General features: G+C 31.1%; 5 protein-coding genes and 1 long non-coding RNA gene across 6 annotated transcripts; 2 read left to right on the top strand and 4 right to left on the bottom strand.

Moving 5' to 3' along the window:
• The first annotated feature begins 26,617 nt into the window (after window positions 1-26,617).
• Window positions 26,618-45,244, top strand: LOC132742715 (receptor-type tyrosine-protein phosphatase kappa-like). The gene is made up of 22 exons (XM_060731181.1): window positions 26,618-26,747; window positions 30,402-30,629; window positions 32,749-32,994; window positions 33,807-34,796; window positions 35,123-35,252; window positions 35,675-35,814; window positions 37,185-37,405; window positions 37,860-37,947; window positions 38,148-38,221; window positions 38,573-38,609; window positions 38,745-38,842; window positions 39,128-39,250; window positions 39,360-39,517; window positions 39,703-39,838; window positions 39,965-40,114; window positions 40,372-40,471; window positions 41,352-41,428; window positions 42,154-42,285; window positions 43,177-43,305; window positions 43,728-43,873; window positions 44,416-44,551; window positions 44,971-45,244. The coding sequence occupies exons 1-22, from the start codon at window positions 26,660-26,662 to the stop codon at window positions 45,043-45,045; spliced, it is 3,702 nt and encodes a 1,233-aa protein (XP_060587164.1). The 5' UTR covers window positions 26,618-26,659; the 3' UTR covers window positions 45,046-45,244.
• Window positions 45,245-52,067: 6,823 nt separating this feature from the next.
• Window positions 52,068-74,464, bottom strand: LOC132742709 (receptor-type tyrosine-protein phosphatase T-like). Its single transcript, XM_060731175.1, has 23 exons — window positions 73,914-74,464; window positions 66,588-66,699; window positions 65,959-66,207; window positions 65,359-65,598; window positions 63,495-64,475; window positions 63,150-63,276; window positions 62,410-62,549; window positions 60,616-60,860; window positions 59,138-59,225; window positions 58,864-58,937; window positions 58,446-58,482; window positions 58,223-58,320; window positions 57,810-57,932; window positions 57,520-57,677; window positions 57,183-57,318; window positions 56,902-57,051; window positions 56,512-56,611; window positions 56,134-56,210; window positions 55,151-55,282; window positions 54,348-54,476; window positions 53,720-53,865; window positions 53,007-53,142; window positions 52,068-52,583 (listed from the first exon to the last, which is right to left on the bottom strand). Exons 1-23 carry the CDS (start codon window positions 73,926-73,928, stop codon window positions 52,506-52,508), a joined length of 3,771 nt encoding a protein of 1,256 aa, XP_060587158.1. The 5' UTR covers window positions 73,929-74,464; the 3' UTR covers window positions 52,068-52,505.
• A 734-nt stretch (window positions 74,465-75,198) lies between these two features.
• LOC132742710 (receptor-type tyrosine-protein phosphatase epsilon-like) lies at window positions 75,199-86,239 on the bottom strand. Its single transcript, XM_060731176.1, has 19 exons — window positions 85,275-86,239; window positions 84,869-84,998; window positions 84,321-84,457; window positions 83,690-83,931; window positions 83,157-83,244; window positions 82,878-82,951; window positions 82,436-82,472; window positions 82,217-82,314; window positions 81,789-81,911; window positions 81,509-81,666; window positions 81,153-81,288; window positions 80,868-81,017; window positions 80,458-80,557; window positions 80,110-80,186; window positions 79,110-79,241; window positions 78,375-78,503; window positions 77,747-77,892; window positions 77,195-77,330; window positions 75,199-76,572 (listed from the first exon to the last, which is right to left on the bottom strand). Exons 1-19 carry the CDS (start codon window positions 85,708-85,710, stop codon window positions 76,495-76,497), a joined length of 2,607 nt encoding a protein of 868 aa, XP_060587159.1. The 5' UTR covers window positions 85,711-86,239; the 3' UTR covers window positions 75,199-76,494.
• A 7,866-nt stretch (window positions 86,240-94,105) lies between these two features.
• LOC132742706 (uncharacterized) lies at window positions 94,106-99,520 on the bottom strand. Its single transcript, XR_009627460.1, has 3 exons — window positions 99,332-99,520; window positions 95,211-95,308; window positions 94,106-94,327 (listed from the first exon to the last, which is right to left on the bottom strand). It is a non-coding gene; the product is annotated as an uncharacterized LOC132742706 (long non-coding RNA).
• Window positions 99,521-101,672: 2,152 nt separating this feature from the next.
• Window positions 101,673-113,210, bottom strand: LOC132742714 (S-adenosyl-L-methionine-dependent tRNA 4-demethylwyosine synthase TYW1-like). Its single transcript, XM_060731179.1, has 14 exons — window positions 113,038-113,210; window positions 112,117-112,272; window positions 110,951-111,052; window positions 110,172-110,220; window positions 109,617-109,781; window positions 108,766-108,959; window positions 107,303-107,434; window positions 106,591-106,737; window positions 106,098-106,216; window positions 105,447-105,556; window positions 104,407-104,584; window positions 103,599-103,845; window positions 102,897-103,064; window positions 101,673-102,494 (listed from the first exon to the last, which is right to left on the bottom strand). The coding sequence occupies exons 1-14, from the start codon at window positions 113,188-113,190 to the stop codon at window positions 102,276-102,278; spliced, it is 2,139 nt and encodes a 712-aa protein (XP_060587162.1). The 5' UTR covers window positions 113,191-113,210; the 3' UTR covers window positions 101,673-102,275.
• A 6,334-nt stretch (window positions 113,211-119,544) lies between these two features.
• LOC132742713 (uncharacterized protein C1orf50 homolog) lies at window positions 119,545-125,448 on the top strand. The gene is made up of 5 exons (XM_060731178.1): window positions 119,545-119,667; window positions 120,359-120,474; window positions 122,962-123,047; window positions 123,846-123,885; window positions 124,243-125,448. The coding sequence occupies exons 1-5, from the start codon at window positions 119,634-119,636 to the stop codon at window positions 124,495-124,497; spliced, it is 531 nt and encodes a 176-aa protein (XP_060587161.1). The 5' UTR covers window positions 119,545-119,633; the 3' UTR covers window positions 124,498-125,448.
• Window positions 125,449-132,552: the final 7,104 nt, after the last annotated feature.

The following is a 132,552-nucleotide window of genomic DNA, read 5'->3' as shown; positions in this document are numbered from 1 at the left end:
AGATACTAGTCCTTATGGTTGACAATAAATTATAATTATTCTAATAATGAAAGCACTTAGCATATTTATCATAACTGCTATGGTAACTGCCTGATAACACTTGCCTGATAATTATTTTTGATATCAGGTCAGTAACCTGATATCAAAAATAAGCCCCGCGTATTTTAACGGACTTTTTTCAATTGCTTATATTCTCATGAATTCTACAATTTGATCTCATACCCTTACAAGACTTGAATCAAGATGCGATATTTATTTATTTATCATTTCTTATTTCGATTTCAATTACAAATAAATTAGATAGCAAATAGTTAAGCACCAAAAAAATGAAGTGACGTCATCTAATTATTTTTATTGCAAATGACATCCTCGATGTCCACGTCATATTATACATGTAAATATAACAAACAGTTTGAGACGTTGTAAATGTTTACTTTACTTCGCCAGATTATTATTTAATAAGTAAACAAATTGTTTCGTTCAAAAAATAAGACGCATGTTTGTGTAGCTTTTGTTTGATTGCCGATTTGACTTTTCTTTAATTGAAATTAAATTTGACAATTCAAGGAAAAAAGTACAGTAAAGTTTATGTGATTCTTAGGGATTTTTTGGATCTATGTTTAAAGGTAAGAATCTTATCGTGTTACATTCTGTTGCATCTATTATCACAGGACATAATCTCGAGTCGAAAGAAAAAATTGCCGCCATTTACAAATTCTAAGTTACCGGAATTTGTTTTCAAGAATTATTTCTTTTGAACAAAAAATGCCCATTTCTACGAAATTCGCTATTTAAAAGTAGATAATTTGTAATTTTAATAGTTTTTATGTGTTACATGATAAATAGAAAAACGTGCTACTTTCTTTTGATATCAATTTTATCAGGCTCGAAAGGGCTCGGCAAGCCACGCCCCTTTCTAGCCCTTATCAGCCTCGCCTGATAAAATTGATATCAAAAGACAGTAGCATGTTATTGTCTATATAATTGTTTATGTTACATAGAGAAACGAATTTGCAATAGAATCAAAATAAATATTCTATCCTGTTGATCACTCATTATTTGTTTATCTAACCTGCAGCCATTACATTTTTATGCACTGTTCAAATTCATAATAAATATTAAACTATCACATTTTTAAGAGAATATATTAAAACTCAAAGCACTTTGCTATTATGATAAAAGTCATCGTTTGTAAGTGTTGTTTGTAGATTTACTGAAAAATTGAAATTTGTCATCTTTATCCGAATTACCTATAGATAATGAATCAGTAGAATGTTAATATAGAACTTTCATGGTGTACTGGCCGCTCTCAAAGCTGTTCGGCATAAAATGGTATGTACAAAATTATTATCTTCACAAATATATTAATTTCAAGCTATCTTGATGTACACTGTATACATCTTTTCTTATGGAATACGATTTGATAAAAATAAATATGCATTTATCAATATGAAGTTTTTGAAACAGATGAGTGTTGAAATACTTGCACTACGTATATAGTAGTGTCCATCCTTACCGTTCTGTTGAAATCAGAAACGCCGACGGAAACGAAGTAACTAATCTAATATTGTCAACAATGATTTATCCATCTGAATACATACTGATACAGGACATGTGAATATATTGCTGGTAGAGTAATTTTAGAAGCAGTAAAAAATAACTCATTACAAATATAATTAGTTTCCGCGGTGTAGTTATTTTATTGTGTGTGTATTATCATAGTTCTGTCATTTGTAAAATTTCTCTATTCATAAATCCAACATATGTTCTTTAATTATAGTTAATGATCCGTAGTGTAGTACCTTAGAAATGCTTTTATTCTTATTCCTCACAAACTGTAATTTTTTGTGTTACAGTTTCCAAAACGTTTCTCATGTACAAATTACTACAGACAACTCTCGCTTCGAAATATTTTGGTAATCAGTAGTTAGAGTGATTGCATATTTTGTACGGAAGTAAAAAAAACTACTTTGTTTTAAATTTACTACTACTATGACACAGAATCACATTCATTACTGGCTGGTAAGCATCTGGCCTGCTATAAACTATTATATATAAAATGCTATTTACGTTTATATAAATGCCATAAAACTCAAGTTTGCCCTTTCTAATGAAAAAGAAAAAATCGTTTCTAAGTCATACTATGCCTTTAACTTACCATTAAAGTATGCTGTTTGACTCAATGAATTAACATTAAACAAATCTTTTTGATACTACTCAAATATCATGAAAAGTTTCCATTATGTTGAGTTCCGTCCATCATTTTCATTTACATTCTCTTTAATGGGGGGGGGGCATATTTTTTCCGTTTTTCGCGACATAGCACGATTTTAACACATACAAATTTCGGAGAATTCAAAAATGTACTCAATGTTTTTGGTGAATACTGGTTAAGCTCGGTTTATTAGCCTGACCGAAAGGTTGACTTTGTTACTGCCTTCTTTGTAAAAGCTAAGTCGATCCAAGTCTGCATTCATACTTTCATTGTTTGTGTGTTTAGTGACATTTAGAGATTGCATCATTTTACTAATATGTCAATGTTATGTTTTGAAAGTTATTTGTACACTGCTCTATAAAGGACATTCCTAGCAATTGTTAATTTTATCCTTTCAACTTTGTTCTGTTTCAAATGTCATTTCTATTATGTGCTGTTACGCCATTTATAAATCATGATAAAATAACATTTCCATATTTCTGTTTTCACAAATAAGCAATTAGTACAAGTAGCTAACGACCCTGACATGTATGAGAAATAAAACATTTACCACGCTCTTGGTTCGATTATTATTAGTATTATTATTTTTATTATTATTATTATTATTATTATTATTATTATTATTATTATTATTATTATTATTATTATTATTATTATTATTATTATTATTATTATTATAAGGATCAGATCGTGTTTGAGCGTGTGTTTTAATAAAACTTTTTCATAGTGTCAAAAAACAACAACAACAACAATGTTGTTAAAAAAATCTTTGTTATACTTTTTGCAATAATAAAAAAGTATTAGAATCCTCTATAAGAACAGTGTCAAATGTAATCAAGAATGAAAATAAATTTTAGAAGAAACTATCTAAATACTGAAGTCACAATCGTTTATAATTTCTTCGCAAAATGATAGGACATATGTGATGTTATACCTCGTTACACGACATTTCATTACAAAGACATAAATTGTTCATAAAAGTTAACAATTTGTTACGATGCTTACGTAATGCAAAACTTACTTAACAACCAGTAGATTACAAAGACAGATCACACAGCTTTTAATGGACTTTTTTTAATATTTGCAGTAAGTCTTGTAATTGTTTAAGGAAAAGTAAACGTTTAATTGCAATAAAAATGTTTACTTAAGAATCTATTAGTTGTGTCAGAAAACAAGTAAAATGCGTAATAACGACAACAAGAAACAATTATGAAATGGATTGTAAGTGCGTGACATTTATCACGATGAAATTCCCACATTTATCTGGCTGAAATAAACCAAAAGTAAATCAGTGCTTGGAGATATGTGAAACAAGAAGGATATAATGAATAAAGTATGTAATGAAAAAACAAGAAGGATATGATCAATAAAGTATCTTATGTTAAACAAGAAGGAAACGATGTAAAAGAAAACGGATACAATGAATAAAGTATTTTATGGGAAAAAAAAGACGAATAAAATGAATAAAGTATATTATAACTATATTAAAAATGATTTTTTATGTCAATTTAAATATCAAGGAATAAATGTTACTTGTATTGAATTTTGTTGAAATACATGTGTAGTGTGCCCAGTACGGTAGTTTATTCAACAAACAGAGAGTTTAACGAGAATAATTATGTTGAACGTGAAGAAAGATGAAGAGTATTTATTTATTATCAGCGTGTACAAGCTTGTGTAATTATAAGCATCAGATTTAAAACTTGATAGATAGATATAACAAAAGAAATTAAGAAAACATCTCAACGATTAATTGTCTGAGAATATTATTTTGGAGAACCATTCTAATTTTGATGGGGAAAATCTTGAAGGATGATATAGGACTAAAGGTAGAAGACATTAACAAACCTTTTGGGAGACAGACTCCAAAAAAAATAAAAACGTTGAGCAGATCTCTTATTTGAAGCAGTGAAAGTTAAAAACAGACATAGAATCAAAGTGGAAAAAGAGAAATCATTGATGAAATAAATCAAATGTAATTGATATGTTATTGAGTGTCTTTAATTTCTTCCAAGTAAGTACATAGTACACTTGTACAATTTAGTTTAAGCAAGATAGATTTACATTGCTTTCATATCAGTAACTGACAAAGCGAGGAACATAATGGATAAGAAAAACGGCAGTATTCCCACCAATGACACAACGGATTACTTTAATTGGAGCTTTAGAAATGGGGATAGCTATTACATAAACGCTATAGAACGTACGATATCAGTCTTTGGAATCTTGTTAAATTCCTCGACAATTATGATTCTTTTGTCATTAAATGGACGGTTAAAGACCCAGCTGAAACTTATTTTCAGTTTGGCATTATCAGATGGCTTAATAGCATGTTCCCATTTTATTTTGACAATTTATGTTTTCCCAAGCATATTGAAATCATACACGATGCATGATGGTCGTACTGCAATAGAAAAAGTCATTCTTGATACTTTGTTGGCATTTTTATATACGGCATCACAATTCGCTGGTTTGGGGACAATGTGCGCAATAACAGTTGATATTTTTATCAAAGTAAGGACACCTTTGCGGTACAGGACATTGATGTCTCAAAGACGCGGAAACATCATAACAATATGTACATGGCTTGTACCCAGCTCGCTATTATTGTCACTCTGTATTTTTTCTGTTTATCATAACAACATCGCACTCCTTACACAAATTTTTGTTTTAGGAAACGTACTTTACTGTGTGCTTTGTCTTTTGTTCTTTTTTATTTGTATGCCCATTTACATAAGCATATTTTGTTCCATCAAATCTTTCATGCATCGACAACCATCTTCTTATAGACACAAAACAACAAAAACGGCCGTTACATTTTTTCTGATAATGGCTACTTATTTCATTTGTATTATACCAGTTATTATTTTTGTTATAATTATTGCCACAAATTTGTCATACAGAGAAGATATTCTTGCCAGAGACGTTGCAAGTTGTTTATATATACTGAACACTGTTCTAGATCCAGTAATTTATGCAACTAGAATCCCAGAACTTAAAGCACGATATAAAAGGCTTTTTTGTCTGATACATTCATTTTTTCGTCGCGACTAATTTCTTTGTTTTAATTTTCTGTATTGCAATATCTGGGCGGATGTTCAGGTGACATTTGTTTACGTTAACATTAAGTCGTTGCTTAAGATACCCACAACTAGTTTGCTAATTTCTCGTTTTACCTTACAATATTTGAATAATAAACCAAATAATATAGAACGTGCTTTTTTACAATGCAACACTTAAAACTTTTCTCGTGATGCTTGTAGATATTTTTCTTTGCGTTAATATGTTTGTGAAAATATGCTGAAAATATTTTCATTTTAAGTTATTTAACTTTTCTGCAATCTATTCAAATTGATAATACATGTATTTCTTGGATCGATTTTGCTACATATGCAAAATCCGTTTCCTATAGGTACTTCTTTATGATGTTCTATGGAAAACATGAAATCACAAAATGTCAGTTTAGCATTTTGTCATATTTTAGAAAATGTCACATGTCACATTTGGAAAATATATATTGAGTTAATAATATTTGTACTCAGACACGTGGTCACCATTCCATAATATAAGGCTGGATATAAAAGTATGTACTTATCTATCTTAAGATGGTATGTTGCGGAATGCGAGAAAGCACCATTCGTGCTTTAGCTGATTATTTACCAGCATTGATATAAACTTTAAATATCAGGACACATTTAAGTATTTTAAAAAATATCCTTGAAATGTTGATAGCCCTACTAATATCTTTGTGCGCAATGGTTCTTTTAATATATAGAAATAATGTATACCGCCTTCATCCCATATGCATAAGTCTGTAAAATCGGTTTGCCTATTTTTGCGCACAAAACATTAAGCCAAGGACTTTTTTCTGAAATATGTTTACTGGTAAACAACTTACACAGAAAATTAACAACACTATGCAATAACTGACCTTTCTTCAGTCATTCTTAAAATAAAATCCTGAATATGCTTGTTTGCATGAAGAAATTGCGCATTATGTATGGTGCTCTAATCTTTTACCATAAATGAATCGACCTATCTAGTATGCGGAACATAATTCTCCATATGTGGAAACACATAATTCTCCATATGTGGAAACTGGCATATTGACCGCTTAATGGTTTCTCTTAATCACAGGCACGAGTATCGGACCTGGAAACTTGGGAAGAAAATATCACCACATTGAGCAAAAAACCTCTGTGTTCATCTTAAACGTGTCAAAATAAAAGAAAATGAAATATATGCCCCCTTAAAAATATACTATAAGTTAAAAGAAGGCCGGAAACTTCAAATTCGAGTCTACGAGAAAGGGGTTCATTTCCCGGGATGTTGTGAATACATTTTTCCAGATAATAAAAGAAACTTGTATCACTATTTCCCGTTTGTATTAGGCTTCCAAATGAGACCGACCTCAAGTCTCTAGCCCTTCCAGTTCTTGAAATATTTATATCAGAAAACGAGCGTATTCGTGCTAAAACTCCATTGTAGACAAAAACGGGGCACAATGATTCGGTACCCAAACATAGACTAATACATGTTTGTCAGCCGAGTACTGGTGAAAATCACTTGACTTTACTAAATAATATTACTACTTAATACATAAATTGGACCATTCGTTAGAAAGATAATCTAAAATCCTTCATGAACAGGATGAGGACCTGGACCTTGTGGGTACTGATTTGATTGTTGTGCTCTGCACATTATATCATAATTATGATCATTTCTGCCATGTTATCTGAAAAACATTGCAAAATTTTAATCTTTATGGAGCGGACACGAAATGTAGCCTTTTTAACACTTGACCTTTAAGTGTGACCTTGACTTTCGGGGTAGCATCCCAATTACTGCACTCTGCAAATTGTTTTATAATGGTGATCACTTGTTCCAAGTCATTTTTTAAAAAAGTGGTTAAAAGTTATGGAGCGGACATAAAATGTAGACTTCTTTATACCTGACATTTAAGTTTGACCTTACTAGGCGGAAGCAAACTAATTATTGCACTCTGCACATCGTCTCATAAGTATGATCACTTGTGCCAAGTTATTTCGAAAATGTTCAGCGGTTTTAAAGTTATGGAGCGGACACGAAATATAGACTTTATAACACCTGAACTTAAAGCGTGACCTTAATCTTGGGACAAGCAACCCAATAAGTACGCTCTGCACATTGTCTAATAATGGCGATCACTTGTATGTAGTTAATTTAAATGTTTTATATCATTTTCAATTATTGGTCAATCACCATAATAAATCCAATCTGTTGAAAGATATTAATTTACTAATTGAACTCAAATTGACAGTGAAAAAAAAAGAACATAATGTCACCTTATGAGCGACTGGCACAGGAACTAGTCCTTTGCCCAACGTTCAACTCCGTACTTTAAAAAGCAGCAATATATTTTCCTGACTTATTTTATTCGGAAATCGACCATAATGTTATTGAAACAACATGATCACACTGTTCTTAAATATTATAAGATTGTATCATAATATTGAGCTTAATTCCCTACAACTTAAAAGTTTAGAAAAACAAGATCATGCTCAGATATAAATGTTAATTCCTATTGTATTTGTTTTTAAAACATCCAAATGACAGACAATGTTGAAAAGAAAAAAATCCTTTTTGACTGAGTACTTAAGTTTCAAACATATTTCAATTCACTTTCCTTTTTTATTTGTTGTTGGACTTGTGATAAAAAAGAATAGTGCATATTTAATACTGTAACAATAAAACTATTTCTATATTATATGTGTATGTTAGACCACATAAAGATACATAATACCGATTACAAGAAGAAGAAGATGAACATTTTATTGACTTAAACTACATAGTCATAAACATATACACAAACATATTGTACATAAATTCATTTTGTAAATTATCAAGTTCATAACTACTAATTAATAATGAACAAGTCAAAATTTAACATTCGAGTAAGAGTCGTCTCTTAAACCCTTTACTTAGTAATTCAAAACTTCATCGACGTCATTGTTATTTATTAATGAAAAACAAAATTCTACAAAACAACAATTGGGGGGGTTTGAAGGGGGGTAGACCCGTCATCGCCAAGACAATTTTGGACTTGTGAGAGGCTAAAAATGACCCCAGGTCGATCATAAGGTAACGTGTAACCAACGCTGAAAAGCCTTTGACTCTAACTGAATCCATTGAGAAGTTGCAGCACTTTAAAATCAATTTCGATGGAAAAAATCAACGCAAAATAGTGATTTTTTGGCAATTTTTAGATGTTTCCTCATTGCCATGGTAAAAGAAAATTTAAGACTGAGCATGTTGTTACAAACACAATGGTCCAGTCCACATTTGTGTGTCAAGTATTGAAAACGTTTTTATAGTTTTGTTTTATAGCAATTTGGACTTGTAACAGGAGACTTTTCAATGAAAACAGCCATTTTTTACAAAATGCTCATGCAGTAATGGGTTAATATCAACCAAACATTACCATCCCCTTGCCAAATATGGAGACCGGAAATAATAATCCGCCACACCTTTTTGTGACTACGCTTGACGATTGGAAAGAGAAACAATTATGTAATTGATTGTAGCTGTAGCATTAATCACATAGATTTCCCACATTACTGTTGGCGTAAATAAACCTCAATTTGTTCATTGCCAGGGAACATGTTAAACAATAAGGATATAAACAACATAGTATTTTATAAATAAATTTTAAAAAAGGAGAATGATATAATTTCAACTTAAATGTGAAAAAAAAAATTAATTGTACTGAATTTTAATTTAATATGTGCGTAATGAGTTCAGTTTATAAACATAGAGTGTAACTCCTAAAGCAAATGTTGAATCTGAAGAAAGATGAAGAGCATCTTGGCAGTATATAATGTAAAAACTTGTGAAATGATAAGAATCAGATCGAAACACGTATCATGAAAGATATTTTAACTGAAATTAAGTAAACATCTCAAAGAATAATTGTCTAAGAATATTATTTTGGAGATATATGTTAATGTTGACAGAGGATATAGGACTAATGATTGGAGATATTTATAAAATTTCTAAGGAGATAGAATCTACAAAATGAATATGTTTAGAGACATTACTTAGTGAAGCAACATAAGTTTAAATCAGACAAGGGATCAAAATGGAAAAAGGACTCAATAAACCGTTGTTTAAATAAATCAAATTGGCCATTGGCTTTCCTTAATTTCTACCAAGTACCAAGTACAATTTGGTGTAAGCATGAGAGTTTTGATGATTATTCAAGGAATTATAAAGAGCATTGCGTTTATATCAGTAACTAACATAACGACGGTCATACAAGAAGTAGCATAACGACGGGCATAATTGATAAGACAAACAACAGCATTTCCACCAATGACACAATCAAAAGTTTATTCAACTAGGCTAACACAATGGATAACTTTGATTGGAGATATTATTTTACCTTGATACAATGTTTTATAGCATTATTTGGTATTTTTTTCAATGCCTTAACAATTATTCTTTTGCCATCAGAGGGACGATTGAAGACACAGATGAAACTCATTCTCAGTTTGGCATTATCAGACGGCTTGATAGCATGTTCCTATTTTTATGTGTCATTTTTCCTCAAGTTACTAGGGTTAGGGAATTTCATAGTTAGTATTTTATTTGCATTCATATGCATAGTATCACAATTTGCTAGTTTGGGGACAATGTGTGCAATAACAGTTGATATATTTATCAAAGTACGGAAACCTTTGCGGTATAAAACATTAATGTCAAAAAGACGCGGGAACATTATCATAACATGTTTATGGTGTATACCAATCTTGCTATTGTCGTCGCTCTTTGTTGTTTTTTATGTTTACCATATTAGCTTATTATTGCTGTCTGTGTTCGGAAGCTTATTGTACTTTGTTCTTGGTCTTTTCTACTTTTTTATTTCTATGCCAATTTATATCGTCATATTCTGTACCATAAGGTCTTTCATGCATCGGCAACCATCTTCATATAGACACAGTACAACAAAAACAGCCGTCACGTTTTTTCTAATAATGACTTCCTACTTCTTATGCATCTCGCCAATTAGTACAATTCTTGTAGATAGATTAGTTTTATCCGGAAAAAATGATTTAGCATGGGAAGTTTCACAATGTTTGTATTTACTGAACACAATTTTAGATCCAATGATTTACGCAACTAGAATCCCCGAAATTCGAACACAATATAAAAGACTTTGCAATACCATGAATTCCTGTTTTCGCCACGACTGAGTAGGTATCCTGCAGTGAAGTCCATATTTAGGAATGTGCTAACATACTCTTTGAGTGGTGTGAACTAAGAAACCTATGCACTTCTAAATATGACATGTGTGCACTGCCATCAAATTTAAACGATGTGAGAAGACATGGAATGATTGTTTACTATGTAATACTATGAACATTTTATCATTGTGCTCATTGTGAATATATTAAAATATGTTTGTATTGTGAAAATTTTACAGTGTGTTGATTATAAATTTATAAAACAATGTGAATACTGTAAAAAATTTACCGTTTGTTGATTGGCTGCGCTGGTGAGCGTCGTCGTCTCTTAAGGAATGCTTTTGTTTTGGCCCATGGTAGGAGCTGTTATTATTAGCAGTTTATGTAATGTTGTGTTAATTATTTTTATTTTTAAAATTCAAGTTAACAAATATGTTGTATATTTGTATTCAATAACTTAATTGAAAAGTATGTGTATTGTAATACTTATTTTCATGAATTGCAAGTCTTAGTTTAACAGCTTATCCCTATACTAAAAGCCGGATTCCGAAAATTTTGTTGTGGTCTACATTGATGTCAATTGTATTTTTTTTCATTTTTTGTTATTTATCTTATAGTTTTTTTTGATAGTTTTCACTGTATATTGATTTTTGTTAATTACGCATTGTTTATTGTTTCGTTATTTATACTGTTATGTCAAACCTTTTTCGTAAGCAGTTTAAGGTGGTCTTTGAGGTCCGAGAGAGGCTTTGTTTATATTTGAAAATAATATATATTCTTAAAATTTTAATACAAGAAAAACGTTCACGTAAATGAGTATTAGGATTGGTAATGGTACTGTTGCAAACGATAATCCTATTGATTTTATCCATATTACGTTTATCTATTGCATAGAATGATTGTTTTTGAACTGTAACAGTATCCGGATGTTGAAAGCTATCCAATTTTCAGCAATGTAACTATACTGCTATGTCACTTGGCCATCTGACTTTTTCTGAATACCATTTCTTTTCATGGTTAAATAAAACTGAGCTTGCAAAATTTTATAATTTTGCTGTTAAGGGTGTTTGTTTGGGCTTCAGGTTTTCTCTATTTTAAGGGGAAGTAATTCATGTTTATTAAATTGTTTATCTTAGGTATTATAAACTATTTTTGCTGTATATATTATTGGCAGTATGTTTTACTGACTATAAAATAACTTTCTAAATATATTTATGTTGATAAATAGAATAATGAGAAAATTAACCAGTTGTAAGTTCATCAAAAGCAGAGGGCCTGAGGAGTGAATCTTGATTATTTTGTTTATTATTTATTGAATTATTTTTTACTTGCTTTATTTTCCTTAGACTGGATTTTTCTAGTGTGTTCAGGATGACCATACCTACAGGTATTCTGCTCCCAGAATAATTTTATCACTACGTGAAACTAATAATCTTTTTTTTTTTTGTATTTAAATTGTTGACAATTATAAATATGCATATAGATGCTCATGTCCATGTATTGAAACAGAGAAAGGATGATATCCTGAAGTCATTAATTTTAAACACTTGATGTATATGTACGTAATTTGTATATAGTAAAGTGTAATGGAAGGTTGAAAGAGGGACATAATTTGTTACTGTAAGAGATAGACATTTAATGCGTAGACACAACTCAGTCTTTATTATATGATATATACAATTTGATTTTTTACAACATAGAACGTTATGAGAAAAATGAGTTTAATGTTATGTTTGAGGAAAATAAATTAACATTTTTTCATCTGATGAAAGAAATCATGGTATAAAACAATCAAAAATAAAACGTCTGGTGGTCTGGATAATTTGTTTAAGAAATGAAGAAATTGAATTTGTTTGTACCTTATTTATGTATCGTTTTTACAAGTGGTGCATCTTTAACTACACCACAAAGTACACTAGCTGGACAAGCTAAAAAATAAATAAACAAGCATTTGTATAAATACATATATATAACTCCTAAGAATATATTTGATCTTTTTGATAAATTAGTAGCTCCTATCTAAATTATGGAATTATAATTGGTGGTTTAGCTAAAGATTTGTGAAAACAGTAAGGTAACATTTACTGTTTTCCAACAAAAATTATGGAGTGAAAAAGACCACACAAAATGGTTTTCTTTACGGTGAATTATGCAGATTTAGTTTAAGTACTGTGCACTTTTATAATATCATGAAATACTGGAATAAAGTCGTACATACAAAAGAAAATATATACGTGTCTTTGTAATGATTATGATATGCTCAAAATTGATTTAGAAAATGCACCGAATAAAGTAAATTCGTGCTCTTTAGTAAAAACCTTACTCTGTACACTTGGTTTATATGATGTATGGCTGCAACGAAATATTGATAACAGTAATTCATTTTGTCTTTAGTTAAACAAAGGTTATCCGATCATTCCAACCAGAATTGGCATGATAGATTAGATAATTTTGGTAAAGCATTCTTTTTTCGACCTTTTTCGAATTTTAGGTTTTAACCCTACTTAAAACACTGTGTAAATAACAAATTTTGTCAATCTTTTGTCAGATTTAGAGTTTCTTCACATAGACTGCAAACAGAAGGAGGTCTTTGGTAAAGCCGGCGACTATACCAGTAAATAAATGAATGATTATGAAACTTTTGTAACGTGTTAGTCGTAGAGTATCATTCTATTACAGAATGCGAGTAATTCGATTAAATAATTTTAAACTAAATATTTTGGGGAAAGCCCAAACTTGTAAAAAATTTATAAAACCCCATCAATAAAAAAAAGCCCCGAAAGAAGAAGAAAAGCTTGGAATTTTTATACCAAATGTTTTAAAAAAAAGTAAGAAGTTTTATATTTATATTGTTTTAAAAAATCGTTTATTTTTACAAATATTTATCTAATTTGGTAAATCATGCATTGTCACTTTTTCGTGTTATACAGTTGTTGTATTTTTATAATGGATATTAATGTTGTATTGTGTTAAAGTGTCTGTCATACATTTATGTGGCATACTAGTCTAATCACAAAAGGAAATAACATAAAAGTCATGCAGATTATCTTAATTTTATGTTCTCTCCAGTCAGTCACCTTTATGTTTCGTTTCGTTGAAAGGTTGACTTTAAAACTGGAATGATATACATGTTGTAACCTGAAAATTAGTTCAAAATATGTCACTATTGGTAAGGATTAATAAGGTTGAAAAACTTTCTCCAAAGAAAATAATGTTTGTAACGTATATTGCTATAATGAAATTATTGTCAATTGTATAAACTGTTTGTCATAAAGTTTTGCATATGTATATCTTATGGGCTTTTAATCCTATAGGTTTTGAATGAAATAAAACTTTATTATTACTTACTACATGTATTTATTACATATTATCTATGACTTGTTACTGATAATTTATCATTTATGTCCCTGCACCCATGATGATGGATTTTCAAAAACAACGCAATAACAAGAAGTTATCATGTTTTTACATAATTTATTAGAAATTTAGGGCGATAAAACAATCGTTTAAAAACCGATTAATTGATTGACTATTTTCATCAGTTATCTGTCATGACGAACTGCTTTTCTTCAAATCAATTTTCGTAAGAACTTGTAACATGTTAAGAAAGTGATTATAATACACTTTCAGCCGTGTTTAAATTTCCTTTGTCCATGACTTACTTTAGGCTGCTATAGGCTGTATACATTTTAGAAAGACAGAGGATAATAAGTTTTATTACTTATCATATATGATTGTTATGTCAGAAGAAAGTAGTTACAATACATCCTAGATAGTTCTATATTTCCTATATCGGTCACTTATTTTAAAAATTTTCTACTAATAAACCCTATTTTAAAACATTTCTGCTACATTGCTTAAATTGAGGGCCGCCGTTATTTTTCTGTATTTTAAATAAAAAAATTTAAAATAAATTCCCCTTAGCCCGAAATTTTCCAAAAATCATAAAACCCTTATAAATTTTACTGCAAAATTTCGTCAAGTTTTTTTAAAAATTAAACAGGTGGGGTAACAAAACCTTGGATAACATCCTTTTCTATTTCCCACAACAATCCTTTAAAAAGAACGAATAAATTGGGGCAAATAGGGGTGTGGGGGAGTATTTATAAGGGGGGGAAAACACATTTAAAGTTCCCCAAAGCAAAAATTAAAAAAAAATGTAAACACATATATACAATTTAAAGAAATAATACCCTTGGGGTAATTCCCAAAAACAGAAGCATTTAGATAAAATGTATTTTGTTTCTTTGTTTATCTGTAAATTTGTACGCCGATTTAAATACACCTTTGTCATATCCAGTTGACCGACTGTCCTGGATAACTAAGCAGTAATTAGCAATTTCTCCGCAAATGATAGACTACTAATTTTACTTGATTCTTAATTCAAGACAATATACTATCATATACAACGTCCGAGGTCATTTATCACGTGCAAACCCCAGATCACAATGCCCTTTTAGACTGTTACTCTCTCTAGTTAGGCGGTTCAATATCGCAATATGTACACTTCAAATAAAAGAATTGCGATAAATTACATTCATACTAAAACGAGCAATAGCAATATAACGTTGATGCTAAATGTTCTGCAAAAAAATACGATCAACTAATTGAACAGCTTGATATTTGATAAGGCTACTGTAAGGCTTGTTTGAAATGTCAGAATGAATAGCTAACAAATAACTTATTTTCTTATACATAATTTATGTAAACCTGCATAAACGATTCGTGATCCGTATAATCTAAATATGGTATATTCATCAGATATAACAATCCCCCGATGTAGGATGATCAAAGTCTTGTGAAATTGCAAAAATAAATATAATAGAAAAAATAAAAATACAACCCATTTTAAACAGTTAATGAAAAAAAACTTATTTACAACACAGTCGACCTGTTATGAGTTTCCTTCACATTGTCAGTAAACGAGTAAACAATTATTTAGAGTTATGCCTTGAATAAAATTATATATCTACAGTCTTATAAATTACTTAATTAATTACTGATTTGATTGATTGACTGATTGATTGATTGTTGATTGATTTATGTATGGGTTTAAGATATATAGGCATGCAATGGTGCTTTAATATTTGGAATACATTATAGACATATTTATGAAATGATTACTAACTCATTTATACAGCAATGAAACGATATTTTGATGTTTATATTTATCTTATATATACTTGAATATATGTTGCAATATTGTAATTTTTAATCGAATCAAACTCTAAAGCATGTAAAGAATTAAATGATTTACAACTATAAGACTTCTTATTTTAAACTGCACAGATTAAAGGATTATGTACTATAAATCTACAAAGCCTGTACATTTAAAACACCCATGAATGATTTATTGCGTCAGTAAAGAAAGCTTACTTAATGGAATATATAGGGTAGTACAATACATGGATAAACAGTATCAAATAGGTATTTTTTTTTTTTTTTTTTGGCTGAATATTTGAAGTAAATAGGTCACATTTTCCATTAGTCTTCAAATATTGATGGAAACAACAGAAATGTATCATTTGGATATTCTTATAAAATGCTGCTTGAAAAGAAATGTTTGTTAAGTTCTAAGTTATATAGAATGACCGATTATGTGATGAATGATAATATTTTGTTCTGGAACACTTTACTTTCTATCTGCTATTTTGCTCTGAAAGACTTTATCATCCATAGCTGTATAAATATATATGTTATATCAGAACATGTATCTCGTACTTGCCAATAACTTACATGTATTATTCTTCTGTTGTTATGTCTAATAATAATTACTATAAAACGTAATTATACATTGCATTACAGGCCTTCCGTTATAGACCTATTCACTTAAACATTGCCCGGTAATGTACAGAAAAACAATAATTGTACAATATTATCACATTCCCTATAAACTTGACATTATGTTTCAGAGCTAAGGAGTAAGAGCAAACCCTCAATAAAATGACCCAGGGTGCAAATGGTAACCCAGATGGACTTATACCAAGTTTACCATGCTGTCGCAGTTTACATGATAACTTCCGTTTCAAACTTTTGATTTTCATGTCAATCATTTTTATTGATGTAGCAGATCTAATAAGTGACTGGCTGCTATTTAAGGATGTCGCTGTCGCAGAGAAAGGATTAGTTTACGGACCACCGGAGGATAACACACGTCTTGCTCTTTTGGCGTTTTGTATTATAGGTACTCAAAACCATTGCATTGGAATTAATAAATTTATGGCGGGATATTTTCAGAGGAAATTCGTGGTTGGATGTTGAATTACTGTCGGCAATAGCGGTATGGCTTGAGGATGTTCCACAGATTGTGATCAATGTCATCATAATAGGCTGTCGGGAAGAAGCCATAAGTTATTTTCAACTGATGAAAGCTTCTGTTGCGGTAGCTGGGGTAATTATTCGGATATTATTTTCCTTGGTCGTTTACTGCGGCAAAAGAGGCATGAACGATCTGAGAAGACTGAAAAAAAGACCACAGATCCAGAATTCGTTTCGTTTATAGAAATTCTGATGATGTCAGGACTGGTGATAACACTAGGGGGCGCTGCGGTAATTTTTCTTTTTCACTCAGTACGAGCGAAATCCGGATGGTAGTTTTAAATTTTTAAAGTGCCTCATAATTATATTAAAGGTAAGTACGATGATGCGAAATATTTCGAAAATGTCAGTGTTTATTTTAGTCATGAATTGTTTGATTTAGACTCATCTCTGGGCAGATCAACAACAAATAAAAATCTTCTTAGATTGTTTGACATTAACGATATCAGACACGGGCATGGAGTGGACAGACTAATCAAATTGGAATTTGATCAATCGGATATTCCAACGATACAAAAGTTTATCATATGGAGAATAACATTACTCAAGAACTGCGTGCAAAAAGAGTGCTTTTCTCTAGACAGAACTAGAAAAAACAAATCACTCTAGGATCAAATTGTACATCATATATTCCTACTAAAAGTAATCAAATTTTGTTCATATTTCGATTTATACAACCTAACGATCTCAAGCTTATATTTGGAGATATAACGTACAATATTAAATGTTAAAAATAATTCTAGTGAAACATGTAAAACCACCGGATTTTGAAATAAGAAAATGATATTATAGATTATTCTGAAGTTACATCAGCTGCTTTACATTATTATCGAACTTTAGACGTTTCTAAAAGGACATACAGCGTGATACACACGTCAGATAATAACAGTAAATTCTATAATTCTAAAGATTTACAAGACATAGAAGATGTTTGGAAAACTGGTTTTGTCTATTGTAAAAGTACAGGTCGTCTTGCACCGCATCGGGATAATTCTATCGTTGTACCATGCTTATAGCTAATACATGTATATTATATTTATTATCAAAATAGCGAAAAACGGAAATCAAAACGACACAAAATTGAAAATGTTGCAGATTCGGTTTTATTGAGCCTGTTTCAGGACGGTTACTGGGAAAATGCGAGTTTACCGTTCCACCACCCCATTAGCACCAGCTTTAAGCCCAGATTTCAACGTTTTAAACAAGGGAAAATGGGTACATCTCAAATTAGAAACAATCTATACAGCGGTCTTCAATGGCATCTTCAATGTGAAATGTTCGTTCCATTTTCCACGAAGAGCAGCCTTTATTGTTCCCATTGTGGGAAAGCGTTAGGTTTTCAAAACGGGGAAATTAAATGGTAGAAACTAAAAAAAAATAATAATTTTTGAAATTCGGATTCAGACGTTATTTGAGTCTCCATAACACAGATAAGTTTGTCAGAAAAACCAGTGATTAATAAACATGCATCTGTTTGATCGCATAATTTTGGACATTGGAACTATCAATTGGGAATAATTTTATTAAAAGATAATGGAAAAGCCCAATAGCCGCATAATAAACGTCAAAACAGAAAGTGTCGGTACGAGATCCGATGTTAAAATAAAACCATAAATTAGAATATACATGTACATTGTATTTTGAAAACTCAAACTATGCAATAACTGAACAGGAATTCAACGATTATATGAAAATAACAAAATGTACAGTAAGAATAAATACGCTAAGCTTGTTAATATGCAAAACATTAAAAAACTAAATTCATTTGGTAGTCAATTTTATCAAATAATGCAGAAATATTCCTATTGATTTTTATTTTTTCTTTAATAGGATTAAATAAAACATATCAAATACTCATGATGAGATGCTGATCTTAATTAGGAGACTGCTCATTTTCAACCTTTTCAATGCTTCATAATCAATGCTTCATAACTTTTGAAATGTTTTTCCATTTACTTTGTAATCGTCTTTTTTATAAAGTTCATATTCTTTTAGAATTTTGTAAAATCTTTTTTCAAGTTCAGTGAAAAACAACATCTAATTTATCTTGTTTACATATTTTGTTGATTTGTCGCAGAAATCCATTTTAGAAAGATATATATGCAAATTTACGACAGTCGTACATAATTACAGATATGAATTGACTATTTTTATAAATGTATTTTTGTAAAACCTTTTTTTCTAACCAGTGATTTCTAAAGATTTATTTCGTTCACTTTGAAAGAGTTTGAATATTTATAAAGTGGTGTATATACATTCAAGCACAGTATCGTGGGAACACTTAACTCCTCCTGCAATCATCAAGAGTGGTCAGAATCTTTATTTATTATTCACTTGTTTTATTGCCTATAGATGTAGCGTTAATATCGTCTATTTGGCCTATCTCTTGGAATGATTTGTTTTCTAAAAGTGTAAACAAAGTCGAACTAGTGTATAAATAAACCACTTTAATAAAACAATTAGTATGTACGTATTAGACCTAAAATTTTTTACATTAAAATAACCTCGTATTGTTATCTGTAAGATGAATTTCTTTTAAACAAAACTATAAAGCAATTTTTTTTTACTTTTTTACAATGCTTTTTATTTTCACCCCTAGCTTGATTAAACTATTTCTAAAATCAAAAAAATCAGCGCGTGCAATATGAGATAATAAGAATCTTACACAGGCTGTCGAACAGACCAGAAATATCTAGCTCGAGGGTACCTGTTTTATGGAGGTAACGAGGCTCTGTCGAGTTTCCACTGAACAGTTACCCAAGAGCTAGATATTCCCGTCTGTACCGACAGCTAATGATTGATCTTTTTCTCAATTATTTTCGGAGCAGAAATTACGAGATCTTATGTGTTAACTACGCATTTTTTTATAATAGCGTATGAACTTACAAACTTCATTCATAAGGGTAAAATGACGTGATCCTAAGGGAAGCAATTCAGTAAAAAAAAAAAAAGCGCGCGTCAATGACGTCATTTGAAGCACGCACTTTTTTTTCTTACAGGTGTTGTAAGACAGGTTTTTTTTTATCACCGGTGTAAACGGTAGATAATCCTGTCTGATATGCCAGGAAAGCACAGGAGCTGTTTACGATAACATTGCAACATGCTTAACTTACCATCAAGATTGTTTAGTGAGTAACTTCTTGTATGTCCGAATAAGTACCTTCATGTGAGCTGTTATTTCTCGTCTGTAAAGTTTCATAATGGTCGATACCCCCATTGTTATCGTTTACCAGTATCCGTATTAGTAGTATTTTTCGTATTTTTGCGTTTTGTCTGCAAAATACCAAACTTACTTTATCAATTTACATTAAATGATAATTTACACAATAGTTGTACATTAAAACTTTAATCAAAACAAGTATAAAGCAACGTTTTATTAGATATATACGGGGTCCTTTACAAAAGGAAGAAAGGTTGTATTTCTTTAAGACGTACTCGTAAAAAAGTAAATTAATTAAACCTTTAGATTATAATGCCTATTTCATGTTTAAATTAACAACTTTCTATGTCACTTTTCCAATTTGAAAATAAAAGCTGTCTTGGATATTTTTTCATAATTGTTACCTTGGCTTCCAACTATTTACAAATATAGAACACAAAAGCAAGACCATGATATCTAATGATCAGCAATTCATTGAAAAGGTTATTCATGGATAATATATAACTTTGATATTTACCTTCGATACAAAAAGAAAACGAACCAAACAACACAATAAAGGATGGTGACTACAACAACTGATTTGCTGACACACCTCCAATAAAAACCTACCATATATGCCCCTGGTGAGAGGATACTGCAAAAAAGATCAAAACGTATTCAATGTGGCCAACTGGGAAACACATGTGGCGGCGTGGGCCGAGTGGTTAACACGTCGGCACTAGTAATCTTAAGGATTGCTGCCGCGTTGGTTCAAACCCTTGTCAGGGGCAAGCCGTTGTTTCCTTGAGCCCAAGAAAGGCTTAGGTACTGGGGTTTTTTGGTTTCCAGGAACGGATTCGAGAGTGTTTCAATAAGCTTATAGCTTCCCAACACAATCGAACTAAAATAAATTTTTGTATAAACTAAAACCGGGTCCCGGAACATGCTTTTTTGCGCTCAGGTAAGTCTTTTTAAAATATCGTCTGTTGATACAATCTGATTTATGTGCGATAAAATACAGTTATCTCGTATTGACACAAGCTTCTCGCGCAGTAATAATAAGAAAAGAAAAACAACACCTTGATGGTTTGTAAGATCAGTCAAAAACTTTTTTTTCTTCAAAAAAATGGTAGTCTCTCAATAAGTAAGGAATATGAATTTCCTGCATACTTTCTTATCTAAAATTTGTTTTGTTTGTTTTTTCTTACTGGTTAATAGAAACATGTGAAAACATGCTACATTAACTGAACAAAACCGTAACTAGGTTGCAGCAAATGTGCGTGTTCCGTACCAGATAAATCATTCAGTATGTTCATATGCGTATTAATATAGATTGTACATGTATCTACAATATAATTTACACATTTGAATTTGACTGTTGATTATTTTCAAGCTACGATTAACATTCTGTAAAGAATATTTACAATGGACTTGACTGGATTAATAACGCACTCAGAAAATCATATTTAATATCAATACTTTTAAGTATTTTATGTATGTATAAAAGTGATATATAAATGGTAATTAAAAAAATTAAAAGCTAATTTGTTATATTTCGAATGTCAAAAACCAACCATATTTCAGCTTATCACGTGATTGTTCGACAAAAGATACGCAGTTAATAAATATTGTTTCGGAAATGCAATACTAGTGAACTTATTTATTATCTAGTACCAAATATTTAGAAAATGAATATGGCAGATTAATATATATCAAACTGTAAAGAGAAACACTTACTGCACAGAGCACTCACCATTAGCATTGCATTTCCGACTTTTGCTTCTTGGGTTCAGTAATTAAAATGAATCCTCACAAGTTGATGTAACAATTTGTGTTTTGTATGGATATCCATTAGGATTTTTTATCATTCTGAAATAGTTATAAAATCCATTTCACTAAGTCAGCAAGTTTCATTAACATGTTATAAACGATGCAGTTACCCCAAAGGTCTTTCCGCTTTCCATTTTTTTATTTTCTAAAACATTCTTTGACTTTTATGGGGTGCATTGCTTAATGTATTTCCGAGCCGACAAAACTCACTTGTACCTTAATCAAGGTAATTGAACTGTCCACTATTATATTGTAAAAATGAGTCATTGGCTTCTTTCTCTAAGTACAGGGTATTCTCGGGTACTGTTGGAGCCTTACAGGTATTTATTTTACAGCTAGAATTTCCCTCCCAAATTTTTATATAATTGCAAAAAAGTTCTCAATCACCATAGGGAGCATGTCCTTTTTTACATGTCACATTTATAGTTGTATTATAGTAAGAAGGTCCATTACCATACATACTCCCGTTTTCAAAACTTTATTCACCATTAAGAATATGTTCTGGATAAGGGCATTGCTTTTTCTTACATACTTGTTGGTGACCGCTCCACTGTTTGTTACTTTGATATAATCTAAGTCCCCCGTTTTTGTTCTGATAGTCTAGATAGCACATTCCTGTAATACTATTTCCAGACGACCATTGCAATGGCGTTTATCAAATAATATCCGTTTACAGGCTTTCCTGGATAAATGCAATTAACTTGGCTAAACCGAGGAGACCTATTCCATGCAAATGTATTTCGGTTTTGTACACAATAAACTATTGTACTGTTTGTTTGATAACCTTCTTCACATACAACAGTTGCATTTGAATTCATTTTGTAAAAAGTCTTCTTTGGATTCATTTCCCCATTTGAAAGTGGTATGTTTTCACAACCAGCTTGAAAAAAATGATAATGGTATCATTTTAAATGGTTGAAAATAAACATTTCATGTTCTATGTTACAGAACAAAATAGTATATATCTACCTTTAAAACAAGCTTTATTGTCCGTTATGAAAGTGGTTTCTACTTATCAAACCATATATTTCTATAATCGTGGTGGTAAACAACCTTGAATACCTCGTTCAAGATATTCAAGTAGATACCAGTCTTCGAATAAATTTTATAAATTAATGTGAGAATAAAATGTTTTTAAAAAATGTAAAGAAAAATAGATACAACCATTTAAAAACGTAAGGCGCTATTATAGCAGTCATTCTGCCAATAACTTAAACCAACTCAAATCAATGAATGACGAATTAAATGATTTTTCAATAATATGGAAGCTAATCATATCAATTTTTCCCAATTAATGAAACCAATTCGCATATAATTACATTTGTAGCTTGAACTTGTCCCATATTGTGTTCATCTGTACATCGATCGTAAAAAGTAAATATTTTATGTTATTTATGTATTTTTGTAATCATAAATTAAAACATAACACTATGCAAAATGTCCTACAAATACATGCGTAGACCTTCACACAGTGTCAGGTAGGTTTTCCCATTTGGAGGTTTATTGCTATTTTTGAAAACGGCCTAACTGGGTCTGCAATAATCTTATTCTTGCCCTGAATGTACGCTTCATTACTGCTGTCATTGTAAATCAAACACCAATAACCACCTTTTGCCGGACATAACTGTTTGTTATATCCAATTACAAAGAATCCCTTAAGCCGATCTCTTACCACTTAATTCAAGAACTTGTAATAAAGTAAAAATAAATGATAAAAAAATAAGCGAAGCATAATATGACACATATAATTAGTGATTGACGGTATAAAAATTATTTAGATAAATATTACTTATTATTATATTAGTGAAATGTTCGATAATGCTATTGCCAGTCAAAAGCAAGTGACAGTGACTTACACTGAAGGTAATAATTTTCTTAACAAACGACGTCTCTAAGCCTGCCATTAAATATAGTCGACTATATCATTGATTGCTTTAAGTGATATAGGGATATGTTATACCTATTATTCACGACCCGCATTTTCCCCATTGAACATAGAAGAACCGAAAATCTGTGTTATTATGCAATAAAATCACAGTTTGACGTTCTATATTTAGACATGTGACATAATCATTATACACGTGAAGTAACCCCTAAAAGTGCGACACGATGAAAATAAGTACGGAAACAAATCAGGCGCAATTTAGCTTATAATAAGGTACGGGAGCATTTATGTGTTGATGTTGTGTTAGAATCGAAATAATATATCCAAATCAGTGATTTTATCGCTTGATAAAATCACTGTTTGTCGTTCGGATGCGCATCATTATATCACTTGGGCTACGCCCTCGTGATATGATTCCTGGCATCACTTTAAATAGTGATTTCATTGCGCGATAAAATCACAGTTTGGGATATATTATTTCTTTAATATAGGCAACAACAAAACAGTATTTCATAAAAAATAGTGAAACAGTTTGATGGTTGATTTGAAGACATATTGTTGTTGATGATAATGAATGAAAGATTTACACAATTTTACTTTCTTGGTTTATTGTGTTTGAACTAAAAACTGCTTGGTCACATGTGATTTTTTAAATATACAATGTACATGTGTAACTGCAACCTAAGATCATTTGTAAATACGGTGTATGATATCAACGTTTATATAAATTGGCATTAACCAAAAAATTCAGAAGCGATTCATTTATTTTATTTACTACCTTCCTTAAATCATTTTGGTCTGGTTTTAAGACAAAACACGACAATTGCGAATTTACAGTCCGTGTGGTAGAATGAGATAAGTATAAGGACATTTCAGACGCTCCTCATATGACATTATGACATCATATTACACCAATCGATGTATTAAACTTAGCTGATATCGGTATTTCATATATTAAACAGTACTTGTACATTATTCGGCAAATGTTATCGCTCATCATTGCACCATAGCAAGTTTCACAGTAATGTAAGAACCACATTAAATCCTCTCTAAAATGAACGAATTACGATATAAACACAATTGAGAAATAAAACTTGGCTGTCAGTAAATCATGATTTATCTAAAAGATAACAAATTGGTAGTTAAACAAGTTTATTCTCATTTAGGGCGCTGTTATATCTTACCGTGAGCAGGAAATAAATTTGATATCATTGCTATCCAAGGTAGGTAGATAACACCAGGAAGTGTTCCCGCTAAATGTTTAAGGCTTTAGTATTTGTGATTTATGGAGTAACGTTTGGTAAGTCAATTTTTAATTGCGAGACATACATGTATCTTATTAAATGTCATTTGATAATTCTGTTAATGTAATTTACCGAAATGAGGTAAATTAGAAGATGGTGCTTGCTTTTTGAATATCAATGTATGTTTTGACAGCTTATCTTTGATGTACAAGCTTATTACCCCGTTCAAAGTTCCATTTAATTTAGTTTTGCTCATTATTTTCTCGTTAACGGCACACATTTTGTTACTGGCGGTCCATATGCCGCTTTTTATGGAATGACACGTGTCACCTTAAAGGTTCCATCATAACCGTTATATGAACACTGTGGATGTTTCAAGTTTCTTAATTTTACCTGTTCATATCAGATATTGAATTCTGCAAGGGGTACGGGCGAGAACTTGCACTTTTTAATTATCGTCCATTAACAGGACCAATCAAACCGAGCAACATTTTTAATTTTATCGTTTTATAGGGATTTTGTTTTTCTCTATTTCAAGAAATTCTCAGATAATTATATACAACATTTTTTATAATTCGTAATTTAATCTATTTGGAAAGTCATTTTGAAATGTAATTTCATACAATATTTTAAAAAAAAACTTGTTTTAACGTAATACATTTTTAAATGTTTTAAATGCTCAGGTGGGTTGTACTGCAAAATTACCTTTCATATACGACCATTTAACATGCCAAGTACCTTTATAACGATTTTATAATATAGCAAACTTCATTTATATAAAAATGTTGTTTAATTGTTGTCATGATCTTATTTGGCTAAAATTATTGTAAGACTTTAGAGATATAGTGATTCAGAATGAAAAATCTAATTTTTGTTTCTTTTTATGGCATATAGTAATTGAACCGTCCGCCCGCGTGTACGTAAGTCCGCGTTTCTGTCTGCGCTAGTGTCCGTCCGCTCATCTGCCTGTACGAAGTTAACTTAAACCGGCAAGTTGGAATATTTGAAGTTCTACCTGTACCAAACGCTTTATAATTTACACACTTACTTTTTACGTACATGAACTCGGCAAATTACATAACTATAGCCTCCATTTGTCAAGATGTTTCCCTTTTAAGCACTTCTAAAGTGGACATGGTTAACGTAAACCGGCAAGTTGGATTCTTGTCTATCTAAGTTTTACAAATATGAAACATTAAAACGGAATTGAACTTTATATAATTCATACTTGTACATCTTTCATCATCTTATTCGCAACAATTTTTTATATCTATTTCTAAGAGTATCAAAAACTTTTCATAATTATAGATAGTATTGTTTGTTATATACTGTCCGTTATATATCTCTGTTTTAACTATCACTACCTGATAGATATAACGAATATTAATAAACTTTGTTTGTTTCTAGAATTTCCAATACATAAGTAATGATTTCATTATATTTTTAGCCTGAAACCATTAACTAATTCCGGTAAGATAAGGATTGATTTTATCAAGAATATTCCAATTTTAATGCATATCATGTAAAGTAATAATTGATCTCTTTTCAAATTTTCACAACGTTAGTCATTTCAAGTCAATATTTAATGAAACATAGAGTGATTACATAGAAATATTTTTACCTATAATTTTGGAATCTGATATCATTGAAGTGAAGACGGGCCAGGTTCAAGTCAGAATGATCTTAGCGTCACATAAGAACAACTATATCTTATTAAAGATTTTGTGATAATGCCGATGCCTGAAACTTTCTTTGTTTTGTTTAGTTATCTTGTTTTTTTTTCTATTTCTTTTCAGAATCCGGAAAATGAAATACCATAATAAATTTTTATTTGTACTTTCATTTGTCGTTGTAACAGCCGTTGGTACTTTATCCACAGACTGGCATTTCATGGGTAAACCTCTTTTTTGTATTTATTATACGTTTCTTTACCGTTAGACATCAAATAATGATACATTAAAGGCACATTATTCCTCAAAGACAACTAATAGTTTACTTCAATCATTATAAAGGGCAAATATTATTTTTTGTAACGTATAAACGTGAATTTTATAATGTTTAAACAATGGGATTTATATTGATTTATTTCTTTATTTCAGTCTCATCTTTACATGTATACATAAAATTACATATAAAACTTAAAACACAAACATAAAATACATGAAAAGTCATTCTAAAAGAATTACAAGTACCTCAAAGGGAGACAACTCCACAGATCATATCAAAGCAGTTTACTGTTTTATTGAGGAGTTGTCCCGCCTAGCTACACAATTTTCATTTAATCATTATCATTTATTAAAAGGTTGTTGTATTTTAAAAACATGACCTCATTATATTCAAACTATTGCGTGTTTTTCCCACAGAAGGTTACATTGTTGTAGAATGGATAAAACGATACTAAAATGTTTAAATGCAAATGGTAAGAAGAAAAATTGACCGTTATATATCATTTAACCTTGGAAAGTATGCAATCTATTACACTTGATACTTTACAATCTTAAAATATTACTAACTTCAGTATATCAACGATATGTTTTCTTCAACATTATTTACATGAAGACCTGTTTTATCCATACAATATATTGGCCTAGTCAATGTATGTTTTATACAGAAGCAACATATATTTGTCCAATATGTAATAAATATGGCCATTAAAACTTATGTTAGTCAATTAATGACATTTATTAAATCAAAGGGCTGCAAGCTCTATGGTTTTTTCTGATCCGTAATGTACATCTGTATGTATTTTCCTGTATAATTTCATTTTTATATACTATAATTCATCTTAAGGCCTCAACAGACGGTAGGATTTTGGAGTACAACACCAATTAAAACTAAGATGTACAGACAAATCTTAATGTATGAAGGCTACTATTTCTTGATTTTGGAAACCGTAAGTCTAGCTGTAAGGGAAAGGACATGTTCTATTTTGAACCTCTCACATCCTATACGAGCGCGTTAGCCCTGCACCACGGGAAAGTTATACGAAGAAAAAATCAAATAATTTCAAATTTAGAATTTACATTTTGGGTTTGTAATCATCCGCGGAATTTGTGATTGTGCATTTATTGACAATTCTATAAACCAACACTACTTTTAAACTTTGAATGCGTTGTAATTTGTTGGATAAAAATATTTCTTTCTTTTACATCGCTAGTTTTAAGCTGTTTTGAGAGCTACTTGTTGTTAGGTTTCCTGTCGTGAAATTCTGTGCCAAAGGTTGAATGTCAGCATTATATTTTCTGATCAGCGATCAGAAAATACAACCATATCCTGCCAAATAAAATTTACTAAGACTGTTTTATTATAATTTTTTATACTGTCCAATTAAATTTATCAAGGACTATATAAACTACATGTATAAAATAATATTCACTTTTTGAAAAATTGATAAAGATGTGAAAACACAGACTTACTGTGGTTAAAATATTTATCTTAAAACCTACATTCCAGTAAAAACATTTACCTATTATTCTTTTATATACAATGTACATAATTTAAATTAAAATTAAAATATATAAAAAGACATAACACAAAAAGGAAAAAGAGAGCAATTTGTATGTTCTTATATGTAAAGGAAAGTTACCCTTCTCTTAAGTATGTCAGAGCAGGTTTTGGCAATATACCGTACACAACTCGTATTTGAGAATATAAAATTAAACTTTTACATAGTTGTCATTGTGTGAAATTGTGGGTTTTTGACACTTATTTTTTCAAATAGATCTACACGAATAGTTCCATACATAAAACATTCCATTACAGCATGAAATTCACTTTCTACCTTGTCATTACAAAAAGGACAAAGCCTTTCATTTACTGGTAGGCGTTCATATCTATCTGTCTCTATTCTTAGTGGTGCAGTTCCACATCTGAACTTAGCAAAAGCGGACCTGTGGCAACGCGGAAGTATGATTTTGCAATTTTTGGATTTATAGCATGAAAGATGTTTATTACCTGAAGAAACTTAGAATTAGCCAAATTTAAACTAATAAGTGTTTGACTTCCATACAAAGTGTTAATCATTCTCACTCAATTTATTGCCAAAAGACAACAGAAGAAAAAAATGTTGAGGTAATTAACCAGTGGTTAACATTTTGGAAACTATAAAAGAACGCTAAATATAAAAAAACTTTAGAGGAATAAAAATTGAATAATTTCTGCGGCATAATAGGCATTTAAATGAAACAGAATTATAAGTTATATAAGCATTAATCATAATTGTTTGCATCTTTAATGTGTTAAACCTAAGGATATATCGTAATGGTCATTTTGAAAAAGAAACATTTTAATTTTTATCAAATTGAAAAAAAAATCAGCTCGATTTTATCTTTGATATTGCAATTTACATATACATTTAACTGCCAATAAGAAATTATATCTTATATTAAGCTCCAGACACATATATCTATAGATCTTTTTACGACGCGGTCCGTTGCTATGAAAACTCGACCGGAATTAGAATTTTTTTCGCTCATGCGTAATCTGCGTAGGGCAAAAAATGCTTCGCCCTACATAGAAATATAGTTCATTGATTCCGAGTTAGTTCAAGGTAAACGGTAGAAAATTATATAAAATATCTTAATAATAAGATAAAAACAACAGAAATTATATAACATGAAATCGAGATTAATTATCATTCAGAAAAAATATCAGAACAGGTGATAATGCATTTTTAGTGTTCAATATACCTGACTATATCCTTTATCCGATTTGCCTGTGGTGCAAGCAGAAAAATTTAAGCCACATAAATAGATTTTAAATAATTATTTTTTTTCTTCAAAATCTTGAGAAATTAAGATGGGTTGTTTGGAAGAGATATAATTAACACACATTTTATCCCTTTTTTTCGTAATACATGTTATTTTTAATAATGCACGTCACACAAATTTTCTCTTCTCAAAATCCATAAACATTGATCGGTATATTTAAAAATTACATAAATTACCATTTTAATAAGCGTAACTGACTAACTAACGTTATATCATGATATTTAAACGTCCCGGTTGAATCAACAAGCGTTCGCGTGCCAATCTGTTCGACACTTGCCGCCTGACCAATCCAGTTATTCAAAGGAAGTGTACAATACAAATTGTGTAATATTATGTAATACAGGGGTAATAAAATTTAACACCCTGCTGTTTCAATTTAAATTACTGAAGGAAAAGTCGTCTAATGATACCTTAAACAAAGACATGTGTGTGCCCGTTTTGACCATTGAATTATTACTCCCGCACATTTTCGTAGATCGGTTAAAAAATAAATTCATGTTTTCAGTACTTTCCGCCTTAAGTCATCCAAAAATTAATATTTTTTGGGTGACATTACATGAAATCGCATCTATTAAAGCCTTTAAGTATATATGATAAACTGTAGACATCGTTATTGCGTTTTGCCCTATGCAGAATGCGCATGCGCGAAATGCAACAATCGTTGCTATGGAAAATCGTATTGTAAAAAGGTCTATACAGTTCAAAGTTTTCTTGATTTGACTTTAATTTTTATTTGTTTTATTACGGAATAAATATATTTTTGTTTTATCTATTTACAGGACCAAATATTGCTTTACATAAACCAGCTGTTCAAAGCCCTGGGACATTTGAAAATTATTCAGCAAGTTTAGTGGTAGACGGTAATGAAAACAGTGACTTTATCTATGGCAGTTGTAGTCACACCTCGGGTCTTAGTTATTATGATAGAAACTACGGTAATGCTCAGTGGAAAGTTGATCTTCGCGGCTCGTTTAATGTCTCTGGTGTTATCATTGTTAACAGACGTGGTAAGTTTTGTTTTGATTGACTTATTCTTAGTTCTAGAAATTTATTTTCTAAAGTTAAAAATTGTTGATTGTTCTATAACTGTTATTTTTGCAGCTCTAATACTCCGACTTCATAATCTCCGATCCTTTTAATTTAGCTTCGCGCTTTCTGGTTTAGGATACAACTATCATATTATTTTTGCCTTTGGACCATGCGCCGCTTACGTAATATGACAAGAAAGTGTCACTTTGAAGTTTTCACGAAAGCACCGTATGAAAAGATCGATTGTTGATAAAAATCATGTTCTTGTTTAAATAATGAGTACTTCTTTGGCAATTGTAGGGAATGTGGACAGTCGTGAAAAGTCTAAAAACAGGTTCAATATAATTATCTGGCATGCAATGTCTTTAAATTTTGCATTGTTAAGGTTTTTATATTATCTACATTACAATTATATACCTGTATCCGCGTGCGTGCTTGCGTGTGTGTATCTTTGATAAGTATAGCGAATGTATTTATATTTGACATCCAAAGCAAAATAAAGTCTTTATTGGGAAAATTTTGAATAAAAATATGTTTGATTATCATATTAAATAAAAAAATGTCCGCTGATATACAATTATAACCGAATTCGAATTGTTGTCAACGGGTAAACATTATGTACGTTCGGTTTCAACAATCATAAAGATAAGTATATAAATAATGTTTTGTTTAATTTTATATCTAAATATTTACTTAATGTAGACTTATTTATATCCAATAAAGTGGGAAAAACTATTTGTGTTCGAGGTTCTTATCCGAAGTTTGACGGAAAGGACCGAGAAGTTGCGTAATTCGTTCTCAATATTTTCACCCTATATGTATTGCTTTAGATAACACATATCATATTAGAAGTTAACATAATTAATTTTAAAATAGTATATAAATAACTTATTTTTGTTATACTAAGGATACCTACGGAGAAGCAAAAGCACTTAACATACATGTATTTTATTGAGGCTTAAACAAAATATACCGAGGGTACCAGAAAAATTGGGGTTTTATTTTCGGAGTTCACGGGTACAAGTGTTTTCAGAATCGTTACCGTTACTGGTGGTTTCTTTATTTTTGGACAAAACGTAATATTGGGCTTATGTCATTAAATTATAACTCCGAGTCCGTGCATGTCTTCGTGTGTTCGTATTTGCGTTCTCATGCTGTGCCACATGTAGCTATATAAGTGTGCTTGAGCAGCTAGAGTCAACAATCTTTACAGGAATTGTGATCAGTATTTAAAGTTGTGCACCTGGATAACGCGTGTTGATTGATTTGCTTTAGTCAGTAATTGCCCTTGACTTATTATAGATCCATTTTTAAATTGCCCTTGACTTAGTAAAAGATGCAATTTTTAATTTGTGACGCGCGTAGCCCAATCATATTTGACCTAGAGTCATGAAACTGAATAATGGTCAGTATGTGTAGATTGAATCTGCATTTGAGAGTGATTGCTTTAATAAGCAATCATCTGTGCAAACACGCCATTGTGTCTGCTGAACACTTGCCAATATTGATCCAACAAACCTTTCGTCTGTACATGTTCATGTAAATAGACTACAAGTCATTTGATGGGGGGGGCGGTAATGTAACATTAACACTGTACAGGTCATATGGCGACTTTACAGCTTTACTAGTGGAGGAAAATCTTAGGTGTCCCTTGGTGCATTATTTCAGACACAAACGGGCACCTGAGAAGAACGGCCGACGTTCCGCAAGCTCGCAGAATAGCTTTCTCAAAAAAGTCCTGGTGGGATTCAAAACTACAGCGGTGATTGGAAAGTCAACTACCTTAAACACTCGGTCACGGAAACCTTAAATACACTTCATTGTGTCTGTTGTGTCTGTTCAACACATGCAAATTTGTTTATTAATAATAACGTAAGTGTGCCAGTTAAACATAACCACAGTCAACACACACCAGTGCAGTTATATAACATAAAAGATGTGTTTATTTTAAAACATATCAGTGCGGTTATTGAATAACAACAGGATGTTTATCCAATTACCAGTTGCATTATTGAATATTTCTCTGATAAGGATATTCCATATTGTTTGTTAGCGTGCTTATTTATTGTCTATTTATTTCTTTCTCTTGATTTTCAGATTTGAAGTATCGTCTTGACGGTTTTCAAGTGTTTGGATTTGTTTCAAATGGTATGGGATGCATAGACGGCTGGTGTCAGCTCTATGATGATAAAGAACATAACAAGTATAATGAAGACGTAATTGAAATACCAGTGGACACTGTAATTTTGTTTTCGTCTGTAGCTATTATCTTACCAAAGCGCAGATCGCAAACGGATAATGATAAAATTTATTTGACACTTTGCGAAGTTAAGATATATGCAGGTATTAAAATAATTGTTTTGTGTTGTAATAAAAAGTGATAATAAGTCAAAATAGTATTCCTGTGACATACGCTTTTTTATTTTTAAGTGTTTTTGTCTGTAAGCACGCGCGTACACGACCATCTTTCTACATATGACGCCAGTACTGGTTGGTTCCTGGAAGCGGACTCAAAACCGATTAATATAAGCTGCAAGAACTTGTTGTGCAATCGAGCTAAAATAAATATATTTAAACCAGACGCTCGTATAGAAGAAGTCCATATTTATCGCGGCGTTATTTTGAAAATATAAATAACGATAAGGACCGTAACGCATGTAAAGATTGAAAAAAAGTAATTAACCAGGAAGTCAGACAGAAACACATCAGCCATTCTTTCAGTAAATGGATTTTTGTTCCACTTAAGTAATCCTCAAAGTACCACCAAACAATTTTAAGAGAATACCAATTTGTTATAAATGTGTGATATAAGAATCTGTTGTACGGGTTATTTAATAATAAATCGCGATTTATCGTTATGAATACATCTAGAATGAAATTATGAGTATTAACACCTTATTTAAGTCAAATAATAAATATATCAAGAATGAGAATGTAAGAACCTTTTTGGAATATACATACTTGTTTTAAACGATTTTTTGTCAGTTTATTTAGCTTTAACGTAAAATTCTAGATTTTTAACTAAGTTGTCAAAGAAAGCTTTATAAAAATCATTATCAAAGGGATTTGTGGATGGCAAATATTTTAGAATAATTATATTTTTTGAACACACATCACTAACTGCTTGTACCTGGTATTCATATTGTATATTTCAGCTCCACCAACTGTTTGTGAATCTAGTGAAGTGTCACATGGAGGATTGAAGCCAAACAAGCCATTTTTCGAAGTCAGTACAGTTGCTACAGTTTATTGTGAATACGGTTATAAAGCAAAGTATCCAACTATTACTTGTCTGAAAACAACTGACAATGGGGCGCGTTGGAATGTAAAACCCAAGTGTGTCGAAATTAAATGTGTTATACCAGCAAATCCAGCTAATGGACTATATACCATAGGCACTAATACGAATGTACAGAATCTTACGGTATTTATTGGAACAAGTATATCGGGAACGTGCTTGAAGGGATATGACATAATTAACGGTTCAACTAGAGTATGTCTAAACAACACAGAATGGAGCGGTAAACCATTTGTATGTAAGATAAAACAGTGCTCTGATCCAGAACGTATAGCAAATGGTGAATACAGATTTGCAAATGACAGTGTTTATAGTAAATGCCCTTTAAATTACAATTCAAAGATATATTTGATTTGTAATATAGGCTATACCTTTCAAGGCACCAAGGAACGACTATGCAATGACCAGAAAATGTGGACAGGAAATGCAAAGTGTAAAATCAATACATGCAAGTCTCCGGAAAATCCAGCAAACGCAATGTATATAGAGAAAAAAATCAATGGCTCATTTGCAAAATATACGGGTGGAGAACTAAATTACCTTGATATGATACGTGTTCATTGTAATACTGGACACGTGAATAATGCTTCCATTTCTGTGATACAATGTTTAGAAAATAAATTGTGGAGTGGTGAATTAGGCCATTGCATTCAAGTTACTTGTCGTGGTCTTGAACAACTAAAAGACGGCTTTTATAACTACTCAAAAGATGCATTATCTAGCGGATATCCATACAAAACAATTGTTACTGCAGCTTGCAATGACCGTTTTAAACTATCGAATCCTAACAACAAAAGCAGGACATGCACAATGTATGGGAAGTGGGGCAGTGAACCAGTTACATGCAGTTAGTCTTTTTATGTTGTTTTTTTTACTATTTCTTTTCTCATTTATTGATTTTTTTAATTGATGGCGAGGGATTCATTTTCAAATAAAACATATTGTAAAGAAAACTACGCCACATTTATTTCAAAAAATCTTTTTGCAGGGACGTTTTGATATTAAGATACATGTATAGCGTTTGAACAACTGTTAATCAATAAAATTGATTACGCAATATACAAAGACGTAAATGGCACGAGTGTTCAGTTATGAAAAATAACTCAAATATTTTAAAAACAATTGTAAAATATTATGTTTGGTTCAAGTGTGCATTTATATCTAATTAAATAGTGCGAACTACAGATACTTCTACAGATACTGCTTCCCAAAATACGAATGCACCATTAATAGGTGGTGTGTCTGCCGCCATCGTGCTGGTTTTAAGTGCAATTGTAGCGGTTGTTTTCATTTTATATCGAAGGTAAATATCAATTTATGTTGATATGTAATTATGGTAAAGGGACTTAGCTCGTCTTAGACCTTAATGTAGTCGGCAGCAGATTGTTTTCAAATTGTACCTTTGTAAAATGATTCATGTTTAAAATTATTTCCTAAGACTGGAACTTGTAGTATTGTTTTACAAAGGCAAAGAAAAACTTACCAAGACTTTCTTTAAATCGTGCATGATTAAAGAGAATAATGATTGAAATAAGTTAATTACAAAACAATGTATTTAGGTATCTGCCCTTATGTTTGCAGTAAAATGAAGTCATCGAATTATTTCGTTCCTTTCTAACATTTGATCAGTACAATTAATTTCCATCTACTTTATAATAATGCCTAGAATTTTCAATTTGATTTACATGAATATAACTTTATTATTAATTTGATGTTAAAATAAAGAAGGAAGAAAGACGATAAAATTGGAAAGCCAAAGCCGTATGCACAATTGTGGGAAATAAGCAGTAACGATAGACATACTTCAAATTCAGAAGAAGATGTTTATACGGAGATCCAAGACACGAGTGTCAATACCACAACTGGTAAAGTTGCTCTAATAATGATACATAATTGATCAATTTATGTTTGTTTGAACAGAATAAAATATGGCAAATATATATACTTCAAAATAAAACATTACAAAATTATAGAGGTATTCTTGCAGTGTATTTAACGATACATGTACTAATGTCATCGTTCTCAAAATGTTCGCATAAGTTTCTACTTGCTATTTAGAATAATAGATGTAAATTATCTTATTAAAAATTTAATTATGTGTAATAGTAGTCATTTTTATTTCATTTAACCATAGTAATTTAACAATGAAAAGCAAATTCATGTGTAATATAGAGAAAAACAATATCCCTAAAGAACATAAAAACGACAAAATAAGCCGTTATTGAAATAAGCCCTTATGTACGAGGTACGATCAAAAATTCTCGGCCCGATATACTTCTAGCCACTTCACTGATATTTACACACGATACGTCGATACCGATATCTTACCGAAGATTTACTGACCGATTTACACGCGGTTTTACACAGATTAAGTAACATAAAGCACACTTTGTCAATAGTGGGTTGTGTCTTTTAGACCAAATGTAGACAGTTGAAATTAGAGCCGTCATTAAGTACCTCTGTAAGAAAGGGTAATGTCCCCCAAGGAAATCCATAAAGACTTCATGGATACACTTGGGAAGGAGTCCCCTTCCTATAGCACTGTGAAAAAATGGGCTGCTGAATTTAAGAGGGGTATGGAGAGCAATGGAGATGATGAGCAACCCCGGGCGGCAAAAATTGACCACCAACTGCCGAATCTATGCACGATCTGGTCATGTGCGACAGAAGGCGAGACCTGCGAAGCATTGCTAGGGAAGTAGGTATAAGCTTTGGTTCAGTTCAGGTGATTCTGACTATTGTCTATGGCATGTCAAAGGTTTCCACAAGGTTGTGCCAGCTCACAAATCCCAAATTGCAATGGCTGCTGCAACTGACTGCGACTTTGAAATTCTTCACCATTCGCCTTATTCTCCGGAATTGACCCCCTCTGAGTTTTACCTGTTTCCGAAACTGAAAACCAAGCTTTTTGGTAGACGTTTTGGGAGCAATGAAGGTGTCATGGAGGCGGTCAATGATTTCTTTGAGGACCAAAATAGAGAGTTCTATTTTGGAGTGTTAAACAAGTTGGAGCACAGGTGGGCAACGTGCATTAATGTAGAGGGCGATAATATAGAATAGTAAGACCATAAGTCGGGTTCTCTGACTACCGGAAGTGTATTGGGCCGATACCTTTTGATCAATCCTCGTAAGCCTTTTCGTACATTCATATACTCATTGCGAACTAACAAACAATGCAAGAATGTAACTATATATAAATGAGTAACACACTTTTTGCTTATTTGTATTTCAAAAGATTCTCCACAACGTGATGGAACATACAGCTATGTAAAGGAGAAAGCAAACACAAATATTATGAAACATTCTGACCAAAATTTGGATTCATTTAAGTCAGAATCTTACTACAGCTTCACGAATGTCAACAATGTTCCTAAAACAGCAATACTTGTTAAAGATCTTTGTGACCTGATTTTGACCGGTTTTGATGCCAAACGGAAATTTGACCAAGAGTTCAATGTAATGCCTTTTTATTCTTTATTCACTTGTGATGATTCTAAAGGAAAAACTCACATATGATATTTCTTATAGATTTCACTTAATAAATTGAATAATTTAAATTACATGCTTGTGAATTTACTAATTAAAAGCAAAACATATTTATATTCATATTTAAAATGTTTAAGTGATGTGTTGTTTGGTCGTCAGTGGAAATTCGATTATTGAATGTCATCCGTCTTATTCGACCTTGTTCATGCTTTATATTACATTTATAAGATTTCAAGCTTTATATCTATACATAAAGGTTTTACTCTAAAACTACTTTTAGGTTAAAGTGTTAATAAACGCTGCATGCTTAACTGCCTAATATGTACAATTACTTATTGAAAATATTACATAAGTAACATGGAATGTGTCGAAAATAAACATTATTACAAATGCATAACTAGTTCTACATTTTTGATATTTTCAGGAACTTCCTCAAGGAATGGTTCGACCTCACAAAGAAGCATTGAAAAAGGAGAACATAATTAAAAATCGATACATGAATCTCTATGCGTGTATGTATTGTTTATATAGATATGATTCAGCTATTTAATTGTTATGCATAGAAAACACTTAAGTTTCTTAGTAATGCGCTTTTCTTTTTTGTACTCGCATAACAAACATTTTTTTATTGTTTGACACATGATTGTTAGAAATGCAAAATATCACGAAGTCGACATAAGAATTTATAAGATCTTTTCTCTGTGTGATATAGATGATGACACACGAGTTGTATTAAAAACTGACGAAGCATCACAGTCGGATTATATAAATGCCTGTTATGTGCATGTAAGTAAAGAAGAATATTCTGTAACAAATATGACAGTCGTAAGATGACTGATGGCTTATGTATTATAATTATTCAAAAACTCCCGTAAACCGTCTTTTTCTGGGTTTTTTTCTTTTGTTTTGATAACGTGTTAATTATTATGAAAAGCTTTCTTTTCAAAAATACCTGGATATAAACAGTTGAATATAGCAGATTATACAGACTCACCTGATATTAAAACTTTAGATTGAAAGATCTACTTCCGAGGAATGAACTAGTCTATTTCGCACTCTGAATCCTTCATTGTTTACATCTATTTAATTTTTAACTAATTGCCAAAGTTCAATCATTTGCAAACACTTTTATTTCAGGGTTTCACGAAGCTTAAACAATATATAGCATCACAAGGTATGTTCATAAACCTTTTTCATTATCGTATAGATATTTACATATATCTTCTACAATTCTGAATTCTTTAAAGTAGTTTTAAAGGCAATTCAATCGTTTTGATTTATGCATGCATTTTAAATTCTTCAACTTTAGGACCGACGAAGGAAATATTATTGGACTTTTGGAGAATGATATGGCAGGAAGAGAGCTCAATGATTGTTATGCTTACCAATCTGATAGAAGAGGGGAAGGTAAACTAAGTCATGGCATGTTTTCCTTTAAAATGTTAGCTTTTAATAAATGAATGGGTAGCGTAGTCAGAGAAAAATACATGAATTAGAGTTGTAACATTCTGTCAGCGACCCTGATTTATAGGCGTAGAAAATACACTACTAAAAATTGAACAGTAGTTTTAACACTCGATAGGTAACGTTTTCTTCAGTCATCATTTTTCAAATCAGTCACTGAATTATTCAAAATACTTTATTTTCCTGATTTCTTTATTATGAACTTAAATATTTCTATTCTGATTCCAGGAAAAATGTGAGCAGTATTGGCCAAACGAAGGAACCAGTCATATGTTTGGAAATATTAAAGTACGCACAGAGAAAATTGACAATTTCTCACAATTTGTGAAAAGGACGTTGCAAGTGAAAAAGGTAATTATATGATAAACAATTGTATTAAATCTATCTTCATGTGAATTGGTCATGCTACTTATACTTTTGCACGATATTCAATGATATACATGGCCATTCTCATCTTCAGGAAGGTTCGAAACAAAAGCCACGGACAGTAACACAGTATCATTTCACTGCATGGCCAGACAAAGGTGTTCCCAAAAATGCATCTTCACTTGTACAATTCATGAGTAGATTAAAACATGACATAGTCGAACAGAATGGACCCATTGTTGTGCATTGCAGGTATGTTTTCTTCAAAATTTGAACATTATTATTTGAACTATACAATTCAAATCTGAACGTGCTTTTGACCATATAAGGTATATGGCATTTATTTCATGCACATTTATTACATTGTCATATAACGATTCAGCAGTTAATTTTGTTTAATTTATTTCATTTTTAACGTATTTCATTTTGATTGATAGTGCTGGTGTGGCAAGAACTGGAATATTTATTGCTCTTGACTTCCTGACAGAGCAAGGGAAAGTCATGCGTTATATTGATGTGTTTGGAACCATCACTGCGTTTCGGTCACAGCGAGTATGCCTTGTACAAACTCTGGTATGGAAATCTAGATGTTCACAATTATGCCTTGTTGAAATGAAAACCAAAACGAGAAAATGTTTTTGAATTGTTATAGTGGAACTCTTTAAATAGGTAAATAGTCAAATTATTATAAATTTTTAGGACCAGTATATATTTCTGCACCAGGCCCTTATTGAATCTTTGATGCTTTCCACATCGGCACTACCGGCCTATAAATTTCAAGAAGCTTTTAAGGAAGTCATTCAGTTGGACAAAGAAAAGAAAAAGTCGAATTTAACTCTAGAATTTGAGGTTTGTTTTATTACACTAATTTTACATTTGTGTTTTTATGCAAATGATGAAACCAGTGCATGTTATTATTTAAATGTTGTTGTAAAGAGATGCACGTATATGCATATTACATACTCGTATTATATCAAATTTTTGGAAAAGAAAAGATCCAAAGAGAATATTAAGAATGCTTTATAATTTTACTGTATTTAAAAAAATGACCAAATTTACAAAAAGAGAATAACATTTTTTGTAAAAAACAACAACATGTTTTGCAGACTTTAAAGAAAGTGTCTCCGGTGGCCGACGAGGGTGACTACGTTTCATCCAAACTTGTCAACAACAGGCGGAAGAATAGATATTCCGACGTACTTCCCGGTAGGATATTACATCATTTTATATGAACGTTTATAACTATTTTTTAAGGTATTCTGTCAAAGGTGCAAGTTAAAATTTACATATTGGGGGCAAGAGGCATATTCGAACTATGACCCAGTCAGATTTATCAATAATACAGACATGGTGATTTGAAGGTACTGAAAACTTTTGATATTTCTCTGTCAATGTAATTCTTTTGTTTGTGTGTAGAAAAATGATCAGTATTTTTGTGTATTTTGCCAATACTTAACATTTTTGTATCTTAGTATGTATTTGCGACTCTCTGAATGGAATAATTCTGTGCAACTGGTTATCTGTCTGTGTGAAAGATTTTAAACTATTTGCCATACTAAACTTCAAAATTACACATTTATGTCCCTGCCCATCACGTTCGATTAATGAATGATTTTGCAGTATGTATCCACATATTTCTACTGCGTGACTAATGCAATACAATAAATCACTTTTTCTAATTACTTGACAACATTTCACTCTTAAGTACATTGTCAAAATTGCCGTGAAGATTAACATGAGTCCAGTGGCATGCTGCTTATGTAACTTACATCATACCACAATGTACTCTAAGTATAAAATAATTTAGTATACCTGGCGAATGGTTGACTCATCCATGAGAAACACAAAAGCTTTTTATCTTCCTAAAGAACAATAAAAAAAATCTGTAAACGAAGGCCATCTTACATAAAGCAACCATTTCTTAATTTATTTTTTTTAAATCGTAATTCATTTACTTCACTACCATGATGACTATGTCATGCAATTTTTTAACATTAATATAAGATGATTGACTTTAAAGATAATCACAAAGAAATCTATATTTTTTAATCACTGAACTAATGAATTTCTTGCAATATCATTTCAGTCGAAGAGTTTATGCCATCATTGCTGTCAACATCTTCAGATAGTGACAATAGATATATAAATGCTGTATTTCTGCCGGTAATTGCAATACTTAATTTTCTTATTTGTTTAAAAAAAATGTCTATAAATACTTTATCTTTTAGAATTATAATTGATAATATGTTGACAGTCTCCATGTCGATAATTCATGTCTTTTAACAATACTTTGATAACTTACCGAGTTACCGCCCATGGACGGAATTCCCAGTAGAACTGCAAACATATGTCAGATGTTTTTGCATGCATATTTTACAATATTCCATCTTATTTCTAATTCTTTACCCGACTTAAACAAATTTCCATGGAAATAATTGTCTTTTCATTCGTAAATAATTTATTACAACGTGTGAGTTGACAACGTCATCCATAACGGCAAATAACGTCATACTAGGTTAATTGATAAAATGCGCTAAAGTGACAAAATTGTATTTATGCAATATGAAATTTCCGGCATGGGTTAAACTCACGAAACATCAGTCTGATATGAAAAAATAATAATATCTTTCATATGATAGTATTAACCTTATTATATTTGATAACTGCTGTGTTCTTGTCAGTTATTGCAGTATTCATTACTCTTCATGACAGTGCCGGAGTCATTTTAACAAAAATCCAACCACAAAATCCAACATCTTGGATATTATACATAATACGCTAATGTTACACTGACATTGATTAACGTCAGAAATAAATGAAAGTACATAGCTAAGAATGAGATGTTTTTTTTTTCAAATTATGAATAATATAACTGTTCCATTCGTTAGAGTTACAAAGAAAGAAAAGCCTTTATCATAACACAAACACCGCTGGAAACCACAAAAGAAGACTTCTGGGATCTTATTTGGGAACATGATGTCCACACTGTCGTTATGATGAACAATATTAAAGAAACTGTGGTATGATCTACTTACTTTCCTTGTATAATATTTTAATGTAATAAAATTTGAGAAAATTTGTACCCAGGAAAGTAATCACAAGATTTGAGTAATAATTTTCTTGTTATGTGTGGTTATGACTGATGCAGTGTTTAGCATTATATTTCTACTGCGTGATAAGCGCATTAACCCTTTTTTGCATAGTATTATACTGAGCTCACTTTAGTAAAGTACGTAAGCATTGTAAATGCCGTTTGCAATTTGAAAATAACTTTCTTTGTTCACTTCAAAATATTGTATTTAACTCCCAAATACATTTTCAAAATTACACATGTATCATCAAAACTGGAATAAAATTTGAAGCATGCTGCTTTAATGCTATTTTAATGTTAATGTAAGTATTTTGGTATTAATTCCCTTATACATTATATTGCAAGCTTTTGCACTAGTGACAAGTAAGTTTTCTGCTTGCTAGGATGCTTGCTTAATTACAGAAGATCGTGTATTTGAAAGAAACCAACATACCACGTTTGATCAACTGTAACTAACTGATCTCTTTTTGTAAAGCCCTTATTTATTATAGCCCGCCCGACTTTAAAGATGTAAACATTTATACATAATTATAAAACACTGGCGATAGTAAGTTGTAAAGTATAAGATATATGAAATTATGAACATTTTTACAAGTAATGATGATATAGTAAGAAAACTTATATTTTTTCTATCTTTGAAATAGCCATAAGTGCAGCGTCTCGCCTTCTATAAAAAAGTTCTCATTTTTAAGCATCTCATATCAATTGTTGTAACCATTGCAACCTTTCTTTTTTAAGCTTAGAACAATTTGCAGCTTTACTAAAATTTACACTTTCAGTGGTTACGTATTTAAAAGATCATTTTCACTTTTCCTTGCAGGATTCTGAGAAGTATTGGCCTGAGAAAGGTGAATCGTTTACATTTGGTAACATAGAGATCACCGAAGATGGTGTCGAAACGAAGAACCATCACCAACTTGTATCTTTGACAGCAACGAAGCAAAAAGTGGTAATACAACTAATCCAGTTGATTTCAGTTTATTTAATTAAGCTTATTCGATACCTTTATACCTTTATAAAAAGTACTGAATATGTTTTAACCTGACGCTAGAGGGTGTATGTTTTAATGTTTAAAAAATTGACTGAAAAGAACTAACATTGTTTATCTATTTCAAATACTTCATATCTTTTAAGATATTTTCTTTTTCAAAAAATAATTTTGATTTAAATGTCAGGAATTTTAGATTCTTTACCAGGAAGCTATCCAGTTTGATGATGGTTCTACCCAAGTAATCGCTTGTGTCTGAAACAATGCACAAAGAGGCCTGAGGATTTCCTCCACCAGTAAAGCTGGAAAGTCTATATTGTGTTAGTGCGATGAAATACCGAACAAAAACAAAAAATATATGTCTTTCTTTTCAAATATTTTAGACCCGTAAGATCAAACAGATTCGGTGTGGGGGATGGTCCTACAATCACAGTTTACCAGACTCCCCAGATGTTATACTAACACTGTTAGACATTGTTAAAGTATGGCAGCGACAGTCTGGTCATCATACAATTGTTGTACATTGCATGTAAGCTTTTTCCGACATTTCAGTGTTTCACTGATACAAACTCTTTTGCAAAACGAGGGTAGTAGTAGACTATGATACTTTCATTTATTTTTCATCATTTCAAATGATACGTGTAACATTTGCAAGTTCATAACAAGTTGATAAACTTTTCAGACATGAAATTCAATTTTTTTCCTGGTTTATTGTGAACATTTTAATTCACTGAGTTAACATAATTATAGAACAACTGATATACCAATGAAACATGTTCTCGTATAAGAATAAGTGAAAAACAATGATAACGGAATGTACCTAAAATGTTATTAGAAAGAAATGCATGGGCTATTGACTCGAAATTAAAAGATGAATTAATTTTGAATTCCTTCCCTATTCATTTCCTCTGTTTTAAACTAATAGTCAATGTTAACTCAAATGTAAAAATAAGTTACGTTTTCTGTTAATTCATTGCAATTAATGATAGCTGTTTTGGAAAAGATAGCGCAAGTTGCAAACTAACATTGATATAGCATGCTTCCTCTTCCATATAAAATCAATTATAACAGGAATGGTGTGGACAAAAGTGGTTTGTACTGTGTGATATCAGCAGTCATAGAACACTTACAGATCGAGCAGGACGTGGCAATATCCCAGGTCATTCAAGAAATGAGGAACGCTAGAAAACAGATTATACCCTCTGTGGTAAGTATTGTTATCTGTGAACAAAATGTTGAAAAAAGAGGATGTTTTACGAAACCACCTGTATAAAATATATTCGTTTGTTGTTGTTGTTGATTTACGCTTTTTACTATATGATAAAAAAGCATTACCAGAAAACTTAATACTGAATAAAACCGTAAGTTCACCATAATCAGTTGACATAAAAAAGTTCAGGTTTTCGTAGAACAAGTATAATAGAAAATATTGAATCAATGGATTAAGTAAAATAGTCTGTAAGTATGTTATTTAGACTTATTTAATGTTGTATTCTTTTGCTTATTTGCAGAATTCTTTAATTTCTTATTCGGGAGTTTTCCCTTTTTAAACAACTAACATATATTTAATATTGTACTAAGGAATATACATGTATGATACAATTTAATGTAATTTTATGATTGCAGGAACAATACAAGTTTTGCCATGAGACTGTCCTTGAATTTATACATCAGTTTGATAGATATTCAAACTTAACTTAGTGTTAATGAAATGGTGGTTGAACACTGACGAACACTTGACAAGAAACTTTGAATTCAAATACATTTTTGAATTATTTAATATATATGTATATACGTATAATGCCATTTGCATTTCTTTAAAATATAAGATTGTATTTTATTTCTTTAAAAGATGTTACTATTACCGATCATAGTTGTATTGGAAATGAGATAAGGAATCATTGCCAGGCTGTTTCCTGGTCCTTAGTGGTGGTTTTCGTCGCCCTGATAAGGCAATATACATTTTATGTTTATGTATCAACTTGTTAAACTTTTTTTGCAAATAAATAGATTTGCACTTTTTCATTCAATAATTTTGTTACTTTTCTATTTTCCAATACATAGTACAGAGGCCGAAGCTTTGATGTAAAATAAATGAGATAAATATTTTTATAAACATATGATATAAATTTTAACATAGTTGTACTTTTCGATAAAGGAATTTCCTTTCAGTGTTTCGGCTACTGAGCGTTTCTTGCGTTTTTTGACGAAATAATTTCACGAATGACGCATTGAAATTTTCAAAGCGCATTTCTTTGACACAGTCAAAATCTACCTCAATTGGATGTCTTTTCATTACGTTATTTCAAATGACCCCATATTTTTATACAGAGGGCCACAAATGACCCCCACAAAAATCTAGTCTAGCAGAAACACTGCTGTTATGTTGATTTGGGCATTGTATTTAGCCAATCAGAGAGTTCAATGTAATCACATGACATTTTCAGTCAACCAAACTATGCATTTTCATTCTTTAGCCATTTTTGCGAAGGAAAAGTCGCTTGTTTATTTTGTTTAAACAACACCTCCCTTTCCCGCCAACTCGTCCTCCATTACACTCTTTAGTCCCGTCACATGCGTTCTTTCGTCGGGTTTTGTCTGTTCGGGCATAATTTTACAAAGCTGTAATATACTTTCAACTTTATAGATAAATATACCTCATTAAATCGAAGTACAACGCTTAATAAGTTTAGAGATATGATCCATTTGAAAATATTTTCAACTCAAATCACCGTTAATAGATCTGATGAAGAAGAAAGTATTAACAGAACCATAACCCTCTTTTGCTTAACTTTGAAGTTGTTTTTCTTTGTAAATACTTTAAACCTAATAAATGTCCTGGTCATAAGTGAAAAGGTTTTAAAAGTATTAAGTTGAAACTCCATAGATAAGTAGAGTTCATTCAGGAAAATTGCAGTGTCCAAGACCCAAACTATTGTTTTCAATAATTTTTGCAGTTACAATCCTTCAAGTTTGTATTTTATAATACTATTTTTGTGTCTTAAGCCTCCCTGTCGACAATATGATGGACTTGCATGAAACTTTATGTTTACCAAACTCACCAATCAAAGTGGCATGGAAGTTCCAGATATGAAATAAACAAATCTGTGATTCGTCATATCTTTTTTATTCCTACGTATTGAACTAATCATACTTTTGTAATTGAATATTGTAATATACTTTCAACTTGATAGATAGATACACATCATTAAATCGAAGTTAGTTCAACGCTTAAAATAAATATTATTTTCATAAGTTTAGAGATATGTTCCATTTGAAAATATTTTCAACTCAAATTGCAGTGTCCAAAACCCAAACTATCGTTTTCAATAATTTTTACAATCCTTTAAGTTTGTATTTTATAATATTATGTTTGTGTCTTTAGCCTCCCTGTCGACAATATGATGGACTTGCATGAAACTTTATGTTTACCAAACTCACCAATCGAAGTGGCATGATAGTTCTAGATATGAAATAAACAAATCTTTTTTTATTCCTACGTAATGAACTAATCATACTTTTGTAATTAATGAAATTGATAAATAGCCGGTACCCTTGCCCGACTGATTAAATACCTATACATAATATTAAAGATATACTATGTTTAAATTTAAATTTGGTATTAGTAAATATTGATAATTACTACACATTCCCTTTGTACATATAAAATAAACATATTTTGACTTCACACAAAGCAGGTATGTAATGTCTAAAATTCTACATACTGTAGGTGGTCACAATAAATGAATATATAGTGTCATTAAAAAAACTAGCAGTTTTTGTTGTTGTTTTTTTAAAGACCAACTTTACACGAACTGTAAATAAAGAACGCAGTTTCAGCTTCCCATGTATAGTTTATTTATTATTCTATTGAAATAAGACATATTCGCTAAAAATTTCATGGATTTCAGTACATTTGTTGTGATTAAATATTATGCTCAAGGATGAGCATAATATATCTTTAAGTGAAATGATTGCCCTTTTGTTAACATACTCATTTTGTTACACCATACAATTGGACAATCTTTTGTCTCCAGTTAAACAATGACATATTGTAAACTTAAAGTGGTTTTCAGGACGCAAACCAACAAAAAGAGTCGGGACAAAATGTGATCCCTCTGAAGCATTTATAACAACAAAATTACATGAAAAATTGCAGACTCGGTTTGATTGAGCCTGTACATGAGGGATAATGAAAGAGTGCAACATTCATAACGTCCCGTAGCACCGGCTTGAGCGGTTTTAAATTTTCAACACTCAAAAGTGTTGGAATCAAGAGCGGTGCTCAGTTTTACAATACTGAAAAGTGTTGAAATCAATACTTCCGAAAGGACCAGAAAAGTATAACAACACCAAAGAGAAGTACGGTGCATCTTTAACAGCTGCCACACGGCACCTGCTTGAAACCATATGTAGATCTCTATAGTTCTAGCTTCGTGCTTATTACGATTGGCGATTGAGAAAACGATTTTATGTTTACCACAAAACTTAAAGGTATATACTTAAAAGTGATAGCATTGTCGTCGTGGTTATACATTTAATGATTTAATGTTAAGCTTAATTTAACGTTAACGTAACAACAACACAAATTGCGTATATAATATATGTTCTTTTCACTCTTTTAAGCATGTTCTTCAAAGTCACGTACGATTTAGACACACAAATATGTAAAAACATATAAACAACCACTTTAATTGTTTTACAAACACCATATTAATTTGTGATAAGTCGCTAGGCTTAAGAAGATTTCAACAGAGAATGAACATACAAAATATATACGTTGCTATAGCGAAATCATTCGTCAACTTCAACAAAACAGAATGTTGCTGATTCATTTGAATACCTAGATAAGACACGGAAGTCTCCTGCTCATATCATTAAGCTTTGCAATTATTTTCAAATGTCATTAAGTTTATATGTATATTTTGTTTATTTCTAATTCATTTTTCTAAATAAAACATTACGTCATGCAAGGGTTTCAGGGGGCTCTAAAACACTTAATATCTTCCAACACATTTCATTCACAAAATAACCATCATTAAAATAAATAACAGAATTGTGTGAGTAACACAAGCAAGTTTTCACAAAGGGTATCTCTCAGGAAAAATACCAAATTATTGCATACTTTTTCAGTATATATCTCGCTTTAACTCATATATGTATGCAAGTCTATCTCACAAATAATATTGTAAAATGACATCTGAATTATATCAAAATCTGGGCTACTCGCATTTCCTTACACTTGAATCAGTGATAAAAAGTCAATCCAGTAACATCACACGTAAAGAAAATCAAATCATAATGACCACTGTGAAATACTGTTCATTGATTTTCACAAGCCTTTCATAAACATAATCATTATGTTTTCATTCCATTCAATTAGAAGGTTCAATAAATATAAAAACTTTCATGATTTACTGTACTTGGTAACTGTTTTCCTCGATGACAGCCTCGACAAAACGATAACCAGGGACATTGAACCCAAATAAAGTTTATAGCATGCATAGGATTTCGACGGAGTACAAGGTCTTTTCTGAACAGAAAGATTGATACACGAGGCCAATATCCAACTTGCACACCGTCATTGTTTTGGCTTGATGATAACAGTGACATATGTCATAATACCCCAAACAATTGATACAGTGTTATTTCAACATAGATCACATAGAGGTCACAATTTTAAAAACAAATATTTTGCATTTAGCTCTGCTTTCCCTTTAAAGATGCTACAATTGCAATTTATCAATTTGTCAGTTTTTGATTTGATATACTGTCACTATAGACCAGTTTTTGATGATATCAATATTACATTATACATTGTTATGTAGCATTCTTCATAACCAAGCCCTAGCTTCCTTTGTCGAACGTCCTTAGACACGTCAGAGAACGACTTATTGTCTGTGGATGAGTTTCATGAATGGGGAATGGGGATATTCGATTTGATCAATCGCTTTATCATCGAATATTAAATTAATTTCAGGTTTGTCTTAAAATGGCTTAAATTATTGTAAACATAGCTGTAAAGATTCCGCAGAATGGATATATTTGTATGGCGATTCTCTCTTATGTATCAATCTTAAGCCTAGCGACTTATCACAAATTAATGGTGTTTGTAAAACTTATGAAATGTTTTCACAATCGCCAAATGTGATTAGCACGAAGATAAACTTCAGAGATCTTCATATGGTATTTTGGCTTATGATTTGTCATTCTTTCGCGGGAGACAAACATTATTATTTCAAAATATTATACCTAATTTGCCTTTCCTTCCCCCTGCATTTTATATATGACGCCCTCCAGCATACAGACCGGCTACCCAGTCAGACTGTTTTAAGGCGACTTTCTCAACGTGCGAATTTCACAACAACACTAACAGACAAAACAATTTAACTTGCCCATGCGACCACGTGTATTAAGCGACTTTTGCTCAACGCGACCGGTGATTGCTAATTATTCAATTAATTGAGATCATTCTTTTCATCAATCGGCCACTTTTACCTGTCAAGTGTTTGTGTTTTTAGAGAAAGCCGCCTCGTGATGTCACAAGTGTCAACAATCAAATCACAATTTATTAATTTATTTTTTAGCAGTTATTTAGATGATCGGAGCATAATTATTATCATACATTTATATTAGTGAAGTTAAAAAATATTTTTCCAATGAAAGTTTCCATGTATAAATTTTGATTTTTTTCTCATGCTTTGTCTTAAGAGACCGTTCTTTAAGCGACCATTTTTTATGTTCCCCTTGGACGGTCCCTTAATACACGTTTGACAGCAAAGAATTTAGATGTGGTATAGTATAACAAATAAAACATGGACTTGAGGGCAAAATGCAAGTCCTCAGCTGCGCTTCGGGCCATATACCTTTCTCAGTCGGACCAACCGGTCCGTCAACTTGCATATTACCCTCAAGGCCATGCTTTATTTGTTTAATATATGTTTTAGCAAAATAAGAAAGTATGTTTACAATAAGGCAAACATTTCACTTAATAAAAATTTATAGGTACATAAATATAAACAGTGGAATAATTATAGGCTACGATGTCAATGTCTATAATTACAAAAGTATGCTTAATTTCTCAAGTTCAATATACATAAAGACAAAAACCATGCCACAGCCTGTGTTTATTTTATAGCTGAAACGAGCACGCAACTACATTAGTGTGTACTATGAATATATAGTATCATGTTGATACATGACAGGCTCTAGACACAAAATAAAATTTTAAAAAAAAACTTGAAGGATCGTAACTCTAAATTTTGGAAAAAAGTAGGGTAGTATGGGTATTTGACACTGCAATTTATCTGAATGAAATCTACTAATCTATGGAGTTTCAACTTGATACTTTAACACTTTTTCAGTTATGCCCCAGACTTTAATTAGGTTTGAAGTATTTACAAGGAACAATTACTCTAAAGTTTTGCAAAAGAGAGTTATGGTACTGATAATATGTATTTCTCCACAAGATCTATCTCTCGGTGATGTGTAATGTTGAAAAATTTAAAAGGGCATACATCTCAAAACTTATGCAAAAGGTTGGTATTTTCAGCGCTGTACTTGGATTTAATGAGGTCTATATCACTAAAACGTTGCAAGAATATAACAGCTTGTAAAATTATGCCCCGACAAACAAAACCGGACAAACACACGGATGTGACCTGACTAATGGTCGAGGCAATTACTGTACAACCGCCACAATATTTTAGAGCTCTTCAGTGCGGAGATTGCATTTACAAGCATTTATCATTTCAAAACAATATTGGTCTACTATTTATGTATATCCGTGCACATATGATGTAACTTATTCAGGTCAAACTTTAAAAATGTAATAGGTATTAGTACGTCAATATAACACTTTCAGTTATTTAAAAAATGTGCTTTAATTTTTAATACTTGCTAACATCCTGTTTATTTGTCTCCAAAACAGTGCCTTTATCACACTGGGTGAGGACATTATATTGTCTTTCATTGCCGCATGCTCACTAAAGGAAATAGGTAAATGTTTCGAGTTTCAAGTAGTACAACTAAAACAAACTTTAAAAATTGTTCACTACTGCAAAGTTAAAAATTTGCGGGTTCAACAACCACCCACCTAACCGATTTTATGCAGAAAACAAAATTTTAACACGAAATTTGTGTTTAATTTAGAAACATGAGAAAGGTTCATACAGCAGTGATCACGGAACTTTCAACAACAAAAAAAGAATAGCGGCACTTGATCCCGAGACATAAACTGAATGTCTCCTTAGCAAGATAGTAATGGATGGAACTAAAAATATTTATTTATTTATTTTTTGTTTTTGTTTTGAAATTGGGTCAGAGGTTATTCTGTCTCTTGACGAAAAAAGATTAACATATCATAAAGGTGGTTCTAGACTTTTCAAGTGTTCAACGCCAAATAATACAAAATTAGATAATGAAAGTACTATAACGAACAAATATCCGTTAAAGAGATCCACAAGGATATGAAATATAGCTCCTCTGATTGCATGTTAAGTGTTACAAGCATTATCATAGACGATAATTGTACAGGTTCGGTCTATAACATGCTTTCTGTTATAAAATGTCATTACAGTTTATAATCCAAATAATTCAATTCGATGGGACATATTTTCAGGAATAAGAAACACAAAGGATTTTCAATCGTTCTATGATAAAAATGTATTTATATGAAAGCGTAACTTGTAGAGAAAAGTGTTGATGGACAATAAAAATCCATACGTGCAAATAATTAAATAATAAAATAGTGTAACAAAATGTTGCAGTCGAAATCAATATATTATATAATTTACCCACTATATATTTCTTTCTTATGCATTGATTAAAATGCAATAATGTATTACTCCATTTTGAATATTATTGAGAAGTAACCAATGTTGATAATGAATTGTTTTCTCATTTGGCAATAGTTACATCTTTTAAAGAATATTTCACAATCTTATATTATACAGAGATATGGGGAAAGGGTGATACCTCAGAAGCATTGAGCACAACAAAATTACATGTAAAATACAGACTCGCTTTGATTGAGTCAGAAATGCAAAAGGCATATACGTATATATACATATCAAATAATTCAAAAATGTCTTTAAGGTTTGAAAGTTTCTTGTCTCTTGTCAGTGTTAAACCACAACAATTCTAGCAGCACAATGTCATTGTCACTCAGTAAAGTTTGAATATGTATCAAACTGGTGTATGAATTCAAGGACAGCCTCATGACAGAACTTGTATTGCTCCTGCAATCATAAAATTACATTACATTGTATCAAATATTCCTTAGTATAATCTATGCAAGTAGTTATACGAGCGTAAAAGGGAATAACATCGCATGAGGAAATACGTAGGTCTGCAACTGAACAATAGAACACAAAATTTTATAAGTCAAACCTTCAGACATACAAAATATTTTTTTAACTTAATCCATATATGCAATATTTTGTAATATACTAGTTTTACGAAATCCAGTACTGCTTTAAATCTCAATCCATAACTGTGAACATACGAATTTATTCACTATAAAGTTTTTTGATGATTCTTTATTTATCAAAAAAATGCATGGTAAAAAGCGCAAAAAACAACACAAACTAATATGTTGTTTATAGGCTGTTGAGTAAATCATCCAATTTATTAATATTTTGTTCACAGATAACAATACTTACCACAGAGGGTATAATCTGTTCTCTAGCGCTCCTCATTTCTTCAATGACCTGGGATATTGCCACGTCCTGTTCGATCTGTAAGCGTTCTATAACTGCTGATATCACACAGTACAAACCACTTTTGTCCACACCATTCCTGGTAAGATTATTCAATGTGCAAGAAAAGCATGCCATGTCAGTATAAATGTGTTGTCAATACAGTAAGAAAATTACATGGTTTTACAAAAATGCATGCATGCTTTTCGTCTTTCGTTACAGATAAATCTTCAGAAATGTGAATTAGTTTCCAATTTAAACTATGACTCTTAAAGCAATAAAGCAATATTGTCTATGAAATGTATAAATTAAATAATGTCCAAAGTTTATGTGTTTCTTTCTAACAGTATAAATTTGATGGCAATACAGTAAGCAAATTGCATTACAATTTTCAAAATTGTTTGTATGCTTTACGTCAATATTTACAGAATAATCTACAAAAAATTTTGTTTTTTTTCAATTTAAACTTTGACTCTTAAAGCAATAAAGAATATTGTGTATGAAATGTATAAATTAATTAAAGTAAATAGTAAATGTGTTTCTTTCTTATTTCAGAGAGAAAAAAAAAGTATCAATATCATTTCTGAAGTCTTTTAATTAGAAATGAGTATATTATATTTACGATTAACTTTTTTTGGAATTTATAAATCAGTATAACTTGGGGGTAAATAACTTACATGCAATGTACAACAATAGTATGATGACCAGACTGTCGCTGCCATACTTTAACAATTTCTAACAGTGTTAGTATAACATCTGGGGAGTCTGGTAAACTATTATTGTAGGACCATCCCCCACACCGAATCTGTTTGATCTTACGGGTCTGAAATATTTGAAAAGGAATACATTAAATGTTGTTGTTGCTGGGTTTTACGTGGGACCAACACAAGATAGGTCATATAGAGACCTTCCAGCTTTATTGGTGAAGGAAGACCTCAGTTGCCTCTCCATACATTATTTCAGGCATAAGCCGTTACTTAAGTAGAAGCACTGACATTCCGCCAGGTAACTGGAGAGGTTCCTCACATGAAAACAAAATCCACAATTCTCGTCGAGATTCAACTACATCAACCACTGCAATGGACACCCTCGACATTTAAATTAAAATATCCTTTTGAAAAAGAAAATATCTCGAAAGTTATGTAGTATTTGCAATAAATAAACATGTAGTAAATTTAAGAAATTTTTAAAAGTACAACACACAACATCTAGCGTCGGGCTAAGATATATTCCGTATTTTGTATTTAGATACAAAGTTATCAGATAAGCTAACTACACTGAATTTAATTGGAATAGTTGTATTACCAATTTATGCTTCTTTGCTGACAGTGATACAAGTTGGTGATGGCTTTTCTTTTCGACACCATCTTCGGTGATCTCTATGTTACCAAATGTAACACATTCACCTTTCTCAGGCCAATACTTCTCAGAATCCTTTATGAAAACATAAAATATTTTTTTCTAAATACGTAACCACTGAAAGTGTAAATTCTAGTGGAGACTGTTATTTTTTAAAGCGTAAAAAGAAAAGTCACACATGGTTATGAAATCAGAACAATTTTATGGAAGGCGAGACGCTGCACTCATGACTGTTATTATGATTATAGAAAAATTATGTTTTTCCTTACTGTATAATTACTAATTCTAAAAGACGTTAACTTCATGTTATTCATTATTTCATAAAATAGAATACTGTGCAAATTATTAAAAAATAACTCTTTTATACCGTGGGTTGATGCGTAAACTCCAAAACAGCTTTGATATGATAGATAAGAGCTTTATAAGTAAAGAAATAACACGAGATAACTTAGTTAAAGTTGTTCAAAACATGGAACTTTGTATAATTATTGTCAAATAGAAGCATGAGAGCCTATTATGATATGGCTTAAGTACAATTCATAGTTTTCAAACAGACAACTCTTCATTCATAAAAGCGGAAGTTTAAACGACAATGTGAAACACAATTAATACCTAAATAATGGCATGACTTGCAATAAACAAGCATCAGAATAAGTATCTTTAAAGGAGACACCAACATGATCTTAGCACGCAAATTGTATCAATTTTTTAACATTTGTTTCAATGTTTTAAAACAGTTTATATCATACCACAGATTCTTTTAAATTATTCATCATAACGATAGTGTGGACATCATGTTCCCATATGAGATCCCAGAAATCCTCCTTTGTGGTTTCCAGTGGTGTTTGTGTTATGATAAAGGCTTTTCTTTCTTTGTAACTCTAACAAATGTAACCGTTCATAAAAATTCTGATTAATTAATTTTAATACAATGAAAAATGACCTAAAAAGTCATGTTATAAGCTGTGAACTATGAGTTATTTCTTTGTTATAATTTTCAGAGTTGCATCATTGTTTTGTGTTGCCCAAGTTGTTTGATGTTTTTGAACTTTTGATTTAGTGACTTTAAATAAGCTGGCTGGATAGCTGCCTCTTATAAAAGGTTTCAAGGTCAATGCGTGGTGGACTCGAACAAACAGCGGTGATGGGTTAATGATTTGAGTCCAGCAACCTAAGTCCTCCTACCTTGTAGACCCAATTATGTGTATAACCAAAAGTAAACTGAGTATTTTAACAGTATTGTCCCTTTATTTACACACTTTGATATACTTTACTTTATCATCATTTTTGTTTTATTGAACCAAACTGTTATCATAAATTGAAATAAAATGAATTTATAGAAATGCAGTTTGTTTTTCTCTCTAAATATTAAAATAAACAAGAAATTAATTATTGAAATAATCGAGGGAAAAACACTGTTTTAGACTGTTTTTGAATATAGAACTATATAAACTTAAATATACATACTACTTCTCTAAATTTTTCTTTATTTATTGAAACGAAAGAGTATTAAATTAAAATTATTGACAAAAAAGCAGCCAACCAGTTATCACATTTAATAGGGGTAAACAAAACGAATATATGACATAATACTAATTGTTTTAAGCTATCAATTATCGGCAAAAAGTGCATATAGATATTATCAAATATATATGCTTTAAAGATGAAATATTTTTATAGACTTTTTTTTTCTAAATAATTTACAAGTAAGAAAATTAAGTATTGCAATTACCGGCAAGAATACAGCATTTATGTATCTGTTGTCACTATCTGAATAAGATGACAGCAAAGATGGCATGAACTCTTCGACTGAAAAGAAATCGCAAGAAATTTTATTAATTTGATAATTTAAAAATAAAAAAAAATGTGTTATGATCATATATGATCATATGAAATTGATCACTCTACATGTTGTACCCCCAAAGGCAGTCAATATATGCAAGAAAAAAAACTGTAATTGCAAGATACTACAAAATCAGTCATTAATCGCACATAACATGTAAATTGTTACTTGAATCTAGGCATGCAGTTTTAACAGGATTATATAAACATAGTTATAAACAATGTTCACAAATGTTCACAAAGAAAGCTGTAATACAATGTATCATACCGGGAAGCACGTTGGAATATCTATTCTTCCGTCTGTTCCTGACAAGTTTAGATGATACGTAGCCATCTTCATCGGCCACCGGAGATACTTTCTTTAAAGTCTGTAACACAATATTTTCTTGTATTGAATTCTTTTTCTCTTTTGCTAATCCGTGTTAATTGTTTTAAAGACTGTAAATTTATGAAGCATTCTTAAATTGGAAAGTATTTTATTTTGTATGGATCTTTTCCAAATCATTGTAAAGAATCGATAAAGAAATGTAACATGCATGTACTTAGATCTTTTTTCAACTAGAATGTTATTATGGCTTGATCATTTGCATTATCAATAAATTTTAAACTTAAAGTTAATTAATGAAATTATTTCAAGTTAACTAGTAAATACACAAACCTCAAACTCTAGAATTAATTTCGACTTTTTCTTTTTTGTGTCTATCTGAAGTAGTTCCTGAAATGCTTCTGGAAATTTATAGGCCGGTAGTGCCGATGTGGGCAGCATCAAAGATTCAACAAGAGCATGATGAACAAAAATATACTGGTCCTGAAAATTGAATAAGAATTTGACAATTGTCAGAAAATCAATAATCGATTAATAACAATTCAAAATCATTTTTGCGTTCTGTTATTTCTACAAGGCATAATTGTAAAATATGTAGATGAAAGTTTCCATACCAGAGTTTGTACTAGGCATACTCGTTGTGACCGAAACGCAGAAATAGTTCCAAGAACATCAATATAGCCCAGGGCTTTTCCTTGTTCAGTCAGAAAGTCAAGTGCAATAAATGTTCCAGTTCTTCCCACACCAGCACTATCAAACAAAACATAAAAAGTTATGCAAGAAGTTTATCAAGCGGAAAGAAATTTCTTCATGGTAATATGATACTGCAATGAATGTGCATGAAATGCCTTATACATTTATCTGCTAAAAGAAGGATCAAAGAGTGACGGAATATCATTCGATAAATAGTCCACTACAAAAAATAATGACTAAATTTTGAATAAAATATACCTGCAATGTACAACAATGGGTCCATTCTGTTCGACTGAGTCATATTTCACTTTGTTAATAAATTGTACAAGTGAAGATGCATATTTCGGAACACCTTTGTCTGGCCATGCAGTGAAATGATACTGTGTTACAGTCCGTGGCTTTTGTTTCGAACCTTCCTGAAGATGAGAATGGTCACGTATATCATTGAAATACGTGCATAAAAGCATGACCAATAGTAAAAGCATGACCAATGCACATGAATCTAGAATTAATACAATTGTTTATCATAAAACTTCTTAAGTAAATACCTTTATCACTTGAAAGGTCCTTGTCACAAATTGTGAGAAATTGTCAATTTTCTGTGTGCGTACAATAATTTTGCCGAACACAAGACTGGTTCCTTCTTCTGGCCAATACTGCTCACATATTTCCTTGAATCAGAAAAGAAATATTTGATTTCTTATAAAGAAATCGGGTTAATATTGTATATACAATAATTAAGTGAATGCTTTGAACGATAACTTCTCTTGATCATCGGTCGAGTGTTTAAACTAATGTTTATCTTTAACAGTAGTGTATTCACTTCGCTGCCAAGGGGCTGACAAAATTTAGCAATTTTTATTAGTGTAGCGACATCAAAACTGATCTAATTCTCTAACTACGCTATCCATCCATGTATCAGAAGCTAATAAAAGGGGGAAAATGCCTTGACTTAGTTTACCTTCCCCTCTTCCATCAGATTTGTAAGCATAACAATCCTTGAGCTCTCTTCTTGCCATATCATTCTCCAAAAGTCCAATAATAATTCCTTCGTCGGTCCTAAAATTGAAGAAGTTCAAAATCAAAAATCACAATGTTTGAATTGCCTTTAAAATTACTTTAAAGAATTCAAAATTTTAGAAAATATCTGTAAACGATGATGAAAAAAAATATCATGAGTATACCTTGTGATGCTATATACTGTTTAGATGTCGCGAAACCCTGAAAGAAAAGTGTATGCAAATTGTAGAACTTTGACAATGAGTTAAACAATAAATAAATGTAAACAATTAAGAATTTAGGGAGCGAAATAGATTTCTTAATACTTCAAATGTAGAGCTTTAAACTTTACGTTTTAAAAATAGTTGATCCTTTAGAATCTTCTATATTCAATTGTTTATACGCATGTAAATTTGAAGAGAACGCTTTTTATAAATACTAACACATTATCAAAACAAAAAGAACAAAAAGACAAAAAAAAATGAACAGAAACAGACAGTTTACTGATTTCATGAGTAATTATGACAAATTACACAAAACAACTTACGACTGTCACATTTGTTTCAAAAACATTTTTAGATTGTCAGAGTCTATTTCACTTACATTCACATAGCAGGCATTAATATAATCCGACTGTGATGCTTCGTCAGTTTTTAATACAACACGTGTGTCATCATCTATACCACAAAAAGAAGAAAAATAAAGATATTGTTATGTCGACTAATCAATAATTTGCATTTCTTAAATTCTTACAATACTAGGTATGAGTCTGTAATTGACTATAGAAAAGTGAAGAGAATAATTAAGTTATTTAAGCATTTTCTATGCGTAATAATTAAATAGCTATACCATACAGATAAACTTGTATTAAACGTACAAGCATAGAGGTTCTTATATCGATTCTTAATTATGTTCTTCTTTTCCAATGCTGCTTCGTGGGGCTGAATCATTTCTCGAGGAAGTGCCTGAAAATATCAAAAGAGCAAAAGCATCATTTTAGATCTTAAAACATAAGTTTGAAATACAGAACAAGTTATGCATTTAATATAAGAATGTTTATTTATGACACATTCCGTATTACTGAGTTAGTATAATATTTGTGTCGTAGGGTAAAATCATTATTAATGTATTCCGTTGTTTTTGTTCATTTGTAAAACACGATCCGACTTGTACTCCGTAGTTTTCCCGATATTTTCAATATTATCTACTTCGGACTTATCTTTGATCAGTTTATACACGTGACACTTTTCAACCAATCATAATTTACTTTTCTAGTCAAACAAGTTTTCAAATTGCATAAGCTTTTTATTGTGCAATTAAAAATATCAAATATCTCTGGATATATTAAATATTCATTCAGGTAAATAAGAGTTTTGTATTTTGTAAACATATCTCTGAATATACTGTAAATCTTTGGTTTGATAATTATATAATGTATTAATGTAATAATATTAACGAAGTCAATTTTTTGTTTTGATAGCGGACTGTCACGAGTCATCACACTTACATGTATATTGTTTCGTTTGTTTACTTGTTTGACAGCTGTCATCTGTCAAGTATTAATTCTATACGGTATGTTTGTATAATGTTATTTTCTTTATATTTTCAGATTTTTTTATTCTTTATCATATTAATTGATGAAGTGAATAATAAACCTCAATTTATAAACTTTATCTGTCAGATAATAATTCAATATGTTATGTTTGTATAATGTTATTTTAATTATATTTTAAGATGTTTTATTTTTTATCATATTAATTGATGACGTGAATAATAAAACCCTATTTATAAACTTTATGAAATAGTTCTGTCATCCATCATCTCCAAAACCTACAAACCGTCAATGTATACGGAAGCTGAGAAGCCGCTGACATTTGCAGTAAGTAAATTTACCATGTTCACCATATGTACTCACATGATTTAAGTTGTCCTCTGAGATATAATATGCTGTTAATCATTGTGACTTTGTATGTTTAATTAAAATAGTTTTGCTCTTGTGTTTATATGTAAGCAAACTGAGCTGATAGCGATATTGAACGAAGCCATTTTTTTGCCAGATAAGAAATATATTGAATACAGAATGATTACAAAGTATTTCTGAGTAATAAAAGAATGTTCTAATAAAATAAACACTTAAACTGAAATGTAATTCTTAAATTGTTCAGTAAAACCTTTATGTACAGATATAAAGCATGTAATACATGTATAACGTAGTAAAACATTTTTATATTTATTTTAACATATTTTTAGCAAGTTTATAAACATGTACTTACATAATTTTTTTTATTAATTGAAATCGATCCAAATTCTTAAATGTGTTGTTTCTTTTTATAAAATAAATCTTAAGGGAATTACATTGAACTCTGTCTCAAAATTCCGCTTGGCATCTGAGCCTGTCAGAATCAGATCAGAAAGATCCTTTACAAGTTTTGCAGTTTTAGGAACATTGTTAACATCTGTGAAGCTGTAGTAAGGTTCTGACTGTAAATCGAACTTTGAATCCGAACTTTGGTTTGAATGTTTTATGATATTTTTGTTTGTCGTCTTCTTCATTACATTGCTGTACGTCCCATCACTTTTAGTATTCGATGATTTGCTTTCTAAAAGACATAATAAAATTTAATTCGTTAATGCATGGTAAACCGTCCGATAAGCTCAATAGGCCTGTGAAACGGGCAACCCGGGTTGGATTCCTTTACGTGCAGATCACTCTCGCTGTGATTGATAATAAAATCTACTCTACGGTGACTTGCTCTTGCATGTACAGAAGTTATCTTGCGTTAATGAAGGCAAATAGTACTGGTATAGTGCTTAACAACTCGCTAAGGAACGATGCGCTGACTCCAAAGTAACTTACCTGTGGGTAAACTACCAACTTCTCATAAATGAATAATACGACTTCTTTTTTTATCACATTTCAAAGCATTTGTACATATAAGTTTATGTACAGAAATTTCTGTATGTGTTAAATATCATATTTTATACAGTGTCATTGTGTATTTCAAGCATGAATTATTCTTATATATTATATTTTCAGTAGAAGGCTGGAACATTATAATCGCATATCATTCATTCTTCTTTAAATGTCAGAATAACATGAAATACCTGAATCAAAATGTCATAGAAATTGTCATTATATCTAACTAAACGCAAGGTATAAGATGTATAATTACACTTTTTCAAAAGCCATTTAAAACTTTAAATTAATAAACTTTACTATATTCTGGATATAAATACAAAAAATGACAAAAGTTTACCATATTTTTTGAAAATATTGATAATTGAAGTAAATTTATTAAACAAAGAATATGTTTTTATTATTTGAAAAAACAGTTTTGCTAGTTTCATATTCTTCTTAGTTGAAAATCATTAATAACGACCAGATTTTTTACCAAAAAAATACAAATAACACCGACGACAAATGTCTATGAAAAGATTGTTCATTGAACGCCGCCCTTCCTTGTTGATCTTGTTTATCATATTTTATTGAGACAGGTACTTGTTATTTTACATCAAATAAAGGGTGGGATAATAAAACCTGTTAGAATTTGTCATATTTAAAAATAATTATCTTGATAGAAATCTAAACATTTGTGAAAACAAATGAAGAAAGTTTACCATTCTAATTTCAAATTATAATCATTTTAAGTTGTTACCCTGTCCAATTTAACACAATTTACAGTATAAAGTATGCCATAAAACTTTGTTTCTTACTCTAGATTTTATATAAAATAAGAAAAGTAAATAAAGAATAAAGAAATGGCCAAACAAAAAGATGAAAAAAGACAAAAATTGAGAAAAAAAATTCTGAAATTTGAACATACGCCCTATCGAAACTCACTCAAAATGAATACTCTTCAGAAAGGAGAGATGCATTAAGCATCCAATACTGCACCAAAATTCAGTATTTCAATAGTAGGGAAAAGGCACCATCCAATCTTGATTTCAATAAATGGAATAAAAAGTTTCCGTTGATTTTTTTTATAAAATTTTTAAGACCTGTAAAATCCTGTAAATTGGAAAGACAATAACTAAATATTTAGCGTCTCAACTGGAAATATTAGCAAGCATATTAGACAGGTTCATAGTTGTTCAGCAGATGATCATTATTTTATCTTCAAATAAATCATATATGAAAAGCTTTATTACCAGTTATTGAATTGAAACTTTCTTCTTGAATCTCCGAATAAACACCATCCTGTGAGTTTGAAATGCGTTCGTTATTGTTTCCTTTCCACAGCTGTGCATATGGATCTGGCTTTCCAGTTTCATTGCCTTTTATCCGTCTTCTTTTTATATGTGCGTAATAAAATTTTCATTATCATATATTTAATCGGATTTTATTTATCAAACGAATAAGATCCATGCATAATTTAAAAAAAACAGTTGAATACGTATGTGTTTTAATACTTTATTTAATGTATTATAAGATTTTATTTTGATTTTAAAAAGGGCGAGATAAACAAATTATTGAACTTTGGAAACAGTTATTCTATTAAGCCTCATCAGATATTTATATAAATACTCTTAAAGTACACTTTCTTTCTAAGAAACAGTAGCACAAATAGAAAATGAATAAATTCCCAAAGAACGTACAAAACGGCAAAGTTAAAAATGTTGCAGGCTCGGTTTGATCGAGCATGTTTATAGAAAGTACTGGACAGTGCAAGCTACCGTCTACGCCCACTAGCGCCGCCTTAAGCAGAATTTAATATTCAAACACGGAAATTGAAAATTTTGAACTAAGACACATCGGTTTTGAGCAATATCGAGGCATTGCATGAGTAAAAGATTTTGTTTATTTAAGAACAGTTTAATATTATCTCGTTTAGTAATGTTCATTCCACTACTGATTTAAAACACACAAATTGATATAATCTGACATTTACCTTCGATAAAAAAAGAAACAGACGACAATAACTATGCTGATAATCACCACAGCCGCTGCTGATACACCCCCAAATAATCCTGCATATGTACTTTTGACAGCAGCAGCAGCAGCTGTTTCTGTTTGAACTATTAGAAAATATGTTCTGATATTTAATAACTTCAAATATTACCTCATACATGTCATACACGAGCATGTTTACTTCGCAAAAGTTTTAAACGAGTTATTTTTCCGTAAAGGCATTTAGAAAAAGAAAGAGAAATTTCAAATTATCTCTTTATAAGATATCATATAATGTTGTACTTTTAAGTGAGATGTATTTATTTTATAACAATAATGAACTTACTGCATACAGATGGTAAACTATCCCACTCCCCGTTCTCGTTACAGCGACGGCTCCTGTTTTGAGGATCTAATAGTGTAAATGGTTCATGACAATAGGCTGTAACCTCTGTTTGGTAAGGATATTCTCCAGAAGACGGTACGTTTGTATAGTTATATGTTCCACCTTTCAGCTTCCCAAGTTCTTTACATGTAACTAAAACACATTTGCCCGGTCCTCCGCTCCATAGTTTAGTTTCTAAACATTGTCGGCTTTTAGATGAAGATGTCTTCAAGACATAACCTATCCGACAAGTCATAATTATTTTGTCTAGGTAGCGTGACTGGCCACTGGTATAAGGTGTTAGCATACCATTTGACTCTTTCATTACAGACACAGTTTTGTTTGGTATTTCTGGGTAATCACATTTAACAATTTCACAGCTAGAGATTCCTTCCCATTTTCTCATATCACCACAAACGTGTTTCAAGTGACCACTTACGTAATAACCTTTTTTGCAAATAACAACGATAGATGTGTTGTAATATACAGACCCACTTTTATATTCAGTATTGTTTACAAAACGATATTCTCCATTGCTAATAGACATAGGATACTGACATTGCTTTTTCATACATACTGGTGAATGACCACTCCATTCTTTGTGATTCTGACACTGTCTACCCTCAGTTTTATTATTCTCATATCCCTTATTACAGACTGGATATATAGTGCTACCTATTTGCAATGGCTTACTTGGTTCCAGTACATCATCACTTTTACTATGATTTTTAATGTAATATCCATTTTCTGGATTTCCAGGATGAGGGCATTGAATTATATTGCATGTAGGTTTACTACTCCAGAGTCCTGTAATTTCACATGTAATTTCAGACTTTTCTGGTTCATAATCAGCATTGCAAACGACAGAAACGTTTGAGTGCACGTTGTATTGCTGATAGTTTTGATCTAAATTGCCGTTTTGTATTTGTTGGTAACAGCCCACTGAAATGAAAGTTTATGGTTATAGGTAACTTTCTAGAGATAAAGATTGTCTCTTCTTTCTCGTCTAGTTACTATTATTATGATTATAATAATAATAATTATTATTATTATTATTATTATCATCATTATCATTACTATCATTATTATCAAAATTATTATTATTATTATCATCATCACCATCATCATCATTATCATCATCATCATCATCATTATCATTATTATCATTATTATAATTATTATTATTATTAACAGTAGTATTCTAAAATCGAATTTTTTGTAACATAAGCTTAAATCGATGAAATAAATAATCGTGATTCAAGTGAAAATAAAAAAAGTGAAAATACCACTGTTTTCAATATGATACTTTCATTACAATCTATTTCATATTCAGTGCTATTTTCTTAACCATATTCCATTATCAAACACTATTAAAAAGTAAAAGAAAGCGTAGGTGTCTTTAAATAAACAGTACTAGCGAAGTATTCGACATCTGATTTATACTAAAATAAGAATTTCCAATGACTTAGTGTGACATTGACTTTGATCATATGAAGTACAAACTTTTGCTTATCATATTGTCACATTGTGATTGACAACTCTGCCAAAATGTTTCAATTTCTGTTCATCAAACATACAGAGCGAATTTAAAATTGCTAAAAGACAAGCTGATGACCATGTATCTATTAATATATATTAAACATGTATATCTAATTTATTCAGAACGTACAATAGAACGTTTTAGAATCTTGTCCGTGTAAAATTATCGTATATGTCTAAACTAACTTAATCATATTTTAATGAGCTCGAGCGATAAAAGATATCTCTTTGCAATAAAATATATTTAAAAAATTATCCATAAATCATAATCAAATGTTGCAAATACCTGCATAGACCTTTACTTCACACAGAGTCAGGTAGGTTAAACCATCATGAACAGGAAGATTTATAGCAATCTTAGAAAACGACCTAGTACCATCTACAGTTATCTTAATCTTTTCCATCAAATATTTGTTTTGCATACTGTCATCGTATATCACACACCAATAGCCATTTGCTGCCAGGCATAAGTGTTTGTTATATCCAACAACGTAAAAACTTTTAAGACGTCTTCTTGCACGTACATCTAGAAAATAGATGCTTAGTAACTTGCATGCAGGTAAAAAAATGTATACACTAAAATTATTTAATCACACGTTGCGACCATGCGTCTACATGTAAATTAGTTAGTATAAACATATTTTATTTCTCAGAATATATATACATGTTATAATTACAATATACAGGAAGAAATTCAAATATTCTTTAAAAAAAAAAAACATGATTAGAATGAAAGACAACATGTCTTATGAAATTATTCATGTAAATTGAAGATTTATCAAGACATAAACCATCAAAGATAGTTTTGAACTCTTTTTGGAACAAAGATTGCTGTATATACTTATGATAAAAGAGTAAATCTTAAAACTATGGTGAAAATACTAACCTTTTCTATTTACAATGACAATACCAGTGACATAATAGTCATCACCAAGTACGACCAACCATTGGACAATATATTGATTATTCTCTAAAAATACTGATCCGTCGGTATGTGTACAACTGCCGTTGTTGAAATCATTATTATCATTACCGTCCACTGCTAAATTCGCCGTATAACCTTCTATAGAGGATCCCATGTCTCTGTAAGACCCAGGTTTTTGGGAAGCTTCTTTATGTAAGGCTATATTTTGTCCTGTAATTAGACATCAAATATGTTTTAGCGCTTGGTTTTTGCTTAAAAAGAGAAAAAAATGATACAATTACAAATGTAAACATATGACACATTTTCTCTTTTTAGTCAGTGCTTTATAATTTTCCGATAACACATATTTAATCTGTCAATGGAAACAAGACTACTATTTTCTTTTCAGTACCAACGCTTGTCGATAACATTGGCTTTTCCTTATGATGTTGAGATAGTTAAACGTTTTCTACTACATATCATGATTTTGTATTATGTTTTAACATGTCATTAAAATCAAGAAGATTTAAATTTCTACACAGTTGTCGTATGCAAAATGTTGATTAATCTTGTATGTGTATAATTAAATGGTATAAGTAACTAAAAGGTACCTCGGAAATGCCAGTCTTCTGTTGATAAACAATTAACGAAACAAAAACATACTAATGTGACAATCCAAACTATTGAACTTTGAAAATTCATCTTGTTGTTTTGTTGCTTTTTCTGAAAATAAAGGATATATTCCATGGACAATCGATAAGGGTGAATCCATTAATACGTGAGCATTTCATATGCATGTACAAAAGTAATAATTAACATATAATCTTTCATTGTGTATAACTTTTAGAAACGTCACTTTGAAATGTTTGTATTTATAAAGAACCGATACTCGTAAGGCAAATTCTAAGGCATTTAATCAGTCAACAGTTTTAATTAAAGGCTAAAGTATACATGTACAATATTTTACTTACAATTTGAAAAAAATACTCAATTTATTATAGCAGGATATGGAAAAGAAAAGGCTTAAATATACATGTACAATGTTTTACTTACAATTTGATAAATACTCAATTTATAATAGCACGATATGTAACGGAGCATTTCATTGTTTCAATACAAAGAGAACAAATTTTACCATAAAAACAAATAAACACAATTATTCTGATACATGAAGTCAAAAGATTTTTTTTATCTAGAAAAAATTTCAAGAGAACATTTAGAAGCATTTGCTTGCAATCTTTTAACACATTTCAGTGAACATTGAATGACAATTCGTGGGACAATCATAGCCATCGCATGATTGTTCGTAAATGCCCTGAATGCCTCTTAAGTTGGAGATATAGATATAAAAGCAAGTGTTAAATCCCCATATGGACTTACAAAAATCTTTGAATGACCATATTGTGTCAGGCAGGGGTGTAAGCTATCACCATTTTTAGTTTTAAAATAACTTCAATAATTCTGTTAGTGATGGTTGTCATAGTTTTTCATTAGAACTAAAACCTATATTTACTTTACTTTACGTGGACGAATATGTTTTAAATGCTGAAACAAAATACAGCTTCAGAAAATGATTAATCGGTTAAAGTCTTACTGTGATGATTTGAATCTAAAAATTAATCTCGACAATACAAAGGTCATTGGTTTCAGGAATGGTGTTTACTTGCGTTCTTATGAAAAATGGTTTTATGGCGTTGAAATTATTCAAGTAACGTCTTACTATAAATATCTAATAAAAGTGTTCTCGTCTAGACTTTCATAGTATATGTGTCAACAAAACATTATCGGAACAAGCAAACACACCTATTTTTCAGGTAAAACTAATTTATACCGATAGGGACAACTACCAGTATCTCTACTGTTTAACATTTTTGTCTCAAAAATACAACTTATATTGGCATATGGCTCAGAGATTTCTAAAGAAGCTAAAGATATTTAGTACGTACCAAGTTCTGAAAATATGCATTGAACTTAAACTTGTTAACTCCTAATAAGTATGTATATGGAGAGCTGGGCCGTTTTTCACTATATTGCAATAGAGTTTAAAGCATCAAAAACTGGTTTAGGATTCTAAAAATGAGCGAAAATGGATTACCTTCATTATGCTATAAAGCCAAATACCGGTGGGCAGAGAATAACATTGATTGTTGGGCATTTCATATTCAGCGTGTCATTTTCATAAATGGATTTGGATTAACCAGGAGGTTGGAAATATTGACTAGTTCTGTCGAGAATTATTTTAAAGATTGCGCGATATTGATGTTCAAACATGGCGGGAGTCTCTTGATTCATCAATCAAACTTATGCTTGATAAAAGTATCAAAATTGACTTATTAAAAGAACCGTAACTAGATCAAATTGAAAATTATATTTCCGATCACTTATTGTTAAATTAAGAGGTGGTTCACTACCCTAAGGTTATACTACTGGATTCTTCAGAAATATACCAATTGATTAAAGGATATGTCATCTCTGTTATATACGGACCATGATGTTTATAATACAGTATTCTATGTATATTTATCATCACTTTATTATAAGTTTCATTGCAATGTCATGTTTGCTTTATTATGTTGTATTTTTGGCCGGAAGCCTATGTTACAAGAAATAAACGTTACGTTTACGTTATAAGTATAGAAAAAATCAGTCAACCAAATCAAACATGTTGGCGTATTTTTTTTCTACAAAAGATCTGGCAACATTCACTGAAATATCACATTGACAAGAAAGTATATCTTAATAGCTTCTTATATGAAAAGATAAAAATATAAGCAAAACATATAAGTGTACAAAAAAATGTTAAATGATAAATACTTTTTGTGGTTATTTAAGAGTATCCCATGATAAAATATATAAACAAATAACTTAAAATGAAGCTTATCTTTTAGAAATGATATACTAGCAGATACAGACCTACACAATATGCATGATGCCATAGAAAATAAAGTTTATGTTTGGACAAAAGGGTCAGCCACCTTAATCTGAAAAAGACACAAAACAATAGCTATCTAATAACTGGTCAGAAGGTTATAAGATTAAAACTTCCTGACAATAGAAGCTGGCATTATATTTAAGTTCTGTTTATTTGATTATCAGCTTAACTTTCAGATATTGCATTCTAAATTCATTAGTTATTCTTTTACAAACATCTTATGAGAAAAAACTTATAACGTGAAAGCCAAATATTTGTTGAATAATTATCCACATTTCAATTTCATGAATGTGACTGAAACATTTCTTAAACAAAAGTTTAATATGATTATATTTTATTTACGAGTACAAGAACATGTAGTTCTATGACTGACGAAAAAAAAGAAATGTAAGACTTTTTCAGATTTAGACTAGAGTTAAAGCTAGTAAAGGTTTCTGTTTGAAGAGCTATTGTATCTTGGGTCTTGGTATGTGCTTTAATCCATTCCCTCAAAAGATGCTGTGTTAGTCTCATAACTTTTATTTTTGAGGTTTTTGAAGTACAGGTTAGACCAAAATACCGTATGTCTAAAGAACATCTTATATAGACCTGGCAGGACCTCTTTTCTGAAGTGAAGTGTATTCATTTCCTTGGTGATCTATAGTTTGCATAGGGTGTGGGTTCAAGCCCTTCCTGAAAGCCAACCTTTCCTTAATTTTGTTTTTTGCACTTTTTATTCCGTTTGTCTGGTCAGATTATGTTGTTGTTCCATATTTTAGCCAAAATGTTCAGAATTGTATTTAGATATTTTTATATGAATATTTGACCCACTTATAGATGACAAATAATATAGCCTTTTTCAAATTTTCTATAAATAGATTTTTGGACTTACACAATGTTATAGCCATCTATTTGTAGCGTTCGACATTATGTACAGCAATAGAATACACACATAACCCACTGTGTACTACAAAATTATTAGTAATTTACTTTAGAAGATACACATGTTAGAAATAAATTACCGAATTTAAGTCTATTTTTTGTTTTGTCTTATACTGCCTTCCAAGCGGCTATATATTAATATGCCATTAACATGCCATGCTTCGAATCACCGAAGGGGAAACTAATATATGACTTTTAAATAGAAATCGGAAGGAATTCTTCGTTCCGAATTTATTTTAGCTGTAAATAAAAGGGAATAATTGATAAAAATCGGGTCCATGGACGAAAATATAGTAACACAAATAGCAAAGGTACAAACGTTGCGCAAAAAAATGCGCTCATTACAGATACCTTACCAAATCATTTTTACGCACAAGTCATTTTCTATTTAGATGAAATACTATTGTACATTATTACGGATGTTTTGTAAATAATTTAAATTTGCATAATTATACTGATCGTATGAACTGTCAATGAGTGACGGGCAAGAAATTAAATTTTTTTAAAAATGATTTCACTGATGCCTACCTGGCAAGGAAAGTAATTCCAACACAAACAAGACTTACAAAACTTGTAATGTGACACGACAGTAGTGCAACATTGTTCTGTTTGTTTCACTACTGTAGTCAGTGATATTAGATTAAAAAATATCGAAGCATGTACATATTTTTCACCTCTAATGCTACTCATTTTCTACAAATATCAACAACTAATCATTGTAAGAAATATCCATATGTGAATAAGGCAAAACAAAACCTTTCATCAACTTTATTTTTCAAAATGTCCGTTACATGTTTCGCGCCAAATGGTATATCATGATGTAAAACATCAAAGAGCGCGAAAGCAAAAAAAATCAGCAAGTGAAAATGAACCAGTAGAAATCTGATGACTAGAAAGTCTTATAAGTTTCCAAAGGATTATTGAATTTTTCCAGAATTGTATATCATTTATGAATGGGCGACGAAAGACATTATTGAACTTTAGTAGGCTTGATAGAGATAAGAATATTTAATTATTTTCTTTGGAACATACAAAACAGTAGTCAAAATGAACAAAATTGTTAAATGATTAATTGTGAGGTCAATCTACTATTTTGTTGAATTGCTTCAAAAACCTCGTCTGACCCACCAGTGTGTTTATATTCCTATCAATAAACCCATAACAACTCATGCTAAAACTGCAGAAGAAAATTTCTGTTGACAAAATATCACAATATTCAGCAAATCAACATTACACTCAAACTACCATAAAACCGATTGTCTTCAAACAAAATATAGAACAGCAAAAACCCGGGAAATCAGGGTCGATTGTAGCTAAAGAGATTTGAGCAGCGAAAAGATTTGATGATATACTTCTGCTAGACCTGTTTATTGTCCCACAATGACAAAATAAAAGCGACACATAAAGTTATGGAAGCCAGAACTATGTCTATTTAAACATTCACGGTAAAAATGTCATAAGTGCAATCATGGCCGTAAAAAAGAAAACCGGAAAGAATCTACGGAAAAGACTATTTCAAAATGATAATACTATGATATAATAATTCGTTAAAAATTGCCTTCTTATTTTTTTCTATAAATTTGTAAAGTGTACAATTTATTCTTGAATGTGTTTGCATTTCATTTCGTGCAAAATTCTCCAGTTCGCTTTTTATTACCATAGCGCGACACGAATGACCGTTTCGTTTAACTAAAATTACTTCTAGAAATAGAATTTCGGACTGTCATCTATTTATAGCTTTCAAATTCATGTACAGCAATAAAATAAATAATAACCCACTGTGTGCTACAAAATAATTGATTATTTCCTGTAGAAGATACAAATGTAAGAATTAAATTACCAAATTTGAGTTTATTTTTTTGTTTTGTCTTATCATTTGGAGTTGCAAAATTTGTTACCATTCTCATTTATTAATAAGACATGCTGCGAATCACCGAAGGGGAAACCAAAATATGATTTTTCATAATAGAAATCGGAAAGAATTCTTGATTCCGAATTTATTTTTAGCTGTAAATCGAAGTGATTTATTGATAAAATCGTGTCCATTGACAAAAGATATAGTAAACACAAATAGCTCCGCACCTTATTTTGTTTGATCATTTTCTTGCATATCTGTTTATTATTTGAGTGTTTGATAATATTTCCTAGCATTATAGGCGTATATAATGCCTTTATTTTTCTGTCGTTTTCTAATATGTAAAAGGTAATCTTTAATTCATGAGGAAGAATTATATCATTATATGTTTCAAAACATAAAAAACAGTCTCTTATAGGTAGTGGTATACGTTGTAGACTTGCATTTTTGTATATAGTTTTTTAAGGATCTGCTTTATTATGATTATTATGGTTTTTTCGACCACAACAGTTGTATGATATTTGGTAAAGCTCCAACGAGTATAAAAAGTTTGTTAAAAAGATCTGAAACTATACATACGTAAAATATGAAAATATATGACAATGTATTGTCTAAAGATGAGGTTCGCCAATACAACGAAGCAACCATGAGGTAGGTACTTACAGACCGTTGATGTTTTATATAAGTAATGTTTTATACAGACGGATCATATGTCTAAGATAACGAAAACTTTTGCTAATACGATCAAGTTATCCTGTTTTGACACTTTCCAACAAAACAAATGATGTTTAAAATATGATTATACGATAATACTAATCACAATAAACGCAAAAGTAAAGCCTTTAAATAATCATGTGACTGTGAATATAATTAATATAATATAATTATTAATATAATTATGGCCATTTTTAACAAAAATGATTAATTGGATGACGTAGAATAACAGATACGGACGATAATTCCCAAAAAGATTTTGTGATAGAATAGTCTAAAAATCGTTCCAATTTTCCCGGAGTATTACGAACGTACGTCACTGAATTCCATTTTAGAACGGAAACAGTGTCACGTGATTTTAAAAGATGGCAGAATACCCAAATTGCTTGAGTATTCCAGATTCGGTTAGTGGTGAAAGGACACAAATACTTGATCACAATAATTCATGTGTTGAATGATAAAAAGGTAAAACATTAATAATGATTACAACGTCATCAAAGTGAACGATAAATCTGTAGCAATTGTAAATAAGGATAACAAAATGAAATACTAATAAGGCTTAGCCTAGCTTGTGTCGAACCAGTATTCAGCGCCAAAAAGTATATAATTATAAACAGATCCGGTATTTACCGATTACACCAAGGCAAACACTGGAGTTGAAGCAAACAAAGTGCAAGATTTAATACAGACAATTCTCTCCTTTGTTTCTGGATTAGTCAAAATGGGCATACTTTAGTTTACCTGAAAACAGTGTTCCTCATATATTGAGGTTTACATTGATTTGGCCAAATGCAAATTAGTAAGTTACGATTCCTTTCGAAAACTAGCTAAAATTTAAATCCATCAACTGCTCATACATAATTTTAATATCTTACTTGATAAAGATGAAAGTGAAAATATTCTACACTACGTACATCGTCCATATATTTGAAATTGAACTTGTACTAATTTTATGTTTAATATTTTAGAACTTTACATAGATACTGTATCAAATTCTACAGTAACTAATAGGCCCACGAGGACTGGTGTTTTTTATACCTTTATTAAAATATCTTTATATGATTTTATTGTAAATAACACATGCCACTTTAATAAACAATTTAACTACTCACTCACGCACGCACGCACCAACGCACTCACCAACTCACCAACACACACACACACTCACTCACTTACTTACTTATACAAAATACGTACATAGATTTTGATGGCGTTGGTATATATATATAATATTTTGTAATAATGTGTGATAAAGCATAAACTTTATTTTTTTCGTAATATTGAAAAGTATTATCATTTAAAAATCCAATTAAAAATTAATCTTATAAAATTTACTGACGGTTATTTTGAACAGTATCAACTAAAAGCATTGCCAGTCAGAAGAATTTTAAAACGCAAGACTAATTACACTGTTATTTTGTTACATTAAAAAGAACTTTCATGAATTATTTAAACGAAAACATGAAATATCTTAATTGAAAAATGAACAAGAAATTTGAAAAAAAAAACTCTTACTTCAGTAAAAATCATGAAATAGTTTAATTTCACCAATACTCCATATTCAACGCTAAATATGTGATCACAACACTTCCTTGTTTTATCCAGCTATCCAAAGCAAAGAAAATATAAATTCAAAAAATATAACACCCGTTTTGTAAACATCGAAAGATAAACTCAAAACAATTTAACACATACCATGTTTTTTTCCTATCGAAAATGGAATGTAAACTTTTATCGCAAGATTTATTTCACAAAGAAGATAAAATATTAGTCAAATGTAGAATTCTCATCTTATCACCTATTATTATATTATTACACCTAATCGGAAAGCAATACCTGATAGGTTGCCCGTCACACCGGATTTAAAAAACATGGTAATTTACACGTGGCACAGTGCTAAAATTCGGGTTGATGATAGGCGCTCAACGATGAGTATATTTTACAATATGGCACATGTAAATTTCAAAATACTCCAAACCGTCATGAGTCATGTCTAAGACGTTGTCAAAAAATGACTTCATTTAAAATATATTTTCCGTTCAATCGCAATTCAAACTTGTTCAAGTATTATTTCGCTAAAACTGATGTCGTCGAAACGTCATGAAATTCGACCAAGCTGTATGTGTTTATTTTCTTTCATGTTTAATTCGTCATAAGCCGCCTTTTCAACGACTCCTCCTTTTATCAATACGGTATTAAAACTTATTTTTCATAATAAAAGTAATAATTTTAAAGATATCAATTATTAACTAAACCTTTTAGTGGAATTTGATGTACAGTTAGATATGCAGCAAATTTGACGTTGAATGAGGCCAGTAGGTTGTCTTATTATTTTCATTTGCTCACAGTTAGGAATATGCAGATATATATTAGTACGTAATAGTAAAGTGATACATAGAATATATACGTGTTTGTTAAGACACATGTTCTCCCGTAAGACAATAAGAGATTTCGTGACACCCTTGTCAAAATACAGTCAAAAGTAAAAATTCGGCATTATTAATAATCTTTTGCAGACGGGTTGAACATATACTAAATAACATAAAGGATTATAATACAATTATAAACAAGACTAAACAATGGTTTATTTCTGTAAAGCTTGGGCCAAAGTAAAAGGTTTCTACGAAATATAACAAATACATTTAAGGATTATGAACCTCAATCATGGCTTGATGACACCCTTATCAAAAGTTTAAAAAAATCTGCATGTTATCTAATACATGTCTCTTATCCCATATGGTTGTTTTTTATATGCTTAATGACATAAAGAGTTACTAAACAAAAATAACAAGACTTAATAACTAGTTTATAGTTTAGTCTATGTCACAATATAAACAAAATAAAACAATTACGATTAAGGATAACAAACCTTGATGAAACGGTAAATATCGACTTATGTCGGGAAATATCGGAGAATTTTGGAGTTCTCGAGTTAATTGTTGCATTTTGATAACGATAACGTAAGAGTGTATTTTTATCGTGAAGTCATTATTTTTATTTTTGTATTGTTTTTATTTGAGAAAATGGCCATACTGAGACTCATATACGTACAGACTCATAAGGGTCCGTAATCCTTATACATAAGACATTGAACAATGGAATAATATGTATAAAACCAAAATCCGAATGAATTGAAAATGATTATCATAAAACTAAATTTTAAATACTTTTCATACTTAAAATTCAAATATTAATTGCATACATTGTTCTCTTTCAAATACAGATGTATTAGTACAACAATGATTTCACTTCTTCAAAAACATCATTGAAGAAGATTAGATATATATAAATTACATGTGAAAAGTGAAAAAAAATGTTGTTGTTTTTTATTTCATTCAAACACATGATTTACATTTAAAAAGAATCAGGCATGATTTCATTAAATGACATCAAATGTCATCAATAATAGCAACTTTCATTTCTTATTTTTTGTACAAATTTATCAAGTACCGTCGAAGTTTGATTTTACCGTTCTCGGCTGCGTTTGTGCCTTATAAAAATGAGATGAAAATTGTGACTTTGAAAATCTGTTTTCTCTTCAGAAAATCTTACATAATATTGTTCCAGAAATGTTGTAAGTGTGCCACGGGCTGGCAAAATACTTACGCTATAGATTGGTTTAGTACAACAAGTATATAAGGTAACAATTATATTAAATGCATACAAAGCCATGTTAGAAAGACGCATTCAATATTAAAGATACAATAACAACAACAAAGCACTAAAATATCATTTAAAACATATTGTTTAAAATGAACTATTGAAAGGAATGGTTAGAAATATTTTACCATAACATATTGCATAAATTAAAAAGTACTTCTGTAACAGTAGACATTGTACTACATGTAAATTGCCTGACCTGTTGTCACTTTAATTGATAATTCATCTGTCAATTTAAAAACCAGTTAAACCTAAAATATTTACGGTCATAATGTATTCACCTGATACTATACAAAAACGTTTAAATGGTATTTAAAGCTTAGAAAAGTATAAACATTAATATATACAAAGCATCCCAAAAGTTTTTTTTTTCAAGATTGAAAGTTAATTTTCAACAATTTCAAGTCATGATAATTGCAACAGCACTATGTCATCGTCACTCAGCAAAGTTTGAATATGTATCAAACTGGTGTATGAATTCAAGGACAGCCTCATGGCAAAACTTGTATTGCTCCTGAAATGAAAAACTTTACATTGCACAATGTTTTATCGTTAAATTTCAATTCATATTTAAATGTGAAATGTAAAAATAATACTGTTTTTATTTACATTAAAAAGATATAAATTCAGTTTCATCTGATAAGATAAGCACTACACCATCAACCATTGTCTATTCTAGGATTTGAAAATATGGGGGATTTATATCGAAAAGTGAGAATTTATTACATTTGTTTATATTTTTCCATTTTTCTCTATCTAAAATTTTTCCCCTGCCTCTGAAAAAAATAGGGGGGAATCCTCAAAAATATGAGTGAAACCCCCATCCCCCTCCTAGAACAGACACAGATCAACGCCAACGTTCATTAACGATGCAAAACAAATCTAAATTAGGAACTGTTACAAACACATAACAAAAAATATTTATTTTTCTTTCATAAGCATTTAGATATTGATACTAAACACATTATAATAATACAATACAGTTGTGTCCCAAAGTAAATATTTCCTAAGGTACCGATGACTATTTAAATAATAACTTCAACACCTCAAAATATTGAAATGATGCTGTAGATATCAATTGATAACATTTTTAATGAAAAACAAAAAACAAAAATAATTTCAAAACTAACACTTACCACAGATGGTATAATCTGTTCTCTAGCGTTCCTCATCTCTTCAATCACCTGGGATATCGCCACGTCCTGTTCGATCTGTAAACGCTCTATAACTGCTGATATCACACAGTACAAACCACTTTTGTCAACACCGTTCCTGGTAAAATCATTCAATGTGCAAGAAAAAGCAAACCATGTCAGTAAAAATTTCATGTCAATACAGTAAGCAAATTGTATGACTTTACAAAATTGTGTGCATGCTTAACGTCTTTCTTAACAGATAAATCTACAGAAAATCTGAATTACTTTTCCCATTAAGATAAACTTTGACTATTAAAACAATAAAGAAACAAGAAATGTATAATTTAATTAATGTGAATTGTTTATGTGTTTTTTTCTAACTTCGTAAAGAAAGAAAAATAACAATATCAGTTATGAAAGATATTTCAATTTGAAATGCAAATGCAAATTTTACACTAAACTTTTAGATTATAAATCATGAAGCAATTACAGTATTATATTTACGATTAAATTATGAAAATTATAAATCAGTAAAAAATTTCAAATGCTCACATGCAATGTACAACAATTGTATGATGACCAGACTGTCGCTGCCATACTTTAACAATTTCTAACAGTGTAAGTATAACACCTGGGGAGTCTGGTAAACTGTGATTGTAGGACCATCCCCCACACCGAATCTGTTTGATCTTACGGGTCTAAAATATTTGAAAAGGAAGACATAAAATGTTTTTGCTGCTGGGTTTATGTGGGACCAACACAAGATGGGTCATATAGAGATCTTCCAGCTTTATTGGTGAAGGAAGACCTCAGTTGCCTCTCCATACATTGTTTCAGGCAAAAGCGGTTACTTAAGAAGAAACAACGAAGGTAATTAGACAGCTTCTTCACATAGAAAAAAACACAATTCCTGTTGAGATTCAACTGCCGTAACCGTGCAAATGTACGCCATCGTCATTTGAATTAAAATATCTTTTTAAAAAAGAAAATATCTGAAAAGTTGTGTAGTATTTGCAATAAGTAAACAATATTAATTCATTGCAAGGAGTTTTTAAAAGATGTACAACCAATAGCCACCTCTAGGGTCGGGTTTAGATATATTCGTATTTTGTATTTAGATACTAAGTTATTGGATAAACTATATTAACCACACTGAATTTAATTGGAATAGTTGTATTACCAATTTATGCTTCTTTGCTGACAGTGATACAAGTTGGTGATGGCTTTTCTTTTCGACGCCATCTTCGGTGATCTCTATGTTACCAAATGTAACAGTTTCACCTTTCTCAGGCCAATACTTCTCAGAATCCTTTATGAAAACATAAAATATTTTTTTCTAAATACGTAACCACTGAAATGTAAATTCTAGTGGAAACTGTTATTTTTTAAAGCGTAAAAAGAAAAGTCACACATGGTTATGAAATCAGAACAATTTCATGGAAGGCGAGACGCTGCACTCATGACTGTTATTATGATTATAGAAAAATTATGTTTTTCCTTACTGTATAATTACTAATTCTAAAAGACGTTAACTTCATGTTATTCATTATTTCGTAAAATAGAATACTGTGCAAATTATTTTCATCAGTTTTAAAAAATAACTCTTTTAAGTCGTGGGTTGATGCGTAAACTCCAAAACAGCTTTGCTATGATAGATAAGAGCTTTATAAGTAAAGAAATAACACGAGATAACTTAGTTAAAGTTGTTCAAAACATGGAACTTTGTATCATAGTTTTCAAACAGACAACTCTTCATTCATAAAAGCGGAAGTTTAAACGACAATGTGAAACACAATTAATACCAAAATAATGGCATGAATTGCAATAAACAAGCATCAGAATAAGTATCTTTAAAGAAGATTGTATCAATTTTTTTAACATTTGTTTCAATGTTTTAAAACAGTTTATATCATACCACAGATTCTTTTATATTGTTCATCATAACGATAGTGTGGACATCATGTTCCCATATAAGATCCCAGAAATCCTCCTTTGTAGTTTCTAGCGGTGTTTGTGTTATGATAAAGGCTTTTCTTTCTTTGTAACTCTAACAAATGTAACCGTTCATAAAATTATGATTAATTAATTTTAATACAATGAAAAATGACCTAAAAAGTCATGTTATAAGCTGTGAACTATGAGTTATTTCTTTGTTATTACTTTTCAGAGTTGCATCATTGTTTTGTGATGCCCAAGTTGTTTGATGTTTTTGAACTTTTGATTTAGTGACTTTAAATAAGCTGGCTGGATAGCTGCCTCTAATAAAAGATTTCAAGGTCAATGCGTGGTGGACTCGAACAAACAGCGGTGATGGGTTAATGATTTGAGTCCAGCAACCTAAGTCCTCCTACCTTGTAGACCCAATTATGTGTATGTCCAAAAGTAAACTGAGTATTTTAACAGTATTGTCCCTTTATTTACTACACTTTGATATACTTTACTTTATCATCATTTTTGTTTTATTGAACCAAACTGTTATCATAAATTGAAATAAAATGAATTTATAGAAATGCAGTTTGTTTTTCTCTCTAAATATTAAAATAAACAAGAAATTAATTATTGAAATAATCGAGGGAAAAACACTGTTTTAGACTGTTTTTGAATATAGAACTATATAAAGCTTTAAAATATATACTACTTCTCTAAATTTTCCTTTATTTATTGAAACGAAAGAGTATTAGATTAAAATTATTGACAAAAAAAACAGCCAACCAGTTATCACATTTAATAGGGGTAAACAAAACGAATATAAGACATAATACAAATTGTTTAAAGCTATAAATTATAGCGATTATCGGCAAAAAGTGCATATAGATATTATCAAATACATGTATATATGCTTTACAGATGAAGTATCTATAGACTATTTTCTAAATATTTTTTTACAAGTAAGAAAATTTAAGTATTGCAATTACCGGCAAGAATACAGCATTTATATATCTATTGTCACTATCTGAATAAGATGACAGCAAAGATGGCATGAACTCTTCGACTGAAAAGAAATCGCCAGAAATTTTATTAATTTAATAATTTAAAAATAAAAAAAATGTGTTATGATCATATATGAAATTGATCACTCTACATGTTGTACCCCCAAAGGCAGTCAATATATGCAAGGAAAAACTGTAATTGCGTACAAGATACTACAAAATCAGTCATTAATCGCCCATAGCATGTAAATTGTTACTTGAATCTAGGGATGATACTATAAATGTAGTCATGAACAATGTTCACAAAGAAAGCTGTAATACAATGTATCATACCGGGAAGCACGTTGGAATATCTATTCTTCCGTCTGTTCCTGACAAGTTTCGATGAAACATAGTCACCTTCATCGGCCACTGGTGATACTTTCTTTAAAGTCTGTAATACAATATATTCTTGTATTGAATTCTTTTTCTCTTTTGCTAATCCGTGTTAATTGTTTTAAAGACTGTAAATTTATGAAGCATTCCTAAATTGGAAAGTATGTTATTTTGTATGGATCTTTTCCAGATTTTGGTATGTAAAACATTTTAAAGAATCGATAAAGAAATGAAACACGCATATACTTTGTATTTTTATTTTTTACATCTAGAATGTTAATATGGATTGATCAATTGCATTATCAACAAATGTTAAACTTGAAGTTAATTAATGAAATTATTTTAAGGTAACTTGTAAATACACAAACCTCAAACTCAAGAATTAATTTCGACTTTTTCTTTTTTGTGTCCATCTGAAGGAGTTCCTGAAAGGCTTCTGGAAATTTATAGGCCGGCAGTGCCGATGTGGGCAGCATCAAAGATTCAACAAGAGCATGATGAACAAATATATACTGGTCCTGAAAATTGGATAAGAATTTGATGTGTTTCAGAAAATCAACAATGATATCGATTAATAACAATTCATAATCGTATTTGCGTTCTGTTATTTCTACAAGGCACAATTTTAAATATGTAGATGAAACTTTTCATACCAGTGTTTGTACAAGGCATACTCGCTGTGACCGGAACGCAGTAGTTGTTCCAAACACATCAATATAGCCCATGGCTTTTCCTTGTTCAGTCAGAAAGTCAAGTGCAATAAATGTTCCAGTTCTTCCCACACCAGCGCTATCAAAAAATATAAAATTATAAAAAGTAATGAAACATAAGACTAGATGAAGTTAATCAAGTGAAAAGAAATTGCTAAATGGTAATCTAACAATGCAATGAATGTGCCTGAATTAAATGCCTTATACATTATGTGCTCAAAGCACGTTCAGAGAATTAAGACATTGTATTGGATAAGTCAATTACAAATACGTATGGCAAAATATTTAAAGTAACAAACCTGCAATGTACAATAATGGGTCCATTCTGTTCGACTGAGTCATATTTAACTTTGTTAGTAAATTGTACAAGTGAAGATGCGTATTTCGGAACGCCTTTGTCTGGCCATGCGGTGAAATGATACTGTGTTACTGTCCGTGGCTTTTGTTTCGAACCTTCCTGAAGATGAAAATAGTAACGTATATCATTGAACTACGTTCATAAAATAGTAGTAGCATGACCAATACACATGAAGCTAGAAGTAATACAATTGTTTATCATATAATTTCTGAAGTGAATACCTTTTTTACTTGAAATGTCCTTTTCACAAATTGTGAGAAATTGTCAATTTTCTCTGTGCGTACTATGATATTGCCAAACACGTGGCTGGTTCCCTCTTCTGGCCAATACTGCTCACATTTTTCCTGGAATCAGAATGAAAATATTTTATTTCATAATAAAGAAATCGTGTAAAAATTGCATATTGAATAATTCAGTGAATGCTCTTAACGATTATGTCTCTTGCGCATCGATCGAGTGTTTAAACTACCGTTTACTACAGTAGTGTATTTGCTTCGCTGCCAAGGGTGCGTCACAAAATTTAACAACTTTAATTAATGTAGCGAAATCAAAACTGATCTTATTTTCTAACTGCGCTATTCATTCAAGTATCAAAAGCTAATATTATAAAGGGTAAAAAGATAAGAAAAAATGCCATGACTTAATTTACCTTCCCCTCTTCTATCAGATTTGTAAGCATAACAATCCTTGAGCTCTCTTCTTGCCATATCATTCTCCAAAAGTCCAATAATATTTCCTTCGTCGGTCCTAAAGTTGAAGAAGTTAAAATTCATAAATCACAATGTTTGAATTGCCTTTGAAATTACTTTTAGGAATTCAAAATTGTAGAAAATATCTCTATAAGATAATAAAAAATGCATGAACATACCTTGTGATGCTATATATTGTTTAAACGTCGTGAAACCCTGAAATAAAAGTGTATGCAATCTGTTAAACTTTGGCGATAAATGCTTTGTGCAAATGTTAACAATTTAGGATATACGAGAGACCAAAATTGACTGTTTAATCCTTAAAAAGCACTGCTTTAAGCTATATGTTTTAAAATTTGTAGACCCTGTCTTTACTGCAGTTTTTATCTGTTTATATGAATGGATATTTGGAGAGAAAGCTTTCCATAAAGCAGAGAGGCAAATATGAACACGTTATAAAAAGAAGAACAGAAACAAACGGTATAATTCACGGTTTTTTATCAGTAATAATAATAATACACTATCCATTAGATCAAACAAAATTCAAAGTTCAAAGACAAAACAACTAACGACGTTCATAGTTGGTACAGAATACTTTTTGTCATAATCTCTTTTACTTACATGCACATAGCAGGCATTTATATAATCCGATTGTGAGGCTTCGTCAGTTTTTAATACAACTCGTGTGTCATCATCTATATCGCACAAAGAAGAAAAATTAAGATATTGTGATGTCGTCTTCATGATAATTAACATTTCTTACAATAGTTTGTCAGTTTGTAATGCGAGTTCAGTAAAGAAAATAGCATCACTAAGTAAGTAAAGTACTAAGTTAGTTAAACTTTCTATGCCTAACTATTAAAACGCTTAAACATAGATACATGTATATATGATACGTACACGCATAGAGGTTCCTATATCGATTTTTAATTATGTTCTTCTTTTTCAATGCTTCTTTGTGAGGTTGAATCATTCCTTGAGGGAGTTCCTGAATGGATGAAAAGGGCAAAAGCATCATTTTAAGTCGTTAAAAAATGAAATATTTAACTAATTATATATTTATAAAAATGTTTATTTATGACATATTCCGTATTACTACGAGGTAATATTTGCATTAAATAAATTTGAACATAATCCAGTAAAGTAAAATATTGAAAAAGTATGTCTTAGTATAAAAAATATTCTGATTATCCACACAAAAAACTAAAATGTTCAGTAAAATCTGTATGTACAGATATAAAGTTTGGAATCTTACCAATGTAGTATCAAGTTCTTAAACATATTTATAGGAAATCATGTTTTGTTTCAGTAAATTAAGGAATGTGTCTTTTACATGATTCAATTAATTTCAAAATGTAATGAAATCTATCAAAATACTTAAATAAGTGTTTTTTTACTCTTTAAATTCGTCATAGGCGGATTTAAAGTATTACATTGAACTCTTTCTCAAACTTCCGTTTAGCATCTAAACCCGTCAGAATCAGGTCAGAAAGATCTTTTACAAGTATTGCAGTTTTAGGGACATTGTTGACATTTGTGAAACTGTAGTAAGGTTCTAATTGCAATGAATCCGAACTTGGGTTTGAATGCTTCATAACATTTTTGTTTGTCGTCTGTTTCTTTACATAGCTGTACATTCCATCACTTGGTGCAACATCTTTCGAATATGTACTTTCTAAAACAAATAAGCAAGTCTTTGCTATTTTTCATGGGTACGTATAATCTGACATCGTTTGTTATTTCGTAATAATTATTTTTTATAAATATGAAATTCCTTTTAGCTGTATAACTATGAGTAAATGAAATGAAAAAGGTACGACTATACGATATAATACGTATATACGTATATATCTATTTGGCTTCATTCTAAATAGCAAGTGAAAGCTATGAACAAGATAATAGTTATAAGGGACGATGATTAGTACATGTATCGAATAATACGCTGTCAGAGTACCACTTAAATCTAAAAGTATCATTTTGGATGCATATTTCCCATAACTTTTTATTCTTATCAAATAAACATAAATTGGTCAATTATAAAGCACTATTAGAGCAACATATTACCATTTATTGTATTAACATTCGTGTCTTGAATCTCCGTATAAACATCTTCTGATGTTGAAATATGTCTTTCGTTATTGTCTCTTTTCCGCAAGTGTGCATACGGCTTTGGCTTTCCAATTTTATCGTCTCTCTTCCTTCTTTATTTTAATATCAAATTCATGAAAATGTTACATCAGGTAATAGAGAATTATATGCATTATTTTAGTGTAGAGAAATAAAATGTTAGAAAGGAATGGAAGACTTTGATGATTTTACTGCAGTCACAAACGTGGGCACCCCAAAAATTTTTGTGGTCAATTTGTTTTAATCATGATTCTCTTTAATCATTTAATAATTAAGGAAGCTCCTTGGGTAAATTTCTTTGCCTTTGTGAAATAATGCTAAAGTTTCCAGTTATGATCACATCTACCATTTCCATGAAGCATTTTATAAGGTGTAATTTGAGAACAATCTGCAGCTGATTAAACTGATTAAAGTCAGTAGACCTAGTGAATTTTCAAGTAAGCTTACTAAACTATAATTATATATTAATATTAATGGATATTTACCTTCGATATAAAATGAAAACAACCGCTACAATTGCACATACAACCAGCACGATGGCGGCAGATACACCGCCTATTAATGGTACATTCGTATTTTGGGAAGCAGTATCTGTAGAAGTATCTCTAGTTCGCACTATTTAATTAGATATAGATTCATACTTGAACAAAAAAAAAACTTTTGTATATAAATTACATTATAGTACAGGATTTGCAAAACTGAACAGTTGTGTCATATATGTATTTGTATATTGCATAATCAATTGTATCTATAAACAATTGTAAAGACGTTATACATGTATCAAAATATGTTTTATTTTCAAAAAAATCTCTTCGCTATCAATTTAAAACATATATATATACATGTACATACAAATGAGTTAAAAAACAACATTTAAATACCGGTACTTACTGCATGTAACTGGTTCGCTATCCCACTTCCCATCTATCGTGCACGTTCTACTTTTCTTGTTAGGATTTGATAATTTGAAACGGTCATTGCAAGCTGCTGTAACAATAGTTTTGTATGGATATCCCCTAGATAATGCATCTTTTGAGTAGTTATAAAAACCGTCTTTAAGTTGTTCAGGACTTTGACAAGTAACTTGAATACAATATCCTGTTTCACCACTCCACGATTTATTTCCTAAACATTGTATTACAGAAATGGAAGCATTATTAACGTATCCAGAATTACAATGAACACGTATCATATCAAGATAATTGAATTCTCCATCCGTATATTTTGCAAATGAACCATTAATTTTTTTCTCTATATACATTGCGTTTGTAGGAATTTCCAGAGACTTACATGTATTGATTTTACATTTTGGATGTCCTGTCCACATTTTATGGTCATTACATAGTCGTTCCCTGCCGCCTTGAAGAGTATAGCCTATGTTACAAGTCAAGTATATTTTTGAATTGTAATTTAAAGGGCCTTTACTATAAACACTGTCATTTACAAATCTGTATTCACCATTTGCTATATGTTCTGGATCAGAGCACTGTTTCAGCTTGCATAAGAATGGTTTACCGCTCCATTTTGTGTTGTTTAGGCATACTCTAGTTTTACCGTTAATGATCTCATATCCCGTCACGCATGTTCCTGAAATACTTGTTCCAACAGGTACAAATTGATTTTGTACATATGTGTTCGTGCTTATGTTATATAGTACATTAGCTGGATTTGCTGGTATAATACATTTAATTTCGATACACTCGGGTGTTACATTCCAACTAACCCCATAAGAACTTTTCTGACAAGTTATGGTTGGATACTTTGCTTTGTAGCCGTATTCACAATAAACTGTAGCAACTGTGCTGACTTCGAAAAATGGCTTGTTTGGCTTCAATCCGCCATGTGACACTTCACTAGATTCACAAACAGGTGGAGGAGCTGAAATGTATAAATAAAAAAGCCACGTTCCAGCAGTGATGTGCGTTAAAAAATAAATCGAAATATAAGTTATCCTACAACATTTATATAAAGATTTTAATAAAGCTTTCTCTAAAAATTTCACGTTATACCTAGAAAAAACAATTGACAAAGAATCTATTAATAATAATACATTGGCAAAGAATCTATTAATAATCATACAATTAATCGTTTAAAAACAAGTGCGTTTATTCCAAAAATGTTTAATTCTTCTCATTCTTAATATATTAACTATAATATATAATAATGTGTGATTGTTCCTAATTTTATTCTAGATCTATTCCTTACGATAAATTGCGATTTATTATTAAATAACCTGCATAACAAAGGTTAAATTCACATGTACATGCCATATTGTTATTCTCTTTAAATTATATGGTTTACGCATGTGGTACAAATATCCATTTACAGGAAGAATGTTTGATGTTCTTTGGTCTGATTTCCTGGTTAATTAACATTATTTAGAACCTTAACATGCGTTTCGGTCTTTATCGCTGTTTTGGTTAGCCAAGGAACGCCGTGAAAGACATGACACTTTTGTGTACGCGCGAGCTTACAAATAATGGAATATGATACAAATACTGGAATAGAAACCTGACGATAAGTTAAAGACCTAAAAAGAAATAGAATATAACATATTTCACAGGAATGCCATATCGACTTTATTAACACTCATTATTATAAACGCAAAACATTTAAAAAAATAATTTAATACCTGCATATATCTTTACTTCGCAAAGTGTCAAATAAACTTTATCATTATCTTCTGAGGATTTGCGACTTGGTAAGTTAATTGCCACTTCTGTAAACGGTTTTACAGGTTGTACTTTTATTTCGATTATGGAATCATTATATTTTCCTTGTCCAGTATCATTATAGATGTGACACCAAAACTCCGGGCATGCCCAATTACTTAATCCATGTCCATAGACTTGAAACCCTTTAAGGCGATACATTAACTCTGGAAATGAGAAAAATTAGAAAAAATATGCAAGTATTATAACAATATAGAATATCTTTATCTGAAACATGTTCAATAACACTGACGTTTGTTAAACTGTATCCGGTTTTAGATAGGGAAAACATAATTCAGTCAGTGAATTTGACTCTACACATGTGAATTAAATTAAATTTCTTTTTTCTAATATTCGAAGAGATATTTTAATATACCTACGAATATAAACGATTAAAAAGACTTATCAAATATATGTAAAAAATCAATTACAAATCCAAGTGCACAAAATGTTAAATCAGTTTTCATACTTATTATATTCAATAATTAATATGCTTTTTGAAACTGATATAAATGAGAGAAAGATTAAATCTTATTTGACAACCAGATAACTATTGACAAAGAAAAGCTACCTTAATTTATATTAGCCTCATTTTAACAGTTCAATGTTTTCATAAGAATTTAGATACATGTATGAATGTATGTAGAAGAGTTGTTATAAAAAATCTTTACGTTATAGCTCTTGTGTCTAAAAGTCTCAAAATGAAGCAAATTATGAAATTCATACCAATTTTATTACAGCGAGGACAAAATTTTATTTTTGTCAATAACAAGATCATGATAGTTAAAAGATAGCTTGATAATTTTGATATATTTAAGCATAGTGAATAGCTAATGTAAACATTCTTCAAAATCAATATTTAAAGCATACGGTAGACTAAGTATTTAGAAATGTACCAACTGTATTATGCTACTGTTACAATAACAGAGCACACAGTTTGCTTTTAATAAAGAATTTAAATGTAATGAATTGAATACATTTTAATCAATAAAATATTTAGAAAGACCAAATTTATCCAATATTCTGAAAAAGTTTATTCGTTGAAATTTTCATTTCTTATATCACTATTGTACACTATTTGACATATAATGCTATATTGTTTTCTTTCATGACCTCGTAGACAAAGGCTTATTTGCCATTTACCACTTAGTTGTAGATTAAAACCTTAGATTAATTCAAAGTACATAAATTGAAATTTTAACATGATGGCAATATTTTGAACACCCACACTTAACATCCATTCATTGAATTAAACAAAGATATTTAAACACAAGTTGACATGCCAAGTTTTCAAACCAGACAAAATGGCGTAACTAATTTGGACTTAGATTTTAATTTCTTAGAAAAGTTTCCATTATGGTGTGAAAGAATTTGGAAAAGGAGTGGATATGCATGTGCAACTTCTAGTTGATTACAATTATAAAAAAATAAGTCCACAATCAAACCATAAGGTGCACAAATACACATTCTGACCAACATTTCTATAAAGCTTTATGGCCTTACGTCAAATTCTTTTGGGGTTTTGCTCGACAAAAATTGAAAAACTGCAAATTTTTAACTGAATTATTCAACACGCGAAATATCTAGGTACACAGAAGCTGGTCAACATATTAAATTTGTTGACTCTAGCTCAAGCACTTTTAGAGCTACATGTGATACTACATGAGAACGCGCGCACATTTGTATGCATGCTAAGACGGACATACAATGGCAAATCGACCCCCGGTCTAAAGTAATGTTATTAAATGAATTACAAATGATAAAGAAAGATGCATCGTAGCCAGCATATTAAAAATATTCATTCAAAATGTTAGCATTGCTGATGGACAAGTATAATATTTTAATAATAAAAATCTTAATTTCTGCAAATCATTAATTTCTCAGCCATGATAGCCCATTTTCGAACTCATCCGAACAATAACTTGACAATCACCCTGACCAAGTTTGATGACAATTGAGTCAAAAATGTGACCACTAGAGTGTTAACAATGTTTTAATATATTTGGGCGGTGTGGCCTAGTATTTGACCAAAGGCGACCCATATTCTAACTTGACCTAAAAATCATCAAAACAGCATTTCAGACCAATTTTTGCAGAATATTTGGATCAAAACAGTAGCCACTAGAGTGTTAACAAGACTTTTTCTATTTTTAGCTCCTGTGACCTAGTTTTTTATCCAAGATGACCCATGTTCAAACTCATCCGAGCAATTACATAGATAAACATCCTGAAACAGTTTGATGACAATTTAGTCAAAAATCTGACCACTAGAGTGTTAACGAACAAATGTAGAAGGCGACGGACACTCAACGATCCTAAAAGCTCTCCCTTAGCTAGCTCAGGTGAGCTAAAAATCATGACGCTATTAGGAATCTCATTGTCATTGAAAATTAGAAAATGATAAATAGGACATTTCTGACACGTATACACGTCTAAATTAAAAAAAACTAAAGGAGTTTCAGAAACAAACTTTCTACTATACTTTACTGACGCTAAAATTCTGTAAACTATGCTTCTCCCAAAAATTTATTTTACACTGGTTTTAAAAATATAATAAAAAATCTAATGAATAGTGTAGTGTTCATTACATGACATAACAATTTAGGCCCTAATATACGTTTTGTCCAAAAATATTCATTGTACATACAATTTGATTATGATTGTCATACATATTTTCAATCACTAGAAATGTTTCGTCACGCCACGGATGCCCCCGCATGCAGCCAAAAGTTCAGATGTTATAATATTTAGTTCCAAAATTGTTTGCACAAACTATATTTTTTCATTTTAAGCCCTTAAAACTATTCAATCTAAACACAAACCACTTTTATACAAAGTTCAAGGCACTGAAACTATTCAGTGTTAATCTTTTGTAAATTGCATATTGCATATGTGTAGCCAAAATAATGACTACAAACATTTCCACAAAAGTATGAGTGCTGAAACTGAGAATTAAAAATTTTTGCAACATTCAAAAGAGATTACTTTGTCCAAATTCAAACTTCAACTGCTTATTCCTAAGATGTATCTATATGTCAAATTTTAGTTGAATGTGTACAACCATTGGGGAGATAATGAACGGAAACTAAAAATTTCTGAGTTTTTTTTTCAAAGTTCAAGAGGGATAACTCTGTCAGCTATCATCAAACAATGACCAAATTCGAAATTGACCAGTGCATTCTTATGACATATTCATATCTTAAATTTGAGTTCAATATGTACAAATGTTGGGGGACAATGAACGGGAACTGAAAATTTCATATTATTTTAAAGTGAAAGGGGCATAACTCTGCCAAAAACCATGACCAAATTCGAACTTGACCTGTATTTTTTCATGACATATCCATATGTCAAATTTCAGTTGAATGTGTGGAACCGTTTCTTAGATAATGAACGGATAATGATGATGACGGAATGGCGGAACAGGGTAACACAATGTGCCCCAGCCATTATATGACGGGGAATAATAATTTCACAAACTAACTTTATTTTTCTTTTGGATGTCAAAGATTTCATCCTCTTAAAATCCACCAGGCAGAATTACTTGTAATGCGTATTTAGACAATCATTATTTTAACAACATTATATCCATTACGTTCATCGTTACGTTTCCTTTAAAAGGTTAAACATTACATTATGTAAAATATAGAGGAAGACCAGAGGAACATGGAGATACAATGTACACTGATTTAACTCATAAACATTTTGGTCAAAGTACCACTGGCTCTTGTGAGTTAGACCCTTCTGAGAGCGTAATGATTTGCATTAAATTAAAGATGAACGTAAATAAGTAGTTTTTGTATCTATGTAATAATAATCATTTTATCCGTATGTTCATTCTATTATTTTTATTCTATTGATACAACTGCCCATATATGCGTTTGTATAAATCAAGTTGAAGGCACACATATATAAATACTGTGACATAGTGAAGAAGTTCTACTTTGAGAGACATTAATATTATGTTTAATAATTTAAGCTCAAAGCTCAAGCTCAAATTAAGCTTGCAAAAATAGCTCTTTAGTTTAGCAAGCATCATGTGTACAAAATATGAAAAACAAGATCAACAACGAATAGTGGCATCCATAAAGGCATCCAATCCAGATAACCTACATGTATAATCTGAATATCCAATGTAGTTAAAGGGATACTCACAAACATGACAAAAATATTAAAATGATCTTATCAAGTCGAAACACGCTAAAATGACATTTTTTTATAAAATCCTAGCACGATTTTCTGTATTAAAGTCTTATGTTTTTGGTTTGAAGCGTAAATTTATCCATATATGTTGACAATTTAGAAGCCGACACAATCACCGAGTAGTTTAAAACAAGTTATGTGACTTGAAAAAACCTGGAAGTTAAATTAACGAACTTTGTGGATATTGCATGGTTGAAACAAGTCTAAGTCATTCATTTGACATGTTCTTCAACGTTTCCAAAGTTCACTGTGACAACTATTGTAAGATCTTAACGCTGACCCACGTGGGTCGGGTTAGAAAACCATCATTTAATATTTTATAATGAGAAAAGATTTGTTCCTGTCTCTGCCTAGTGTATTCATTTTAGGACATTTATAGAATATTGAATGAACAAGAAATGTGTCCATAGGACACAGGTGCCCCCACAATCCACTGTTTTGTCAATCTTATGACTCTAGGTCAAATATTTTTGGGCCACATGTGTCACAAGATGAAAACTAAAAATCTCTTACTAAGTAAAGGGCAAGAACTTTACAAATACTGAATAATTCCACAAGCGAATCCCAATATGCATAAGTGCATATGCTAACCAACCAGGCCTACAGGTCAAATACTTTTCGAGCTATGCATGATCAAAAGAAAATTGCAAATTTATACTAAGTCAAAGGCAATAACTCTAAAAAAACTGAAAAAATCCACATGCAAAATCCCAGGTGCATAGCTTCACAGTGATGTTGATCACTATTCCTGTAAAGTTGGTTGATTCTAACTCAAGTACTCGAGGAACAGATGACACAACATAATGAAACGGTTTTTACAAAGTCAAAGCAAAAACTCTACATATACTGAATAAATCCAAAAGCGAACCCCAAGGTGCACAACTACACATGCTGACCAACATTTCTGTAAAGTTTCATAACTCTAGTTTAAATACATTTTGAGCTACGCACGACATAAATAAAAAATTGCAAATTTTCACTACGTCAATGGCAATAACTCTGACGAAGCATGCTGATCAACATTCCTGTAAAGTTTAATGACTTTATGTCAAATACTCTTCTAGCTACGTGTGACACAAGTTGAAAATTGCAAATTTTTATGTCAAGGACAATAACTCTACAAATACAAAATAAATCCACACAAAATTACACAGGTACACAACTTCACATGCTGATCAACATTCCTGTAAAGTTTCATGACCCTGGGTCAAAAACTTTTTGAGCTACGTGCGACACAAGTTGAAACTAAGTCAAGGGCAATAACTCTAAAAGTACTAAATATATCCAAATCAATTCCTTGCTCAACAAAACAAAAACTCAAACGTAGTAATAAATTATAATGTATGGAAATGTGTCACATTATCAAATGGTAAATCGAAGCTTAATCAAAGGTAATTCAATTCATACTACAATAAACCCGCATTTAGCACAACATTATAATATACAAAAGAATATTATATATGTCAATAAACTTCTTAAAAACAACTATTTAAGTTCATGTTAACAAATAATCACTTCTGCCAATAGCATAACCAAATGTACAAATCACAAGGAGCACTTTCTTCAAACTCAAAATGTTCAATTCACTACAACTCAACTCAATTTTCACACATAAAACACTGGATATATTATAAGCATTAAAGCAATAATGATACAGCAATAATGAACAAATGAGATAATGAAAAAATGAAAGACAAAAAGAGGAAAAAAACATTATCAGTAATAATGAAAATGAGGATAATGATGGAACACAAATATGTGTAAGTAACATGAGAGTTTGATGTATAATAAAATAAAAGAAACAATGAAAAGAGGGTGCAATTAGTGAAAAATGAAATATTATAAAATGAATAAAAACTGTGACACGAATAAAAAATATCAAGAAGTAGCGCGAAAATCTAAACGCGTCGTTATAGAAACGAGACGGACCGACAAAAACGAAGAATTTTTAAAAGACCAATGAAAAACAGGTTTACAAAAAAGGAATGTTAAATATAATACCAAAAGAAAGCAAATAGTCCCTTCAAAATACCTAGGTACGCAACTTCACATGCTGAGCAACATTACTGTAAGGTTTCACGACTCTAGGTCAAATACTTTTTGAGATACCTGCGACACAAAATGAGAACGGATGGAAGAACGGATGTTATAGTCTGTCGCACTAAATTTGAAAATTTCGTTTTTATAATACTTATTTCATATTGATAAGGTATCTTAGAGTAAAAACATAAATATTTTTTACGTAACCTGAATATTTTTCACAGAGTCCTTTAAGTAACCTTAAAGAGCCTATGATGAGGTTTAAAAGGTTGTAATTGAAATCGCACGAATCTGATCCTGAGTATATTTCCTCTGAGTATATTTCCTAATGATCTATTAACAGCTTAAGTCCCAAAGATTAAAATTATCAGATGGTGAAACATGGTCATAAAATAGTATTTTAAAAGACGTTACACGACCGTCCACATCCCTTAACACTTGCCAAAGAAGTACTCACCATTTAAACAAGAACATGAATTTAATTAACAATTCGATGTTTTTATACGGTGGTATCGTAAAAAACTTATATGTATCACTTTCGTATTATATCATTTATAACCGGCGTATGGTCCAAAAGTAAAGAATATGTGTTTCTTAAACGAGAAAACGCGAAGCTAAATCAAAAAGATATCAGAGATTATGAAGCCACAGTATCAAATAACAATAATAAAACAAACAACAATTTTTTAACGGTATTTAAGAAGAAAAAAGAAGAAAAAAAAACATATTAAATTTCTAGAACTCAATCAAAACTAGACTTACCGTTTCTGTTAACAATGATAATACCAGTGACATTAAACGAGCTGCCAAGATAAACTTTCCATTGAGCAATTCCATTGTTATTATCAGAATAACTAACGCCCGTGGTGTGACTACAACTGCCATCTGTAAACTCACCCTTTTCAATACCGTCAACTGCTAAACTTGCTGATTTATTTTCAAATGTGCCAGGGCTTTGAACAGCTGATTTATTGAAAGCTATGTTTTGCCCTGTAAATATATGTTTTAGGAAAATGAAGACGTTGACCTGTACATATATTTTGTAGTGAAAATTGAGCAGACGACAAGTTTCATCCATATATGAGTATTGCTTTTTCCAAGTCACTCATATTTAAATAACAAACGTATATATTACTTATATGCAGTTTACTGACATTTCAGTTTTTTAAATAAAGATACTATTACCTTTCTGATCAATTGCGTAATACATGTATTCTAATATAAAACATGTTGATTGTAAAATAACATTGTCTGGACAAAATCTTAATAAATACTACGAATTTGGAGTTAAATCAAGTTGAAAGATATCCTTTTCTATATCACATTAAAATAAAAATATTTCTTTTTTTTTTCAAAATGTTCATTTTGAAATATACTCAGGTTATGCGAACTATACAGATATAATAATTTCATTGAAAGGCCCATTATATTATGCCCCAGAAATGGTCTAATTTTAATTTCTCAAAAGATTCTTATATTTGGGTTCTTTTATAATTTCCAAAAAAATAATAATTGTCTAATTACCTTAACTATCTTTTTCATATGCTGATTTTTTGCAATAAGTATAGTTTGCAAGGGAGTCAAAACATTTGGCTATCACTTTATACTTTCACATTCATTGATACTTTCTTCAGGTAACAAACGTGTTACATGGTATAAATCCATTATTGAAACGTTGTAAAATGCATGTTTGCCCCTTTAAAAGATTTACACGATATAAATTGCATGTCTGTCCTTTTTAAAGATTTAAACATTATAAAATTATGTTTGCCTTTTTTTTAAAGATTGAAGTAAAATATTTTTGCCTCTGTAATGTTACATATTTTATGTCTAACGGTGAAACGTGTAATAATTCCAACACGAAAATATTTACCGCTGAAATGCCAGTCTGTAGATAAAGTGCCAACTGCTGTTAAAACGATAAATGAAAGTAAAAACGAAATTTTACAAGAGCCTTTCATTTTTCGAATTCTGAAAAGAAACAGAAACAAGTAAACTACAATAAAAACATATCAGGCATCGGCATTATAACAATATCTTAAATAAGATAATATGCCTTTTTGGAAACATCACCAAATATCTGCAAAAAGGTAATCAAAGTTAGCAAATTATGTTCCTACCAAATATCAGAGTCATCTGTCAATAGATAAAGGCTGTATGAGCAAAAGTGTAAAAATTTATTTTAGCATTGGTGACCTTGACCCCTCTGATCCCTTTCTCGGCCAAAAGGAAGTTAAAACAACCAAAGTTATATTCCTACCAAATATGCACCTTCAAACTATAGGCTACACAAAGAGCACTTAATTACCTCTAATGCACTTCAACGTGCACCTCAAATGAACCTCAATATGCATAAAGACCCTTCATTCCCTGGACAGTGTTTAAGCTTGTTTGCAGTGACCTCTAAATAATATAGAATGTGAAAATAAAAAAAGAAATATTTAAAAAAAAAAGAAAGAAAAGAAAAATAAACGGAAAAAGAAGAAATACTTCAGATTTTGTTACTGTTACATTTAATTACCGAATTTGTAGATGTAGATATTTGATGATGTTTTTAAAAGGCATATCAGAAATATCATTTGCTTAGTTTATAAAAATCTTTTCATTTTTGTACTTTGTAGAATTAATAGTTTCAGTCAATATAATATAACCATTACATAAGTATTGAAATTGTAGAAACAAACAAACTTTATTGATATTCTTATGCAGGCGTCACTCTGTCCCGAATTTGGCATCAGATGGACACACGAATAAGGAAATTTTCAAATTCGGATCTGATCGTAATAACATCGGGCCATCCGTGAAAGCATCTTTTGTCATCGTATAACCCCCGGCTAATTTTTTCAGGCTCCGGCAGCAACTTCGTGAGCGGTCGCAAAATCTTTGGCATGCCAAAAAATTGCAGGAAGACATTGCGATGGTTCATTTTCGTGTTGAATTTGTATGCCTATATTGTGCTTCGTAAGGCCGTCGTGAAGCCATCTTGTCAAATCGTATAGTCTTCGTCTTTACTACGTGAAATCATCGGTGCAATCTGGTATTTTTCGTCTGAAGAAGACAATACGAAGAAAACACGAATATTCCCGATTGTCTTAAGAAGGGAACACGACTACGTAAAGCCCCTGCAATACCGTCGTGTCGCCATCGTATTTTGGTACGATGTCATCGGGATGAGACCACGATGAGGACAGAGAAAGCAATTTTGAGTAGCTCAAGCGTTGCATGTTTATCATGGTGGACATATAAAAGGACTAGTCTCAGACCATCTTCCTCATCTGTCTGTTTGCACATTTCTACAGAGACATCAAAAGCTTCCATTATTTGCAACTTAATTAAAAATTATTATTAGTTTATTTCCGCATAATTACGTGATTTGATGAAGAGTCAATGACAAAAAAAGAATGCAGCAGCATTGCTACTTTTGATACATGATGACAAACTCCTACAGACCTACTTTGGGAGGCATGATGAAGTTCAACAAGATCAACAAGGAAAGGCGGCGTTCAATGAACGCAACCCCCCCCCCAGCAACAAGAACCAGTGGCAAGGAGCTCAGGAGAACCCCAAACAAAAACAGGACAGGGCGCAAGGCAGAGCACGGACAGGCTAATCATTAAAATGATACATAAGAAGAAATAATAGTTACCGACAAGGAAATCAAAGAAAACACATAAATGATTGATTAATAGGCCCATAAAGCAAACGGGCACAGGGAAACTAGGGGCAAAAGGAAAGATACTTACCGCAGACGATAAAAAAGCAAGGGACACAGACAAAAGTGTCACCGAAACAGTATAAGAACAAAGACATAGATCTGAGGAACACAGAGGGGCACCGCCTTTGAACGGTCAGCATCATAAGTACTGCTAAGGAGAAATAACCAGTTAATGGTGCACCAAACCTCACTCTTAGCCCCAGCATTCCCTATTAACGAGACGGTGTAATTAAAATGGAACCCCGCCAAGTTAAATTCTAACAGTTGTTATGGTTACAGAAGATGAAATACGTAAAAAGCCTAAATGAACATGTAGAAACATAAAAGAAAACACAATGACCATAACAAAAGTACTGAATATCTTATAGGAAGTCAGAGTAAAAATATCTGATAGGAAGACAGAGTAACAAGAAAACCACCTACATGGACCCGACGAAGCAAGACAGAAGACGAATCCTTCACGTTGCTACACGCTCTTGCGAATGTAATATATGAGATTCATATACCCCGTAAGATGATGCATGCGGTACGTCTCCATCTAAATGTGAATAATTTACCAAACCAAAATCAAAGTCGTCTCTTTTATTATTGATGTTCGTGTAAATAGAATTGTTTTTGATAGTAATATGAAGATCCAAAATAAAGTTTAAAAGTTGTTTAGCTCTAACTACTATCTGCACCTGAAATTTGCCGCTTCATACTACCCGGAGGTCACTTGACGCCTTCGTAACCGCGTATGAACGCATCGTACCCAAAATACGAGGTCGTGTACCTATCCAGTGACCTTTGCGTGTCCTGCGAGTAAACGTCTTGGTAAAAATTTGCATCTTTGAGGTGACTTCGTGTGTGGATCGGATGCGATCGCGTGACCTTCGGTAGGAATCGTGTGTGGATCGGATGCGATCGCGTGACCTTCTGTAGTAATCGTACTTGCTCGACCAGTTTCGGGGCAATCTTCGCGCGAAATAAAAAAATCCATATTCGTATGCCCATCTTTAGTCAAATTCGGGACAGTGTGACGCCTGCATTATAATCATCAGAACAAAAATGCTTAATGGACAGTATATAGCAGATTTTCAAATAATGATACTGTCTATAATTATAAAAAGCTTTCGATACTTTAAGAAATAAAAAAGTTGATATGAAAACATGTTACTGATAACGATGATGAAAGATGTACAAATATAAAAATATAAATAAAGTTTCCTTCTGACATGTCTGATTCTTAAATAGTCGGTCCCTTATTTGTCAAACTTAGATTGGCAAAGATCCAACTTGCTAGGTTATGTTAACCATATCCATTTCCGAAGTGCACAAAAGGGAAATAGATTGGCAAATAAAAGCCATAGTTTTGTAACATTCCAAGATCATGTACTTAGTAAGTGTGTAAATTATGAAGACATTTCTACAGGTACAACTTCAGTATAAGTTAACCTCGTACGGACAGACGGGCGAAAGGATACGCGGAGGGCGGACAAACGAACACGCGGGCTGACAGACGGATTAATTTATGTATGTCATAAAAAGGCATGGAACTGAGTTTCTTTAATCATAAATCAGCATATTTCTAAATTCAATGGGTGAACCATATTATTTTAGCCAAATAAAATCAATGTAAGTTTCCTAAAACAAATCATTTGATCTTGATCCTGTTCAGTTTTTTTCTTAGCAGGGAGCAAGTTACAAATCCGCCAATATTGCCAAAACTTTGTTTATGATGATCGAACCTGCTTAAATGAGTAAAGGCTTGAGATATGTCTTTTTTTTATCTACACTTAACACTTGTTTCGTTGCTTTTCGTCGTTAATATAATCAGTACAATCTTTAATTAATAACACTGCACAATTGTCACGTCGCTGTTCATTTGATAATCGTGGAGTTCATGTAAACGATTTAGAAAGCTGCTGTTAATCATGCTTCATAAATTCTTATACAGGTTCTTGCAATGTTATATGGCCGTTGTTTGTGCCTGGGTCGCTTTGATCCAGGTGGCATAATTTGACAATTTTGTTGCAGGTCTATGAAAGTTTCATGGAATATATCTTCGAGCTAGGTTGTGGGTTTAAAAAGTTTTTCAATCATTTTGCCAAAGCAACCAAATGTCTGTATGGAAACAGATTTATTGTCCAAAAAAGATCCTGCCAAGTTTGCTTGAAATAGATCTCGCGGTTTTTGAGAAAAATATTTTTTAATATCGTAAGATCGCTACCATATAAATTAATATAAAGGTCGCACACAAAAGGCAATCATTTATACGCCGTGAATAGAAATAGACTTACCAATGAAGAATATAATTAAAACGTTACTCCATACCTCACAAAAACTAGTCTTGAAAAATTAGAGAGAACACTTCCTGGTGTTATCTATCTACCCGGGTAAGCAAATAAAATACTTATTGATATCAATTTTAGCTATGCTCACTGTAAGAGATAACAGCGCTCTAAATGAGGATAAAACTTGAAAAATTTATCATCTTTTAGATAAGTCGTGATTTAGCGACACCCATGTTTTGTTTCCTCAAGCATGTTTACATCGTAATTCGTTCATTTTTAAATTAGAGGACCTATACGATTCTTTCTTGCACATTACTATGAAACTTGTTAAGATGAAATATTGGACGATCTTTTCCGATAACCATATAAGTTATATTAAGTAACGGTTAAATATATAAAATGACGATGTCAAATAAGTTTAATAATAAAGAAAGAAAGAAAGAAAGAAAGAAAGAAAGAAAGAAAGAAAGAAAACTAAGAACGAAAAAAGGAACGAAAGAAAGAGAAAGAAAGAAAAATCTATTTCTTTTTATTCTGAACAGGTCTTCAGAGATGACAATACAGCAGTGAAATATTTCAGACGAATAACATAATTATATTCTTTACTTCCCCTTTTATTATTTTATAGACAATCTTAATCAAACACGTCATTAATCACAAACTCAATAACACTGCGTGTCACAAGTTGAAACCTAAATACATAAAATATGATCATGCAATATAATGTAGATAACAAAAATGGTAACATAAGCGGACATGTATACTCAACTTCTTAAGTGGAATCCTATCAGGCACTTTTGAGGAAGTTATCCATTTACATTACAGAAAGCCTGTGGTTCTTCTCTGGTGAGGAGCGTCCGAGATCTTCTACCAGACCCCCAAGACAAATTGCAAGTGTCCTGTTTTGACTTAAAACCAGACTAAAATGATTAACGGGTTGTAAATAAAACAATGCAATCCCTTCTGAAAGTTTTTGTTGAAGTTTATTTATATAAAAGTTGATATAAGGGCAAGGCACCGTGTGTTCATAAATAGAGGATATTAAATGAGTGTAAGTTCAATACTGAATTTATTGCACGGGTTGAATAAAATTATATTATGCGAGCCTTTGGCGAGCATAAAATTATGTTATTCAACGAGTGTAATAAATTCAGTAATGAACTTACACGAATTCAATATTCTATTTATCACATACCCAAAATAAAGACCATTTAAAGTGAAATAAGTCATTTTTCATTGACACGCCTATAGTATAACGCTAACATTTAGCGCGTTTTTACACTCTGTTTGTATAACGCTAATGAAGTCACGTCAAAATATATGCACGGCCGTGCAATACCATATTTACGGAGTCGCAAAATCGGCACGGGTGTGTGATAAATAGAGGATATTCAAGTTTTTTCTATAAATACATGATTTATTTTCATCGAGTGGTATGAAAATAAATATTTCATGAGTGGCGGTAGGCGGTATGTTTAAACAATAATTTGAAGAAATGCCATAACCTGGGGCATTTAAGCTTTAGCTTAAACGGGGCCAATCAAATTAATATGAGCAAACTTGACAAAAGAGTACCTAAGAATGCTACAAAGTTTAGTGATCATCTATCAATTATTTCAGTAGGAAATGATGTTCAAAGGTTTTTCAATTTTTGGCTTTACTAAAAGGGGCTTATCAAATTAATATGAGCAAACTTGATAAAAGAGTACCTAAGAATGCTACAAAGTTTGGTGATCATTCATCCATTAGTTCTGTAGAAGATGTTAAAAGGTTTTCTATTTTTAGCCCTAGAGACCCTTTAAAGGGGCCAATCTCTTTAATATGAGCAAACTTATAAAAGACTACCTAAGAATGCTACAGACAATGTTTGGTGATCATCCATCAATTAGTTCTGTAGTAGAAAGATGTTTTAAGGTTTTTTTCTATTTTTAGCTCTGTTGACCCCTAAAAGGGGCCAATTGAAATGACATGAGCAAATTCAAGTGTGACTGTCACAAGGATGCTACAGACCATTTAAAGTAAATCTGCTTAGTACAGTAGTTTTAGAGAAGATGATTGTTGACGCATGACGACGGACGACGGATCATCCCCCTTTGATACTAATAGCTCACCCTGAACCTTAGGTTCTGGTATCACAATTTCTTAATTTCATTAACTTTACTCCATTAATGCCACTGGCTTATTTTACTTAAACATGCCTATTATAAAACAGTTGGCATAACCTGTTTCCAGGATTTTCTTTTATGAAATACTGTTTCATTGTTGCCTATTTCTACAACAGAAGGCAACCTCTATTAAACAAAATGATAAGTTTACTGGTAATGGTAAGAGATTACATAAGCCATCATAAGGTTTCAAAGAATTATATTCTACAAACACCCAAATAGAGGTCACGAGGTAATTTGCTTTACACTTGGGGGGAAAAAGGAATCATGTATGTCAACAAAGCATCACTGAATTTACTCTAATACTGACCTTTTTAGATAAAGTGTCAATGTTATATCCGCCTTCTAACAGAATGTATTACAGGAAATGAATACCACAAATATTTTTGATGAGTGGTATAATAGGAAATAGGAAAATAACTGAGATTTTATCTCACACAGGGGGAAACACATTTGTTATATACATGTATCTCAGATAACGTAATGATTAATTGATGTAATTGTTGCGTTAAAAGTCACACCCGCACTGTATAGGTCACATTATAGCAACTTTCCAGCTTTGAGGATGGCTAATGATGAACTCTGGTGCCCCCCAGTACATGTAAATAATTACAGGTAAAGACATGCACCGGAGTAGAACCACAAACCTAATGAAAACTGGGTTGTAATGTATTTTACAGAATTTTCTGAGATGTTATTAACGGATTTACTTTTCCATATTAATCAGTTCTCACTTCCAAAGTCCAGTTGGAAGAATTTTTATTTTCATATCAATACTCAAATTTTCAACAACCACCAATGTCTTTTTTCGACTTTCTGAAATATCTTGTCTCCTTTGGGTCAAAACCTTGTTCTTTGGCTCCAAACACTGCCCATTGTGGTGTTTTAGCCATATAATCTTTGGCTGAAAATGTCTGTTTCCCACTACTTTCTTTATAATTTCTCACAAGTTCATGAAATTTTGGATAATCAATCCATGTCCACCAGTCTCCGTCGATCTTGAACTGTAAAACAAAGTTATATATATTAAAACCAGAATAATAAGTAACACTTAGTTTTTCTTTAAGTTCTAATTTCATTATTTGTCATGCTTACACATCTAAGTTAACAAAGTAAGTTTTTCAGAAAGTTTTGTCCCTTTATTTGTATTAAATCGTAAATGGTCAAAGCTACTGTAAGACTTGACGTTTTAACAAAAAACATCTGAACAACAGGCGCTCTAAATTAACGAATATGAAATTCCATTCTTTTATTTTAGTCAGTAACACATCACATTAATAACTAGAAATTGCCAGAAACAAGTTACATTGCATGTCAATAAAGAGAAAAACGCATAATTCTCGGAGAACTGAAGAATTCACTCGCAACTTAGAGAGAGTATTTTTTCCGTTATAATTCTAACTTACCCTTTTATGAGCAAGGAGTATACAGTTTGAGTGTTCGTGCTCCGATGCTATCTCATAGTCTGGTAACTCATCAGCTATCTGTTTAACAAAACCGACGACCTCCTCGTGCCAAGGGACATTACTCATGGTCAGACTAGATGCTTTAGAATCCCCGCAATATGTTACACCCTGAATAAATCAGAATTAGATTAGTTATATAAAGAATAAGTAAATTATATGGTTGAGTAAATGCAACCAGACAAATGTGTTTGGTCAACAAACATGCCTAGAAAAGTACATAACTTAAAATCATGGTAATCAAGCCACTGTTATAATTTACTGCATACGTTACAAACACTGAAAAGTGTTAAATGTTATGACCTTTTATAAAATTTGTAAAGTGTCAGTGTTAATTGATGATTGTACTGAAATACAGGATGAACTGTACTATACTTCCCAAATTCAAAACAAAATAAACAAATCACTACCAAGTCAATCAAACTTACTAATTTAGACAACAGAAAAACTGTACTACTGTCATACATGAGGTTTATATAAAGACTGATATCAAAATGGCAAAATTCAATGTACAATTATTACATAAAATATAAGTGCAAAGTAACTAAAGCAAGTGTTTGACTTTTTATTTAAAATCTTGAAATTTGACTGTATGCAATGCAAAATTCTAAAAGACAGGTCCCAAATGACTAAATGTATGTTCACCTTTATTTCTATAAAATCTGGGTTTCCAAGCGATACCAGTTTTGCGTAATTTTCTATCTCATCTGTATTACAAGCCTTTACAAGGGTGAGCCTGTACACAGTTCTCTGTCCTTTAGCTGACAATTCCTTCAAACTTTCTAGAAATCTTTCCCAGAAGTCCTTGAACAAAGGTCTGTCTATTTTCTTCAGACTGTCTTTTGTACTGGCATCAACACTCACATATAACTGTGTGACTGGCGAGAGGTTTCTATAAAATAAACAGAATTTTAATTATAAAGAAATTTGTCAGGTTATATAGCACTGTATCAAATGTTATATGGCAAACAATCATTAATAATTTCATGCAAATATTAATGTGCCTTTCGTAATAAGTATATTTTACTCATGATGGAGTTTTTTTCGGATGATATTTCAACTAACTCAAGATATCTTTTTTTATATATCTGCATTCAGATATAGTCCGACTACTGTAAAATTATATTTTATATTTTCACTGTGAAATTATCACAATATAATTTCATTGTTCACTGAATGGCATGTTATAAATATAGGATAATGAATAAGTGTAGATTTAATATTAAATTTATTGAACACCTTGAATAAAATGAAATTATGCCAGCCTCTGACATTATCCCATAAACGCTATGTTTGTATATAACGCAAAAGGCATCACATCAAAGGGTTATTACACAAGTGTAATATTGATTTTAATAAATGGGTTAAATACACTCCTGTGACATGGTTTATGTGATAAATAACCTAAACAAAGAGATATATTTGATTATCTTCTGTCATCTGACAAACTTACTTTATTGCATCTGGAAACTGAGCATTTGTAACCATGAATGTTGAAATATGTTTATCATGAAGTAGGTCTATAAATTTGTTAATCTCTGGATACATGATAGGTTCTCCTACCAGAGATAAGGCACAATGTGCTGGCTGTTTTCCTTCCTCAAATTTGTCTGCCTGAACACCTGGTACACCTATTTAATATTGTAAATAATGGAATATTATATAATGAAATTGTATGAAATAATCTTGTTTAAAGATATATCAAGACTGAATAAATCTGTCCTGTTAAACCTTGCTTCTATTTACATTCTCAAATTTCGTTATTTCATCTTTTATTTCAGTCTTACAAGGCAGATATTGACAATAACTAGAAAAGTGTCCACAAAACACTTGATGCCCCCACACTCCAATAGCTTGACAGCATGGCAGACAGATAAAGCCACGTACAAGGTCAAATCTACATACATGTACCTCTCCTCACCCCTAATTAAGTGGGGCATATGAAATGATATCACTATGTTGATTTTTATAACATAATTAATGATACTTTATTCAAGACACATGTACCTCCCTGCTATATTATTCATCAGCAAATTAATGGTAAATTATCAATTATGTCTATATTATTTAATGATAATAAAAAATTAAGGGTGTTATGTTGCAAATGTTGAAACACAATATCACAAATAGTTTCCAAGTTCCAACTTTATCTGTTAGCCTGCTTAGATTAACAGGGGTTTAAATTTGTTAATCCTCAAATAGACCAAAATTCTCTGTAACATTTAATCTTATACATTGTATCTAACAGTCATTAGTATATAATCACTGATTCACAAATCATGTTAGATTAGAAGTTGGTCACTTGCAGGGAAATTAATTGGTAATTATTGGTTAGTTATCTAGGAAAACTGGTTAGTTTGACCTACTGCTGAGATATCACCAAAAATGTACATAATAGCCAGATAATCAAACAATAAAAAACAGCCATTCAGATAAAGTTATTCCAGATTTGTCTCAAAACAGGAAAACAAAAAATAATATGGAAAACCATACCTTTAAACTGCTTAATCATGTTAACATGATTTTCTAATGCACCATTAAAGACAAGTTCTGGGTCATCCATTTGCCATCTCCATTCTGTACCTACAGGATTGGTGTGATGTCTGAAATAAAAATAGTTAGTTAAATATAACAACAACTTACAGGAATCATTCCTACTACTTATGTTTATTTAAACTATAATGGTTACATTACCAACTCGAAGCCATTTGAAAACTTTATGACAAGCAATAAACCACATTAACATAATGGTGTTTCAAAAGCCCAATATATGCTATTACTTCATTTTTCAAAACCATTTTATTCTTGTTCTCCAACAGTTTCCGAAACAGAACTTATTTGCCATATAGATGAATTATACTTTGCTTTTAGGTCATCAGGAAAGTTATTGTCATTTAGCATTTTGTTGGAAAGACAATATACCACTTGACCATTTCACATTCTTCTTCATTGAAGACAGATTATTCAACATTTCCATAACATTTCTTTGTACGAAAGTTATCTAAAATGCTCTACATCCATTATTAAACCGTCATAAAACACAGTTTTGCCTTTTCTTTGGAGGAAAATCACATAAATTTCTGATGTTTAGTGTGTTTTTAAACTTAAGCTGTTATAATATATAAATTGCTTGCTTTCACGTACCTCCAACAGAAGACACATTTGTTGGCACAGGCAAGACTTGGGGTAGTCTCCATACATCTATGACTCTCTATACCATAAAATGTGTGCTTGTAACAACCACCTCTTCCTCGTAACATTGACTGAAAAAATGTAATGTTAATTTCTAAATCAAATGAGGTTATAATTTGTCAACTCGTTCTAAATATTGAAAAATTTGTTACTGCATGAGGCAGATAATGTAAAACAGTGTCTTGCATTTATATATGTTGCCCTGTTTCAGAGTTCGAGACATACGGCATGAAAACTTTAATAGTCAAACCTATCATTCCCTCACATGAATCTACCAGGAGGGGTTTTACAAGAGGTAAAATGGTACAATTATTCCTTTTTTTCTTTGTAAAACTACGGAATGAGTTAGAAAACATGTTCTTCAAACCCTTTATGATATACTCAAAAGTTTTATGATTTCTACACAAAACGCACATTTTATGTACAGTACTTTTGGGCAATTTACCTTAGTCCACCTGCAAAGTTTGACACCAGAATGCGAGCCTACAATCTTGTATCCCTGTTTGGTGAGAGCTTTCCTCAACTGTGGTGTAACCATTTCCTTCTTCTCTCCTCCATTTCCAGCTGCCTCTTCCTCCGCTTTCCTCTGAACCTTTAAAATAATATTGCAGTTTCTTTCATAGGTTTTTTGTTGAAAAAAAGGTTCAAAGGTTCATTGGGAAGACAAATTTAAGTTTACTCTAACCACTTTCAAGCTGGCTAACTAGATTAACCAATACTTGTATCATTTGTATACATAATAATGGACACAACAGACATATCCTTGAAATTATTTATTTCCCAGGTATATGAGTTAACCATTAGATCAATCACTTGGCCTAACCCCAAAATCCTATATTTCAGACGGATAAAACAAAAGTACTATACTACATCTCCTTCTCAAACATTTTAAATACAAAAATAAACTATCAATAAGATTATGTTGCTTGCTTTCTCAACCCTAGTTTTCCATGCTGAATTTATTTAATGCATTTGCCCTGCATTAAACATGGGAATTTTCATTGTTAATTTGAGAGATTTTAACATTAAAATGCTAAAATCAAACTGTCAGCAATCAGCTGAATCATTTTGTATAGAATGATAAGATGAAAATAATACTCAGAAAGATCACAAGTGAACTGGTAATAGAGATAAGATTTTGTATGCAAATATCTTACCTTTGCAGTTTTCATTTTCTTCATGACCTTTCCAAGATCTTCAAGGTCAACAACACCTGAGCTGTTCTGTGTTACTCCGTCGTTATTGTCGTCGACATCATCCGCCTCTTCATCAGTAGTGGTCTCATATAGCTACGGAAAAACAAAGATGTGACTTACTGGAAGTGTACAATTCATATTTCTAACTGGAAGTGTACAATTCATATTTCTTACTGGATATGTACAATTCATATTACTTACTGGATGTGTACAATTCATATTTCTTACTGGAAGTGTACAATTCATATTTCTTACTTGATGTGTACAATTCATATTTCTTACTTGATGTGTACAATTCATATTTCATACTTAATGTGTACAATTCATATTTCATACTTAATGTGTACAATTCATATTTCTTACTTGATGTGTACAATTCATATTTCTTACTTGATGTGTACAATTCATATTTCTTACTTGATGTGTACAATTCATATTTCTTACTTGATGTGTACAATTCATATTTCATACTTAATGTGTACAATTCATATTTCTTACTTGATGTGTACAATTCATATTTCTTACTTGATGTGTACAATTCATATTTCTTACTGGATGTGTACAACTCATATTTCTATTTTAATTTTTTACAGTCTTGTCTCATTCAAACATAATTGCTTGGGCAGTTTATGGTCTGTTTCAAATATTAAACAGATCATATATTGATAAGAAATGGGAACGGCTGAAGTCAGCCTCTTAATACATGTAGTTATTTACTATGTTAAATATGCAAATCCAAACCACAATTAGACTTGTTTTACATTTTTCTGAGACATTTTATTTCTTTGCACTAGATCAATACATATACTCTTTTCAGTGTTTTCAGTCATAGTATTAGAACTGGTATGTTCATTGGGAGATTTTCAAACTTTATTAAATAAATTGAGACCCAAACTTTCTTTCACACACTGCTAGTATTTTAGGCACAATAACAAGAGTTAAACCCTTTTTTTGCAACAAGCATTTCTTACTTGAAACCTCTTTCTTAAAGCTAGACAAGATTCAAATTCATTGTAAAAGAGTAGTAAAGATAAAGTACCTAAACAGAACTCTCTGCTAAGAGTCTCCAATATGCAAAGTTGACATTTTCAATACATGGTATTCAAATCAGCTAGACCTAATGTACCTAAGGTAATATCTGTGACCCATTACCATGCCAAATTCGAATGTAATTTCCTACTTTGAACCTGGAACACTACTTATGTCCCTTTTGAATTTTCAAGCAATTCAATACAAGAAAATCAAAATTAATCAGGCAACAGTATAGTTCCTGGTCTGCAGCATGGAATTGCAAGCTGATCTAAACATACCTACTGGTGGTATTGATAAGTCTTTATATGAAGACGGCAATTAAAATCTGTTTATGCATACAGCAAATAAAAACATTTCATGCATACGGCCATTATAAAATGTTTAACATTTACCTCATCTTGGGACTCCTGCTCCTCATCACTGCTACATTTACCACCATCCTCCTTACATTTACATTGACCGCCACATTTACCTTTTTCTTTCTTCCCCAAAGTGGTATTGGGTGTCAACTGTTTCCTCCCATTCAAGATGGGACCCGCCTTACGCCAGAATATCTTACGCCAAGCTCGAAAATCTTCTTCTATACCTGATAATTGTTTGAATAGAAAATAGTTGTTTAGTCACCAAGTTTTAAACTTATTTCAGTATTAAATATCTGATAAATTCTTTAAATAAGATAAGTCTAGAGTGGAGGTGATTTTAGATCCTTTTTGTTTTTAACTTACGGACCCCTGGCAAAGGCTTTGGGGAAAGTCAGGAGATAAATACCTGCACAGCAATCTGGCCACAATTCTTGTGATTTTTAAGCAAAAATGAAACCAATGCATTACCCCAGCAGTGTGGTGTTTGACAGAAAAGGTCAGATTACAGTATTTCCCCCACACTATCTCATGCACTTGAGAGGCAAGGTTACAACTGATGAGTGCATAAAGGTCATCATTTATTATTTAGTACCACAAATATATTCCAGAACTGGACTTGTAAGAAATAGCATTAAGACTATCACAGTATTGAATTTTATCATCATTTCAAACACTTTAAGATAACTAAGATAAATATAATGCTATGTTTTCAACCCGGATATCAAAATACTCAAGTTCAACTGTGACATAAACTATCCAACATACCGAGTTATAATTTACACAATATTTTTTCTTTGTCTTTTTGTTTAAATAAGGAAATGAAATCACCACATATTTTATGATGAGATGTTTGAACAACCTGATAACAAGTGATAACGTACCTCCATGTTTGCTGTTCACCACATCCTCGTCTCCTTGACCAAGGGGCATAACTCTCAAAGCTGATAAATTATGTAACCACTTGTCAATATTCTTACCAACCTTTAAGTAATAAAAAATAAAATCACATGGTTTAGACCTTTTGAAGTTGCATGGCAAAGTTAAAGCTTTGGTAGATAATAAAATTGATACTTTTCTTTAAAATCACTAATGAAAGACAAGCAAAAAGACAATTTTTTTTAAAAAAAAAGAAAAGCATGAATCAATTAATTAATTTTTTCAATATTTTTAGAGAAGAATAATTTCAACATTTTCAATGCTTTTACATACAGCAGTTAAACCTGAAAGATTGCTTTCCATAACTGAGTAGTGGTAAGGAATATAAATTTACATTAACACAAATTATAAATTTACATACCACATTGTAAGGGTCCGATATAAAAAATTCCCCTAGACAAAAACAAAATTTTTGGGAGGTTTGCAGTAATTTTTTTCCCACAAAAAATCTGTAAGTCTCTTTAGCCTTACAGAACCCAACCCGCCTTTTGTAGGTGTACCATGGGGTATTTTTGTTGACACGAAAAATACACAAACAGTGTCTGTACCCTGTTAATAGAAATGGATAGTAACAGAATCACTCCTAATGCCTACTTATTGCAAAAGTGAGAGAGCTACCGATTAGTACATGTACTCCTGGGGTTGCTGGTTCCACCCTTTGGCAAGAATTTCTCTGTAACAATCACTTTAGATTATACAAATTTATTTTAGTTCAGGAAGCTTTAAGTTTCAAAACACTCAAACCTGTTACTGGAACCAACCAGTTCTAAGCAATGAGTGTAAAGTTTATTGCTAACAAAAACAATGGCTTGCCCCCGACAGGGTTTGAACCCAATGGCCAGAAATTCTAAGATTACTTGTCCAATGCATTAACCACTCAGTGTCTGAACTCTGTACTCTAAGACAATTGATCTTGGGCTTATGTCTAATGGATATTTGTCCTTAAATTTTGGGTTTCAGCGAAATTAGGATTGAATCAGAAAAAGTGGAAAAAATTGGGTAAAAATGGTTAGTTATCCAGGAAAACGGAAAAGATAAATCAAGGGCTTAGAGTAAAACTGGTCCATTTTAATATAGAAACAGAAGCAGATAGACCAGTTTCGCTCTTAACCCTCAAAATGAACCACCAAGATAAGACCATTAATGTGTTAATATTGGCCAAAAAAATAACCAACCAACAAACTTCTAATGGCAGTTGCAAATAATTTTGTAACATTTCATTTTAATAAGAAAAGATGTTGACGCAACTTTAAAAAGAGTAAACAATAGATGTACAAACCTCATCAGCAAGATTATCTTCAGGATCATAATGATTGAGATCTGTTACCTCGACAACATATCCTCTCTTTGTGACCTCGTCACATAACTGTTTAGCAAAATTCTGTAATATGGTAAAAAGCAACTAATCAAATTTTAAGCACATATACATTTACTAACATGTATTCACACAGGGTTTCCATTATTAACCAATTGACGATTCAAACCATCGGTTAAGATGCTGTTAGAATTGGTTGTATTTTCAGCCTGTATATTAAAGTATCACCCTTGACCATTGGCAAAATCGGTTGTTTTCTTTGGAGCATCTTTTGCCTCAGATAAAAAATGAAAACCCTGCTCACAAATTGAACGACAAACATTTCTACAAATACTATACAAATGTACTTTAAACAAATGTATACAAATCATACATTAAACATTATGTGATCAAATTATCCACAAAGCACACAAGAGCAAAATAGTCTTTTGAACATGATTGTGCTCATATTTGAAACATATCTGCTCAAATACATGCAGTAGTACATTGAGTTCTTTAAACATATATGCTCAAATAGTAATAAACATAATTATACATATATTATATGCTCAATTTTTACATTTATACATGAAACATATGTGCCAAAATTATACTTTAATGTTAAATTAGGTGCACAGCAAATATGAACACAGGAAATCAATATGGGATCACATTTTAATAAATTTTAATCAGATTTAAATTCAAACTGAGGTAATGATTCAATTTGACAAATCTCTCAATCTCCAAACAGCTTATGTCAAGATAAAAAATTTTTGAGCCAAACTGTAAAAGTTTGACTGTTCAAGAAACACTTGCAAATGGTAAAATGGAAATGTGGAATGTGCACTGTAATTAAATTAAGCTATATCTCATTGGATCTTTCAAAATGATTATAAGCATCTTATTTAACTGAATCCTTATGGCATCAAGCTGGTATACAAGAAAAGATCATGCATAAGTTTAATCAGATATGTTTAATTAGTCATTTTAGTCAAATCTAGGAAAGATAATTTATTATAACAGTATACAATTAAATAAAGCACACCCAAAACATTAGATACATGAATTTTCCCTGAAATACATATTTTTTTTTTAATTGTGAAGTTATAACAAAGAAATCAAACCATATTACAAATTTTTGGTTAGGTTACCTTAGCCTTGCCAGTCTGTGTGCCAAAGAAAATCTTCAATTTTAGTCTAACATATTTTGATGCATCATATTTCTCCTTCAAGGAAACATTTTCAGTTCCAGCTGTTGTAGATGGTGTTACTTTTTGTACAGTTTCATTCTCTGCATCCTTGTTGATCTAAATTAGATAATATGATTAAATATTTTTATGTAAGCATTTAAAAATAATTATCATTTCAGACTTTTTAATTGCCTTTTAACCATATAATGATATACATAAGTTTTCCAGAGCTGCAGATAAGCTTTTAGAGGTAAAGTGATAATACCTACCCCTAGCAAATAAATTGGGTATTTATTTCAAATTTTCAACTGAGTAAAACATGTAAAATGCAATTTTTACCCAGTTTTCAAAATTTAATTGTGTAACTAATCTAATACCTCGGAAGATTATCTTCCTAATTAATATATACACTACTATTAATCAACTCATGAGTCAAATTTTCAGTGTTTGTTCGCCAATGTACAATTTTGCATGTCAGTATAATTTACAAAATAATTTTGTCTTCATTGACTTGTTAAAAAATGAAGTTAACTTAGCATAAGTCTGATACACACTCGATTATACATGATTATAGAATTGGGTAATTATTCAAAAATAAAGTTGGTTGAACGCTGAGATTTCAATTTATTTGAGTATTCATTCTAATGATTTTAATTGCGTATTTACAACAATACCCAGCTCTTATTTTGAACTTTGGTTTCCATTATTTATTTTGATAAGTTTATAAGTAAAGTACTGTTGCATATTCAAATATATGCTTCAATAAAAAAACCAATTTGAATACTTGAACAATGTAAAATATAAAACATGAAACCATAATATAAAGGTGAAATTGTTATAAGAAATATCACAATTTTCTCATTGTGATAAGAATGTCATTACCTGTGGTGGCTTTGGTGGTTTCTTTCGTTCCCAAACTAACCAAACTAGACATACTGTAGCAAGAATTACTGTCCACACTGGGATCTGGAATGTGTCACTTATTACTAGTGTCAAAAGCTTTTCCAACATCTTGCGACTGTCAATAGAAAACATAAATCCTAGTGAGGAATTGAACAATATGGATCATCCATTATTTTTTTGGCTTAATTTATAGCCAATATTTGGTTATAATCCCAATTGAAAATAGTATATTATTTTCCCGATCCACAGGAAATAATTCCCAAATTGAAAGTTACAAAATAAAAATATTGAATACCCAAATCTAAAATCTTTGAAAATAAATGCTTCTTTACTGTGATAGAGCTTAAATGTTTAAAGATGCCATCCTATATTATGATTCTTTGTATTCATTGAATCACTGCAAAATTTCAGTAATGCATTTTTCTTGAATTTTTAACAAAACACTGCTGAAATTTCCTAATTCCACAGTCATCGAATTTAGCACTGGCCCGGTGGCCCATGGCCAGTGAAAATGAGTTAAGGACAGTGTTAATTTTAAGAAAATTTCGTTAAATATATAGTTGAATAAATTCAAAACTGGAAATTGGGCCAATAAATTTAAAATCTTAAATTCAATGACAGGCCTTTTTCCCCCTATCCCACGGGTCTGAATATGGGCCCCTAAGCCATCCAAATTATGTTTTTTTTTTCCCAATCCAAATTTTTTTTTCCCAATCTAGAAGTCAGCATTTGAAAGAAAAAGTACCGCATTTTCAATTTTGGTGTCGCCAAATAGTGTTACGGAATATATTCATGTTTTGTGAATAAGAACAGGATTTTTAATTGATATCAGTTACATTTGTACTCATTTTAGCATGTCCTTGTATTTTTGATATGACAGAAAAAGCTGAACAGTTTAAGTTAGATTTATTTAGATTTATTTTAACAATTGTAACACCTTGAATGCTAGCATACATGTATTTTCCCAAATTGGCAAATTTCACGATAACTTTTTTCCAAAATTGGAACATTTTCGACACAAATTTTCCAAATTTGCCATGTGGCATTTTCCCAAAATGGAAGAAAAAGTGCCTGAATGACTGATTCCATCCCTATTGAGTATGGGTCATGTTCCCGAAATCTGGTGAAAAAAACCCTAATCATTGGATGTCACAAGCTGATGTTGCTACTGAACCAGGTTTTGGTGCCTGTGATAACTAAATGCGACACATGTGACAGTCATATTTTTTCAAGTTAGTTTTAAAAACATTAATGGGGGAAAGGGTATATTTTTTATCAGGTCTAGGATTTCATGATATCTATGGACAGTCCATAAAGTTATAGATAGTCTAGAAGTTTAAAGATTTATCAATTCATAAAATTTACAGATACTTTTGTAGATCTTTTTAATGTGAATTTGCTGTTTTCAGTCAAATAAGAAATCCAGGAGATAACTGTTATCGTATAAGTACCTAATCTCACACCCAACCTATTCTCAAACCCTTCATTCATGTGCTGTTATTTTTTTACTGGAAGTGACTATGATGTCCTGAACATGTGTGCATAAAAGCTTAGTTTCTGACAGACATATGTGCTGATGTCAAATGAAAACAGTGCATAGGAACAAATATTTACATAACATATTTTATTACTTAGCCTAATTTCATACAAATTGCTATTACCTTTGTAAGTCCCATAAATACACCATTAACTATTTGTGAAAATAAATATTATAGACAAAAATAACTTAAAGCAGGTACCTGCATCGTGTAGGGTACTTAATTGTCATGTGATAGTCATATAACAATCACTTCATTGGCTAAACTAAACAGTTGAATTTTAGAGATACTTGAAGGGGTTTGAGATTAGGTTCTTTATTTTAAGAGGTCATGTCAGTTTTTAAACAGAGGGTTGTGCTTTTCCAAAACGGAAATAGAGCTTTTTAAATTGTTGAAATTCAGTCAAATTTTACAGATATGTTACATAAAGATTAAAAAGTGTACATATGTAACAATTTTTATAAAGATATATTTTATTTACACTAAAAGACCTCTTGAATGCTTAGGGGTTTGAGAACTGGTTAGTTCACGATAAATGTCATTTCTTAGGTCATTTTCTTTATTTCCTTTAATTTTTCTTTATCTTAACTAAAGCAGAACGTTTATGGGAAAAAACATCTTATTACTGTTACGACACTTGTAAGGGGGCAGGGGACATATTTGAATGATGGCCCGGTCAAATTTTTTAATAACTCAGACATGGTGTTTTGAAGGTACTGATAACTTCTGATATTTCTCCGTCATTGTAATTCTTTCTTGTTTTGTGTGTAGGAAAATGAGCAGTATTTTTGGGTTTTTACCCGAAACTAAGCATTTTGGTAGCTTTGTATGTATTTCTGACTCTCCGAATGGAGGTGAAAAAGCTAAAAAATCAAGCTTTGACAGTTGGTGCCAAACAAGTAAGAAATTTCAGATAAATTTTGTGAAAAATCTAAACGTATGACAGACACTTTATTGGTCATTTCTGAAAATGCCATATCTTGCTACTGATATTTTTTAAAGGAATCGGGCGGATTCTGGAGTATGCTGCACCTTCATGAAGATTGCCCATATTGGTATATTTTAGGTGTGATTTTGGCTGGGTGGGGGTAAATATAAATTGCTGTCCAGTCATTTTTGGGGAGGCTATGCCGACCCAATGTTAATAACTGTTCGTCAAATCTTACTGCCGCGGTAATCAGGTCAAAAAATAGTACCTTGATCTTTTCTAAGCTGACTCATCAGTCATCACAGACATTTACAATATGAAAATATTTTCATTCTTTAATTTCATATCTGCAATTTGTAAAGATAATAATTCTCTGAAAAATTCTTGATTTTTGTTTAAATCACTACTCCGTGACGTCATACTGCCGCGGTAATCAGGTTTGGCAAATACGTACGTCTGTAATAAATAGTTCTGGTATGAAAATCCTTCAAAATAATAACTTTATCAATATTTTTTTAACAAAAAAGCATAAATGAAAATTTGTAAGTAAATGCTTTAATTCAGTGGCAAATATTCTTTATTATTCTTGATAACAATTTTCCAATTACTACGCAGCGACCAACTGTTTATGACGGGTCATTAACTAGAACGTTCCAACACCGTATTCTCCATTGTGTACACCGGTCTTACTGACGATATTTGAGACCGGTGTATATATACAATGCCGTATTCTCAATATCATGCATGTTCTTTTGTTGTTATAAACCATTAAAAGTCCTTAATATTTTTTAAAAGACAAATTATTGTAAACTGTCGCTTACATCAGAGACATGGATCATGCTTGCGTGATAACTAAGGAAAACTAACTTATTAGTACACCCCAGGAGGCTGTACGCGGAAAAACGGTCATAAACCGCTATATCATAGCTGTTAGTAAATATTTTGCATACATTTAACTAAAAAATTCACTGATGGTGATGAGCATATAGTTTGAAACATTATATTTCTTGAACCATTATCGCCGAAAAAAAAACTATTTAACTACAAAACCCCTATAAAGGACCTTCCGACAAAATTCCAGCACAATATTACATTTTACATTAGCAAAAATAAAAAAAGCAATACTTATATTTTCATCTTACATAATTCATTAATCAAACTTTTAACATAAAAGTATATTTGGCAATTGACAGATCCCTACTCTGATCTTTTATTTGTATAGGAATAAATTTAAACATGTGCTCTTTTGTTTAGGAATATTTTGTAGTGAAAGTCTTATATATTCACTGATCTCATAATTAGAATTAGACAGGTTAGGGATTTTTATACAACCAGTTGTTTACTTAACTATGCTCATTTTAATCCCAATAGAAACATTCAAATATTTGGGGTAAAAAAAACATGACCAAAGTACCTAGTAGTCGTTTACCCGGTGGTGATCCCATTAAACTGATTATAGATTCGAATTGATTAGAAAACACAAATAGAAACATGTGTTTTCCGTACAACAAAAAATCGGAAGTAAAGTGAACAGTTAATTGACAGAAATATGTGGTCAAATATGTTTTAACAAAGAAATAATTATTTCAGAGAAAGACGCAAAGATCAGTATGACCCCGTATTGTGTAATTAGAAAGTTTATTCAATTCTAGGGCATACATCATAATTTGATAGTCCATGTGTAATAAAATTCAAATTTTTCAATACAGATTATGAGATACATAAAAAATATTAAAGAATAAGAAGCTTTAATTAATAAAAAAAAAAAAACAAAAAAAAAACGCATACATATACAAATTACTTACAGTCGAGCATCGGAAGTCATTAACATATCTTACGAAACTTTAATTTGAAAAACGATATTTGCACGCGCTGAAGTGATTAATGTTTATTTGAAATATAAAAAAAAGAACTTTTATGTTTGTGTTCTAAAAATAATCGGCGGCATAAGAGGAATTTCTTATTCATTTTACAACACTTGAAAAATTACTACAGAGAAAATGTGTTGTTGTTTTTTTGTTTTGTTTTCAACAAAAGTGAGTGTGTTTTAAGTTTATTTATACTCGGCGCCGGAATAACCATATGTCCGAGATTATAGCATCTGGGACGTCTTTTTTCAAGCAGATTCTTCCTGGAAGCCCATTCTTCGTTCTTTGGTGGTAAAGGAGACGACAATACCGTCAAGGCATCAACTTTCTGACTGACGACAACAAAAAACGGCATCTATTAGCGCCAAAAACTCCAGAGTAAGTCACGACAGGTCAACCAATCACCTCTGGTACTTATGATGACTTGACTATGTCCTTCCGTGTGCCTTCTCCGCGACGTGGCCCCGGCCCCTGGGGGAAATTGGGAAGTTTCAACAAAAAAACTTCCAAAACAAAGCCCTTTATAACATTCCCTTCATAGCAATGGAAGGCTTTTGGGTGTTCTTCCAAATTTTTTGCGGGAAAAGGGGCCCAAAAGGGAACCCCAAAGTAATAAACCCCCAACCCCGTTAACACAAGATTTTTTTGCATTTTAAAAAAATTTTAAAACTGTGAGGGTTTAAAAATAACAAAAAGCTATCGATTAACCCACCCAAATTAGTTTTTGAGTTTTTGGCGGTAAAAAGAAGAAAATAATTCCTGATCAATTTTTTTCTTTTTGGGGGTTTAAATTAAATTTTTTAATAACTTTTTCAGATAAAGGTTTTTTTTTTCAAAAAATATTTACCCTTTTTTATTATTCCCAACGCCGTCAAAAATTTTTTTTGAAAAGTGATTTTAATTTTGAGATTTGCTTCTGGAGAAAGACAACCTTCTGTCCGTAGAGCATGAATATTAATACTCATTTACAAGACAGTATCTTTTTGATCTCAATTATGGTACATCTAAACGTGTATAATTTTTATGTTCAATAAAAATGTTGCATCACTTGCAGTTGTTTTTATCATTCAATTAATATTAAAATGACATAAAGTATTTATGATGAACAGTCCTAGAATATTTTGACAAAGGAACTTGAAATTCTATCAAATAATCAATATTAATTATAATATCCAAATATACCCCCTATATACTATAAAAAAATTTTTATAGTATATAGGGGTATATTTGGATATTATAATTAATATTGGTTATTGATAGAATTTCAAGTTCCTGTGTTTGTGTTTTTTATAGTATATAGGGGTATATTTGGATATTATAATTAAATATTGGTTATTTGATAGAATTTCAAGTTCCTGTGATTTTTGATAAGGAACCGTCAGTTGTAAAATGTTATTGTTATCTGATAATGAACAGTCGTTATACTTGCTGGGTATGTCATTTATTATTGACAGTTTAGGTTTTTCAAAATTTGTATGATTAACAGTCCGAATGTAGACCTCAATGAAATGTTCTGGAATATTAACAAAATGAATAGTCAACCACATTAACCATATATATGAATGTTTGAACACAACAGTAAGGATAAATAGGCGCAAATGTGCATATCTTTTTATTTTGGTAGCATAATTTTAAGCAAAAAAGAAAAGACACTATAAGTCTGAAACATTCTCTCATAGCCTCCCATCAGTACATTCAGTGCTTTGATTTGAAGGAGCAATGCATTGCAATTCAAATAAATTATTTTCCCTTCACAATGATGTAATTTCATTGAATAATCTGGCAAACTGGTTAATCTGCCGTGTGGAAACAATTTTTGAAATATTTGGAAAATTGGTGTTTTCTGGTCACACCTGAAATACAAAATTTTTCAATTTTTTTTTAGTCCCCTGCCCAAACTGCCGGATTTTCTAATATCCGAACACTGTACAAGAAAATGTTGAAGTGAAAATTTATTATCATAACGATATCCCGGATTAAACTTTTATGAAAGAGACTGGTCTTTAATCGAAAATGGCTTATCTAAAATACCTTTTCTGCAAAGTTTTGACAGTAAAAACAATGAAGAAAAATTAGCAATTTGACACTGGTTTAATGAATGTTCAACGTTTTTGGCAATAATTGTAAGCTGTGGGAAACAAAGGACTACGGGAACCAGCGGCCCAAATTGTTTACTTCCTGTTACATAAACGTCAAAACTTTATCACGTTTTTAAAGTTTACTCCTTACAGAGAGGCAAAGATGTCGATAGAGGGTAATAGCTATGAAACAAAAGGGTTTTTTTTAAACCCTTCTAAGTTAAATTTTAAAAAATTTTTATTAAAAATTTTTCCCGGAAAAATTTCTCCCTTTTTAAAAATTCCCTAATCAAAATGTTGTAATTAAAAAATCAGTGAAAAAGATGATGATAAAAATTCCATATGTTTGCAATCCTTGAACATAAGAAATTATATTTCATGATGGGAAGTGATGTGTTGCCAATAACTAAAAGAAGCTCTAGACTTAAAAAATTTTTTACTGTTGTTTTTCGTGTTTTTAGTTATTATATCTTTACTCAGTTTTGTCTGTTTTCGGTCAATTTTCTTGAAAACCGATTATCTGAAAGAAACTTAATAAAGCAAAAAAAAAAAGCAACAAAAAAATTTTCATGTACACTTCCGGTTTCCAAATCCAGAACACCTCGATGAATTATTTTTAAACACCCAAAAAGTTGTGAAATTTTCTGAAATTATGAAAAATGAACCTACATTAAAAATGGCGGTGCTTTACTGGAGAACACCTTATTACCTGTCCATGCAATATGAACCAGGCGCCGCTAAAATTTGTTAAGCCTGGACAAACTTCAAATTTTTTTATTTTGACAATCCCAAAATTGAAAAAATAACAGTTCCAAAAAATTGAAGCAGGGCATTTACATCCCATTTAAATAATTCAGCAAATTTAGACAATGTTTTATTTGATTTTAGTTGCTCTTGTTGAGAGTAACAGTCGGCCGAGCGGCCATCAACTGGTCAATACCTACATGGTCAACAGGAATGCTGACCCCATGGACCTAGTGGAGCTAGCCAAGCAAGTGCAAAAGGTATTATTTTAAAGACGATGAACTTTAAGGAATGATTCAAAGAAAGAATCTTTAAGTTGTTGTAAGTAGAGACATGAATATCAGGACCAACATTAACTGTTTAAAGTGATAACATTTATCATGCTTTTCTTTTCTTATTTACTACTGAATTATTATCTTACAGCCAAAGTTTGCTCAAAGCTGAGTGTCTACTCAGTATTTGATTATTTTGATAATTTGTTTTACATGTTACACTTCAACTGTTGTAGTCAGAAATATGAAATATTTACATCATGAGTGTAAAATCTTTATGTAAGCAGAATGACATTGTTTAAAGAAGATGACATTATTCTTACACTGGTGCAAACATAAAAAAATCCAGAATAATCTTCATTTAGGCCACCCTAATAATATACAATGTAACTGGCACAACTCTTTCAGCTAAGACCTATTGAGTTATGTTAATAATGAGAAATTTTGCCTGGCCCAAATGAGGCTCAAACTCATGATGCCTTTGTTGAGAGGCATTATCCAGCTGTCAAACTTAAAACAATTTTTTTGTGTCCATGTTATGAATATTTTTTTAATTTACAAATTGCAAACCCTTGGCATGATTAGATAATGCATAAAAGTCTGCTTGCCTAAGCCTTAGCTGAATTAGGAGAGCATCGGATTGGCAATCCAGTGGTTGCTGGTTCAATCCTCTGGCAAGTCAAACTTCCTCTGTGACAATTGATGTGGGACTTTGAGTCCAATGGTCATTTGTCTCTCACCACTGATTCAGAAATCATGTGGGATAATTAGATAGACACGGAGAAATTGGAAATTACAAGTTATACTTATCCTATTACAGGAAATTAGTTGTGTGCATTGTTCATCAAGAGAAAATCAGTGAAAAAAAGCAAGAAAAACAAACAAAGGAGATTCATGAAATAAAAAGTCTTTATCTATTAACCACTATGTTTAATTTTGTATAAACCTTTACTTGGGTTCACACATGTTAACTTTTGTTCATCATTTTCCATCAAGATGAATTTGACATTAGATATAAAACTTCCCTACTGTTACCTGATGGAAATTTGTGGCTGTGAGAATGTTTACATTATAATCATATAATGTCATTGTAACTTTCTAATGTTATGTTGAAATAAAGGTCAAAGGTGAACATGTTGTCCCTGAAACCAGGACATTTTCTTCATTTCATAGATAACAGAGATTTACTACACTTACCACTATGCTTGTCAAATAGTGTATGTTTATTTGAGTTTTAAAAAAATAATGTACATCTTGCAAAGCATGCACCTTTCATGATGTTATAAAGTTTTTTTCTTCTTCTCATATTCAATTGATTAGTCGTTTAAGAGATTTATTTATCTGAATATTATATATTTAGAAAATTTGTAAAAGTTATTTCTTTGCTCATGAGTCATTCTAACTAAATCATTTGTCAGTGTGTGTTCAAACATCACTTAAGTTATTTATTAGAAGACGCAACATGTTTTGTGTTTCCCAGTTACCAAAGCATTGTGTGAATTATTATGCAGTACCAAATATAATTCATCTTTTTCCCATAGACTCTGTCACTATGTATTTCATTCTGTTTAAAAAGTAATATTTCATTTTCATTTGCTTCCTTTTTACTATGGTGAAATATGTTTTCATAAATTATGCCTAAAAAGTCCTAGTCCTAAATTTTGACCTGTCCAGATCAATGGCTCAAGTTCTCTCCCTTGATATTTCTGTAATGAAATGTAACTTAAGTTATTTCCCCTGATCCCGTAATTCCTGTTTAGAGAGGGGAATTGGGCTAAAGTCAGCCCCATTTTAAACCTCAAAAGGCTTTGAATAAATGTTTTTTGCTTGTCATGAACATGTTTGTTAATGCATCTTAAATCTATAGGTATATTTATGCCATTTTTATGCTTAATCAATAAATAGAAAACTCTTTACCAGCTTGTGGTAACAGATTGTACATGAAGTGTTATTTAAAAGCTGTACAATATGATCATGGTCTGCACTGTCCACTAATCAGTCAGTGACAGTACATGCATGATTTAGAAATTCTCCCTTAAATAATGGATGTTTTTGTCAAGATTGAAAGCTGGACACTATTAGTGTCACAGGTCCATTTTATTAAGGGTCATTTTAAAATATGTAGACTAAGTGTGGTAATGTTTAAATGTTTTCTATTTTTGTTGGGTTTTTTTGTGTTTTTTTTTAAATGAAAATTCTTACTTATTTATTCATTTGTTAATAATGGTGATTATGATCAACATGTACTTTGCTGTCACATACAGAAATAAAATGCTTTCATTAATAGACACAGACAACCTGTGCTGCTTCCAAATTTTCATTATGCTGGCAGTGAATGTTTACATTTGTGTGTAGTGGACCATTATTTTGGTATTTTGTATTTGTTCAAACCTCCCAATAGAATATGCATGATTTGATATTTTATAAAAAGTTATTTTAAATTGATGAAAAGACGTAGATATCTATATATTTCAGGCTGATGAGTTTACAAAAGCTACTGCTGGCAGTAAGTTAATGGTAATTGCTGATCAAATACGTTATCCCCGGGAACGCAAAAAAAGGTAACTACCTGAACTTTGTAGTCCCAAATTTCAGGTTTTATTCTGACCCCTTAAACCCTGAAGCCGTTTTAAAAAAAATTTGTGTTAATTTGCTTTTTTTTAGAATACCGCAATTTTGGGTCATAGCTTGAGAAATAGAAAAATATGTATAGAAGTTGTATTTCTGTCGATATGTCCATCAGTCTATACATTAATCTCTTACAGTTTCATGGGGGCTCCATAACTTTTAAAAATTCTTCTGCGACAGGGGATATAAATGTCCTTCAGACTGCCTTGTTTTAAAAGATATATTTAGAAAATACTCAGAAAATCCCTTTGTACCAAAGAACAAAGCAAAAAACAATTTAAAAAAGAAATAAACACTAAATATGTATAAGATTTACCTCTGAATGTAAAGGTAATGTTGAAATACTTCAATAAATTTTTAATTTATTGTTGTTTGTTTTTTACTGCTAGGTTTTAGAAGATCTAAAAGAATGCATTTTTAATCTGCACAGTATCTTGAAAAGAAAACCGGGACAAATTCTACCTGTATCACGGAATCGGGACAAAATTTTTCTCCACCCTTTCACCGGGTTTTGTATTATTACTTTGTATTTTTAATTAATATTCAGGAATATTTTATGTATCACTATAATTGCATTGGTTTGGGGTTTTTTGATTCTAAAAGAAATATAATTCTTTTTTTAAAATCTGATTTTAAGTCTTGTAGTTTTATTTGGGGGCCCATTAGTTTAAATATTTAATATAAGCAGTTTGAAAAAATTGGAAATAAGACTTTTTAGTTTACATTGTCAGATTTAATAGTTGGTATGCTCAGAAAAGTTGTGAACTTTCGGTAAGGTCATTTTTGCACTGAATGATAATATAAAATTACACGGAAAATAAATTTTTACATTATTTGACTTTAAATAAAAAAACGAGATAACAAAAAAAACTTTTTCACCCTTGATGAAAATCGAAGAAAAGATTTGTAACACCCTTAATAACATATTGGATTTTGTTTTATTCCAATAATACTTTACACATTTTGAAAATCATTTTGGGGTTTTGTTTTACAGTTTTATCAATAAAATTTTCCTGCTGTTCCCTCCATTTATTTTGCTTTTAAATGACCCAATTCTTAAAAATTTACTTATACATGACATGTTTATATGTTTATATATAAAGCAGGGAAATTTTTTAAATTATTTAGGAATGGAAACGTGCCGATGATTTTGTCGGAGCATTCAAATTGGAACATGACATGAGCTGGACACCATCCGAGTATATAGAACAACGCTCCCAAGACTTTGCTTTAATTGATAAAGTTATGAATGCCCAGAATGCACTAATTGATGCCGAGGGGCCAAATTTTAAAGGACTGACATCGCAGTCTAGAAATAATTCAACGGCAAAGTTAACCGATATAAGTCATATAACTGGTGGTGATGCATCAAAAAGCACTTAAGTTGTGATAGGTTGTTTTAGAGGTCTTGAAGATATTTGTGTGTATTAAGTCATAAATTGATGTAATTTATATAAAAAACAAATGACACAAGAGTAGCTGTTAGATTTAATACAGATTCCATTAATTTTCTGTATTAATTCAAGTGCTTAAACAGAATGTGAAAATCTTATTTAAGTATTTATGATTCTTATAAGTACTGCATAAATTTTACATAATTCTTAAGAAGCAAATGCAAAGGAGTAAGTTGAAAGTTTAATTTAAATTCTGTTTGAATTGGTGCTTTATCAGGTGGCATTAAATACAGTTTTCCTCACATAGACTGGATCAAAACAGGCCTTCAAAATATTATCATTTTGCTTTGTTAAAGTGACATTATGCCCATCCAATTGTATATAGTTATTAAAGAGGTCAAAATTGGTTTAAGTTTTGCCATAATTTCTTTCATATTTATAATTTACTTATGAATGATAAATAACTCGCACGGTTCAAGGAAAGTTTTGTAAAATATCCATCTTAAATTACCTGTATTGGTGTAACATTCAATTTATGAAAAAAAGAGTATGGCAGTCTTTCTTATATTTTAGGGAGATGAATATTAAACAAAACATTTTCCAACATAAACTTTTGGTCAGTCACCATAAAAAAGTCCATATTCTGAAATATAAAGTCAGTTCAGCTCAACTTCTCCATGAAAAAATGAGCATAATGTCACTTTAACATGTTTAAGCTGTTATCAATGGGTCTCATTGTAATTTTGTTTAAAAGTTTTTCTTTAAGACATGCTCAATGATTTTGAATTTAAAGACACTACAATGAATTTAATACACTTGTTTTAACGTCTTATCATTTTGATTTATGATAAATAGATGCATTTTGTATTTATTTAACCAATCTAAAGTTGACCATTATATGGTTGTTTTCATCCATAAATCATGTTTTATATTGGGTTATGATAATCGTCTTTTTTTTTTTACCTAAACTTTTTTACTTTTAAAAATGGTGTTTGTTTTATGTGGGGACAAGGGTTTTTTTTTCCCTTAAATTTCACCCCCACAAATTAGATTTTTTTATTTTCCAAAAAAAATTTATATATTTTTTTTAACATGAAAGAGTTTTCCCCGGGGGAAAAAATGCAAAAATTGATTTGTAAATTTGGGGTCACAGGAAAATTTTCATTTTCTTGCATGCATTGTTATAGTATCTTATATGTATGTAAATAAAGCTTTATTTTTGCCAACATTGCTTGTAACTTGATGATGATATAAAATCTTTGAGTTTACATTGATTGATATTTTAATAGTGTTTTAAAAGGACTCCACTGCACTGAAATTTTTTGACTTTTAATAGTGTTTTAAAGGGACTCGACACCATTGAGGTTTTTTGACTTGGCAAGACTGGAAATAATTTATCGATATTAGCATTCCATTGATGTAAGTCTGTGTCAATAACTTTTGTGCAAAAGCTCATTTTGTTTTTCCAGAATAATTATTTATAATTGTGAAAAATGACCCAAACTTTAAATTTTTCTGCAGTCGGGCTAAGAATGGCACAAAAATACAATTTTCAATTTAATTATAAAGTATATTTCTTATATGTCTTTTGCTTATCTTCCTGTTTAATGCCTCAGTTGGTGTATGTAAGAATTTCAAATTTTATGTTTTTAGCCTTTTGGGACTTGTTGGTCTCCCTTTAATACAATACGTAATAACAATTGGTTTGTTTAACATAATACATAATAACTATTGGGTTGATTTACAGGTTAACATAATACGTAATAACTATTGGGTTGATTATTGCTGATTAATTGTAAAATACAAACACTTTATCATTGCATCATTTAATTGTTACCATGATAACAACATGAATAAATGAATGTAAAATTGTTCATGCTTGTAGAAAGCAACATTTTTATAACCAAGATACTTGTGTTAACTGTGGACCTGCATTTATGCAGGCTGACTAGACTCTATAGTATGAAGGGAAGCTCTTTAATTCAGCAAGTCTATGTTAAATAATGCTGTTATAATATACATATGAAATCCTGTTATCTTCATCATCATACATTTTGTTGATTGTGCTATACTTAATTACATAAACAAACCAGCTTATTCATTGTTCTTTTAATTATCTCCTCCGATCATGAAATGGTTTAAAAGAAGATAAAAAGAATGTTGTTTGAAACTGAACCTAATACACTATAAAACAAGAGGGCCATGATGGCCCTGAAGTCGCTCACCTGTATATAGGCCCCACGGAGCGGGGCCGGTTTAAACTCAGGGCTTTTATTGATCAAACTTGGTAGACAACCATTAGAAGATGTTTCATGCTAAACATCTAAGGTCTAGCTCGTTGGGTTTTTTAAAAGAAGATTTTTTTTAAAGTTTTTTTCTTTACACATATATTAAAAACAATTACACCCCTGGGGCAGGGCCAGTTTTGACCCCAGGGCTTTTATTTGAAACAATCTTTGTAGACACTTACTAGAAGATGTTTTATGCTTAATATCTAAACTCTAGCTATTTGGGTTTTTTTCGAAGAAGATTTTTAAGTTTTTTGCTATATTCATATAGGGATAATCAAATGACCTCCCTGGGGCGGGGCCAATTTTGACCCAAGGGCTCTTATTTGAACAAACTTGGTAAAGACATCCATTAGAACATGTTTCATGCTAAATATCTTAGCTCTAGCTCTTTGGGTTCTTTGAAAGAAGATTTTTAAGTTTTTACTATATTGCATATAGAAAAATCAATGACCCCCTGGGGGGGGGCCAATTTTGACCCCAGGGCTTTTATTTGAACAACTTGGTAGACACCCCATTAGAATATGTTTTCATGCTAAAATATCTTAGCTCTAGCTCTTTGGGTTCTTTAAAAAGAAGATTGTTTAAGTTTTTTAAACTATTTACATATAGGGGAAAATCAATGACCCCCTGGGGCCATGACAGTTTTGACCCCAGGGCCTTTATTTGAACAATCTTTGTAGACACTTACTAAGAAGATGTTTCATGCTTAATATTTAAACTCTAGCTATTCGGGTTTTTTTTCGAAAGAAGATTTTTTAAGTTTTTTTGCTATATTCATATAGGGATAATCAATTGACCTCCCTGGGGCGGGGCCAATTTTGACCCAATGGCTCTTAATTGTAACAAACTTGGTAGACATCCATTAGAACATGTTTCATGCTAAATTATCTTTGCTCTAGCTCTTTGGGTTCTTTGAAAGAAGATTTTTAAAGTTTTTTACTATAGTGCATATAGAAAAAATATGACCCCCTGGGGCGGGGCCAATTTTGACCCCAGGGCTTTTTTATTTGAACAAACTTGGTAGAACTAGAAGATGTTTCATGCCAAAATATCTAAGATCTAGCTCTTTGGGATTTTTTTTTTTTTTTTTTTTTTTTTTTTTTTTTTTTTTTTTTTTTTTTTTTTTTTTTTTTTTTTTTTTTTTTTTTTTTTTTTTTTTTTTTTTTTTTTTTTTTTTTTTTTTTTTTTTTTTTTTTTTTTTTTTTTTTTTTTTTTTTTTTTTTTTTTTTTTTTTTTTTTTTTTTTTTTTTTTTTTTTTTTTTTTTTTTTTTTTTTTTTTTTTTTTTTTTTTTTTTTTTTTTTTTTTTTTTTTTTTTTTTTTTTTTTTTTTTTTTTTTTTTTTTTTTTTTTTTTTTTTTTTTTTTTTTTTTTAGAAGAAGAAAATTTAAAGTTTTTCTTTTGGTTGCCATTGCAACCAGAGTTCTGCAATGGAATTAAATTCTTTGAACAATTTTCAAAGGTGACCACAGAAGGGAACAATCCTGTGAAGTTTGGGATGAAATTGGCATAGTGTGTTTTATGATGAGATGTCATTTTAAAGTAAAAGTTTTTACGGGGGGACGCCGGACGAAAAAGCGATCACAAAAGCTCACCCTGTCACAAAGTGACATTTGTGAGCTAAAAAAGGTAGATATTTTTTTTAAAAAGAATCATCATTTGTATACAGTGGCAATTCTGAAATAATTACATTAAAGCGATATTCTTTCACTTTAAGAGAATCGAATGATTTTAGTCTTAATTTTTCATGTGGAAAGCAATTGACACATATAGAAATAATTTAGTTGACATGTTTAGAAATAATTTCATTAAACAGTAAAACTTGCCAAGGACAGAAGACAAGTTATTTTTAATATATATGTGATAAATATATTTGGCTAATTCTTATAAAATTTCATTTGAAAATCCCTTTGTTGTGTCGCCTCTACGGAGTAGTGGCGACATATAGGGATCACTTCTCCGTCGTCTGTCTGTCCGTCCGTCTGTCCGTCACAAAACTTGTCCGGACTACTTCTCATAAACTACTGGTGCAATTTCACCCAAACTTTACAGGAATGATCAGTACAAAGTCTAGTTGTGCATATTGTCAGCATTTTCCGGTTTAATGATTTTTGGTGCAGAGTTATGGCCCTTTAATAATTTTAAAGTTTTGCCCGGACTACTTCTCTTATACCCACTAAAGCAATTTCAATGAAACTTTACAGGATTGATCTGTAGCTCAAGTCCTTTGCGCATATTGCACGGGTTTCCAGTTGAATGATTTTTGGCCGAGTAATGGCCCTTTGATAAAAAAGGTGTATTTTTCTGTGTGTTGCCAGATACACAAAAGCTTGTCCGGACTACTCCTAATAAACTACTGGTGCAATTTCATCTAAACTTTACAGGAATGAATCAGTACCAAGGGAAGTTGTGCATTTATCAGCATTTTTCGGTTTCAATGATTTTTTGTCAGAGTTATGGCCCTTTAATAATTTTTTATTTTTTAAAGATTGTCCGGACTACTTCTCTTATAAGGGCCCATAAAAGCAAAATTTCAATGAAAACTTTACAGGATTGTGAGCTGTAGGCTCAAGTCCTTGCGCATATTGCACGGGGTTTTTTCCGGTTGCTTTGATTTTTGGCCGAGTTATGGGGCCTTTTGATAAAAAGGGTGTTTTTTTTTCTGTGTGTTTTGGCCAAAATTTACGCAAAAGGGTTTGTCCGGACTAACTCCTCATAAACTACTGGTGCAAAAATTTATCCACACTTTACAGGAATGATCAGTACCCAAGTCTTTGTTGTGCTACTTGTCCGTCCTGTCTGTCTGTGCCGTTCTTCACAAACTTTGTCCCAACATGAAATTGGCGCCATCCCAATGAGGCGACAACATTCGTTGATTACTGATCGCTCTTGTTGAAATTCCTTAAATTAAACAAAAAAAAGGTCTTTGGTCTTTAATTTTAAATGGGGGGCCCTTTTTTTTGGTTTTAAAAATTTTCCAAAAATGCATTCATTTGGGTTCAAAACCATGTTCAATATAACCCCCTGAAAGGGTTTTTAAAATCGTAAAGTAATTTAATATAAGTTTGGGCCCGTTTATCCCAAAATGCTTTTGGGGCAATAAAAATAAACTCGAATATTGTGCAGGTTTTACCATTTTTTTTCCCTTTATGGGAAGTCTTGAAATTTTTTTAAAAATGCCCTGTTTTCTCTTACTATTTTCCCTAAATTTTCCGGGGTTTACTGGCGAATCAGCCCAAACAAATCAAAAGGGCTTTAAGTTCTGTGTGAATCAATAATTTTCTACCCGTCTTTGCAAAAAAAAGAATAACCTTTTAATGTTTTAATAGATTTGCTTTTTTTTGTAAAAAATCATTTTTGCAAAAAAGGGTAATGTCGTCGAATTGGAAACTGTTTTCAGGTAGCTTGTCATATTATTAATTATTCTAATTTCTGACGTACACGAACTTATGCAGAGTGAATGTAATTCAGATTCATTTTATCTTCGTTCACCACTGCAATTTTCTCGTTAACTTTTCTTTGAGGTACTTACTTCAAACAGTACCATCAATATGGAAAGTAAAATAGTTGAATATAATAATAGACCATCTGTCGGTTACCATTTGATTGATGTGTTTATAAAATCTGACTATAAAGTCCAGATCTAAATATTTTATTTATCTGATTACATTCTGATTGTAGCACTTTAGGAGCTGATTTTAATATATTATATTTAGGAGTTACTAAATATACCCAATCACGCACATACACGTAGGCGCAGACCTGAGGCGCTTCAGTTTATAGTGAATGTGTGTATGCCTGGAGGTGCGCCTGATTTTCGAGACATATTTAGAATAATTATCAGCTCTTATCTAAATTGCTAATACATTTTTTATGTTAAAGATAATCATTGAAATGATTGATGACATTTCACTACACAGAGATTGCGTTTATGACACATCATTAATTGAAATAGCATTGGCATTATAGAAATTGCATTTATCACTATTATTACAATTTTTAGGAATGGCATTTATGACAAATGATGTGAAGGTTAATAAGAAATAGGAAACGATATGCAGCATTTTTATGAACGGTACTGATTACTGCCAGCTACCGTCCGTGTCCCTAGCATTAAAAATACATCAATATTGACAATTTAATAAGGCAATGATAAAAAATAAAAAAATTTAAAAAATTTCCAAAACCTTCTGACGTCCCTTGGCCGGGAGTGTTTTAAGGGTCTTGAATTTGGAAACCACTTTCCCCTCACCGGTGGGTTCGGAACAGTGTTACATTTAGTATCGCGTTTTTTGCATGGAAAGGGCGGTTACAGTATTTAGAATTTTGACCTAATAAGATGGTTTTTTTCGGGTTACAGTAGGATGGATTATTTATGGGAAGAGAGGTAGGTGATTTTTATTCAGGTCCATACTACAAGTAGTTTAGTTTCTAAAAGATGTTTCTGTGCTTTCCTTGTAAGAACAGAATCCGGTATCTAGTCATATATTTCTTCAGACCCTGCACCGCAGATTTATCTCTATATTGTCTCATAAATGTGCAGATTTGACGGTTTAAAAATTTGAATCGCAAGAGACCATCGCATATTTCTCCCATTCCGACATTATTTAAGCATTCCTAGAGAAAGTAAATATACAAAACGTTAGTCCTTTGTGTTTAGAAACGTTTATAAAAGTAAATGACCAGTTGAACCTATTTTCCTGTTGGTAAAATGCGTTTGAAAAAATAAACAATGTTACAGTATAGAGCGAGGTTAATTTTGCAGGGTTACAGTATAGACCTAGCGACTTTGATCCGATATTGTTACAGTTTATACCCAGATTTCGGTTACAGTTTAGATACTTGCCAAATTTCAAACAAAGTTCGTGTAACCATTATTTTTATGAAATAACTCATACCTTTCTATTTAATACATTCTTGAAAGATTGTATTACTTTTTTTTCTTCAGCAGAAAAGTTATAGTTTGCTATTTTTCTTACTTAAAATATGATAAACAAGATCGACAAGGAAAGGCGGCGTTCAATGAAATTTTTAAAGTTTCAGATTGAGACTTTTTGCAGAATATGTAATGTCCTAATTAAGGACTGTTTTCACGACAACAACAGTAACTTTTATCGAATTGTATTGAGAGAAGAAAGATTTTTGCTTGATTTTATTACACATTATAATAATGTCTATTAGTAATAAAATAGAGAAAAAAGAATCCTTAACAGAAGTCCAACACGGAAAACATGAAAATGTTGCAGGCTCAGTTTGATTAAACCTGTTCATGGACGGTAGTGGTATCTGCAAGCTACTTTTCAGGCCTCCTAGCACCGGCTTCAGCAGAATTCACATTAAACATGAACTGGTACACTTTAGATTTTTTAACATCTGTGGATGTGTTCAATATGGCGGTTATCATGGAACCTTCAAAGTGACACGTTATTGCCATTCTATGAAAAGCGGCATATTACCCCCAGGTTAAAAATTGCATGTATCCTTAACGAGAATACAATGAGTGAAACTGAATAAAATGAAATTTTAAGAGGAGATTGGAGGTTATGAAGCCTGCATACCATACTTTTTTCTATTAGATAAGCTGTCAAAAACACAATTAACAAGCAGGCAATACCCTAAGAATGATTAAACAGTATTTAAGTGAGCAATACTGCAACCTTAAATTTTATTTTAAGTTGGATTTCCATCTACCATAATGTATTTTTTAAGTATTTAAAAGGGTTTGTTACGTTTGGCTTTCTTGGATTTTAAGTTTC

Source organism: Ruditapes philippinarum, unplaced genomic scaffold, assembly GCF_026571515.1.
Source record: "Ruditapes philippinarum isolate M1 unplaced genomic scaffold, ASM2657151v2 ctg2857_1_1_1_1, whole genome shotgun sequence".
Taxonomy (NCBI): domain Eukaryota; kingdom Metazoa; phylum Mollusca; class Bivalvia; order Venerida; family Veneridae; genus Ruditapes; species Ruditapes philippinarum.
Note: the sequence above shows the minus strand (reverse complement) of the source record. Positions and strands in the feature narration are given on the sequence as shown.

Bases quoted from the DNA above. Each gene is read 5' to 3' on its own strand.
- LOC132742715 (XM_060731181.1), top strand. From the start codon at position 26,660: ATGAAATACCATAATAAATTTTTATTTGTACTTTCATTTGTCGTTGTA. The intron at 35,253-35,674 runs GTAAATATCAAT...GTTAAAATAAAG, and splicing joins GTTTTCATTTTATATCGAAG to AAGGAAGAAAGACGATAAAA. The intron at 37,948-38,147 runs GTATGTATTGTT...TGTGTGATATAG, and splicing joins ATACATGAATCTCTATGCGT to ATGATGACACACGAGTTGTA.
- LOC132742709 (XM_060731175.1), bottom strand. The intron at 57,933-58,222 runs GTAAACTAAGTC...TTCTGATTCAAG, and splicing joins ATCTGATGGAAGAGGGGAAG to GAAATATGTGAGCAGTATTG. The intron at 53,143-53,719 runs GTAAGTTATTTA...TAATCTTACCAG, and splicing joins ACTATTGTTGTACATTGCAT to GAATGGTGTGGACAAAAGTG.
- LOC132742710 (XM_060731176.1), bottom strand. From the start codon at position 85,710: ATGTGGACAGGACATCCAAAATGTAAAATCAATACATGTAAGTCTCTG. The intron at 81,289-81,508 runs GTTTGTTACTTT...ATTTTTTGATAG, and splicing joins CCCATTATTGTACATTGCAG to CGCTGGTGTGGGAAGAACTG. The intron at 81,018-81,152 runs GTATGAAAAGTT...TCCAATTTTCAG, and splicing joins TATGCCTTGTACAAACACTG to GACCAGTATATATTTGTTCA.
- LOC132742714 (XM_060731179.1), bottom strand. From the start codon at position 113,190: ATGTTTTCTATTGACAGTCGCAAGATGTTGGAAAAGCTTTTGACACTA. The intron at 108,960-109,616 runs GTACGTTATCAC...AACAATTATCAG, and splicing joins GGTGAACAGCAAACATGGAG to GTATAGAAGAAGATTTTCGA. The intron at 106,217-106,590 runs GTAAATTGCCCA...ACATTTTTTCAG, and splicing joins AACTTTGCAGGTGGACTAAG to TCAATGTTACGAGGAAGAGG.
- LOC132742713 (XM_060731178.1), top strand. From the start codon at position 119,634: ATGTCGATAGAGGGTAATAGCTATGAAACAAAAG. The intron at 123,048-123,845 runs GTAACTACCTGA...TTACATTGTCAG, and splicing joins CCCCGGGAACGCAAAAAAAG to ATTTAATAGTTGGTATGCTC. The intron at 123,886-124,242 runs GTAAGGTCATTT...TAAATTATTTAG, and splicing joins AGAAAAGTTGTGAACTTTCG to GAATGGAAACGTGCCGATGA.